At 44.4% G+C, this 144,179-nt stretch overlaps 2 protein-coding genes and 1 long non-coding RNA gene across 16 annotated transcripts in view; 2 read left to right on the top strand and 1 right to left on the bottom strand.

Moving 5' to 3' along the window:
* Limch1 (LIM and calponin homology domains 1) overlaps positions 1–3,486 on the top strand; it is a 308,704-nt gene extending 305,218 nt beyond the window's left edge. For all 14 annotated transcript variants that reach the window (XM_052198325.1, XM_052198324.1, XM_052198321.1 and 11 more), the window contains one exon: positions 2,966–3,486. In XM_052198325.1, the coding sequence (XP_052054285.1) occupies positions 2,966–2,991 (26 nt within the window). In that variant the 3' untranslated portion in view covers positions 2,992–3,486. The remainder of the gene's footprint in view (positions 1–2,965) is intronic.
* Positions 3,487–45,976: 42,490 nt separating this feature from the next.
* Positions 45,977–48,864, bottom strand: Phox2b (paired like homeobox 2B). Its single transcript, XM_052199382.1, has 3 exons — positions 48,560–48,864; positions 47,528–47,715; positions 45,977–46,598 (listed from the first exon to the last, which is right to left on the bottom strand). The coding sequence occupies exons 1-3, from the start codon at positions 48,798–48,800 to the stop codon at positions 46,083–46,085; spliced, it is 945 nt and encodes a 314-aa protein (XP_052055342.1). The 5' UTR covers positions 48,801–48,864; the 3' UTR covers positions 45,977–46,082.
* Positions 48,467–98,876, top strand: LOC127696566 (uncharacterized). The gene is made up of 4 exons (XR_007980241.1): positions 48,467–48,776; positions 70,242–70,319; positions 72,863–72,953; positions 98,007–98,876. It is a non-coding gene; the product is annotated as an uncharacterized LOC127696566 (long non-coding RNA).
* The last annotated feature ends 45,303 nt before the right edge of the window (positions 98,877–144,179 follow it).

Genomic DNA, 144,179 nt, shown 5'->3' with positions numbered 1-144,179 from the left:
GTGGTGTGAAGTCAGTGTGTGTGCACATGCCTCTATGTGCATGGGGACTAGAGGTCAACAGCAGATGCAGATGTCTTCCATGGTCAACTTCACTGTATTTTTCGAGACAGGGTATGTCACTGAACCCGGAGTCCACTGCCTCCCCTCAGGTGGCTGGCAGGCCAGGCCAGCATACTCCACAGATCCCACCCCCACCCGCCCCAGCTCCTCCCATTCCCCATTGTTGGAGTTACACACACACACACACACACACATACACACACTAACTACCGTGTCTGGCTTCTGTACCAAGGTGCAGATCTCTGCACTTCCATACTGTACCAACTGAGGCTTTCCCTTACCCCAAGATGTATAGTTTTAATCCTGAGTTTGAACCTCTCTCCATATGTTTTTTTCCTCCATTTCTGTTTATTTTTCTGGAATATGGAACTCTGCCCTTAGTTCCTTCTGTTGGGACCTGATCCACCGAAGTGCTTTACAAGTAAAAGGCATTTTTCTAGTGTCATGTTTGCCACGTGCTGTGGTTAGCATTGTTCTTTTTTTCACTTCGTGATTTATTTTCATGGAAAAGGCTTTCATATAAAATTAATATATAATTCTTTGCCTTTTAAAATTCCATGTTTTATGTCCCACTCAGGGAAAGCAATACTTTGTATCCCAAAGTATTGGACAAAACTAAGGTGGCTTTCAGTTTGTAAACGTGTGATCCGAGGGAATATATTTGGAGATAAAAATTAAGCAGCTATTAGGCAAATTAGCCAATGATGTGAATATTATTGATGATCATTTTTTTCTAACTATTATGAAATGCTAGCTTTCACATGAGTTCCCATATATTTGACTCTGCTTCTGGATATCTGATTATGTTTTTAATGTACTTATTTTCCATTCCTGAGTGGTTTTAATTGTTGTAGCATCATGATAGTTCTTAAGGTTGGCTAGTAATAGCCACATGTGCTCTGGTTTCTTTCTTTCTTTTTCCAAGTTGTTATTTTTATTTTTTTTTTAAAAAAAACTCTTTTTCTGTTTGTTTTTCTAGACAAATGTTAGTATCATTTTCGACTGATTATGACTAAGTTAATGAGTGTGATCGAACAGGGTCTATGAGACTACTTCTTTTTTCCCTTGATGTCTTAACAAATAAATGTGTTCACCGCTGATGTTGCGAGTAAGAGTCATTTAGCTGATGGAAGAGAAGCATGCTTGACACAGGACTGTCCCCAGATGCAGATGGCACAGGGGGAGATGGATAAAAGTGATTTGTTTTTTGTCCTTTTGTAAAATTTTACTTTGAATGAAGAGGAGAAGGGGGTGGGTTGATGGGAAGTGTGGCTCACATCAGAGGCGTTCCAGAGAAGCAAAAATCACTTCTGTTCTATGGAATAATAAAACCTGAATATTTAATCCCTCATTTTCCAAGCAACTAGTCACATTATATGGCAGAAAGCATATTCAAATGCAAGCCCTAAAAGCCACGCAAGGCGTTTTTAAGTTCGTATGTAAATGGGAGTTAGACGTGCAAAGCAAATTACCCATCACAGTCCAGCCATCACAGGCTTAACTCGCGCATTCGTGCCTGGGCTTTGGATGGCGCCTTCGCAGATGGCGCTCTGTCCATCATGCTCTCTGGCGAGGTGCACTTAGTGCCAACTCCCCTGGGTCTGCCCCAGCATGTGCGTCTCATCATGACTGTAGCGCCTAAAACGAGGACGAGGCCTTCTGACATCTTGAGCAAGGACTCAAAACATGACCCTTGTTAGATTGGGTGATCAGATAGAATACGAGATGCTCAGTGAACTGTCTGAAATTCGGATTTCACATAGCCGTGAATTGTTGTTGTTGTTGTTTATTTTTTTTTTTTTTTTGGTTTTTTTGTTTATGGTGTGTGTGTGTGTGTGTGTGTGTAAGTTCAAATGCATATGGAAGTCAGGGGTGGTGACCTTCTTTGTCATTGTTTAGGTGCTGTCCAATGTGTATATGCTTGTACCCACCTATCTGTCTGTCTGTCTGTCTGAGCCTGAAACTCAAGTTGGCTGGGCTGCCAGCCCAGCAGGCCCCAGGAACCCACCACTCTGCTTTCCCAGTGCCAAAATTATAAGTTACGCCATCAGCATAAACCTGCTCACCTGGGGTCTAAGGATCTCCTTCGCCCCATTTAGAATGGCGTTGGCGGTGCTGGCAACAGCTTGGTTTGAGGTAGATACTTAAACTCACACTGGTGCAGGTTGGCCTCAAAGTCACTATGTAGCCAAGGCTGGACATGGACTCCCGATTCTCTCGTTTCTGCTTCCTACGAGCTGAGGTTACAGGCGTGCACCAGCACACCCCAGCTTAACAATACGATTTCACATTTGGATTTCAGATATATAACTGTTTTTTTTTTTCAGTATATATATGTTCCAAATACTGCACGCTCCAGATCTAGCATAAGTGTGTCCCAAATATCACATGGGATAGATATACTTACACATGTAAAATGTGTGTTTCTCTGGAAGTCAAATTTAGTAGGTACTCTGTATTTTTATTTGCTCAATCTAGCAATCAGGCCTTCAGATCATTTAGATTTCTCCAGTTTCAGTGAACTGGTTCTTTGCCCTAAGACCTCAAGAGAAAAAGAAAAAATCTTCTTGCTTAGGTGTTTCAAAGGACAAATGACCACCTCGGAAAGCTTGAGGTGGGGGTCATTTAAATTAGGGGAAAACCAGAGTCCTCACACTAGGCATAAAGCGTAAGTACCGACTGCACGCTGTGGCTGTGTGGGTGTGAGGTGCTCACGCTCTGTGTTCTGATGCCCCACATGATGCTACATTCCATGCATGGACGTGATATTGGGAGCATCGGGGTGGGCCAGGACATCCCTCCCTGTGAGGAAGACTTTGGCCAGGGTATCACGAACTAGAGAGATGCTGAAGCATCTGAGGTGAGACTCATTGACTAATCCAAATTTCTGTTTTTCTCACCACAGGCGCCGGGCAGCCTACTACACTGTGATAAGGCTGGGAGCTTCTGGGTCACCGAGCTTCTCTCCACTAAGAGTATCTCTTGGCCACTGCTTTATTAAACCCCAAGTCCAGGGACTCCTTGGCATTCACCTAATTTCTGGAAGACTCTCCCTCCCACAAGGTGGTATCTGCTCTATTGTATCGTAGCACAATGTTTGTGCTTTGGAGGGGCTGATTTTTTTTTTTTTTTTGCGTTTGCACAGTGTATACAAAAGGATACTGCATTGTGATGACCCTGAGCAGTTAACAAATGGTTTTAGATGGGCAGAGAGGCTTATGGTTAAAAAGGTGTCACTCTCTTGTCTGGGAAAGAGCAAAGGGGTGCAATAAACCTGTTGTGTTTTAGTATTTCTAGACATTAAACATGTTATGTTTACAGAATCGGGCTGCAGGAAGTGCAAGACATGCCAACTTAAGAACATAAAGTGAATGCATTTCTAGATACCCCAGCAAGTTCTGACTCTGAACTATAACTTTTTTTTTTAATGCAGAGACACTAGTCTGACAGTATATACTGTACTCCTGAAAACATTTGTGTTACTTACCTTTGGGGGGGCAGAAGTCCTACCAATAAATTATCACACTGTTAGTAGTAGAGTTTGTGTACCCTGGAAGTCATGTCGTTAATCTAGTCTAGTCCCATCAAAGGAAGAGAATGCTTGCAATGTCGCTAGACTTCTGCCCTGCAACATGGCACAGGGGTGGGAAGAGACAGGCAGGAAACAGGTCAACCAATTATCTTCAAACTTATTCTGAAATCTGTGAGAATGTATAATGTCCAAGGGCGGTGTGTCCGTAGCAGCCTTGGAGTTTGGGTCACTTGCTCTCTTCAAGCAATGGCTTCCGGGTTGTCCATGAGGGGCCTGGTGCAGGGATCTAGGTGTTAGGCATGGAGGACAGCCCAGTTGTTAAGAATGAGCCTGGAAGTTCTCCTTGAGGGCCTGAAGTCCAGGTATCCAAAGAAAAGCATTAGGCCCATCCTGACAGAACCCAGATGGTATGCCATGATGAGCCCACAACCGGATCTGTAAGTGGCAGCAGCGTGGCAGCCCCTGCCCACGCCTGCGCCTGCGCCTGCACCCACGGACCTGTGTGCACCTTCATTCTCCAGCATCAGCTTCTTCATTCTCAAGAATTCTGGACCCGACTCGCCGAGTTCAGAAAGGGATGCCCGAGGAAGCCTGGTTTGTTCTGTGCCCTGTGTGATAAGTTTCAGCTGGACACGAAAGGAACACAGTGGCTAAACCATCATGATTTAGTTTCCAGGCCGTTTTCCTTAAGACTGGGGAACGAAGAACTATTTATTCTGCCTTAAAGGGATGGCAACTAAGTGGAGATGGATGTCAGGCGAATGGAGACTGTGGGTACACTCCTAGTAGGCTAATGTAGCATAGAAAGAGAGCAGGTAGGTGTTTTTCTGTTATGTAAGCAATAACTTTTTCTGTGTCTTATGGAGTATGGCTAGCAATTATTTATTTCCATGCTAGACGGTTCTTTGCATGTGGGTTTCTTATAGGTGCAGGCATCTCGGCCAATGGAGGTCCACTGGCCACTTTGTCATTTGGACGAGCTGTTACAGGATTGAAATTCTCACATCATTTCACTAAAAATTGTGCCTTAGAAAACGCAAACCTGTTGCACAGAGTGATGAACGGCAGATTCAGAACACCAAAGGGAGACGAGGTCACTCCTAGTTCCCACGGCTTCTCTCGGAGGTGTTTGCTGCTTTACAAGAAAAAAAAAACCGAATAAAAGATTTTAAAAGACAAATAAAAAAAAAAGGAAAAATTTAAAAAGAAAAAGAAAAGTTTTGAAAATGTACAGATCAAGTCCAATATTTTGATGAAGCACCTGCATGTTTTATTAACTATTTTAATAACGTGGATGTTTACACTTTGCATGATACTAACAGAGTACTTTATGAGAAACGATGCACAAAACATGTACAATATGGCCATTCATAAGCGACTTTTATAGAATCCTTTTTACATGTGCAAGGCCACCCATCATGTCAGGAGCACATGCGTGTTGCACGCTCTTCTGGCTTCGCAAAGCCATTTATACATATTTCTTAGTGAGACTCATTGTGCGTGTATTGAAGCCAGACCGGAGTCAGGAGAAATAAAGCCCCACTCCCCAAGTGCAGTACGTGCTTTCCCGTAATGAACACTAGTCACCAGCCTGGAATAATCTCCAACATCTCCTAAATTCTAATTGCCAACCGTTTCTATTTCTATTTGATTTATATTTCATTTATAGCCAGCTACATGGCGACTTCAGCAGACTAGATCTTGTCATTTTCCAACGCAGCATGAAAGACTATGATCTATTTCTCTTCAAATAATCTTTGAGATCCCAGGGGCAAAAAATATGCTCTGTTGTGTGGAGCTATAATGTGTTTGTTTAAAAACCAGACGAGGCAAGTGAGTGATTTATTGGTCCTACGAGACTGTAGCTGATTCTCTCTCTCAACTCAAACGCTTCTTTCCTAAGGACAGAAATGGGTGACTCTGTTTCTCACTAGCAAACTTTCATGGCATTGTCCCTCTATCTGTGTGGTGTCATTACCACGATACATATGCTGGTTACCAGTACATGTCACAAGATTCGGTGAGCTGAAATAATCAACCTTTTGATGTCAGTCCATCCAAAAAGATGTCCCTGTTCAGAGTGGGCGACGTTCTGTATCGGTTACACTAACTTTCATTTACAATATTTATTCTAAAATGCCTCTGAGAAATAGTTTAAAAAAATTAAAAATGAAAAGTTGTCTAAGATGCAACAGCTTTTATAGTAAATGTACATTTATAAATAAAAGATTCAAACGGACTTGGTATTGCTTGTTTATTTCTGGAGGGGTGGGGTCATTCTTCTTGGGGAGCGGAAAGTCTCGGGTTCTTTGCTCAGGGCCACATTGTCAAATGATGGCAGAATGTGAGCTCAAGGGCTTCTGTTTATGAGAAGTCAGACCTACCAGCTGTGGCGTTCCCTCGCAAGGGAAGGTTTCAACTCCTTAAAATTAGACACACGGTGACCAAGAGAGACCGTCCAGGTGCCTATGGAAGCTTCCAGAAAGATCAGTAATGATCAGTCCTCAGCACTGGCTGGGATAAAATAGTGTTAGCCGGTGGAGGTCAGCACCTGCTACCGTTTGTCCCTCTGCCGCCTCCGTGGTCCCCCTCACTGTCTACACAGTCGGCCCCACGGAAGGCCTTTTCCCCAGTTGCCCTGGGGACTGGACCAGAGAAGATCCTGTGGGACAATGATGCCTGTTGGCACACCACACACACACACACACACACACACACACACACACACTCAGTCCTGTGTTTTTATGGGATGGCATCAGATTCAGATTCAATATTCCACTTGCTACTGTTTGTGTGAGGTTCTGCTTTTTTTTTTTTTACAAAGTTTGGTGGGCAGTTAGTGTTTACTACCATGAGAAACAAGTGTTTTTCCTTTGGTACAGAGAAACAAGTCTTTTTTTTTTCCTTTTGTAGAAGAATGGTCAGTGTTACCAGAGTAACAATATGTAACTTCAGTTCCGGGTGGTCTAACGCCCTCTGCAGGTCTCTGGAGCTCACATCTGGCCATAACTCCGATTCTAGGTGGTCTGACGCCCTCTGCTGACCTCTGCAAGCACCTGCACCCTTATACATGTACCTACTCAGAGACACACATAGTTAAAAATAAAAACAAATCTTTAAAGCATAAAATATCGGCAGTGAAAGCCCTGCCACTAGAATGCATTTCAGAACCAACAAGTGTTACTCTGTGACATGGAGGAGGAACATCTTTGTCGAAATGAAAAGCATTTATGTCTGTCATATCGAATTAGTTTTCTTTCCATTTACTTTAGGTTCTAAGGTATAAATGTTTTAGCCCTAATCTAGACTACAAAGCTTCCCTCCCCCATCCTTTGGTATTATCCGAGATATCAGTTAAAACCAAGAATGGCTCAATGAGTTCAAAATTCAATGAAAGTGCCAAGCACTGTGCAGGAGAACTGGAGCAAACGGAACACAGTTCTGTCTGAAGGAATCAGCAGCTTCCACTGGCACCCTCTTGCTTGCCTGTGAAACGTCATTTGTAAAAGTGAGTGGTTCTAACCTCCCTCTAGCACAATGCCATCCAAAATTACAGACCTCAAGAACCAACAAGATGGGTCAGTGGGCAAAAGCACTTGATGCTGAGACCGGATGACCTGAGTTCAATCCTGGGGACACACATATTGTGTCCATATTATATATGCCATATGTGTGACTGTGTGTGTGTGTGTGTGTGTGTATATATAATTTTATACCTTACATAGGTGTGTATATACATGTATATAATTTTGTTCTCAGGAAATTAGTTTACAACCTATAACTGTTTTTGCTTTATTGGGTGATGCTAATTTGCTGTAATATGAATAATTTATTTTGACAAATATCACAAATTATCTACACTGGAGAGCATTTGAGCTAAGAGGCTCATGCAGTGCTGTTCGACAATGCTGAGAGTTCTAACACAGTTGGAGAGCTGACCAGTATGTTGTTTCAGGGATTGCTACTTTCTGAGCACTGCGTTTGGGGTCCAGACCCACTGTGCCTTCCCCCTAAATAGTTTCATACTTGCTTATGAGTGGTTTCAGGGGACTCAGGAAACAAGTTTTTTTTTTCTTCTCTAAATCTGTTTAGCAGTATTTTAGCAGCTGGACTGTTTCAAATGTTTATATATATATATAAACATATATATATACTATCATATATATATATATATGATAGTATTTCTGGCATGTTCCAAGATAGCTCTATGCCTCCCTGTATGTAAGAAACTGGGTACTAAGAGGAGTAAGTGATGTGCTCGGGTATTTTATATAAGTGTGTATTTTGCCAGCTTTTCTCCAGTCAAGGTTGGTCAGGATAAAACCCTGCTAACAGTTCCAGATTCCCAGGAAGCAGTCAGATGTGGTCCAGGTGATGACATTTCATAATGTCCTCATAGCACTATGAGCATACATATATATATATATATATATATATATATATATATATATACATATATATATATGGAAAAACATAAAAAGCGAGTAAAGAAAAGATTGAGCACACATTCAGATATCTCAGAAAAATAGGGACTACAGTAGTAAGACACACCTAATGATGTACATGTACATTCTATGTGGTACAAGGCACCATCCACCCACCTGACACCCAGAGACACAGAGCAAAGTGGCATAGTCTCTAGAGACATACAACACAGGCTGAAGTAAACCTAAAGAAGGACACAGAACTCAGGGCGCGCACCGGGAGGAGGGGATGCTGCTGAGGATGCTGGGAAGGACTGCCAACTTCGTTGCTTTTTCTTTTTTTTTTTTCACATCTACTTTATTATGAGTGCCTTCAGAGACCAGCTAACACAGGGCATGAAACCCTGTCCCCAAATAAATTAGATAAAATAATACGGCAGGCCACATAGTGTTCTTAAAAGGATAATGCATTTTAAATAGGGTACATTCCAGTTTATGGGAAAATGTTGGCCATTTATATTCAGATTGCTGTCTATTACTATATATGTATATGTATGTTAAAGAGATGTAATAATAGAATTACTTCCCCAGTATTTACATTTTTTTACATTTTAATTGTATGTATATGGGTATTTGCCTGGATGTATGTCTGGTAACACATGGTGGTGGCTGGAAACCACACCACAGATCCTCTGGAAGAGCAGCCAGGACTAATAACCACTGAGCCCTCTCTCTCTCTCTCTCTCTCTCTCTCTCACACACACACACACACACACACACACACACACACACGCACGCGCACATGCACACACACACACACACACCAAAACAACAACTCAACTTCTGTCCAGGTTGCTGGGTAGGATCACCAGACTAGGTCCTAGAGGTAGTGTGCCCCAAAATAAATTCTAGTATACAGCAGCATTGGAAATGCTAAGAGTTCAGAAAATGGCTCAGAACCCTGCCAAATGAATATGTACCAACTGAAAAAGGAAGACGACAGAGACAAACTCCAATACTTGCAGCCGTGGTTGCTGATTGGTGGGTTTGTCCTCGTCCTTGGCTTACTGCTACCTGTGCACTTTGATGGATTACCCACTCTGGCTCTCCACTGCTCTTTGTATGCAAAAGGAGAACAATTATAAGAATGGAGAAGAGCCACTTCTGTATCCATGCAGATAGGAGAGTCTGTTAGAGCTTGTTAAATTAACAGGTTCTACAATGAAATGTAGTGGAGGCTTGGAAGGGGCAGCACGCATCTGGGCACTGAGTTCTGGCGGAGCCTTGCCAACCTTTGGCCATGTGGCTGCTCTCAGAGACCTCCAAGCTCTCCAGCTGCCATTTCTTACTGTATGCAGAGTTCCATGCCACGGGGGAGAGCTGCAGCTTAACATGAACGTGGAGCTGAGACCAGATCCTCATCACATTTACATTTCACATGGGCAGCATCCACTAGGCCTTAAGAGTGGGTCATGGAAATGCTTCATTAAAACATTGACATCGAGTATCTAAAGCCTCTGTTACACAGATAGATAACAAGATGGTTCCGTAGAGATGGGAAAATGGATCCAGTTAAAGGTGAGCCGAATGTGTCCTCCCCACTCACAGACAAGATGAATCAGTGAGGGCTTTAGCATCAGATCTGCTATCCTGGGAAGAGTAGCCTTCGAGCCTTTATTTTTTTCTTTCTACTACTTTTTGAAAGGGGTTTTAAGCTTTCCTTAATGGATTTCATCACGGAATAGGATCCCAGAGGAATCTAACAACACAGACTGACAAAGGGCAAGTAGATAATTGACTTACAGAAACCACGGTGATTTGGAAGGAAGGAGAGGAGCTTTGCCCAGTGTACGCTACGATGTGTTTTGTAGAATGCTCCCCAGGAAGAGGAATTCACAGCCAACATGTATCCAAACACAGCATAGTAGTTTTCTCGCTACATAAAGCATATTAAAAGACGGTTTGTGTAAGTTTGCTCAATCTGAGTTTTCCAGCTCTCATTATTAAGAATCTCATTATTAAAAATCCCTGATTTTTCTCAGCATCTTCTGGTGCATTTCCAAGGGCTGTACTTTGGAAATGACTAGACATTCAATGTATTTGAAAAAAAATCACTCTGATTCTCTGGTAATGTGTACTCGTGCTTTGAAATTCTTGGGCCATTTTTAATTCTGGGTCCCCAAGCATAAGATTCTCAACAATAAAACCAGCTTGGAAATCTCTCTCTCTCTCTCTCTCTCTCTCTCTCTCTCTCTCTCTCTCTCTCTCTCTCTCTCTCAAACTCTGAAAGTAGGAAGGGGAGGCTCCTGGAAAGTAGGGGGAAGGCAGCTGTGGCCCAGAAGGGAGGCCGGAATATGTTAGCCCTCTCGATTCAAGCCCAGGAGCTCCTAAGAAATGCCCAGTGGCGAACGGTGCTTATCATAACCAACAAGATAAGCCTTCTTGTCTAACTCCATACTTATTTTGGGCAGTAGTGGCACACGCCTTTAATCCCAGCACTTGGGAGGCAGAGGCAGGCATATTTCTGGGTTCGAGGCCAGCCTGGTCTACAGAGTGAGTTCCAGGACAGTCAGGACTACACAGAGAAACCCTGTCTCAAAAAAACAAAACAAAACAAAACAAAACAAAACAAAAAGGTAAGAAACTATCTTTTGCTTTAGTGAACCCTTTGTTAAAGCATTTGGTTCCTCACATTGGTGCCCTTGCTCTTCTGCCCCGGATGGAGAGTTTCAGGGTTCTTTGACTCTGCCTTGTACCACTGTGTGATTTTTAGCCCTTTGTGTCATCTGGGTGTACCCTAATGTGGAGGACAAGGCTCTGTTTAGCAGTCTTGAAATTGCATTTGTTCTGATGCTTGTCAAAAGGGGAGGCCCCAGGAAAAGCACTGCAATTTCTAAAAAGCTTTAAAGTTATTATTATACCACTCATTGCCTATTTTTTTTTAAAAAAAAAAAAAAAAAGCACAAAAATGGGCTGGAGAGATGGCTCAGCAGTTAAGAGCACTGACTGCTCTTCTGAAGGTCCTGAGTTCAAATCCCAGCAACCACATGGGATTTTTCAAATCACAACCATCCATAAGGAGATCTGACCTCTTCTGGAGTGTCTGAAGACAGTTACAGTGTACTTACATATAATAAATAAATAAATCTTTTTTTAAAAAAAAAAAGCACAAAAGTAGGGAAATTTGAATTTACTGTCTCTGTGATTTCTCTGGTGGGCACCTGATGGTCTTCCAGTCATGCGTCCCATGCAGATCATATTGTTAGGTGGGATTAGCACCCCTACCTCCTGACCAGGGACTGGGCACCAATTGCCACAATCCATCAATATAACCTCTCCCTTTTGCTATTCATGATGACTTGAGTGGCCAGGTCTCTAACGCTTTTGTTAGAGTTGAAGAGAGTTTTCTTATTCTCGAGATGAGGAAGAAGCATTCAAATCTGATTGTACCGGGTTTGGGGTACTGATAAAGAGGATATGAATGGGAAGAGGATGGGATGAAGATGGGATGATGATGGGATGAAGATGGGATGAATGGGATGAAGATGGGATGAATGGGATGAAGATGGGATGAAGATGGGATGATGATGGGATGAAGATGGGATGAATGGGATGAAGATGGGAAGAATGGGATGAAGATGGGAAGAATGGGATGAAGATGGGATGAAGATGGGATGAATGGGATGAAGATGGGATGAATGGGATGAAGATGGGATGAAGATGGGATGATGATGGGATGAAGATGGGAAGAATGGGATGAAGATGGGATGAAGATGGGATGAATGGGATGAAGATGGGATGATGATGGGATGAAGATGGGATGGAGATGGGATGAATGGGATGAAGATGGGATGAATGGGATGAAGATGGGATGAAGATGGGAAGAATGGGATGAAGATGGGATGAAGATGGGATGAATGGGATGAAGATGGGATGATGATGGGATGAAGATGGGATGGAGATGGGATGAATGGGATGAAGATGGGATGATGATGGGATGAAGATGGGATGAAGATGGGATGAATGGGATGAAGATGGGATGAAGATGGGATGATGATGGGATGAATGGGATGAAGATGGGAAGAATGGGATGAAGATGGGATGAAGATGGGATGAATGGGATGAAGATGGGATGAATGGGATGAAGATGGGATGAATGGGATGAAGATGGGATGAATGGGATGAAGATGGGATGAAGATGGGATGATGATGGGATGAAGATGGGAAGAATGGGATGAAGATGGGATGAAGATGGGATGAATGGGATGAAGATGGGATGATGATGGGATGAAGATGGGATGGAGATGGGATGAATGGGATGAAGATGGGATGATGATGGGATGAAGATGGGATGAAGATGGGATGAATGGGATGAAGATGGGATGAAGATGGGATGAAGATGGGATGAATGGGATGAAGATGGGAAGAATGGGATGAAGATGGGATGAAGATGGGATGAATGGGATGAAGATGGGATGAATGGGATGAAGATGGGATGAAGATGGGATGATGATGGGATGAAGATGGGAAGAATGGGATGAAGATGGGATGAAGATGGGATGAATGGGATGAAGATGGGATGATGATGGGATGAAGATGGGATGGAGATGGGATGAATGGGATGAAGATGGGATGATGATGGGATGAAGATGGGATGGAGATGGGATGAATGGGCTGGAGATGGGAAGAATGGGATGAAGATGGGAAGAATGGGCTGGAGATGGCATGAATGAGATGAATAGGATAGACGGGATGAAGATTGGATGATGGGATGAAGACTGAATGAATGGGATGGATGGGATGAAGATGGGATGAAGATGAGATGATGGAGAAAGCAATAGTCCTCTAAGGCACTCCCACACCCCAGCTCTAAAGCCACATTTTGCATTTCCTAAAGCCTAGAAATTCTTTTATTGTTTGCCTCAATGTTGGCTGTTTTTTCTGTTACTTGCAAGGAAAAGCTTCTGAGGCAGATCAGATTATGATTTTAGGAGCATCCAATCAACAAGACAGACACAACCACAAAGATGGAAACTGAGGATGGAGATACAGTGGTGAATTCCAGAAGCAGACAGAAGGTGTGGACGAAAGTGTCAACTGCTCCCTTATTCCAGAATGGAATATAAACCAAGAACACATTCTTAGTGAGAAATCCCTCTCTGGTTCCCTGCTGACTACAGCACAATTTTCTCCAGTCCTTCATCTCCCCTTCCCCATGTCTTTATTGGACATAAAGGAACTGGCGTGCGTGCAGAAATATCGTGTGCTTTTTTTTCTTTTTAAATAAATGGCTGGTGTTTTGTTTTTATTAGCATCAAATGAAGACGGTACACAGAAATCACTGGTTCTGAAAAATGTGTCCTCTCTGCATCGGTGGCATGTTCATTCAGACCTTATCCTTACATCCCAGGAAGTTATTTTGTTTTAACAGCAACAACAGCGAAACCATCCAACAACATAAAAATCCTTGTACATCTTGTTCAATTGGAGAATTTTAATGTTTTTCATTTATCATTGTAAAGCCAAAGACAGACGATTTTATATAACTTTTTATACATAGCTTTTACACACAAGGCAATCTGTCTTTAAGTAGAGTTTAAAGCCCCTGCGAATCCTAGATAGTTTCCCCTGCAGGTCAAATGTCTGTTGTTTAAATAAACTTCTGGTTTAAGATTTTAAAAAGAAGAGATGTGGTCTGTCCTGGGGGTGAAGGCACGATAGCAGGATCATTAGGGAGCTGGTCACATTATGTCAGCACTGCAAAGGAAAAAACAGACCAAAAATGGGACCATGGTATCAAACAACAGGTCTGGCAAGCTCTGACTAACTTTCTCCAGCCAGGCTCTGACCCTAAATCCTGTGAGTTGTGACCCCTCCACAGGGGTTACCTCAGACCATGGGAGAAACACAAATGTTTGCGTTTTTCATGACAGTAGCAAAATTACAATTATAAAGTAGCAGTAAAAATAATTTTATGGTTGAAAGGTCACCTCAACATGAAGAACTGTAATAAAGGGTTTCAGCATGAAGAAGGTAGAAAACCAGTTTCCTAAAGGTTTCAAAACCTCCCAGGATGTACTATCACAAGCTGAGGACCAACTGTTCAAACAGATGAGCCTCTGGGGGACATGTCACATTCAACTCACAAATGGAACACGGTATCCCTTTAATCATCTAAAACCTGTATTGAATCTTCAGCTGACCATTCCCAAAATGGGAAACAGACTTCTATGGGAGAAAAAAATTCTAATATTCAGTAGTAGTAAAGTCAAGATGCCTCTCTAGGTTGGCTTCCACGGTGCCCTTTGAAAAGCATGCCACAGTCTTCCCTCTTCAAGACTCGGGGCAAAAATGGTTGAGCCAAATCCCCAGAACAATGAATTGCTGTGCATACGAGGACACGTGGGTATTTAACACAGGGAGAGCTACTCTGCTTACTTCCAAGCCTAGGTGATTCCTGTCAGCAACCTGTGCTGGAGTGGACAGGCTAAAGGGCACAGTTAGCAACAGAGTGAGAGTTATTTCAACTTGGTGACTGACCCCTCCTCGATTGCCTTAAGTACGCCTGGCTTCTCCAGTGTGCTTTTATCTCAGACGATTATGAATGTTCTGAGTGGGCTCATGGCGGCCACCAGGCTAAAGGACTGTAAGGCACTTTGGAAATCCAATTTCAAGAGAGAAGATTGGTTTGAGAAACAGTGAACAAGGAGGAATCATCCCTGGGAGGAGACACCGTGTGTCAAAGTTTGCCCTCATTATCCTGTGGCAGGTAGAAGAGAACAAATTAAGACATTGAACTGCCTAAAATTTGAGATCCAATTGCATTTAACACTGCAAATCTTGTTACTGGGGCCCATGGGCTTACCTTACTCTTGGGTGAGGTCTGCTATGTCTCAGTAAATAAGCATTTCTTAAAGCCAGAGTCTGAACCTGGGGTAAGTGGATAACCACTGGTCCACATTCTGTTCCGGATATGAGAAGGTCCTGTAAAACCCGAAAATTTTTTATAGTACTTTTTTAAGGCTCTTTGAGAAGAAGACCTTAAAATCACCTTCTTGCCTGGCTGTCATTGCTACAGCCAGCATCCTTTAAATTAATAGCAATTATATGACTGTACAAGTTCTACGGTTTAATATGTGAGACCATTCAGACACTGGAATTACCCTTTCGAATTGGCTCCCATCATGAAAGAACCATTAAGAACTGAGTGGTGTTCCAAGAACTCTTCAAAAATAAAATAAAATAAAAATCAAAGACAGGGGGAAATGGCTCCTTTCCCTTTGGCCTGTCACCCACATTTTAATCGAATTTTGATAGGATGATGAATGTTGTACTGTCCTTCCAGCCTATATGCTAAATTAACAAGACTGTCCCATTTCCTCCTTTGAAGGCACACTGAGATGGGTTTCTGATACTTCCACATAAAGCAAGATCTCAGAGCAACATCTCAAAAGTCTTGCTTAGTGCCTGCAGTCACCATTTTCCCCAAGTAGGCACTAGGCTGAGACACAGATCGTCAGATTTGCAGAGAGACTCCCTGTTGAGCAATGCTCCGTCAGCCAGCAAAAAACGAATCTATCTCTAACACATCTGCTAAAGCATTTTAGACTTTCCAACAATGTTTTTTAAAGACTTTTTTCTGTATCTTTATAGGGAGAGCATGTCTGTAATGTTGAGTGCAGGTAGTTTGTATTTATCTACGAAGCCAGAGTGATGGATGGAGATGAATCAGGAAGAATGGATGATCTCAGCGAACCTACCGCACAATTACTCACTCGCTTCCTACGCTCCACGTGTCTAAAAGCCTTAGAAGAAAGACTATAGCTTAAACTTTTTGTTATTCTGAATAGGTTCAAATTCATCAACTTGGATTTGTGACCAGCTTGCTAGAAACAGTGGAGTAGGGAGAAAAGGAAGAGGTTCCTGTTTTTCTATCTGAAGTTTAACTATCTGGACATTATGAATGGTCTTTTTGCTTTTTAAAATTCCAGGTACAGTAAACCAGCACAGTTATGAAAATATAATGTTTCGTTAGTCTAGTACACAGAGAAGCAGCATGCCACCTAGCAACTAGCTACTGACTGCAGAGGCCAGCGGAATCAGATACTCAACCCTCAGGAAGCCCAGTGACTGACGCAAGATTCCTCAGCTTCATGGGAAGACCCAGGACCAGAGTTTGGATTTTCTCTATGATCAGGTGATCTCCCGACATCCTGAGAACCAGACCTGAACTTTGAGTGAGTCAACGGCTATGCTACTTGGAATGTGCCCGGCCTCATCTAACTTCAAACTCTTTGTACCTATCACCTTGAAGCAGTGCCTCATCCTTGAACTATGCCCTGTTGTGGGATATGGACGGCTATGAGACTAGTTGAATCTAATCTCTGATTCGATACTTTGTCTCCTCCAAATCTGTATGGCAACATCCTAATCCCCAGAACTCAAGAAGGTGGCATTCTTTGGAAACAAGGATATTCTAGGTTTAAATAAGAAGATAGATGCAGGAGGTAAATGGTTCATGTGAGTCAGCTGTAAGGAGCAGATGCAGCGCGTGGTGATGTAGCAGTTAAGGAAAGAACCCTAGAGAGGAGCGGGTTTGAAGGAAGGAGAGCTTTTAAGCTAGATATTGGATGGATGGAACTTGGGATTCGCAAGAGACATCCATTAGTTGTGTAGATATACATGTAAATATTGTGTATGTTTGAAGGAAAACAGGTCTAGAGACACACTTATAAGTCCTCATCAGGTAGAACAAAAACAAGGTGACTGTGGCAAGAGAGAGGGGAGTCCAGCACAGGCAACTCTGGACCTCTGTAAACAGAACTTCTTCTCCTGAACTGTCATCTCTGAGGCTTACTGCGTCAGTCTGCTAACCTCGGCCTAGTCCTGAAAGCTTCTAGCCTCTGTGCAATCTAATCTAGGCCTAGGATGTTTTCAACTTCTCAGGCTTACTGCTGAATAAGCTCACCCTTTCTAGTTCTTCCTGATCTCTGGCTGGCTGGTTCAACTCAGCTGTTCTGGCTCAAACTCCTCTCCGAGCTGCCGGATTCAATCTGGCTTCTCTTTCTGCCTCTCCTGATTTGCTCTGCTTGACCTCATGCTAACTTTGGCAGTAGGTTCTAATCTTCTGGCTTCTTCTCAGTCTCTGGCTCATTCTGTCTTCCTCTGTGTCTAACTTGTTCTTTCTTTGCAACCTGTCTCTGTACAACTGTCCCTGTAAATGGCCTCTCCTCTCTTTTTTCTTTCTTTCCGCATTGCTCTCTCAAATAGCTTCCCTTTCCTCTCCTTGTGAGAGATGGGCAGATCCTAATCTCTGATTCGATACTTTGTCTGCCACTCAATTAGACACCCCTTTCAAACATGGGTGCTTCCTTCTATAAACTAACTTTACCTTCATTGTTTAGGATTAAAGGTGTATACTAAGGGTGTGTCTATATTCCAGCCAGAGGGATTAAAGATGTGTGCTACAACTACTACAACTAGAAGCTTTTTTTTTCAGTAAATAACACAAACTTGGGGTTGACAGTGTGATCAAATATCCTACAACAGACCTTCAGTATTTAGAGACAGGGGAAAGAAAGTGCATGTTTTCAAAGAGACTGAGAAAGTGGAACCAAAGCAGTATCAGGAAAGCAGAAACTTGAATCACAGGATTGAAGGAAGATTGCCAGTCAGTCCTCCAAGGAATCTGGGAACCAGGGTGACACTGCAGTAGCAAAAGCCCGGGTCCTGGTGACTTTTACTAAAAGCCTGTTTCTCCCTTGCACTGAGGCTGTGCAGGACACAGAAGCCTTGCCTCTCAGGAGGCCAGACTGGTTCCATCCGGGTCTCTGCCTCATTAAGGATAGATGCCAGCAACCACGACAGCTCTAAGGGAGAGAGCGTCAGGGCTTACGTGCTCGGCTTTTGCAGGGAGGCCACACTTACACCCCTCAAGGTTTTAGGCAGAAATGGGTTTTAAACTGGGTACGGGGTTACCAACTACCAAAGCCATTTTATGTATCCACAAAGAAGAAGAAAATAAACAAACATGCAAATAAATAGCAAAACTGAATTTAATGATCAAATAAGGTAAGACGAAAAGTGCTTTTTGTCTGGAGTTAACAAAGTTCTCTCAATCTTAGGCAGATTATACTGGTGGGTCCTTTAAAAATACACAGTTCAGTAGCGTCCCTAACTATCATTCTGAAATAAATCCTAATTGCTCTCCTAGCCCTAAGGACCTCTGGCCTTTAGTAACTAGATCTTCTGATCTCCCTTACACCCGCCAAAAGCAGGAGCACAGCCATAAGGTGTCTCTCACCTCATACAAGCCAACTTGGATGAGCACGTGGTCAGTCTGACTGACTTTGCCTTTTCAGAGAGTCTAAAGTATGAATCAACGGGGGCAGCAGCTATGTGGAGGCTCCAGTCAACGCCAGAATCTTTAATTCTATTTTCTTCTCTCATGACAAGTAATTAGAAATGACTGTTTCCTACCAGTCTAAATTACAAGACGATTATTTCCTTTTTACATTCTTTAGCTGCTTGGCACTGCATGACTGTGGCATTAATTTTTTAAGTATACCAATTATTGGAAAAAGTAGTCAATGAGGAGCATTTTTCCAGTTTCTAGCGCGATTTTGGTTGTAAGGAATGGGCGGGGTTGGAGGGTGATTCTTCCATGGAGACCCACGTGCAGGTGTTTCAAAGGGCTATCCTAGAAATATGGGGCAGTCGCTGCCGCAACTTTTTAAACTAGTTCCCCTCCCTCAAGAATCAGTTTAAAAATATATGAAAGCAAATAAAGGCAGATGAACGATGAGCAAGACTACTGGCCCCCTAACAGGACATGAAGACCATCCAGTGTCAAGCAGGGAGGACAATCACGCCTTTCATCAGAGAGGCAGAGTTCTAATCTTCAGCAAATGGGAAGAGAAGAAGCCTGGGGAAAGGGCTGGGGTGTCAATATCATGTAATCTTGTAAATACCATTTCCCCCAGTGACAGAAAAAAAATCAGTATTCTAAAAGAAAATTTACAGCCCTAAGCATACATGTGATCTCCCCTCCACGTCTGTGCACATATGTGTGTGCGTGTGCATGCATGTGTGCATGTGTGTATGTGTGTGTGTTTGTGTGTGTGTGCATGTATATGTGTATGTGTGTGTGTGTGTTTGTGTGTGTGTGTGTATGTAATCTGTCTGTCTTAAAATAGATAACCCACATTTCAGGGTCACTTCTCAGAAGGACAATGCTTCATCACTGCAATTAAGGAGTCATATTACTAATAAGACAAGGTTTCCTGCTACATCCCCTTTGTCTCAAACTAAGAACGCTGAGCTATAACCCTGAAACTTCAAGAATTTTGATAAGTACTCTATACCATGTTTCCAAGGATGGTGTAGGAATCTGAGTTTGGAAAGACGAAGAGAGTTCCAAATGGTCCAAATGAGTGGCTTGATCTCAGTGAGACCACAGGAGGGCAGGTTTAGTGTCAGGAGCAGCCATCAGAGGGGAAGGAACTTACAAGTGGCCATTGCTAGGGTTTGGGCTGGTCTGCTCCAGGGGTTATATATTGTGTTATATATACCACCAAGGGTTATATATTGTGTTATATATACCACCACAGTGTGGTGGTACTGACAGGTCGTAAACCTTTCAAGAGGTGAAACTTAATGGTAGTTAAGTAGGCCATGGGGCATCAATCTGAAAACATTAATGCCAACTCCTCTGAGACTAGATGCATTCTGGAGCTCAGTCTTTAAGAGCACTCCCTGATCTTGCTGGATCCTAGCACCTGCAGAGGCAGCTCACACAACCTATAACTCCAGTTCCAGAGATTCCTAGTTCTCCTCTGACTCCTCGGGCACCTGGATACAGGTTATGCATATAAATTGCTGCAGACACTCACATACAGGTAAGTAAGTAAGTAAGTAAGTAAGTAAGTAAGTAAGTAAGTAACTCTTATTCAATGAGCCCTTACAGGATAGGCTTGCCCCTTTCCTCAACCATCTCCCATATCCATCACACCACCATCTCGTTTTCCCATCACCATCCCACATGACACTTCCTTCCTTGAGGTTCTCACCGGGGCAGAGAAGATGCCCACGCCATGTTCTTGAATTCTCAGAATTGTGAGCTAAGTACACCTTTTTTTCTTTATAAAGTTACCCAGCCTCCAATATGTTTGGTGTAGCAACACAAAGTGGGCCAAGACAGACTCAGACACAAACCATCACTACAAGCATATAATAAGCTATGACTACTGAAACCAAATAAAAAAAAGGAAAATATTTTGAAAGGAAACCAATATAGGAAAAGGTATTTCTGAAGGAAAATAAGTCAACCACCTTCTGGGGAGCAACACTGGTGGAGTAACAGATCTATAAATGAAATGACTGGGGAAGAAACACATTGAAGTAGAAGGGTTTGCATTCTTTCCCATGATTCTCGAGGTTCAAAAGTCTCCGTGTTGAGGTAGCTAACAGCAAAAGGGTGAGCTCTCAGTCAGTAACTGCCAATCCTGGGGGAGTAAACCCAAGCGTGGCTGTGTAGATTTTCTTTACAGTTGTGTGTGCTTGACTTCCAGTGTGGTCTAGCAAGAGGAATGTGAGGTTCCTGTTCAGCTTCTGTAATTGTTCCTAGGCTCCATGAATGAGGTAATATTTACTGGAAAAAGGTAAAAAACCATGTGAGTTTGCAAAATGCAAAAGATATTCAGAAGGATGAGCCACGCACATACAAAAGTGTGCATCGATTTCCTATTTCATGGTCACGGTAGCTAAAAACAAGAAACTGCTTTCATGGGGCTAGGAATGCAGATCGTGGGCAAAGTGCTGGCCTAGAAGTAAGCAGGCCAGGACTCCCTGCCTAGCGCTGCACAAAGCAGGCATGAATGTGCATGTCTGTAATCCCAGAACTCAGAACTCGGGAGGTAGAGGAAAGAGAGAAGTTCCAAGGTTATCCTCAAATATAAGGGAATGTAGCCTGGGCTACATGTGGCCCTGCTTCATGTGGACCATGACGAAAAGAGGATTTGTAGTTTGTCTTTTGTACTGTGGACAAGGTCTTGACTGTAGAATTGAACAAACCTTTGTATCTACTCTCTCACTTTCTGATCACAGATGACCAAACTAATGTGTACCCCATTTTATTTACAAAAACAATGAAGTATCTAATGGGGACTACTTTTTAAATTTAAGTCATATCCATACACCAAAGGGTGTCCATAAGTAGAGTAAAAAAATAACCATATAGATTTTTAAAAGTAGCTGATAAGTGATAGGTAGGGAGGTAGACAGACAGACAGGCAGGCAGGAAGATTTCTGTCTTCAGTTCTGCACATTCTTTGTAACTGTGTAGAAGAACAGTTAAAGGACTCCAGATTCTTGCTCCTTTGTTTTGTGGTTTTGTTTTGGCTCCATTCGTTCTTAGGATGGGGTCTCCACGGGGAACTCCAGAGCTCACTGTGCAGCCCCGCCTCTTGAGTACGGATAACTAGAATGCTTCACCACTCTCAGCGTGCTTGCTGGGTTTGATGAGGGTCAGATAAAAGAGAAACAGATAAGCAAGCTGGCAGATGGCTCAGGGGTTAGCAGGGCTTGCTGTACCGGCATGAGTTCAGTCCCAGTGCCAGTGCAAACTGCCGGGGTGCTGCCACACACCCCCTGTAACTCCAGTACTGTATGGGGCAAGGAGGGAGATTCATTGGGGCCCGTTGTCTTCCAGTATAGTCAAAGACTAGCAAGCTCCAGGTTCAGTGAAATACCCACAAAGAGACACACATCATCAACTGACATACTCCTCTGGCCTCCACACAGGCACACACACGCACACCACATACACATATGTATAACACACATACACACATGTACACCACACATACACATATACATACACACATATACACCATACACACACACACACACATGAATACCACACACACATACCCACATTTACAACACACACACATACCAGAAATAAAAATTGTATGAGACTTTATTTTTACTCCATCTATTTAACAATTGCTTTGTTTTGTTTTATTGAATAGCTACTACTTTGGTAAGTCTTCATTTTTAACATAAAGTATTAAATTAATAAAGACATTCACTCAGGGTAGTGGCAATATTTCTAAAAGATAAGTCTAGCTTGTAATGCAATGTCTTTGGCTCCTAGAATGTGACTTGAAAGTCAGTTCTTGGTAACTTACAGCAACCTAGAAAGATTGCTAACCAACTAAATGTTGATGAACTGTCATATGCTGGGGAGAAAAATCTTCATTTTTTTTAAATTAATCATTCAATAGGGAAAATATTGAATATGAGGTAAGTTTCTCCTTTTCTGGATTCACTATAAGCAAATATTTCTGGAAAGAATGTGAAGAGATGTTCTGAGTCAATGGATGCCCTAGCTGCCCTAATTATTATGCCTCATGCAATTATGAAGTATGATTGTTATTTTCCTTATTACAAGCACCACTCCTATGTACATTAAATAAGATAATGGTGGTGGCGGTGGTGGTCTGGTAGTCTGTGGTGGTGGTGGTGCTGCTGCTGCTGCTGCTGCTGGTGGTGGTGGTGGTGGTGGTGGTGGTGGTGGTGGTGGTGGTGGTGATGGTTGTATAGAGGTGGTAGGGGTTCTGATGGTTAGTGGTAATGATGGTGGATTGATGTTGGGGACTGGGTTTGTCATGGTGTGGTGATGATACTGGGATGGTGTGGTGGTACTGATGGTGTTGTGATGATGATAGGAGGGTGATGGTGGTGATAGTGGTATGGTGTGGATGGTAGTGTGGTGTGGTGGTGTAAAAATGATGGTGGTCTGATGGTGATGGTGGTGATGGTGATGGTGGTGTGGTGGTGATGTGCTGCAGTGGTGATGGGGATGTGGTGCAGGGGTGGTCTTGTTTTGTGTAGGGGAGCAGAACTAAGCAGGAAAGAAGAAGGAATCGCTGAGGTATCTATCTACCAATAGTTTGGGACGGACAAGAGGAACATGCTCAAATGAGTTCTATACATAGAGACAGGGGTACAAATCAGCTGAGCAGAGAGAACTGAGTAAAAGCTCTTGGGGAACAGAACTGTGGGGAGCAGAGCAGACCCCAGCACCCAGCCTTCAGGAGGCAGAAGGGTGGATGGATGTTGGGTGTGATCAATTCCACAACTTTATCAGGTGAGGGGTGTCTTACTGTGGCCTGACTGTGCCCCATTCTCTCTCTCTCTCTCTCTCTCTCTCTCTCTCTCTCTCTCTCTCTCTCTCTCACACACACACACACACACACACACTTTGAAATGACTGGGGATATTTTTTTTTAAATCTGGAATAATCTGTATTTTGATATTCAGTAAGTAACTTGAGAAGTTGCTGCCAAGGATTCTTTAATAACTTCCATTTTTGATAGGATTTCTCAAGCAGAGAAGATAACAGGGAAACAGATGTGTCCTCCAGTTAGTGAGAAAGGAAGCAGGACTTCTCCTCAGAGGTAATAATGGGGGAAGGGGCTTTTGTATCAAGGCTCTTCAAGCCAGACGTGGTGGCACACACCCTTAATCCCAGCACTTGAGAGGCAGAGATGGGTAGATGTCTTAGCTCAAGGCCAGTCTGGTCTACATAGGGAGTTCCAGGACAGCCAGGGCTATAGAGAAACCCTGTCTTGAAACACTCCCCCTCACCTTTCCCCCGTAAAAGGCATCTTTAAAGTCCTATCTGAAGTTAGTTATACACTCGGTCTTATGAACCAAGTAGACACAGCTTTTAGTGTGACTTAAAAGCCTATGAACCGTAGGCCATAAGACTTCTCTGAATTGATTGATACTTCACAATATTGATGCCAGTGTAGCAGATTGAGTGGCTTATTTTAAACCACCCTGCAGAGTGCAGAGCTCTTTGCGTGAGAACAATGGAATAATAACAACCATCATTTTTCCTCTCCACACCCCCCCCCCTTTCAGGCTTTGACCAGGAGAAAATAACTACAAGAAACTACTAATTTACAAAATGCGCAGATGACCTAGTTTATTCATAACCATAGGAGTTTTAATTTATTAAGCAACAATTTAATATGAGCAGTGCCTAGTAATTCTAGTTTGCTGTGTGTTTTGTGGGAGAATAATGTCTTACTTAATGGAGAGGTTAAATTTATTATTGGGAAATTTTAATAATGAACAAAATTATGTTTGGGTATTTTCTTGGGAAGTAATTAGTTGCATAACTGTCCTTCCCTGAAGTGTGGCGGTATTGGTGGCAATTGCTATTTAGTGCTGAATTCCCTACGAAACAACCTACCCATGTCTTGCTGCAGTGGCGAAGGAGGAGGACTGAGGAATAAGAACCCCTGGGCTTGGAAGGGAGCTCATTAGGCTCCAGGCTTCCAGCGGCTCTGCTGGCCACTTCCTGGTCTCTGCCCAACAGAGACCTAGAGAGAGAATTGAAGTAACTGGTAGAGGCTTTGCTCCATAGCTTCAGATGGCTTGTGAGGCTGCAGCATCCAGGTGCCCCAGACAATCTTCCTCCTTTGACTTGCTAAACTGTGTGCGTGTTTATCCCATTGGAAAGGCTCCTTTATGTCAAAGCAGGAGCCCAAGAAGGCCACTGATAAAAAGGAAACATTAAATAAACTAGATTCTGTGAATAGTGGGGCATTACTTCATAATTATGCTTGGGAAGTAGCATGTATTATTAAAGGCTGCTGCTAAAAACCCAGCTTATGACAACTTAAGCAAATAAGAAGTTCACTGGCATGTAGAGCTGAGAAGAAACCTGGACAGATTGTGGAATTATAAGGGGGAAAGTCCAGGAATATGGTAGAGAACAGTGATCGGGAACCAGAAATCTAACACTGCCAGAGCTCTCTCAACACAGCACTGGATGTTGGAATAAAACCCTACACTAAGACAGGCTTTCTCCATGTAGTCAAGGAAGAGTGTGAAAGGCCAGTTGGTGCTTACATTAGCTTAGAAGCACCAGTGAAAAGTTTCCTGCTTTCACCTAGTACCTGTATCTCTACACTAAACAGCATTCCTAAAATGCCTGAGATGGTCAACTTAAAAGAGAAAAGGTTTGGAGAGTCTAGTCCATGCTCAGTTGGCCACAGGGCTTTGGACTCAGAGAAGGGGCCTACCCATGACATGGCAAGATCCCAGGGCAGAATAAAACCATTCAATCTTGTGGCCAAAAAGCAAAAGAGAGAGAAAAAGAGACACTCCTATAGAAATTATATCCAGTTCTTCCTTCTAGCCTCATGCTCCCAGAAAAAAGACCCAGACTCAGAATATATTTGCAAATACCTTGGCCATATGTCTAAGTCCTACTCTGTTAAGATACAACTTAAAACACCCCATTTATCCTAACCTACATTCTGCCACATGGTGCTTAGGTATCATGCGTCTGTCTGGTCACATCTTTCCAGCAAGTCTTCCTGTGCTTGGCTCTATCCCAGAATCCTTTCTGCCTGCCGGATGTCCTACATCCACTTTCTGCCTAAGCCATAGTCCAGAGGCTCTTTGATTGACAGGTGATGCAGCCATACAATACACAAATAGTCTCTCTACAGACTCTTGTCATGATCTAAGGACCTCTCATAAAATCTTACCATTCAAATTTTCCACCAACTCAGGATGACACTGCTCTCCAGGTCAAGCCTTTAACATAGGGGCCTTTGGGGACCATTCAAAATTCAAACTATAGTTATGTCAATTCCAGGACGGGACCTGGACCAGGAGGTCAATCGTAAGTGATAGATTCCTAAATGGAAGTAGCCAGAAAATGAGACTATCAAGAAGACAGAAAAGCTGGGGTCAGGGGGTCTTGTACAAACTATGTCTTAGGCCAAGCAAGTTTATTAAGTACAGCTTCTTATATATTATCGGAAGAAGGAAATGCCCCAAGGTCAGCAGAAAGCTAAATCAGATAATGTTGGTAGGAGAACAGAGGATATGTCAGACATCCTTGCCTTGGGACTGATAATGACAGCTCAGGGAGAAGAGTAGGGTTCCCCAAACCCATAACTTTAACTCCCTTGAGGCACAGCTTCAAGCCTCAGACCAGACTTTGGCAATATCAACTTCTGGACAAGAACACAGACTAACATTCCCTTTGCCCTTTTATCAGGGCCTCTGAGAAAGTCTTGGCTTAGTATGGTTCTCAGCAAGGACGATGACTCTAACCCAGGAAATGGCAACTCTGCTTCATGAGCCAATAACTGTGGAAGAACACTTTTGCGAGTCTAGGACCAGGAAGATGCCATGTATGGAAGCTCTCATATGGTCCCACAGAGTAGAGTAACATCTCTCACAAAGGAGCAAGAGACCATCCAAGCACACACAAGGGGCCCACAAGCACACAAAGTCTGCAGTCCACAGCAAGCCAGAGATCGAGGAGTGAGACCCTTAGTGATAAGTGCCCTTCCCCAATGCTCAGACTTAAACCATTCACAGAGTCTCGCATGTATCTGACTTCTGGTGGCAGAGACCATCTAAAATATCACTCTCTCATTTTTAAATGAGATATGCTGTTATGGTATTATAAATCAAAATCTCTGATTGGCTGTCAATCAGCTCCAAAAAAATTCTGAACTGAAAAGACTCTCTGTCTCTCTGTCTCTCTCTCTCTCTCTCTGTCTCTCTCTCTCTCTCTCTCTCTTGGCTATCACTGGCACCTATCTGTGCTTTCTGAAGTGGGTGGAGGCATCTAGTTACTGATAGACCTTGCCAAAAAGTTTTAAGTAACTGGCACAAGAAGAGCCATTCTTTGTTTTAGGGGAGAAAAAAGTTTCACAGCATGGGGTTTGTGTGGGGAACACTCAATGGGATCCCCAATAGAAGACAGAAAAGCCACTAGGGGCGGATGTGTCTGGAAAGAAAGAAAGAAAGAAAGAAAGAAAGAAAGAAAGAAAGAAAGAAAGAAAGAAAGAAAGAAAGAAAGAAAGAAAGAAAGAAAGAAAGAAAGAAAGAAAGAAAGAAAGAAAGGAATTTAGGCAGGGCGGTGGAGGCACACGCCTTTAATCCCAGCAGCTGGGAGGCAGAGGCAGGTAGATTTCTGAGTTCGAGGCCAGGCTGGTCTACAGAGTGAGTTCCAGGATAGCCAGGGCTACAAAGAGAAACCCTGTCTCGAAAAAACAACAACAACAAATTTTCTGAAATGGAAATTACCCATTATTTTCTTACTCAAGTGTTTGACCACACTCAAAACAAAAGTCACTGAAAATGACCTGTGATACTAGTCTATAATCAGTGGCCATCCCTTGATAGAATAGACTAACCAATTATCAGTTCTTTACAGTCAAGGGTTCCAATTCTGGGAATTTAACCAGCTGGAGCTGGATAATTCTTTTTTAAATTGTATCTGTACTGAGTTTGGATGGGTGTTTGTCCTTGGTATTCCTTAAACAATCTAGCATAATGCCTATTTGCATAACATGTGCACTGTGATGGGACTTATAGGGGATCTAGGAATGGTAGAATACGCATAAAAAGATGAGTGTAGGGCAAGAGAGATGACTCAGCGGTTAAGAACACTGGCTGCTCTTCCAGAGGTCCTGAGTTCAATTCCCAGCAACTACATGGTGTCTCACAACCATCTGTCATGGGATCTGATGCCCTCTTCTGGTGTGTGACTGAAGAGAGCTGCAGTGTACTCATATACACATTAAATAAAAAAATAAATCTTAGAAAAAAGACGAGTGTAGGTCACTTGCAAACACTGCCCTATTTTGTGTAAGGCACTTGAACATCCTACAATTTTAGTCTCCTTGGAGTACTAGAAACAATTTTCTACAGAGGGGAAGGCATGACTATAGTTCATTCATAACCATCAGAGTTTGAGATTATTAAGCAAAAGAAATAAAATAAAAAATCCTTTCCTCTCAATAGATCCCTCACATAATCCATTATTTGTCCATACAGACTCTGTCTCTCTGTCTATCTATCTGTTGCTATCTCTCTCAGCTCTTTTAAAGCCCATTGAATTGTATTAGTTTTACTTTTACCTTTATAGATTTTGCATACGCTGTCCCTTTTGAAAAAAATCCCACTCTCTCCTCTCCACTTTATTTTTCCTTCCTCCCTTCCTTCCCTTCTCCTTTCCTTTTTTTCTCTCTCCTTCCTCCCCTTTTTCCTTCTCTCCTTTATTTCTTTTTATTTCTTCTTGAAACTGGCTAGCACTGACCTCAAATTTGCTATGTAGCTATTGAACCCTCAATAATTCTCCTGCCTCAGTCTTATGAGTGTTGGGATTATAGAGCCCTCCTCGTGTCTATTTTCAAAGGTACTGAGCTACAGGAAACTCATTGATCAGTGATACAGTTAACTAATGATCTGCTGGTGATACAGGTAACTAACAATAGACAGTATTTAAGGGTCAAGGAAAACGGGAAATATCGATTCTGGCTAGGAACCCATATGTCAAGTTAGACTTCTAGATTTGGAAAGAAAAGAGTGGGTCTCTGAGAATGATTAGCAGGTCCTACAGAGTTGTTCATCAGAAAGACTTATGGAAGTGCCAAAGAAAGACAACTCCTCAAAGTGACATTTAGTCCCTTAGTTCTTATCAGTATCGACACCAGCCAAACAGAAGTCACTTGCCAAGACAGGTGGCAGCAGAAACCATAAGTTAGAGATGTCCAGGATCAGAGGAAATAGCCAGGTGACAAGTACCAGTTTGTTAGTATCAGCTGTTACAATAGTAATGCACCTGAACTCTGTGGTCAAGCTGCCGACCCTGCCTACCCCAGCCTCTTGTGCATTTCACCACCGTAGTAATAGGATTTGTATGCCGCCCAGAGAGAACTAATGGAGTCAGATCTTGACTGGCCAGTAGTGTTGGTTCTTTGATGTCATCCTGGCCAGAGAACTAATGCATAGCTCCCTCCCTCAGCCATCAAATCCACTGCAGCACAGGAGCAGAGAAGTGGGATGGCCTCGTGCTACTGATTTCCATTTGAAATCTTACAAGGAATTCTAAAGTTGAGCTGGACTGTCAGGACACGTGCCTATGTGCCTATGATCCCCTCGGATGACTTTTATCTTGACAAAAGACAATGAAGCCCAGTACATGAGCTAGAGGCCCCACAATCCTCTACTCCTGCACGGTGTACGACTGTGGACCCCAGAGCTCTGGAATAAAAGCCCTCTTGCTATTACATCAAGACTGTTTCTCACAAGTGATTTGGGTGTCACCTTCCGAGGCATGGGGCACTGAGGTGCCCTCGGTTTTTTGGGTCTTACAAGCCAGTACTCAGATGGTGTTTCATAAAAGGAATTTTTGACGCTGTACATTTAAAAGCAAAGGCAGTTTAACAACACAATGCCTTTGAGGTGGGTAGGTACGGGCTTATTCCACACCAACGACTAATGTTTGAACAAAAGAACATGAACCAACTCATGTGTTATGCTGAAGTTTCCCCTTCTCCAGCAGGTAATCGCTTTAAAGGGAGTCTTCTGTCTTAGTCGCTGTCAGCTAATAGACAAAAATATATGCTTTTCTCCATGTATATTTGAATTTTTAAAGGCTCAAATTTCACACCAAGAACCATATTTTAGTCAACATTCCTACTTACTAGGAAGAAGTAATCAACGAATCAGGTTTAAAAAAGAAAAGAATTACCTTAGGGGAAAGAAGTACAAAACAATGCATAATTCATGTGCTGACAAATGATGTTTCCATATTTGTTTATGCTTTGCTCAAATGAACACCTGGCCCAGAGGTATAACCCACCTCCTCTCCGATTTAAAGTATAAAGGCAGGTTTATGGGGGAGCAGCCCTCGGGTGGGTTCATGCATGGTTCCCAAGGAGAGAGAAAAGGAAAGTTGCCATGCATACAGGGAAATGGGAGGGAGGAGGGGGAGGGGGAGGGGAGGAGAGGGAGAGGAGGAGAGAGGGAGGGGAGAGAGAAGGGAAGGGAGAGGGGGAAGAGGAGGGGGAGAGAAGGGGAGGGGAGGGGAGGGGGAAGGGAGGGGAGAGGGAGGGGGAAAGGGAGGGGAGGGGGAAGGGAAGGGAGAGGGGGAGGAGGGGGGAGAGGGGGAGGGGAGGGCAAGGGAGGGGGAAAAGGAGAGGGAGGGGGAGAAGGAGAGGGAGGGGGAGAAGCTAAAATTTCTATATTTTATAGGGAAAGCCTCTGGGCTGGGGGAGAGGAATCCTTACCCCGAGCTAGAATGCTGGTCGTAGAGAGCAGGAAATACCAGTCACGCCCTGCACCAGGCAGTAACTGAGGGATGCTGGGAGAACCCCGAGGCCAGACCCAACTTGGTATGTTACCCCGAGGCCAGACCCAACTTGGTATGTTAAATATGCACCTCAGCCTCTTGTCCCAGGTCTGAAACCCAGCATTTCCCATACATGTAATATTCATCTCTCTGGGCATACATATGCATCACCTTTGTCTATACATCTTTGACTGACACTGAATGATGATCTCTTAGGGGTTGGAAAGGGCACAACAATAAAGGACCACACGGGTGTCTCTTCAGCTGGAACTTAGACTCCGTCCTAGGGCAACAGGAGCCGTTAAAGACAGCCGACGGCCTACCTCAGGTGATGGAGAAGTTGAACAGATCTGAACTTTGGAAAGATGGTGCTGTAGTGTATGCAGGACGAACGGGGCCTGGAAGCAAGAAGCTAATTTATGACCAGAGACCAAGTAATGAACGCAGCTGATTTCAGGGGGTTGCTGATTCGGGGTGGGGGGGGGGCTGTAAAAGAGCAAAGAAACAGGGATCTGAGGAGCGTCGGGGAAAGCACTGTGAGTCAGCATTGACAATAAGACACGAATGAGTCTTAAGTGAATTTCAATGATAGATTTCCCTCAGAAATGAAGTGAGACAGTTTTCCATTTAATCCTGGCGATGAGTGGAGTTTCCAAGGCAGAATTAGTTGGCGTCTGTTTTCTTGTGCGTGGGACTCTTGTTTAACCGACAGTGTTATTTGGAATTTCTCATCTCTTCTGCTCCTCAGGTTTCGGGAAGCCGGTCCAAACTGGTCCCTGCTTCCGGGGCCCCTGTGCTCACGTGTGACATCCTTTCAAATTGTCAGAGAGAGGATGGTGGGTGGAGGGATAAATTTACAGTAATAGAGTTTATATTTTAGGACCTCCAGGTTTAAAATTTGGGTTCTTAACGTTTTTTATGAGTTTTTGTTTGTTTTGTTTTGTTTTGTTTTAGTCTCATGTAATCTAGAATGGCCTCTAACTTTGCAAGGATGACCTTGAACTTCTGATCCATATGCCTCTACTTCCCCAGTGGTGGGATTACAGTTCTGTAGCACCATGGCCCATTTATGTGCTCCTGGGGAGGACAGAAAAGCACTGTCCCAGCTGAGCTACACCCCCCCACCCCCCCACCCCCGCACTACTTCACTTTTTTTAAAGTGAGGGACTTAAGGATCCCCCCACAAAGATTACAGCAGAACACTGTATTCTTGAAGTATGCCTACACACCATTGGTTTGGGAGTTGCATAGGGAAACATGCTGGTTTATTTCTGAAGTGTACACAGCTCCTTACAGCGTCTTTCTATTTATAGTCATTGCTCCCATCTGTATTAGGGAGAAGAGGCTTCCTATTAAATAATGTGATGTATACAATGAAAACTAAGTCAAGGGAAAACAAAAGCAATAATGCACAGGAGGCCCTCTGCTGTGCTCGAAACAGTGAAGGTGTCCCAAGGTCTAGTGATGCTAATCTAGAAAAATCGGGATACTCAAGAGCATCCTCAGAGCCACCAAGTGTGTTAGGATCCTTAGCTCAGATTATTCGCATGGGTGCCTGAGTTTTAAGGTGCTGGTTTACAACAGCTTTCCCAGAGACTGAGAAGAGGTGCAGGGAGACACCACCCCTCTATGGTGAACCAGCCCTAAAATGCATCTGTTGCTTCCTGCTGATGTTTTTAATCTTTAGGGGAAGGAACATATTGATTTGTTTCCCTTAGAAGTGCTTCTGCGAATTGATCTGGCGGTTTTAGACCGGGCAGGCTTGCTAATGCCTCTGGCATCCCCGGCTGTGGTTGGAAATGATCCTGCTGCAGGGAAAAAGGCCTGATCATTCTGACATCCTCCGGTCTGGTCTGGCTCCTCCAGGTCTGAACTGCCAGGGAGCGGATGCTTAACTCCTACAGGGATTTTTGTTATTCAAAAACAGCGTCAGTAATTTCTGTACCAGGTTCTGTTCCCAGCAGGGGGTGGTTGAGACTGCAGGCGGTTGGTATTTTCCTGTTTTTTTCCCTCTTTACAGTATTAAAGTCAGAGAAGTAAACATGCATCACGCGCTCCTGAAATCATTGAGCCGTTTCTACCATCTTCCCATTCCAAGCAAATATTCTAAGGATACAGAAAAAACACTAAATGAAATATGAGCTTTGGAATCCATATATCAGCTGCTGATTCTCACCTTGGACAAGTCACCAATCTCCTTTCAAGTATGTGGTACAACAGTTGTAAAACAGAGTCACGACTAATCCTCTGCATGGAGTGGCCATGACAACTGCTCTCTGAGGGAAATGAGCAGGGAAACTTAGGAGGACTCATAAGTTACTTGGAACACTGCTTGGCCTTGCTGAAGTGCAACCCATTTGTCACCAGCAGCAGACATCCCAGGCTCTCAGTCCAAAAGTGTTGTCTCTGAACCACCCTGAGAGCAGTAAAAAGTAAGTGCTGCCCAGGGGCATCCCTGATCCTTGGAGAAGCTCTTGGCCCACAAAGAGGGAGAACCTGATGTCTCTGTCATTTAGAGACAGCTTCCTCCTAAACCTCATGTCTCCTGTTGGCTCCTCACCTCAGTCTCCTGTTGGCTATCCTGCCATGAATTAGGCTCTCCTGTGGTAGACCTAGAGGAAATGTAACAGGCAAGGATAGGATGCAGTCTTGAGGGCATGGGTTAACATCCAGAGTTAGCCCCCTCCCCAAAGGGGGAGCTCATCATTCCCAGAGTACTGGGGAGTCCTGACTGCCCGGGTCCTCTGATCCAGGGTACACTTCACATAGATAAGTAGTTGGTAAGCACTGTCAGTACAAAGAAGAGGTTTAGGAACTCCTGCACAAAACAACAAAACACTTTTCAATTAAAAAAAAAAATCAGCCTGGTGGTAAGGGAAATCTATGATTTAATCCCAGCACTTGGAAGGCAGAGGCAAGGGGATCTCTGCCTTCAAGGCCAGCCTGGTCTACAAAGTGAGTTTCAGAACAGCCAGAGGTACACAGAGAAACTCTATCTTGAAAATTTATTAATTATTAATTATTAAGTAATTAATTAAAATAACCAGACAAGGGACTGTGCACAAACATGTAGTTATGCACAAGGGCTTTATGGGATCAGAATGGATTTTTACTAAGGCACGAGTAAGCACGCCTGTTTTGTATAGCCAGATGTTGTGGAGCGTCCAGATCTCCAGTCAGGTTGAGTGGAGATGAAATCAAATCCCAGTCTTGTTCCTTCTTGGCTGTGGGAAATTGAATAAGTTACTTCATCTCCAATACCAGTTTTCTCATCTCCGTGTGGAGTGATTATACTACCCCACCTCATACAAGTATTTCCTCAGCTAAGTAAAATAACCCACAAGAAGTCCCCTGCACAGTTTCTAACCCATGAGAGATGACCACCAGGAGTACAAGTGCTGTTGGCCATGACTACCAACTGTGCTTCTTTTCTTGTGAAGGGAAGACATCTTTCTCTGCCCCTGTGAAGGGAGAGTAAAAAGCACAGTGTGCAAAATATGTACAGTGTTACAGCATTTGTATCTGAAGTGGAAATTTCTGGTTTCTGTGGAGACTCAGTTGGGTCACATGATGTTTTTTCTGGAAACTGTCTTACATGAGGATGTTTTGCTGAGACTAGACAAGGTGGTGTTTTTCTGGAAACTTCCCAGAAAGGGGGTGTGTGGTGTTTTACTGAAGTGGACCTTTGATAGAGCACGTGAGGGTTGAAAAGGATGAGTACAATCCAACAGATGGTGGGCGACGCTGTGGCGTTGCTTCTCCTTGTTGTTCTTTGCTGGTTCTTGTTGGGCTTTGCTGACACTGGTCTTTGCTGAAGATGCTGTGGCATTGGTTCCACTTGCCTTCTTTGATCATCCTTTGTCAGGACTTCATAGAGAGAAAACACACCAAAGAACTCGTTGGTGTTCTGGCAGCTTTTTATTGTTTCCACGGACGGGGACCCATTGGCAGAACCTGGTGGTCTCTTCTGAATTGAACTGCTGTTTCGTGAATGGTGTTTGCAAATGGATCGGGCTGCCACTGCTGATTCGTGTGAACTGAACTGCTATCCTTTTTTTTTTTCCAAGCCCGGGTTTCTCTGTACAGCCTGGCTGTCCTGGAACTCACTCTGTGGACCAGGCTGGCCTCAAACTCAGAGATCCACCTGCCTCTGCCTCCCAGAGTTCTGGGATTAAAAGCGTGCGCCACCACCACCCAGCTTCTAAACTGCTATCCTAACAAAGAAGATTGGAATCGCCCAAAAGAACTATTTCTAAACAGGTGTACACCCCCCTTTGCACTATTAACCTTTCCTTTCCACTATCCTGGTGGGTGGTGGGTGAGAAAGGAGGTTAAAGCATTTAAGAACCCTTATTAAAGTAGGTTTTGAAAAATCAAAACCCACAGGCATCAATTACTTTCCTCATTGCTATAACAAAAATCACTGACAAACACAACCTGAGAAAGGAATAGTTTGTCTGGTGCATGGGTAGCAGTGGTACAGTGTGTTCTGGAAGGTAGCACTGCAAAGTCACAGTTCGTGTAAGATCAGGAAGGAAAGAGATACTTCAAGCACTCTCCCTTTTTTTTTCTTACTTCCCCACTTTTATTCAGTTGGACATTCAGACTATATGTAGGAGTGGTTTAGGGTGAGTCTTTTTCTTGACTGAACTTTCCTGGAATCACCTCAAAGACACATCCAGAGATATGTCTCCTAGATGATTCTAACTCTAGTCATGTTGTCACAAAGTCTAGCCATCAGAGCCTTTGTGCTTACAATCTGTGCTAGTCTCTCTTCTGTAACTATACTGTTACTATTATTGCATGCCAGAAACTGGTTATTATTATATATATATTACATGTATATATATATATATTACATGTTTCCTTGGCTCATGCTTCTGAAGGCTGGGCAGCAGCAACTTGTGAGGTCCCTCTTGCTGGAGTAGATTCTGGAGAATCCTGAGGGACACAGGGTAACCACAATAAGGGAGAGCAACCTGTATCTCAGCTGCTTCTTCCTCTTATGAAGCCATAGTCCAATTGAATGAGGGGGCCCCACCCTATGGCCTCCATAAGTATTAATAACCTCCCAAAAGCCCTGTCACCAAGTGTAGCAGATTAAGTGTTCCATGCTCTTCAAACCACACAGTGAAGATTAAATTTTAAGATGAGTTTTGATAGAGAGATCAAAAACTTTGCCTCCAGGGGAATAAAAATATTAAACGAGTATCTTTCTACTGGTGGTACGAAGTGATTATGAACTTCGGCGACAACACTTCTGAGTCAGCTATTAAGTAATTTATAGTACTCTGTCTTCACACACACACACACACACACACACACACACACACACACACACAAAAGAGGTGGTGGGCCAGGACAAGTGGATAAATGAAGAGAGGCAGAAGACAGACTGTTGTTTTATCCTGGGACACAGTAACTAGGTAACTCAGTAACTAGGTAACCCAGGCTGACCTCAAACTCATCATCGTCCTGGCCTTTGCTTCTCAGTTACTGAGATCAAGGCATGCACCCCCATTGACTGAAGGAGACAAAGGTTACAAATACTAGAAACTTTGGAGGAGGGTAGAAACCTCACTGAACTTTTCAATCATTTAAAATTTGTATCCAGGATACATCTTATGTACGTCAATGTTTAAAATCTGAAATCACCCAATTATTCAGATTTATACAAATTATTTATTCCAAACTATTTCTACAGGCTCGATCTGCACAGAAGCTAATCATGACCAAACTTAATAATAACTGTACCGTACAGCATTCCCTCCTAAGACCATGAGTATCATGTCATTACCTAAGTGTGTTACTATCTGGACTGCCTGGTTCTGCTGGCCCAGTGATACCAGCCATAGGTGCAACCAGCAGTAGCTGGTGTATGAATGGGATTTAGGATCTGTGAACTGCATGTGAGAGCAAAGATCTCTTGAGTATGTAATCACTTGGAGGACTGTGTACCAATACTGCCTCTGTGCAGTCCCGAGCAATGCTTCCCAACCTTCCTAATGCTGCTACACTTAATACAGTTCCCAATGTTGTGGTGACCCCCGACTGTAAAATTATTTTTGTTGCTACTTCATGACTGTGAATATGCTACCATTCTGAACTGTAATGTAAATATCTGATATGCTTTGCTCCTGTCATGAATTGTAAGTATCGATATGCAGGGTATCTGTCTGATCTGTGACCCCTGTGGTAACCCTGTGGTCGACCCTCCCCCAGAATGAGTCTTGACCCAGAGCTTAAGAATCACTAACCCAGAGCTTTACAAGGTGGAGAGAAAGCTTTGGACTAGTGTGTGAATGAGGATAAGAGGATCACAGAATACAAAGCAAAGAATCCCAAGTCCACAGAAAGATGCAGCCAAGAAATCCACTCCTCAAGGCACTGCTGATTTCTCAGGTAGCTTCACACATGGCTTCTCCAAGGCCCCATAGGATACACTAAATAACCTTCAAAGTTAAGTTCTTTGATTTCTGCTAATAAATGCATGTGAAACTTTAGTCTTTTGAGGATTTTTCAAGGCCAGACCTGCTTCTGTTGTTACATTGGACGTGATGAAATTTTTCAGCTTAAGAAAATGAATTTCCGCAGACATTTTGAAAAAGCTTTTAAGTCTGGGTGTGATTTTTTTCCTTCAAATAAAGACAATAACCACCCTCAAAAGGAGTTTCTGTGCAATAATTGTCCTAATATGTGGTACAGGTTATAGACTATTAAAATATCTAGATATTTTAATAAGTTTCTAAAATGTCAACAATAAGACTGGGGATAAAAAATCTATGATATTCAGCAAAGGCTATATGCCTTATGAATGTCCCCCCAATGATTCAAAATAATATTGAAGAACAATACATCCTTTCTATTATCAAAAGAGAGACAACTGATTTAGAAGACAGTAAAGAAAAATAAGCATTTTTGCTATCTTCTCTGTTCTAATTTATGGTGGCCTGACGTAAGACTGAGGCAGAAGATGTGTGTGAATTATGGCCACAGGCCGTCAGTGACCAGGAAGAAAACCAAGAGGTTTTCTTGCTCGAGTCCCTTGCTTGAGTCTGTATTTTGAACTGGGTCTGATTCCCACACTATAAAATCTTCCTGCTATAAGGGAATGCCAAGACATGTCTGTCCCTCTCTCTGCCCTTGTCAACATTACCTGAGGCATGAGCTAAAGGCAGTGCTGTGTTCTAAGCAACCATTCCTCTCTATCTGAGAGGGTCTTCCTGTTGGGACTTCGGTGTCAAAGTGTCCAAAGGGCTTGGAACTCAGCCCTGATCCTTATCCACTTTAAAGTCTGGAACAAGTATTTCTTTTCTGTCATTGGAATGACCTTCACATCTGTAAAGTGAGAGCAAAAACATCTGCATTGAGAATGTTTCAACAACTGCCTCAGACAGCACATGCCAAATGGCTAAGAGAGTACATGACACACTGTGAGTAGTTTTAAAGCACTCTGTGTCTGGGCTGGAGAGATGGCTCTGGATTCACACACACACACACACACACACACACAAGCTAAATTTAAAGTTGTGGGGGTGGAGAAGGTGGCTCAATATCCTATGTCTCAAGCAAACCAGGTTTGTCTTCCTTTTTTGCCCAAAGTGACCCATCACCACGGCCTTAAAGAAATTAAGTTTTACACCAAACTCTCCCTGTTCTGGAAGTTGACACTTAAATCATCCGAGAAGCCATCCAGCAAACAGTAGACAGCTCAGTTCCATGATGAAATTACAACCAGGTAGCAAGTATTCATTCCCCATGATGTCTGGCCTTTCCCACAAGGAGGTCTTTGACATGAAACTATAAAAAAGTGACATCGTTGCTAAAGCACTGGGTCTTGGGATGTTTCAACAAACCAAATAGCTTCAGACTAAAAATGAGTGTGTGTGTGTGTGTGTGTGTGTGTGTGTGTGTGTGAGCGTGAGTAAGCAGCTAGGTTAATGCAAATTTTCTTTCCTGTGTTCTTTTTAAAGCTGTTTAGCTAATGTGTTAGCAGGCTAAGCTTTGAGTGTGATCCTTGCTTCCGTGCTGTTAATCGTGTAATCTTGGGCAAGACCCCATAGTTCTGGATCTCAGGGGTGTGGAAGAGGAAGAACACTGTCCTCTTCCTGTAGGGCCTTGCTGAGCTTCTGCAGTGCCAGGCTCCTGTGACCATGAGGCATAGAGAGTCCCAGCCCAGGATCTGCAGACACCTTCAGGTCTCCTCACCCAGGGCTACTGCCTCTGCCTAACCAGGAGCATGTGAGGCCCAGGAACAGCACTTCTCGGCCTCTGGGTCTCAACCCCTCTGGAGGTCAAACAAACCTTTTTAGGGATCCTATGTGAGATTTCTGGCATATCACATATTTATATTACCATTCATAACAGTAGCTAAATTACAGCTAAGAAGTAGCAACAAAATAATTTTATAGTTAGGAGTCATCACAAAACAAGGAACTATATTAAAGGGTCAATGGTTGAGAATCACTGTCTTAGACTTTTCTTTGGATGGCTTTGAGGGCTTGTTTTATTCTGCTTTATCTTATGAAGTTACATGATAGGACTGAATTTTCTTTGATGTTGCTTTCTACCTACAAAGTAAAAGGATTACATATTCTGGTCCCAGAGACATAATCCTCTGTTCTCATCAGTTGGCCAGGAGCCTATAGCTTCGTGTGTGTGTGTGTGTGTGTGTGTGTGTGTGAGCGAGAGAGAATGTGTGTGTATGTGTGTGTGTATTTGTGTGTATGTGTGTGTATATGTGTGTGTATGTGTATGTGTGTGCGTGAGAGAGATAGAGACAGTGTGTGTGTGTGAATGTGTATGTGTGTGTGTGTGTGTGTGTGTGTGTGTGTGTGTGTGTGTGTGTGTATTCCATGGGCCCCCAGCAGGATGAGTATAGTCAAAACAGCATGCTTCAATGCAAAACACAAAATGAAGTGGGAGAGATTAGAGGAGATATGGGTCAACTATAAAATTTAAGTTTCACTGGTCTAAACGCTGAATACGTCTATTGGTCAACTTGGTGACTATACTTAATAACAATGGAATGTACTCTTGAAAGTTTTCAAAGGATAGACCTTAGGTGATCTCACCTCAAAAAAATGTAGATAAATAAAATTATGAGTATGTAAGTAAGGTTGAAACACCATCCTTCTTATAATGTATGCATAGTTTAGGATATCAAATTGTATACAATAAATATGCACAAGTTTTGCCATTTTGAAAAACTGTAAATAAAAAAATCAATTGAAACAGAAGATATCTGAAGAAAAGAGCATAGTTCTAGGAGAAAAGCCAGCTAAGGTTTTTAATGTACTGGGGTATAGCTCAGTAGAGGAGAGCATTTACCTAGAATATGCTAGGTTCTGGATTTGATCTCCAACACCACAAAAAATGCAAGCGATTGTTGATATAGTATATGCTTCTTTATTGTTGTATTCAGTAGTAAGTTATAGTGACAAGGCTAATAAGTATGATTATATTAAATAATAATGAATGTAAACCATTTGTCAAGACAGCTAGAAGCTCCACCATGTCCATGCAAGTGTCTGTGACTTCTACTGATGACCAAGTCATAGTACTGACAATGACTGTGGCAGCTGTGCTGCCTAAGCTCGTCATTTAGGCAATTCATGTAGAGGTTACTGATCTGTTCCTATGCTCTATGTAGAGTACACATGAATTTCAAAGTGAAGAAACCCTCAGATGAGCTAAAATAGCACAAACCAAGAACATTTACCATGGTAATTATACTGGATGGTTTTGTGTGTCAACTTGACACAGGCTGGAGTTATCACAGAGAAAGGAGCTTCAGTTGGGGAAGTGCCTCCATGAGATCCAGCTGTGGGACATTTTCTCAATTAGTGATCAAGAGGGGAGGGCTCCTTGTGGGTGGTGCCATCCCTGGGCTGATAGTCCTGGATTCTATAAAAGAGCAAGTTGAGCAAGCCAGTAAGAAACATCCCTCCATGGCCTCTGCATCAGCTCCTGCTTCCTGACCTGCTTGAGTTCCAGTCCTGACTTCCTTTGGTGATGAACAGCAGTGTGGAAGTGTAAGCTGAATAAACCCTTTCCTTCCCAGCTTGCTTCTTGGTCATGATGTTTGTGCAGGAATACAAACCCTGAGTAAGACAGCAATGGAGACCCGATTCTGACCAACCTGCCTGCCTATATAATGAGCTCCAGGTCTTTGCATGATGCCTTGCTTTCCCTCAGGGAAAGACTATTGTTTGACAATGATTCATCATTGTGCAGCCGCACAGATTGAGGACAGCCATCCTGAAATCAAGGCCAAAGATGAAGGGCTCCAACGGAGCCGTGCACCTGTCATGATGGTGATAAATGTGCCCAGAGGTTGTGTCCGTTCCTGTTGATCCACGCTCTGCTCTTCATGATGTAAATGCTCTTTCCTTTCTTGCCCCATGCCTCTGGCTACCCCTTTCCTTGTCCATTTACATGGAGATGTACCTGGGACTAGGCTGCCTTGCAGAAAACCCGGCTCCCTCCTTCAGCATCCTCCAGTCTGTTCCCTTTGAGGTCTTGGTCTTCACTGGAAGTTCTTAGCACAGCCCCTCTTCCTGTTGTCCTTTCTAACATCCCCCTGCCTTTCGAGATCTCTTGGGTCTGATAGCATGCAACCTCATGGACTGAAATGAAACCTTTCTTGTCCATGTGGAAAAACATAAACTCTGGAGACAAGCCAGTTAGGACTGGATCCATCGTGAAAAACTACTAACCCTGGGGATGTTGTCTAACATTTCAGTGGTTCAGTTCCTTTTTAAGAAAAAAATGAAAAATAGACTTTTTTTCTCATAGAGTAATTGTGGGAGTTAAATTCCTTAAAGGCTATAAGCTTTAAACAGGGCCTAACATACAGTGAGAGAAGCCCTTGGATGACTCTAGTTTGTTGCTACTCTTCCTTCACCAAAGTTCTCTTGATGCAACCTTTTCACATTCACTTATACTTTATATCTATATCCATATCTATCTAATCATGTATCTATATCTAATCTAGCTAATCATATATCTATATCTCTATATATTATATATCCATGCTGATGACTTGTTTGAAGATACCTCCTTTCCTTACTGGGTAGAGAAAGCAACCTGGCAGGGTTCTTTTTGACCTTCCTGTTTGCGTGTTAACTGTTCACTGTAGTCATGGTTACCATCCCATACTTTACAATTGAATGGCCCTAAAGGCTTTTTTGGTGACTGAGACCTGAGCTAGAAAATTCAAGAAAAGGACCTGGAAGGGGTGGGGTGGGGGGTCTAATCATCATCATTATCATCTACTGAAAACTGACTGCCATTCCAGATCTTTGCTGGGTAATATTTTACTTACCCTTACCTTACAACCCTCAATTTGTATTAATATTAAAATTTATAGTTGGTGGGTCAGGCTCAAAAGCATTAGGGTATTTGCCTTCCAACATATCTGTCTGATCATTCCCAGTTAGCCATACACTGCCTTCCTCAAGGTTTGAGGGAGTGCAGAGAAGCACCTGGGCTGTGCTGTGGGCAGCTAATAGTTGCTGGGTTATCCGTGGCTCTCTGCAGCCACTCGGTTCTCTGTGCTGGACTGTCTTAGAGGAGACTTGGCTCCAGGATGGCCACCTGGCATCAGTTCACAAAGCTTTTGTGAAGTCACATGTGGTCTCGGGGTTGCCAGGAAAAGGGATGGCTTGATGAGCCAAAATGCAAATTCCACAGGAGAGGAAAAGTGAAAGTGAGCTTGTTCACACTGTGTGGGGCTCCAAGGAGATGACACAGTGTGCGGGACTCCAAGGAGATGACACAGTGCGAGAGACACAGCATTCTGCCGTTCAGCTCCATCGCATTACAGGGACAATACTTTGTATTTGATGGAAAACTTGACTTCCAACAATTTCTTTCTTAGGTCATTAAGAGAAGCAGAGGTGACCCAAGTCACATGTAACCCTTTGGGGAACTGAGAAGTGGGAGTTTTCTCACCAGTCCCCAGGGTTTTTCTTGTCTTAGCAACAAGATACTCAAAAGTAGATCTAAGCTAGGAGAAATGAAACCCTTTACCCACCCTGTCCATTCCCATCTAAAAAAGATCTCCAGGGTCTTCACTGGTCTTCTTTCCAAAAGCTCTTCTTCACCTTTGGTGTTTCCTCTTATATTTATTTAACTCATAGTTTTTGAGACACTCTCATGTAACCCAAGCTGGATCCAACCTATATGCCAAAGATTATCTGATCCTCCTGCCTCTGTTTATCAAGCACCGAGATTTACAGACATAGCCACACACCTGACTTTACCGTTTTGTTTTGTTTTTGTGTTGTTGTTGTTGTTTTGTTTTGTGGGGGTTTTGTGGGGTTTTTTCCATGTCTCTCATCTCCTTCTCTCTGCTGGTTTTGATTTCTCTCAGGCATTTGTCCCACTGGCCCTTCCCAGGCCCAGGGGTTTACCAGATGGACCTCACTGCCAAAGAGAAGACAATCTTCCTCTAGTCAAACCATTACCAGCTTTAAATACACTCTAATCAATAACTTCTTTTTCTTTGCCTCTGACTTACATTTATAACCAAAGACTGAGCCCAAAGACATCTAGTAATCCTTGGTATTTGGACCAGAACAATTAGAGGCACTGTTTATAAGCAATAGAGTCTTAGCATTTACTAAGGGACATTTAGAGATGTGTGTGGTTTTTTTTGTTTTTTTTTTTTTTTTTTCTAAGACTATTTGAAAGCCCTTTTCAAAGATGCGCAGAGGCTCAGTTTGACCCAAAGTTTTGACTGTCTTGGGAAACTATATGCACATGTAATGTTTGAAATGTTTCCCTTTCAAATAAAAGAATCACTATAACATGGATAAATACGCTTGAAAATTGGAAATATAGTTTATGACGATTTGTGTTCACAATCATACTTCAGCAAGTTCTAAATAAACTTGCCTCATCCAATACAAGCCACACTTGAGCGCTAAGGTGAGGAGCCCTGCCAGGCTCAACATATCAGCAGCTCACATTCAGACTAGAGGAGGCAGGCCATGGCTGTGCCTCAGGTAAGGGCTTTGAGTTGTTGATTGTTGAGGCAAAGCCAGAAACAAAGTAGAGTCAGAAACTCATATAAGATTCCTGTTTGGAAAATGACTCAAACAATTCAAGAGAAAAGGAGGCAGAGTGGTGTCCCGGGGCTGTCTTACTGACCCCTTTATTTTAAAAGGGAATCATTATAGCTATCAGAACGCACATGCATAACACACACACACACACACACACACACACACACACACACACACACCTGCTTCCAATATACTCAGAATTTTTAACTTTCTTTTTGAGTTTCTTAAAGAGTATAGTATAGTACTATACTATCATCAACTCTCATAATCTTAGCAAACCTGTCACTCAGGTTGAAACCTGTCACTCAGCCTTACTCAGAGTTTTAAGACTCAGGAGATCCAAGAATGTGTGCACACAAATCCCTAAGTGGTGCCGATACTTGGGGTCTGGGAGTTATACTTTTAGAACCACTTGAATAGTTAACTCTTCAAGAATATAGCTAGAGTTCTATTTCTGGGTGGCGTTCAAAGGTTGGCATTACTGTTCATCAATAGGAGGTCTCATGAGCTGGTTAACCTTTCCGTGGACCCTCACCTCCATTCAAAAGGCAATGAGGATAGGAGTTGAACCTGCTGGGTGGTCCCATGTGGAAGAGATAATGTACCAAAGCACTACTGTTATATGTAGTGCCTCCCAAAGTTCAGGTGATAGTGCCGCTTCCCCAGCACACCAATTCTGCAAGCCCCTGCAGGGCCTGAAGCCCTGCACCTTGCCCACAGAGGGGCACCAGGATATCTCTCAGTGGCTGGGGACCCTGGATCACCCAGAGCTGATGCTATAAATTCTGCAGGCTCCTGTACACAGAACCCTAATTTTCACTTCAAATCCACTTCAGACACCAGTTCCCAAATCCTGCCTCACATAATCCTCCATCCACAGTGAACAGGAGCATCCTGTGTACATTGTTACTGGTGCTTGATGTTCCTACCGAGAAACAATTCCGTACAGAGCAGAAGCACCCCTGTTCCCCAAGCACTAAAATTCAGGTTTCGCTCAGTTTGGATGCTTGAGTCTATCTACTAGGAGCTGCATTAAAAGTTCAGCTCTGCCAGGTCTTACTACAAGTTCTTCCGCCCTTAACACTTTAAAATGAGATTGATTTAAATAAGAAGGCTCAAGAGAAAGTCCAGAAAGTTTACTTGCTTAGACTTGCTTTTTCTTTTTATTATCAACAATCAAGTTAATGGTACACTCTTGGAAAACTATATGCACATGTAGAAATATTTCCCCTTTAAATAGAAGCATTCATTATAACACGTATAAATAAAATTGAAAACATAACTTATGACGCTCATGTTCACAAACATAGTCCCAACGAGAAGAAAAGGAAATCAGACAGACATGCACCTGATAACAAAAATATATACCATTGTCTGAACCTGGTCTCTCTAAACACAAAGGAATCATCGAACCCGTGAGGACCTTATTACGTCATAAAGACACACCATAGAGACTACAAGAAGAGAAAAAACATTATAGGGTCACATAGAGGAGACGTCTGTACTGATAGTAACACGATACAATTGAGTCACAGAACACAGCTGTAGAAAGACACCGAAAAAGTTAAAGCCTCAACATTCAACTAATATCTATAGTTTGTGCCTTTTAAAATAAAAATAAAAAGCCCAACAGAGATGTCTAAACTGCGCATAGAAGGAATCATCAATATACAGTCCGTCCACCCTGGAGGATGAGTCCAGCTCGCATCACTCAGTCAGAAACGCCAGCCGAGACACGTTCTGCAAACGTGTGTGTGCCTTCCCCTTGCTGGGTACATTTGTTTCTCTGCTGCCTGCTATGCGGACTACAGCTGACTCCAATGCAAAGCAGTGCCAAAAAGTTCGTAAAAGCTGGTGGAAGAAGAAAATGCCGGTGGGGAGGGTGGCGGGAGAAAAACACAGGAGCGCTGTGAAATATGAGACAGGGTTTGCAGAGTTTGGGGATGAAAAGGCATCTCCTGTACAGGGCATGTTTCAGGGCCAAGCGACTGCGAAGATTAGGGTTCGGGCATAGCAACGGTGTGGGAATCAGTTGCGCTAATGGCGAGATGGTTTCCGGCGAGGTGGGGACAGGCAAGCAGGGCTTCAGAAAGTCACTTTGGCTGCCAGCACAGTCTGAGTGAGCCATCACTACAGTGGCCAGAGCACAAGGACCCGAGGGGGACCGGGCCGGATGGCGGCATCAATACTCTTTCCTAAAGAGGAGCCGCAAGACAGTCTGTACAGTCGTGAGCGAGAAAATTTAGGGGTTCACAAGACCAAACCCTCAGGGCCAGCCACAGTCCTCCCTCGTCCCCTTTATATTTTCAAATTGTTCCCTCCATTTGGATCTTTTTAACTTTTTTGATTTATTTCATTTTGCTTTTGTATCGTCGCTGCTTTGCAACTATTTTTTTTTTCTAAGAAGTCACTGAGTTGGTTGTGCCCCACCCCCATCTCTCCCTATCACCTACTTGGGGCCACAAACACACATACATACACCCGTCACTCAGACACAGCCCCCTGAGAGTGCCCCGAAGTCCAGGCTCACATCCCTTGGGCAGCAGGTAGAGCCCTGTCCTATGCGCAGCCCAAGGCAGGTGCGAAGCCAGGGAAAATTTTTGTTTGTTTTGTTTTGTTGTGGGGTGAGGAAAGGGGTAGGAGTGGGGTTGAAATGGGAGCGGCGTCATTTTCTCGTTTTTCGAATCGCGATCATTTTAGGCCTTCGATGAAAAAAAAAAAGCCACTGACAGCAGCGACACTAGCCTTGGGTCTACCCACTCGCCCACTCGCCAGCCCGGGCCCCGGGCTCGCCCGCCGCCGTTGCAGATCGCAGATCAGAACATACTGCTCTTCACTAAGGCGGCTTTGGCACCGTTGGGTCTTTGGAGCGAAGATAAGACGCTGGCGAAGGGGCCCCCAAGCGAATCCGGGATGGAGGTGATAGGGCCCGGGCCAGGAGCCCAGCCTTGTCCTGGGCCCCCGGCTGCAGCCAGGCCTCCCGCTGCTGCAGCCGCAGCCGCTGCTGCAGCCGCCGCCGCCGCAGCCGCCGCCGCAGCCGCACCGCCCTTGCCGGGTTCGCCTCCCGGGCCCCCTGGGCCCGCCGCCCCCGGAGCTCCCGCTGGGCTGGGCCCTCCGCCGCCACCGCCATTTGCCCCGCAGCTAGGGGTCGGGTTGGGGTTGGGTCCCGGGCCCCCAGTGCTGTCGGGATCGGTGCTCTTGGCCTCTTTGCTCTCGTCGTCCCGAGAGGAGTCAGACTTCTTCCCGGAGGAGCCGTTTTTGGCTGCGGCGGCGGCGGCAGCGGCTGCGCGCTCTTGCTTGCGAAATTTAGCCCGACGGTTCTGGAACCACACCTGCCAAAGAGAGGGCAGGTGATGGAACCGGTGAACAAAACCAGAAACAAAAGCGGCGCTTGGGACGACTCACTGTTTCAGATGGCACACACACACACACACACACACACACACACACACACTTCGCTGTATGAATGGACCATTGACACCACAACGCACGTACAATCCGGACAAGTCTGCCCTTTTCGCTGCTACTGCCTTTTCTGAGAAACTTTCCTAGGGCTCAAACGAATGTGCCAGCGAAATGACACTGTAAGGGACAGGTACAAAGATAACCGGAAGACCCTAAAAATGAAACCTTTCTCTTTTTTGTACTTTAAACACGTTTCACCTATTCCTAGGCTTTTCTGGTCTAATGGAGGAAGGAGGATGCCTTCCACTTTGGTGACACAACTGATCCACTGGCCCCGTCCACAGAGGAACCTTCTTGGTGCACACCGACCTTACACCGGGCTAGGGGATACCCGCTCCAGAAAGCACCTTTGCTCCCAATAGGTTAGGTATAGTAAACTGCGGTTTCTGACTCTTATGGAGTAACAATCCCTTCATGAATCTGTTTCAAGTCCTATTTGCTAAGAAATTACACCTTGTGACACCAGCATGGGTTTGTAAGGGCGCTTGAGTTAGGAGGCACTGGGGAAACGAATCATCGAGACAATTAAGCTCACATAGATACAGGCAGAGCCTGCAACCTTCCTCTCACGGGCACTTCTCTCCAAAAAGTCTTGTTCATTCAAACTCCCAGACCACTTCTTTGGTGGGAAACACTGCTGCGGTGAATAAATTGCATAGCGTCTGTGTCCTAGCCCCCACCCCCCTCGTGCGCACAACGCTCCAAATCCCATTTTTTTGACGGGCCTGGGTTTCTTTGGAACCGTAAGCGTCAGCACCCAACCCTCACTACTGCCGCAGCACTCGGTCTCTCCTACCTGGACTCTCGCCTCCGTGAGGTCGATCTTCAGCGCTAGCTCCTCCCGGGTGTAGATGTCAGGGTAGTGCGTCTCAGCGAAGACCCTCTCCAATTCTTTGAGCTGCGCGCTTGTGAAGGTGGTGCGGATGCGCCGCTGTTTGCGTTTCTCGTTGAGGCCACCGTGGTCGGTGAAGAGTTTGTAAGGAACTAGAGGATGACAGAGGAGACTAGAGTGAGCAAAACAGTCAGGATTTGAAGGGCCACTGAACCAAAACTTGGGGATCAAGATCAGATAGCCCGAAAGCCGCTACAGACACCAGGCGCGTCTGGAAGGAGGTTTTAGTCACGGCGACCTGCCAAGAAAACCCAGCAAATTAGTATCATACAGAAACAGGGGCGCGAGTGTAACTTTGTGCCTATTCTTGTGGCCCAAGTGCCTTTGGGTGAGTCGACATAGCAAGTTGGAGAGGCCCCAAAAGAAGGAGAGTTCCTTCAGCAGGAAAACAGTCCAAAACCATCAGTTGGAATATCAGAAAACCAGGAACGAAGTCACCACTCACACCCACTGTTGCAACTTTTCAATTCTCAGAACTTGACGCCGCCCGAAAGTTGGGGGATAGTGCTGTGAAAAAAAAAAACCAATAAATTCAAGAAATGATCATAAAAATGACCGGCCAAAGAGGGTGTGAGCCGCTGTCGGTTCTTTAAAAAAAAAAAAAAACACAGAGACACCGCCAGTAATGAGCTTTACTCTTTGTTATTTAATTATTTTCTAAGCTTTACGTCTCATCGCAAAGTAAATAAATTATGCCTATCATTTTGGCAGCTTAAGATAATTTTGTTGGCGGTTCGGGTGTGACTAGGATAGTGTAACCCTGTAAGTGAATTACCCCTCCCTGCAATCGCTTCTAACGTGATAAATTCTTTCATTTGTGTAAGCAAATTTCGTTTGGTAAATACTAAACACATTTCCATTTTCAAATGCAATCAAGGCTTCCTATATACGAGCAGAAAGGCGGCTTCTTCCGCCGAGAGAGCTAGCGGTCCTTACCTGCGGCGTACGGACTGCTCTGGTGGTCCCTGAGGGTGCCCAGGCTGCAGGATCCCGGCGTGAGGGACGGGCAGCCGGACGTGGCCCCAAAAGTGGTCCTTATCGGGTTATACTGGAAGCCACTGGCCTGGCTGCAGGAACTGAAGTCTGCGTAAGCTGAAGCCAGGCTGGAGGTGTCCATCCCGGCCATACAGGACTCGTAGGCAGAGGAATTGAGGTAAGAATATTCCATTTTATACATTGAAAAGGTTCTGGATGGCTCAGCCAAGTGGAAAAATGAAATAAAAGATGGATGTGGAGCCGGTGGCTGGTGTGGGGAGATGCGCACAGCTCAACGCCTGCCTCCAAACTGGCCTCCTTACTACCAGCAGAGCCTAGTTTTATGAAAAAGCCTCCTGTGAGATGCCTTGTCTGAGGTCTCTAGAGTATATAGTCCTCATAATAAACTTGGCTCTTTCCACTTGGACAATAGCAAAGCGGTTGGTCTTATTGCTGGCGCTTTTTACATGACAATAACTCATCCGTCTATTGGGCTGGCACTGGGGAACCGAGCTGTCCAACCTCCCTATCATTGATTCCTGCATCTCTAATTAGAATTTAATACCACACCATTACGCACCGAGCCCCTGATCCTCCCTTCTAACCAGCTCCTGCCCTTTAATTCAATCACGCTACTTGGAAATAATGAAAGTTGGGTGACGATTTTCCCTGATCCAATTTCCAAGAGCTTTTAAGCCTTTTTAACTGATCATATACCTTAGGCATAAATTGAGATAGTGTGTTTCCCCCCTTCTTCGTCCTTTTTTTTTTTCTTGGTTAGGGAGAAGAAACCTTGATGTCATAGAAAACCTGTTTTGTAAGAGTGTTACACGCTCAATTTAACAACAAGCGTACCCCCCGAAGTGCATGAAATGTTATAAAGGACTGGGACATTGGCAAGACTCAGGCGCCCTGTAACATAGCGTAAGTGGGCCAAAGGGGTTTTATGTGAACGATGAGGATAAGCGGATTTCTTTAAAATACACCTAGTCGAAGGGGATGGAAAAAATAGCATCTTATCAATTGTGTTTCTCCTCGAAGCTTAATGTGCTTTCCAGAGACGTGGGCAGGCAGCCCCTTTACAACAGTAAAATAAACAACCGAGTAAAGCTCTCAAAAGCGAAACATCTGGATTCCCTACTGAACCTTTCTCAGGCGCTTAGCAGTACTGTGTTTGCCTGCATTTGGTACGGATTTGCATCGGGGGTGTCTGAAGCTTCCCGAGGTGGCGGGTTCGTTTTAATGACTCGCTAGCTACCAAGCCCAGCATGAAATGCACCCGATTCCAGCCTTTTGCTCTCGCCCTCTCTTTCGCCTCCCGCCTTTTCAGGCAGTTACGGTCCCCACCAGAGGATCGCAGTCTGTTTGTCCTTTAGGTTTTGGGACTTCTCTGAGCAATTTAAACAGACAAGGCAACGGCTCGAAGCAGCGCGGATTTTCCTAGTTCGATTCCTCGGGCTCTTGGGTTCTGGCAACAAGGCGCAGACAAAGAAGCCAGCCCAGCCGTAGTTTGTGGACCTCGGTGGCCCTATGATTTAAGCGGAGGGTAATTTTCAATTGGTTCTCTAGACTCTAGCAGAATAAAGGGAAATATTTCATTAAATCCTTCCTCTCGTGGACAAGAGGGGGGAAATGCTTAGTTGAATCGCCGTGTGGTGTAAACAAACCCTGGATATTTTATATGAATTAAATGTGTAGATAATTAGTTTTATTGCATTCATTACACCCTTTATGTGCTCGGTAACAAGTCAGTAATTAAAGTAACAAACTCATAAAGTCTTTATAGGGGCATTTAGGCGTTCAGTGTTTGCCAAACTAAGTGGTTTAATTCGATGCTAGTGCCGGGGAGTGGATGGGCGCCCGCTCTCCACTGCCACCCTACTTTATTGCACACTAAACCGCTGCAGACGCTGTAATGGATTAAACCGGGACCGCGACACCGGCCACCAGCCTTTTCAGCCTCGGCCCAGGTGTTTGCGCATCCTCTGTACGTAAGAGCGCTGAACTGGCAAGGAGACCCAGCGAGGAAGCTGGTGATAGTTTTATGGGGAGAGCTGATAGTTTTATTGCAGTTGTACGTTGTACAATGCGTATTTGATAAAGAAGGGCCCTTGGTGAGCAATGTGTACTTTTTTGTGCACGAGGGTAAAATGAAAATAAATGCGTCCAAGGTTTGACTGCGGCGGGAAACAAATGGCAACACTCTAAATGGTTTTTCTTTATGGTCAGCAGACAAGAGGAGAAAGGGGGCAACAAACATCTGTCTTCAGTCCCTGAACCTAAAGGCCAGCAAAGACTGATGCGAATCCAAGGGTTATTACTGCGAGAATTTGTCTTTATTTATCGCTCCCTCATGAATATGAATCTACATCTGGACCGGGAGGTGCCTGTACCCCACGGATTCCACATGGAATTTCCCTCGCTGGTATTCTCCCACTGCCTTCCACTTCAGGGAGGTGGGGAGGGGCGCTAAGTTTTCAAGCACAAGGCTCTGATTGTCCAAGTTTCTCTGTTCCTCGGGAGTTAAGGGTGAGGGCAGAAAGGAGGAGTCCTTGGTTCTTTTGAAAGGGATGTTGTAGCTCAGGCCAGCGCTATGACGGTGCCAAAGCGAGGGGGTTTGGACCAGGTTAGGCCAAATTGGCACTGGACAGCCAACTCCGGGTAGAGGTGAGCTTTAAGCGAACTTTTCTGCTGGAGAGGCATTTGGGGAGTCTGGGAGGACATGGCATTTAGTCTCTAAGGCCTGGGTTTGGCAAAGGACAGGTTTGCACCCTGTCTGAGCTATGTCTCGGGGTGCAGAGCACGTGAGTCTTTCGAAGCTTCACCCCGGCAGGCAGCAGCTCTTCAAAAGAGCCAGGAGCCCTCCACACCACGGGTTTGGGTTTCTACGCCGTGTCCCAACAGCCTTCACAGTCATCGGTTCAGGCTTGAGAGTTAAGGTGGTGCACCGGCAGTTCTCTGGAAAGGAGTTGGAGAGAAGTTTTGCCTATCCAGTTCAATGGCCTCGGGCTAGACAAGCGGGGGTGGGAGGGGAGGAAAAGCAGGAAATGCCCTCTGAGAAGGGACAAACCCAGCCGAAGCCATCCGTAGGGCGCCAGCCCAGGGCTTGTCCCTCCGGTAGTCTGGCTCCAAGCTGCCTCCACTTGGTCGCGACAGCCATCTTCAGGGTGCCAGCCGTGTTCAGCCGACTGGACGGCCCACTGCCTCTCTCCAGACGCCCCCTGGTGCCTATCCTCACCCGACCCATGTGCTGTTCGCCTCCCTGAAGACCTCTCCTAGCTCGAACCGGCACGGTTGGATGAGCAAAAGCTCTTGACTTCATTTTCCCCTTTGTAGGCCTTGTAAGTTTATTTTGTTCCGTGTCACTGTCCCTCCCACTCGCCCCGTCCCCAGCCCCGGCCCCTCTTTTGTGGCTCAGGATCCTGATTCTGCTCTGCCCTGAAAAGCTTGTGGGGATGGGCCAGCCCAGAGCCCCAGCCCCCAAGCTCCCTGCTTTGTCCCAGTTGTGCTTTGCACACGCGAGCGAGCGCTCCCCTAAAAGTTGTACCAAATGGTTAATTTAATTATTCCAACTATAGACCAACTGCTTCAGCAGCCGCCACCACGCGTCTGGGAGGAAAAAAGAAGCCATCTATAAGAAATAATCTAATAAAAGTGAAGTGTAGAAAAACCCCTCCTGATTTTCAACCGGCACAAATAGAATTAGCTGTTCAGCATCCTCTTCCCAAACAGACCTTTTGTCCAGATCACAACTTCAGCCAACCAGCAGTGTGTACAGTGCCCGCTATTTATTTTAATAGAGGCGGGTGGGAAGCGAGATGGATTGATAGATAAATGGCCACATGGAGAGATGGATGGTTTGATCCATCTTCCTCTGTCTTCCCTTTCTTAGTATGTGTACACGGTTGACTTTTTATCCCCCTGCCAATTTCCTAAATCAATAATGGAAAGGCGATCTTACGTGGCAAAGGGGGGAGGGCTATTTAAATGACAAGAGGGGGAAAAAAAACAGATTACCAGCACATATGCGACAAGGGGAAAATGTTTACATGTTTCCAGATGAAAAAAGGTTGACCGGTTAAAAGAAACTTTTCTTTCCTTTGCCATTCATAGGAGCATCACTTCTTCTTCTCTCTTTTTTTTCCCTTGAAAGTCAGAAAGAATGTTAGAAGACAAGGAGACAAACCAAGCAAACAAAATGCCATTGTATTGTAGCGAGGATTCATGGGAAAATGCTTGTCAGCTCCTTCAGGCCTCACTCCTGGGAGGATGCTTTACCACAGGCAAGGAAGGCACAATAGCATAGGGGTGAAGAAAATGTTACACCGTGAGCGGTGAGCATTTCAGAGGAATTTTCTGTTTGATTGCTTTATTTATTTAATGCTGCATCTGAATTGTCCCAGGTTTGGTGGAGATGGATCTCAGAGCCAGCGCTCTCTCAACCAGAGAATTAGAGGGTGCAGTTTGTCCTTGGCTCGCTCTGCACAAAGAACACTGCAGGCTGCAATTTTCTTACTTACCTGCTCTAAGAAAACAATCCTCACAGAACTCATCAGGATGCCAACTCCCAAAACCTAAAACAAGCTAGCCACAAAACTCTCAAACCTGATAGACAGCCAACTGTATTCACTCAGCATCTGACTTTTTTTTTTTTTTTTTTTTTTTACTATGTACAACATTTGCAAAGCAACCCAAATTTACACACTTCCCATTAGAAACCATTTTAGGTTTTTGTAACTAACCTCCTGACACCATGATCCTAATAATTATTAACTGTTTGACAACAGGTGCAAAGCAAGCAATATAGAACTTGGCAATGGGAAAGAAACCAATGATGGTTAAAGCCACCTGTATTAGGGTGACAGTGATGGTGATGATGATGGTGATGGTGATGATGATGGTGATGGTGATGGTGATGGTGATGACATTGACAGGGTTTCTCCAGGTCTCTTAGGACTGTGGGTTGGATACCAACTTTTGCATGTGGATAGGGGCATAGGCTCATGTCTCTCCCTTTGCATGTTCATAGCGTGTGTGTGTGTGTGTGTGTGTGTGTGTGTGTGTGTGTGTGTGTATAGGATGGTAGCACCCAGCAGACTCTAGGTTATCAATGGGGAAAAAAGTGAGAAATCAACTGTGGGGATTCCATTTTTAAGGGAGTTACAAGAAGATATCTATATAGATAGAGATGATAAGTTAATTCTATATATTTCATCTTACATTACGCACAGAATTTACTCATTAATACGATGCTTCATTTTCCTATGCAAACACTGAATGTCAGAGGAACTGTCACTGTAAAAATCTTTTGCCCTTGGTTAGCAGGGTGGGCTTGGGTGGGCGGGAGTTTAACAGATGACGTCTAGATAGTGTTTATGTCTGGATTTACTCTGGAAGTACTTCAAATATAAATGCTCTATATTGGTGGTGGGCTGCTGATGCGAGTAGAAGGTCTTTAAGGTCTTCTTCAAGGGACACACCTGGTTCCAGCCATCTTCCCCCTAATTTTCTCTCCCCCATAGAAAGCCACAATTAGCAGAAGGGACTGTCTGCTATCTTCAGCTGGAGTTTGGCTAATGGTAGTAACATCTGCTGGGCTGTTGGTTGGAGAGACACAGGGCATGTGATCAGAGCCACAGATGTAAAAGTGACATCTGTTTGTAACAAAGAAAGGAGAAACAAAATTAAATTAGGCAGGGAACCCTCTCCGCCTGAACAACAACAGCAAAACTATTTGAAAAAAAGGGAGGGGGGAGGCCTTGAGCTGTCCCCAGCCTGCAAATGGCAAATGGAGAGAGGCTTGTAACTTTCTGAGTTGGCAGCTGCCAGGAGACGCCAAGGAGCCGCATCCCACACAGAGCAGCAGTGTTCTGAGCCAGTGAAGTTCATATGCGACAAAGAAAATGGTCAGACAGGTCTAGTATCAGTCAAACAAAAACCCAGTCTATGTTGAATGAGGTATAAACTGAGAAACTATCTTCAGACTGAAGGCAGGACTTAGGTCAGGTCAAAACCTCTGGGGCCATTGATATCCCAGGTTTATCTCGAGTAAGTTTGGGCAGAACTGGAGTTTCATTCAGCAGCTGTGTTAAAACTTCTGCTGTCAATTAGGAATGAGTTTATGAGCCATGTGTGTTTGTAGGGGATGAGGTATTGATTGGCTCAGGGTGTAAATAGGTACTTACTGCTCTTGCAGAGGACCTGGGTTCAGTTCTCAGCATCCATTTATAACAGCCTGTAATTCTAGTTCCGGGGAACCTGGCAGCCTCTTCTGCATACTGTGAACACCAGGCACAAGTAAGGTATACACACTGCATACAGGCATTCACGCATTCACATGAAATAAAACTAAACAAGTCCTTAAAAGAAAAACAATATTGTGTCTGGCATTAAAACTGTCTACATGGAACACAGAAGTAGAGCTTGTAGGAGGAGGGGACATTCAGTTGCAATGGCTTAGCATCTTTCTCACCTGGTAAGATCCCTCTCTCCCTCTCCCTCTCCCTCTTCTTCTCCCTCTCTCTCTCTCCCTCTCCCTCTCCTTCTCTCTCTCCCTCTCTCCCTCTCCCTCTCCTTCTCTCCCTCTTCCTCTCTTCCACTCCCTCTCCTTCTCTCCTTCTCCCTCTCCCCCTCCCCTCCTCCTCCCCCTCCCCCTCTCCCTCTCTCTCCTTCTCCCTCCCCCTCTCTCCCTCTCTCCCTCTCTCCCCCTCTCTCCCCCTCTCTTCATCTCCCTCTCTCTCTCCCTCTCTCTCTCCCTCTCCCTCTCCCCCCTCTCTCTTTCTGTGGTATGTGTGTAAATAGTAAAAATAGTGTTTCCATCTCTCTCTTCTCTCATTTCATTTCCCAAATTTCTCCAAGTGAAGCACATTGTGGTTAAATTAAGTTTCTAATGATAACAAATTCTTTTTTTTTATCAGATATTTTCTTTATTTACATTTCAAATGTTGTCCCCTCTCTTGTTTTACCCTATCCCATCCCGCTTTCTCCGCTTCTATGAAGGTGCTCCCCCCACTCCTGCCTCCCCGCCCTGGCATTCCCCTACACTGGGGCATTGAGCTCTCACAAGACCAAGGGCCTTTCTTCCCATTGATGCCCAACAAGGCCATCCTCTGCTACATATGCAGCTGGAGCCATGGGTCCCTCCATGTGTGCTCTTTGGTTGGTGGTTTAGTCCCTGGGAGCTCTAGGGGGACTGCTTGGTTCATATTGTTGTTCTTCCTATGGAATTGCAAACCCCTTCAGCTTCTTCAGTCCTTTCTCTAGCTCCTCCATTGGGGACCCCCCCCCCGACTCAGTCCAATGGTTGGCTGTGAGCATCCCCCTTTGTATCTGTCAGGCTCTGGCAGAGCCTCTCAGGAGACAGGATCAGGTTCCTGTCAGCAAGCACTTCCTGACATATACAATAGTGTGGGTTTGGTGACTGTTTATGGGATGGATCCCATGATAACAAATTCTGCTGCCCAAGAATCCCCTACTTCTCAGTCCAGGGACCCAACTTGCTTCTGCCTCTGCCCACGCTTTCTTTGCTTCGATGCTCAAGGGCTGAAGCCTGACTCTGATCTCAGCCTCATCTTGTCACTGTGCTTTGGAGTTCACTGGCTGAGGGAATCAACCTAACCCTTCCACAGGTCTTCCAACCCTAGTGCTTCTGGAAGTCAGCAGGCAAGCTGCAGTCACACCCCATGCTAACAATCAGTCAGACAGCCTTCCTTAGCCACACTCCACTGCCGCCATTGTTTTCCCCCACCCACACCCCTGCCCCCACACCTCCTTCCACCCCCACCCCGCCCCCACCCCATGGCAGCCATCTTGAATGTCTTGTCTTCCTCCGTGTGATTATTTCTTAATTTCTCATTGTTCCTCCCTATGTGGTTTCTACACCCTCACCTAAATTCTAATCACAGTCATCAACTCCACTGGAGATTTTCTAAGCCTGGATTTATTTGAGGATAGTTTGTTACTCAGGCTGTTTAACAAATCTTTCTGGTTTTGTCTACTTCTAGGAACTTAGTAGGATTCCACCTTCCTACCTTCAAGAAAGAAGACACCACCATGTGCCTTGTCTTGGCAATGCCAGTTAGATAAGTGTGTGAGTGTGCCTTGCAGAACCAGGGAGAAGGCTTGCAAGACTCTCTCTTCTTTCTTGCTCTTATCTTTACTCCAGCAGTGGGCACATTGTTAGCCTCAGCCCTAGAGTAGGGACGCCATGGAGCAGAGATCACTAAAAACCCAGAATGAACTGATGACTCCTGAGTGTCGAGGAATGCTCTGGAGGAGATGATGATGTGTGTGTTCGGTGGGGACTACCAGCTGAGGAAATACAATGGTGATCAAAGTTCCAGGAAAAAGACTGTGATCGTCAGGGGTTTTCATGTTACCTTGACACAAATTATAGATAGTCATCTGAGGAGGAGAAAATGCTTTCATAAGATCTGGCTATAGGCAAGCCTGTAGGGCATTTTCTTTTCTTCTTCTTCTTCTTCTTCTTCTTCTTCTTCTTCTTCTTCTTCTTCTTCTTCTTCTTCTTCTTCTTCTTCTTCTTCTTCTTCTTCTTCTTCTTCCTCTTCTTCCTCCTCCTCTTCTTCTTCTTTTAATTTTATCTGTTTTTAAATTTGTTTATTTTTTATTAGATATTTGCTTTATTTGCATTTCAAATGGTATCCCCTTCCCTTGTTAACACTCTGAAAACCTCTTATCCCATCACCCCTCCCCTGCTTATCAACTCCCCTCCCCTTTCCTGACCTGGCATTCCCCTACACTTGGGCATTGAGCCTTCACAGGACCAATGGTCTCTCCTCTCATTGATGTCTGAAAAGGCCATCCTCTGCTACATATTTATCTGGAGCCATGGGTCCCTCCATGTGTACTCTTTGGTTGGTGGTTTAGTCCCTGGGAGTTCTGGGGGGGTGGTCTGGTTGGTTCATTATTATTGTTCCTTTTATGGGACTGCAAACCTCTTCAGCTCCTTGGGTTCTTTCTCTAGCTCCTCCATTGGGGACAAAAACAATTATTTCATGAAATTCTTAGGCAAATAAATGAATGGAGCTAGAAAATATCATCCTGAGTGAGGTAACCCAATCACAAAAGAACACACATGGAATGTGCTCCTTAATAAGTGGATATTAGCCTAAAAGCTCAGAATACTCAAGGTGTAACTCACAGACCACATGAAGCTCAAGAAGAAGGAAAACCAAAATATAGATACTTTGATCCTTCTTGGAAGGTGGCTCAAAGTACCCATGGTTCACAGCCAACGAATAGACTGAGCATAGGGTCCCCAGTGGAGCAGCTAGAGAAAGGGCATTTTCTTAATTAGTGACTGATGGGGGAGACCCAGCCTACTGTGGTGGGGCCACCTCTGGGCTGGTGATTCTGAATTCTATAAGAAAGTACACTGAGCAAGCCATGAGGAGCAAGCCAGTAAGCAGCACCCCTCCATGGCCTCTGCATCATCAGCTCCTGCCTCCAAGGTCCTGCTCTGCTTGAGTTCCTGCCCTGGCCGCTTTTGATGATGAATTGTTATATGGAGCTGTGAGTGAAATAGACCCTGCTGAAGTTGCATTTGGTTGTGGTGTTTCACCACAGCAATAGTAACACTAACAGGGACAGTCAAAGACTCCAAAGGCAAAGGGAGCTCAGAGTGTTTGGGAACCTATGCATAGTTCAGCTTAAGTTTCCATTGCAACAGAAAAGGTATAATGAAACACATGGTAAATTCAGAGGTATAGTCCAAGGATGAAGCCAAAACAGATGAAAGCAACGTAAAACAAAAAGACACAGTCCTGCCCAGTACGTGAGTTCAAGGGGCCCACACTGTCTAAACAAAGCCACGCCAGTGAATTGGAGTGTGTGAAGTGGCAAGATTTCCACTCTGTCACTCCAGTCCAAGGATCCCATTAACTCACTCGGGCTTGCTATCACTTGATGATTCAGTCCCTCACGCTGACCATATTTTTGAAGTCTCTACTATATATATACTAGAAACCTACTCTTTGATATAAACATAGTTCAGATAACCTTGCGTGATCTGAAAACCAAAGAGCTGCATGTAAAGGGAACCACCCAGCTGAAGGTAGCGCCCTACAGCAGTGTCAAGCAGCTTGATACCAAATTTGACGGTTTAGGACTCGTGTCGGACTGGCCATCGCACGGACTTATCGATGATCATTCTGGGCAGAGACCTCTATTGCCTCGGGGGCTGGGGTAAGACTCTGAGAAGTCTAGATCATTGCTAATGTCCTGGGAACTGACTTGGTGGGAAAGAATCTGGGAACCTCCGTTACCTCATTTTCTCGATGGGAGAAGAATGCCAAAGGCTGAGCGGGCAGTGGGAAGCTGGTTTAGAGATGAGGGGAACATGAGGTGCAGAGAACACGCCAGAAGAGTAGGTGTTGTAATGGCCTTCCTTCCTTTCTTGGGATTTTGTGTGTTGTCCCTCCTGGCACATCTTCAAATGAGGCCACCAACAGGCAGTGCCCTGGGAAATAAGGCCTATGGCGACAGGCAGAGCTTCTAGAAGTGTGTCAGGTGCTGTTTTCTTCCCCGCCCCATTACTGTTATAATACACAGCTATCTGTTAAGTCCCTGCACTTCACTCCCCAGCCACCGCCCCCCCCCAAACTTGCTTTGCAACTGCTTCTCCCTGCCTCCACCACCACAGCAAACCAGTTCCAGGAACAGGGTTTGCATCAGGGTCAGCCCAGGGAGCCCACTGAGAGGTGTTGGAGCTCTCCACTGTCTTCAACTGCTCCGCCTGACAGACTTAGAACAGTGAATTAAAAAAATTGAGAGTGTCTAAAAATATTTCCCTTTCTGGGTTTTCGGAAGGCTTTGCTGTTATGGCCCCCTCATCTCGCTGTGTGGTCCCATTTAGGAAGTTTGTGGGGTTTGCCGGTAATATACTGTAGCATCATGCATTTTAATGTGGATTTCAGCTGATTCAGAATTTAGAGACAAATGCAATCCGGTATTCAGGGACTGGCACCACGTGTCCTAGACCTTGGGAGCCAGAGACAATAAAATGGTTACAGTATGCGTGTTTGCAGTATTTCCCCTGTTGGATAGATTGGGAATATTTATTTTTCTTTTTAAAATGCACATCTCTTTCCTCCACTTGTTTGTTTACTGTAGAGAGTTAACAGCATCCTGGAGAATTACAAGGCTGAGGGTTCCCGTCATAAGTCCGCTGTGAAGACCTTTGCTTATTCATAAAGATTTTGCTGTTTGAGATCAGGCTTGAAGACAAGAAGCGGGAAGAGAGACTTTTAGAGATGAGAGGGTTGCTGGAGGAAAGTCAGGCATGGTAGTAGGGAGATAACACAGTTCTCCACGTTATCTCAACAGACCTCAGAGCAGAAGCCACCAGCTCCAACCCAAACAGTGCATGCAGCTGTGGAACGAGCCACAAAGTTCCCAAGTGGCTCAGGTTGGGGTCAGAACTGCTTGAGAGACAGGGCAGAGGCCATAGTGGGCCTCTGACAGGCCTTGACCCCACCCACACTCCTGAACAAACTTCTTCATTGGCCACCATTGAGCATCAGGTTTTCTCCCATCTGTTGAGGTGCTCTTGTATCTAAGGGAACATCTCCTCCTCTGGGTATAGAGACAAGTAAAATAAAATGAAATAATAAAATAAAAATCAAACAACAACAAAAGGCTCCAAGGAGAGACTGAGGACTGTTCTTGAGGGCTGATCAAGTCACAGGAGCCAATATTTGATAAGAGACTTGTTCTAGAGCCACAGCCGATTCCTGCCTTCTTATTGCTTCCTCTTCTTATTATGAAGTAGTGAATATCTACAGTGTGTGTGTGTGTGTGTGTGTGTGTGTGTGTGTATCAAAAAGAAAATGGTGTCATGGAATGGATAAGACATGTGAAGAGAAAAGAAAGCAAATGCTCTAATTCTCCCCTGCATCTTTGCTGCCCTTTCTCCGTCCACTCGTATACAACCTTACAAAATGAAATGTAGTTTTTAAAAATTGGGAACATACTCCATGGACTACTTTGTAGTGCCCTTTCTCCCTCAAGGACATATCAGGAATAATGCCCATACTGGAAAATTCCCAATTAGGAAAACTTTTTATGGCCAGGTAGAATTGAAACGTTCAATAAAACCATTGCTCGTTTTGTCAAACTCACATTATTGGACAGTTAGACTGCTTCTAAGTTTTGTTTGTGTACAGGCTGGTTTTTATCAGCTTGACACCAGCTGGAGTTATCACAGAGAAAGGAGGCTCCCTTGAGGAAGTGCCTCCATGAGATCCAGCTGTAAGGCATTTTCTCAGTTAGTGATCAAGTGGGGGAGGGCCCCCTGTCGGTGGTACCATCCCTGGGCTGGTAGTCTTTATTTTTAATTTTATTTTTATTCTTTTTGGGGAGGGGGTTGGATTTTTTCCCCCCTGAGACAGGCTTTCTCTGTATAGCGCTGGCTGTCCTGGAACTCACTCTGTAGACCAGGCTGGCCTCAAACTCAGAAATCTGCCTGCCTCTGCCTCCCAGAGTGCTGGGATTACAGGCGTGCGCCACCACTGCCCAGCTGGGCTGGTGGTAGTCTTGGGTTCTATAAGAGAGCAGGGTGAGCAAGCCAGGGGACGCAAGCCAGTAAGAAACATCCCTCCATGGCCTCTGCATCAGCTCCTGCTTCCTGACTTGCTTGAGTTCCTGTCCTGACTTCCTGTGGTGATGAACAGCAATGTGGAAGTGTAAGCAGGAATAAAACCTTTTCTCCCCAACTTGCTTCTTGGTCATGATGTTTTGTGTAGGGATAGAAACTCTGACTAAGACAGTTTGTTTTGTTTTGTTTTGTTTTGTTTTGTTTTGTTTTGTTTTGTTTTGTTTTGTTTGAGTCAGGGTTTTTCTGTGTAGTCCTAGCTCTCCTGGAACTTGTAGATGAGGCTGGCCTCGAATTCAGAGATCTACCTGCCTCTTCCTCCCCCTCCTGAGTGCTGGGATTAGGGTGCGCTGCCACTACCACCTGGCGCTTCTAATATTTTAAAAATATATTTAAAACACTACTCAGAACGTTCTTTTAGGTAAGTCTCTCCGTACGTTGTGTGATTAACTGATGAGATGGCAAGCCTGTGATCTCAACAGCATGTGTGTTTGAAGGGCTCTGAACACATGTTGCACATCTGCCTTCCAGAGAGGCGATGCTTGTGAAACAGAGCCTGGGTCTCTGTCCTCTGATACCCACCAACACTGCCTGATGCCACCAGATGTGGGCCATCCTCTCTCTACTGTGGTATTATAAAAGAACAAAAACTCTTAAGGAAGAAAAAGGTTGCCCAAAGAAAGCAACAACCCAATGCGAAGGAATGAAGGCAGGAATAAGTCATTTCTAAATACTAACAGTACCCTATAAAAATAGAGTTTAAATGATAAGGGTTAAAAATCCAATGATCTCCAAAAGGCCCTCCTTAGGGTTGAGGCCAGATGACAGAAGGGATAAATTCTACCTAGAATTGATTTTTTCAACATTGAAAAATGATGAAGAAAACCAAATAAAACTCATATTTTGATCCTGCCTTTTCTGTCAAAGGGAATAAGCCTCTGAGGTGAAGGATTAGTGTAAACGCCAGCGACAGGGGCCAGAGCCAATCAGCTGTGCCTGGACAGAGGGGTCCTGACCACGACTGTGAGTTCGAGGAGACCTCTGAGGACCAGGGGAACATGCCGGTGGGGCGTAGAGAAGGAGGCAGGAGGAACTGAGATGACTCAGTCGTCTGTAAGATGCTCACCACACAAGCTCAATCCCCAGCACCCACTTCACACATTCGAAACTTGGGTACAGTCCCACATCTGTAATCTGACATCGAGGACATGGACACAGGTGGGACTCTACGGATTTCTCGCCAGCTATCTGGCTTACACAGCAAGCCCCAGACCCCTGAGAAACCCCATCTTCTGAAGTAAGATAGAGCACGCCTGAGGAACAGCACCCGACTAAGGTTGTCCTCTGGCTTATGCAGACACACACGTACACACTCATACACACTCACTAACACACATACTCACTCTCACACACATACTCTCACACACACTCGCACATCCATTTACACACTCACATGTGTACTCACATACACATGCACTCATACTCTTACATGCTATTATATACTCACACTCCTCACAACTCACACATGCACTTATGCATACACTCACTCTCACACATGTACTCACACATATGCTCATACCCTCTTGCACACTCATACATGCACTCACTCACACACACACTCCCACTCTCTCACACATGTACTCACACATGTACTCACACACTCACACATGCACTCACACTCTCTCACACTCACACATGCACTCACACTCACACACTCACACATGCACTCACACTCTCTCACACACTCACACATGCACTCACACTCACACATGCACTCACTCACATGCACTCACACATGCACTTACACTCTCACACATGCACTCACACTCACACACACTCACACATGCACTCACACTCTCTCACACACGCATGCACTCACACTCACACATGCACTCACACTCACATGCACTCACACACACACACTCACACATGTACTTACACTCTCACACATGCACTCACACTCACATACTCACACATGCACTCACACTCTCTCACACACTCACACATGCACTCACACACATGCACTCATTCTCTCACACATGCACTCACTCACACACACTCACACATGCACTTACACTCTCACACATGCACTCACACTCACACACTCACACATGCACTCACACTCACACTCACACATGCACTCACACTCTCTCACACACTCACACATGCACTCACACTCTCGCACATGTACTCACTCACACATACTCACACTCACACACACTCACACATGCACTCACACTCTCTCAGACATTCACACATGCACTCACACTCACACACATGCACTCACACACACTCACACATGCACTCACACTCACAATGCACTCACACACACTCACACATGCACTCACACTCACAATGCACTCACACTCACACACACTCACATATGCACTCACACACTCTCACACAATGCACTCACATACTCACATACACACTCACTCTCACATACTCACACATGAACTCACACTCACATATGCACTCACACTCACACACACTCACATATGCACTCACACACACTCTCACACAATTCATTCACACTCTCACACACTCACACACACAGTCACTCTCACACACTCACACATGCACTCACACTCTCTCACATGCACTCACACAGGACTGAAGTAGAGGCAGAAAAGCAATTCTTCTGATGAGCTGCCTTTTTCAGAAAGGAAACCAAAATGGGTTCTGAAATGCAGATGGCTACAGGATTCCAAAGAGAATTTGAAAGTGAACAAAAAGGATTTTGGGAAATGACTATACAAAAGACCAAGAGCCATATAGAGGAGGCATCAGGTGCCTCTAACCCAGAAATGGCAGCTGTCCATTCCCACCACCAGCCTTTTCTCTCACACACCCACTCTGCTCACACACCCACTGCTCACACACACACCCACTCTGTTCCCACTAGGTTGCTAAGAGGGAATCTTAAGGCTCCATAGAGTCCTCTCCTTACATAGTTTCATGTTCCTGGATTGGCTCACAAAGAACTTTTGCTCTGTCTCTCTTGTTCTAAGTTGTGCTGTTGACTCAGAATCCAAGCACTGCTGGTGTAAACATTGCACTTGGGTTCTTTTGCAGCCCTAATTTTGATCTATAGACTCCCCTCCTGTTCTCCCTTTTCTCTTTATAAGTTATATGGTGATAACAATTATTAGTAATTATTAAAATAATAATCTCTGGGTCATTATTATTTTGCCATACCATGTCATGGATCAATCCTAGGCCCTTCTACCTGCTAACCAACTGCTCTACCAGTGAGGTACCTCCTTAGCTCTTATCATTAATTTGAGAAGAAAATGATTCACATATCCTATCAACTTTCCCATGGGCCATCTTACTCTAATCTTGCGTATTATCTGTAACATGATAGCAACTGACCCTAGAGGCTTGATCAGCTACATGTTAAAGTTAAGTATAGTTTTAGGTTTTGCTTCGTTTTGTTTTGGAGACAGGGTCTCACTGTGGATCCCTGGATGGCCTAGAACTCACTGTGTAGACCAGGCTGACTTTGAACGCATAGAGATCCGATTCATGAGTGCTGGGATTAAAGGTGTGTGCCACAGACCCCCCCACCTCTGCATGTTTGGGTCTTTAGCTAGGATACTCTTACAAATGCCGTGTTCTTCCTACTATACCACTTTTGGGAGCTGGTTGTCTTCTATGATGTGGGGTTTTCTCTGTGCCAGCTGGGACCATTCCTTTTAATGTTGCACACCCCCTTTTAACCTAAAGACTTTAGAGGTCATTGGTTAACATGGCCTGTGTGGCTCTATGTCGTTTATTTAGATGGCACAAGACGGCCGAGTTCTACTCACTGCACTCCTTGTCAACTCAGTAGCTAGAGTGCAGTTCAGGAGAGGGCGGTGCTGAACTGGGTGTGGGGCTCCATTCCTATGACATCTGCACCTGGGAACTGAGGCGCAGCTGGTGAACGCTAACCAAACTGGGCTACTCCATGAGACTCAGCTCCAAAGGAAAGGAAGAAGGGAAAGAAGGGAGGAAGAGAGGGGAGCAATGGCGGCAGGGATGAAGGGAAGTAAGAAGAAGCTTACCAAGAAGTGACCTCTTAGGTCACTAAGAGGTGGCAACATGGGAAGGCAGGATATGTGCTGGATTCTCTGCCTTTGTTCATGAGTTTACAGAAAATGGAGTTTTTTGGGGGTTTTTGGTTCTTTTTGGCACCCCACCAAGCTCATCCATGGGGTTTTTCTTTTTCTTATATCATCATTCACTCACAGATCTAGATATTTTGCATGTTTTTCATTACAGTGACACACACTCTCTCTTTCTGTGTGTGTGTATGTGTGCACACGAGTGCGTGCATGTGTGTGTGTGTGTGTGTGTGTGTGTGCATGTGGAGCACAAAGGTTGGTCTTAGGTATCTCTCTCGGTTGCTCTCCTCCTAATTTTTAAGACAGAATCTCTCACTGAACTTCACACTTACATGACTCTAGCACTCAGGTAAAAGACGCACACTCACTAAGTTTTTTCTTTTTTACCCTGGGGCTCTAAACTCAGGGCCTCATGCTTGTTTATCAAGCACTGTGCTAATGGAACTATCTCCTATCCCCTGTAGCGACAGTTTTAACATTCAAGTTAGCCTAGCTCTGATTAGTGGGACTCTCTTCTTAGCTTCAAATTCAGTGGGCAGGCCATGATGACCCCCTGTAGCTAGGAAGTTCTGAATGGAGCAACAGAATGGTCTAGCCTCATGGCACCAGCTACTTCACCAAGAAGCCCTGATCTTTCCAATTAGGAATCAGCATTTGGAAGACACCTTGGGTGCTGTACGGGATTTTGGAGTGAGCTATACATTAGAAGAGAAGTGACTGACAGTAGGCCCATGCTCTAGTTGAACCAGCCATCAAATAATAGATGTCTAATGCCAAATAAGCATGAGAAAAACACATATAAACAGTCTGGGAGACAACGTTATATCCAAGGATTGGGGGTGGATAAGTCAGGCACAACGAAATATTGCTGGAGTCAAGGGACAAGAGTTCGTTGAAGAGGAATGAGCCATAGAACTAGGCAGGCAAGGTGTGACGCAAGGGGATCCTGGGCAGAGCAAAGAACAAAAGCCAAGCCAAGCAGCAAAGTGCATGGCGTGCTCGAAGAGTCCGATTTGCTTCATTTCCTCTGACAGGGTCAGTGGATTTAGAGAGCGGCCAAGTGCCACAGACATAATGTATCTGGACTTCAAAAGCGCATTCGTCTAGTCCTCTCACAATATCACAGTGGACAACATGGAGAAATGTGGACTAAACGATAGTACCATTAGATGAATTAACAACATTTAGGTGAATGATGCTGATTAGTAGATTGATGTTGGCCTAGGGAACGGCCTCAAGTGAAGTGACAGAGGCCTCTGTCTGCCTGAACCTTTTTCAACAATCTGGTAAATGCATAGGGCCAGTCTTTAACGAATGTGCTGGTTGTCTGGTACCTTGGGATTTGAGTAGTTTTAGTGACAATGTCTGTATTCAGGTAGATCGTGTCAGGTTCAATTGATCTCAGTTTTTTGAGACTCTTCTCTCACTGAACCTAGAACTTACTGGTTGGCTAGACTGGTTGGTCATCAGGCTCTACAGATAAAATTTCTGGAGATGAAACTGAATTTTCAGAACCAAGTTAAAGATTAAGCATGCAATACTTAGAGACATTGTCTTAGGGTTTTACAACTGTGAACAGAAACCATGACCAAGGCAACTCTAATAAGGACAATATTTAATTAGGGCTGGCTTACAGGTTCAGAGGTTCAGCCCATCATCATCAAGGAGGGAGCAGGGCAGCATCCAGGCAGGCATGGTGCAGGAAGAACTGAGAGTTCTACATCTTCCTCTGAAGGCTGCTAGGAGAAGACTGACTTCCAGGAAGTTAGGATGAGGGTCTTATAGCCCATGCCCACAGTGACACACCTACTCCAACAAGACCACACCTCAAATAGTGCCACTCCCTGGGCTAGGCACACTCAAACCACCACATTCCACTCCCTGGCCCCATAGACGTGTTCAAACATATGAGTCTATGGGGCCATACCGAAACATAGCATAATACAAAATACATTAGTCCAACTTCCAAAGTTTCTATAGTCTATAGCAATCTCAACAATGTTAAATGTCCACAGTTCAAAGTCTCTTCTGAAAGCCATCCAATTATTTAATTGTAATCCCTAGAGCAAGACAGGAAACCAACTAGGCAAACTTCAGACTCTGCATCTCCATGTCTGATGTCAAAGTGATCTTCAGATCTCCAATTCCTTCTCCTGGGCTGGTTCTACTCCTGTTTCTTCCATCGATATCCCATGGCTCTGGCATCTCTAACATCTTGGGGTCTCCAAGGCAACTTCAACTTTACAGCTTCTTGTTCTAACGTCTGGGATCCACACACAATCTTCTGGACTTCTCAAAAGGACTTGGGTCGCTTGAGATCTGCCCTGTGTAGCACTCTGGGGCTTTGGTTGACTCCACTGCATTTGTGGCTGCAGTTGCTGGAGGTCATCCCATGGTACTGCCATCTCTAACACTCTGGGGTTTCTTACTGCAAATAGACTTCACCAATAGTCTCTCATAGATTCTCTTTATGATGCTAAGCCTCAATTTCTTTGCATGACCCCTTCAGTCCTGGACCTTCAACTGCAACTGAGGCTGCACCTTTACCAATAGCCTTCCCTGGCCTCTCACAGTACCATGCCTCAACTGCTCTTTATGACCCCTTCATGCCTTTAAAACCAGTACCACCTGGGTGACTCTTACACATTACCAAGTACAGCTATAGCATGAGGCACAACCTAAGTTATATCTGGAACACAGCTTCTTTGTGCTCTCAGAAAACACTTCCCAGAAGATTTCACCTCAGTGATGCTGGTCTCTTCTAAATCACCACTAATTTTGTAGATCCAGAAAACCAGCAGCAATTGTCCCAGTAGTTTCCTTTTCCTCTTGCCTTTAAAGCCAGACACACAGCTGAGGTTGCCAAAGTTCTGTTGCTTGCTGGGGCTGGAACATATCCCCCTTGTTCTTTTATATCATGACTAGTTTTCTCTTTTCCAACCCCTTCACACTGCCTATCTTGGCAGTCCTGGAACTTGCTCTGCAGAGTGATCTTGGACTCAGAGATCTGCTTGCCTCAGTCTCCTGTAATTAAAAGCATGTCGTACCTTGCCTGGGCCTAAGATTTTTAAGGCCACTATGCCTCAAGATCTCCACATCAAGAGCTAGGTCAGAAACTTGTCTTCCAGTCTCAAGATCTTGATCATAGTTGTGCCCTCAATTTCTGGATTGTAGTTCATTGCAGATGTAATCAAGTTGACAAGCAGAAATATCCATCACAGACATCCAGATGACCTGAGCACGTATGGTCAGCAGAGTCCTCGAGGAAGATCTGGGAGTTTCAGTCTGCATATTGCGTTTTTAGACCAGACCTCACTCTTGCTAGCCAGGGGCTCTACCACTGAGCTAAATCTGTATGCTTTTCATGGCGCACTATTAATGTATGATAATAGTAAAGTGTAAGGATGCTGGTGTGTGTATGTGTGTGTGTGGTGTATGTGTGTGTATGTTTGTGTGTGGGTGTGTGTCTATTTGTATATATATGTATGCGTGTGTGAGAGGAGTGTTTATACGTGTGTGAGAGGAGTGTGTATATATGTGTGGTATGTGTGGTGTGTATGTATGTGTGGTTTGTATGTGTTGTGTGTATGTGTGTGTGTGTGTGTTGTATGTGTGTATGGTGTGTAAGCATGAGAATACTGGCCAAACATGGGCCATGCAGACTAATTGCAGAGAATCGGTTTACAAGCTGGCACACACAGGGCCTTATAAATAGGAAACTTTCAAGAATCATAAACCTGGAAGCAAAGAAGCCCCAAGAGTGAAACAGTCTTAGAGCCTCACACAAAAGACAAGAATACTCCTTTTCCAGCACCCACCTAAGGCATCAAAAGAGTGCAGCCACCGCATAGGGACCAGTGGGAAACAGGTTTCTGCTCCATGGCCGAGCCTTCTAAAGCAGTGGTTCTCAACTTTCCTATTGCTGTGACACTTTCATACAATTCCTTATCTTATGGTGACCCCAAACATAAAATTATCTCATTACTACTCCACTCTTGCTATATACTCCACTACTATACTCTTGCTACTGTTATAAATCATAATGTAGGTATCTGATAAGTGACCCCTGTGGAAAGGGTCATTCAACCCCTAAAGGGATCTTGACTTCTCGACTCACAGATTGAGAACCACTGTTCTAGAAAAAGCCGTCTCCACAGGCAACGAGCCAGTAAGACTGCTAAGGACAGTTCAGGATCCTAACATGGGGGGATGTGGGGGGCGGGACTTATGGCCATTGAGATATTCTTCATTCTTAGAAGCACAGAACTTCCTCCTTCTCATCCTCCTCTGTTTGAGAGGAGAACAGCTTTCCTCCTGCTGAAGCTGGGCTAGTCTCAGGAGCAACAGGACTTCTAAATGAAGGTCATGAAGAACCCTTGGTGTTTCCACAGAGGCTCACTCTGTGAGGAAGCCCCGGGAGCTGTGAAGGGGGCCTGGTAGGAGGAGGAGACAGAACAGTTCCTGCCAAGCTCAGCTGGTCCAGCTCCCAGACATTGCAGTCAGGGTAGCTGAAGTCCCAGACAACACCCAAGACAGAGCAAGCTCAGGTCAAAGTCCTATTTGACAGCAAAATGAATCATTGCTTTATATTCAGCCACGACAATTTGTGGTCCTCTAAAGAATAAGATACCAAGTAAACTATCTTACCTCGTTGGACATCAATTTTCAACCAATAAATGAGGGAACCCAATATTTTCTAAGGTTTCCTTTGCTGTGTTAACGTCTCCTGGTGAGACATCAGTAAATATCTCTTCACCCTTTAAAGCCACAACAGATCAAACTAATGATTCCACCTAAGTCTAACTTGGTGAGCCAATGATTTGATCGTGTATTACAAGACAGTGCGTGAAGGGACTTACTTGTCGGAACATGATTAAGTCCTTCCTCCTCCCCCCCCTGAAGTCCCCCCCCTTATATCTTCTAGAACCCCCCAAGTCCACATGTGACTGGAGCAGAATTACAAACAGCAGGGAGAGAGTTTCAAGCTGTGCTGGAATCTCAGGTAAGAGTCTAATTGTTTAATTCCTACCCCCACTCTTTTCCTGGGGATATTCAGCAGGCTGGATCTTGCCAGCAGGTCACACACAGCAACTCTGCCTAAGATGGTAATGGCCATTTGTGATGGAAGAGAGTATCTACACCTATCCACGCTGCTGGCCTCTGCAATAAACATTTGTGGTCCCCAGATTCCTTTCCATCCTTGAGGCCCCAAAGAGCTCTTGATTATAAGTTTATCTTTTGATACTTTCAATATTAGAAATAAAAACTGAGGGGGAAGAAACTTATAATATTCACCTAGCACTTTATTTAAAAATAATAATAAAGCCCACCGAGTGTTAACACAATTAACATACTTAGATGAAATAATATTTTTAAGTACATTAAAATAATAGCATTGTTCTGCATTTTGCCAATTTCTTAGTATTTGGTCTAGTAAGGAGACTGCTGTATATACATATTGTCTGTACATTCAAAGTATTGCAGGATCGCATGCCAAGTAAACTTTAGAAAATTCCGCTCTGTATTCAAGAGAGAGGTAGCAAGGTAAAACGAATTATTTTTATTATTATTTTTTTGTGTTGAATAAATATACTTTTTTATTCAGTATATTCTTTATTTACATTTCAAATGATTTTCCCTTTTCTGGCTCCCCACTCCCCAAAAGTCCCATAAGCCCTCTTCCCTCCCCCTGTTCCTCCATCTACTCCTTCCCATTTCCCTGTTCTGGTATTCCCCTATACTGCTGCACTGAGTCTTTCCAGAACCAGGGGCCACTCCTCCGTTCTTCTTTGACATCATTTAATATGTGGATTATGTCTTGGGTACTTAAAGTTTCTAGGGTAATATCCACTTATCAGTGAGTGCATACCATGATTGATCTTTTGAGACTGGGTTACCTCACTTAGTATGATGTTCTCCAGCTCTATCCATTTGTCTAAGAATTTCATGAATTCATTGTTTCTAATGGGGTTCAGAGTTAAACAAAATTTTCACATGAAGAACTTCGGAGGGCTGAGAAGCGCCTTAAGAAATGTTCAACATCATTAATCATTAGGGAAATGCAAATCAAAACAACCCTGAGATTTCACCTCACACCAGTCAGAATGGCTAAGGTCAAAAACTCAGGAGACAGCAGGTGTTGGCGAGGATGTGGAGAAAGAGGAACACTCCTCCACTGCTGGTGGGATTGCAAGATGGTGCAACCACTTTGGAAATCAGTCTGGCGGTTCCTCAGAAAACTGGACATGACACTTCCAGAGGACCCTGCTATACCACTCCTGGGCATATACCCAGAGGATTCCCTGGCATGTAATAAGGACACATGCTCCACTATGTTCATAGCAGCCCCATTTGTAGTAGCTAGAAGCTGGAAAGAACCCAGGTGTCCCTCAGCGGAGGAATGGATACAAAAAATGTGGTATATTATTTTTATAATTATGAAAACAGCTACAGCTTCACTGACACACCTCCTCCCAGTACTAGTGACTTCCAGAGGGCTCCATATCCCGTACTTAAGAGAGAGTACTCTGGGCCAAGCATAGTAGTGCATGACTTCAATCCCAGCATTTGGGAGTCAGAGGTGGGTGGATCTCTTAGAGTTCATGGCCAGCCTGGTCTACCTACTGAGTTTCAGGACAACATGGCAGCCAGGGATCTGTAGAGAAATCCACCTCCCCCTCAGAAACGCACCAGTACTCTAAACAACTGCTGTGCAAAATTCAAGGTTTGGGAGGAATTTATATTTCAACAAGGATTAAATCTCCCTCAGGAGCCTTGGTCTCTCATAGAGCACTCAGAAATGCGGTAGGTCCTTTATTTGACTTGCTGTTCTGGGTTGCTCTGCTCAAGACCAAAGCTGCTGAGAGTCTATGGCCACAGGATGAACCTGTGAGGCTCAGAAAAGGGGAAAACAAAGAGACTCAGGCCAATAGTGCAGCATAAAACAGCCTTGACCTCTGACGCTCCTAATTCCAACCTCCGCAGTGCCTGGATTGCAGGTGTCTCCTCACCACATCCTGTTTTATATGATGCTGGAAATCTAACCCAGGGCTTCAGTGTGTGCTGAGCGAGCATCCTTCCTACTAGACTGTATCTGCATTCTCTCTCTCCCTTTTATTTATTCATATTTGCCTTGCTGGTCCCAGGAGCTACTAAGCACATTTTCTACCACTGAGTGATACCGCCACCACCCCCATTCCGTCTCCTTCACCTTAACAGAATGTCTCTTTTGTTTGGTGGACAGAGACAGGCCCAAGGAGAAATTAGACAAGAACTCAAGACTACTAACTCTCATTGCCCCCACTTTCAGCAATTAGATGTGGTTCTCCATCATATTATAAAATATACTGAGACTATTGTATGCTTGTTTATTTTAATTAAATCATTGAAAATCAGAAATGATATCATATCTAGACTTTCCTAGCAATGTAGAGACTTCCCAGAACTTGTAGCTGCATATTTTTTGTGTAATTGCATTGTGCTAATCAACTAAAATGGCCGGGTAGAAATGTTAATAAATAAACATAGTTATAATTATAATCCTAGACATAGCCCATTGCCAAGGACCTCAAGAAGTCATTGAATCCATCCCTCTGCCTCCAGGCCTGCTCGCTCCTCCAATCAATTCTTGATAAAGGTAAGGTCATAAATGTTCTACAGTGGGTCTTTTTACATTGTGCTCTGTATGTTTTAGCATGCACACAAAAGATAGCAATGGATTCAAGCTATTTACAAAACAGTAAAGATGATCAAGATAAAAATGTGTTTGTAATAAGATGTAACTTATCAAATAAGCCTTTTTTTTTCCTGGAAACAAAGTACATCACACATTTTAATTAAACACACATAAACCTACTAAATTTATATGGACTAGATATGATTCTAAATCCTGATGGCTGAGTTATAGAATTTTATTTACTTACTTTTTTTTAATTTTTTTTTTTTGGAGATGGGGTCTTGCTACGCATGCTGGTTAGTTTTATGTCAACTTGATACAAGTTAGAGTCATCTAAAAGGAGGGAATCTTGATGAAGAAAATGTCTCTGTAAGATCAGGCTGTACGGCATTTTCTTAATTGGGGATTGACGGGGGATGGAGGGTGGTGCTATCTCTGGGCTGGTGGTCTTGGGTTCTACAATAAAGCAGGCTGGGAAAGTCATAGGAGCAAACCAGTAGGAAAACTTCCTGCATCAAAGTTCCTGCCCCTGACTTTCTTCAATGATGAACAGAGCAGTGGAAGTATAAGCCAAATTAACCCCTTCCTCCACCAACTTCCTTTTGGTCATGGTGTTTTATCATACCAATAATACCCTAAATAGGACACTATGTAACCTAGGCCAACCTAGAATTTACTATGTAGTCCAGGATAGTCTTAAACCCACACACAGTTCTGCTGTACCATGCCCCACAGTGCTAAGATTACAAGCACTGGTCCACAAGATTGTGGACCACCACAACCACCTGAGGGTTTTAATCTAGTTCTACTGGAAGCAAAGTATGTTTAGTGTGTGTTTTTAAAGTTTTGGAATTTTAAAGATATAGGCACTGTGACATTTATACCTACAGGAGAATGTTAAGAATTACCGTATTTGTACCAGATTAGAGAACCCTTTTTATTACCTTAAAAATGAGGTGATTTATGAAAGAATGTCAAAAGACTGCATGTTAAATGATAACCTTTTTGCTTGGGCTCTGTGTCAGTTTCTAAAATAGTAATTACAGTGTCTGAGGTGCCCCCTAAAATACTAAGATAGTCTTCTGAGGACCTGTGGTTGTGAGTCATTGAAACACTTGGCCAGAATGCTTGTAGCTTGGGGTCAGAGCTTAACCATGCAGCTGATCAGAGAAGAATTATTCTCCAGGAGACAGGGCATGTGGAGACATATGCTACACTTCCTTTCTCCTAGTGCCATTCTCTGTACCAGAGCAGAACTTCCAGGCCTTGTCTGTCTCCAGTGAGCAAGCATTTGCAGGTCCAGTCAGGCTGACATTAAGGCCAGTTGAATAAATTTCCACATCACTGAAATGTCCCATTTGAAAAATATCTCCATAAAGACTACCTCCCACCTACACAAGTGCACGCACATGCACACACACACACACATACACACACGCACACACACACACACACACAAACCACTCCCCAAACAGCTCCTCCTCTCCTGAGGACTTTTGTTTTGGGAAAATACCCTTGAACTTAAGTCTAAAGAAGAGGGGTCAGCTGGTGGTGCCTTGCTGAAACAGAGACCTTCCCCCAAATCTCTTGTCAAATGGATTCCAGATTGGACACTGAGAATGGACGGAGTTTGGAGACAGGGTAAGGATATAGAACCAAAAACACAATCCAAAAAAAGGTCAATAGAGTGAGGCTGGGTAGATGGTTCCGTGGGCAAACTGTTGGCTATACAAGCATGCAGTCCTGAAGTTTGGATACCTAACACTGATATCAAAAGGCTGAGCATTGCCCTGGTTAGGGTTTCTATGGCTATGATGAAACACTATGACCAAAAAGCAAGTTGGGGAGGAAAGGGTTTATTCAGCTTACACTTCCACAGCACTGGTCATCATTAAAGGAAGTCAGGACAGAAATTCAAGCAGGGCAGGAACCTGGAGTTAGAAGCTGATTCAGAAGCCATGGAGGGTTCTCTGTATGGCACGAGGTGCTGCTTACTGGCTTGTTCACCATGCCTTGCTCGGTCTATCTTCTAAAACCTAAGACCACAAGCCTAGGGATGGGTACCACCCAAAAAGGACTGTGCCTTCCCCCATCAGTAACTAATCAATAAAATGCCTTACAGCCTGATCTTATGGAGACATTTCCTCTACTGAGGTTCCCTCCTTTCAGATAACTCTAGTTTGTGTATCAAGTTGATATAAGACTAGCCAGCACAAGAATGGCGGTGCCTGTGTCTATAACCCTGGTGCTGGGGTGCTGGGGGGATGGAACAGATAGGTTAATGCTGAAGGCTCGCTGGACAGCTAATCCAGATTAAAAAGTAAGCTCTAAATTCAGTGAGAGACTTTGTCACAAAAATTAAATGGAAAGCGAAACATTAAAAGTAAGTGGAGAAATACATCCAACACTGACTTCTGGCCAGGATAGGTAAACACACACACACACACACACACACAGAGAGAGAGAGAGAGAGAGAGAGAGAGAGAGAGAGAGAGAGAGAGACCTAACTTTTGCAAAGGATTTAGTTAAAAAGATGAAAAAATAAAGGGTGACTGAAGAGGAAATTCTTGCAAGCAGTATATCTGGCCAACATCCTGTATCTGCAATAGATAGAGAACTCTCAAAACCCAATCTGAAAACAAAAGCCAATTAGTAAGTGGGAAAGGACATTTCATTAGGGAGGAGACACAACAGGCACATAAACACATTAACAAGTGTTCAACATCGTTAGCCATTAGGGAAATTAATTAAAAATACAATAAGATATCACTGTGAACCTATTAAGCAACTAAAATTTTTTGGTTATGCATGTTGTGTACATGCACGTGTGCATGGGTGCTCGCATGCATATAAGCACGTCTGTGTTTGCACGAGCACGTGAACATGTGTGCATGTGTGTGTGAAGGCCAGAGGTAGACAATTGTGTCTTCCTTGATCAAGCTCTTCCTTGTGTACTGAGGCAAGCCCTCTTGCTGAACCAGGGACTGATTGGCCTGTCTAGTCAGCAGTTCACCCTGGGATCCACTGTGGTCATCGCCTGGGCACTGGCATGACAGGAAGACTGGCACGCATACCCACTTGGCATTTTTATGGGTATGGGGATCGAAACTCAGTTACTGCACAACAGACACTGTCATCCATTAAGCCACCTCCCAGGCCTCTAAAATATTTTGGAATGTAATAATAACACTAAATTCTTTGAAAGACCCCCAAGAAAACAGATCTCTTTGGGAACGTACATTTTCTGGTTTAAGCCATTGCTTATAAAACTAAACATGTACTTGCAACAAACCTGACAGCTACCCTCTTGACCCACAAAAGACATATAAACCGGTACTCACCAAGGGATTTTGCTTGTGATAGCCCAAACCTGAAGACAACCCTCATGCCTTTGACATGTGATGGGGTAAAACAGTCATACACGCACACCTTAGACTTCTGTAGAAAAATGAGAATGAGGAAAGCACGGGGCATACGGCACCCACTCTTGAGACAATAAGCATCGCACAATTCTGCTTCTTAAACATACTTACTGTCACGAAGCTACAGACAGGTCGACGGACACGAAAGGGGCAGCAGTGGAACAAACATGAAGAGGCTCACAGGCTGTCCTGTGGGGAGGGAAGAGTTAACTAGGTTGATAGTTACAAGAATCTGGGGCTAGATTAAAATCTCATAGAATTAAAACAAAGAATGGATGCATTGGCCAGCGGTAACAAGTGGACCTGGAAGAGGGCTGGTCAGTTAGGAATGCTCACTGGGCAGGCAATCAGAAGGATGGTAGTTTAGATCTCAGCACCCATGGGCCAAACTGTGCATCCTACAAATGTCTGTAGCCTCAACTCCGGGGGATCCCACAACCCTCTTCTGGCCTCTATAAAACCAAAGCCTTGTGAGTGAATGTATCCACACAGGCATAAATAAATAAATAAATAAATAAATAAATAAATAAATAAATTGCAAAGAAACACACATGAAGAAGTATCCATAAAGTTGTGGAACCTGGGTGAGGTCTGTGGTCTGTTTGCATTTTTGCACCAATGTTTATTTCCTGGTTTTACACTGTACTACAGATACCCAAGATGCCCTCACTGGAGGAAGCTGAGGGAAAGCTATATTGGACTCTATGTATTATATTTTTAACCTCAGATGTTTAATTCTTTTAAACATGAAAGTAGAAGAAAAGGGGCTGAGATCTGGATCAAGGAGAAAAGTGTTTGCCTAGCCAAGGGGAGACAGGCTGGAGCCACAGGCACAATCCAGCCCGGAAGAGGTGGAGCCAGCAGGATCTCTGGAGCTCCCTGGCCAGCTGGTTGCTCCCAGTTAGTGGGCTGAAGGTTCCCTGAGAGAACCTGCCTCAAAAAGTAAGGCAGACTCGAGCTGAGGAAACACCTGCTATCCAACTCTGGCCTCTACACACATGCACACACACAAATATGAACACATGTACACACACACAAAAGAGAAAAAAGTTAGAGGGACAGACCCACAGACAAACTGTCTCACACTATGACACGCCCTTCCTCCTCATCCCCCCTGTTCTTCCTCCTCTTCTTGCTCCTTGTCCTTCTTTTTCAGATATTAGAGACTGAACCCAACATCCTGCGCATGCTAAGCAAGTGTTCTCTCATTGAACTTTAACTCCTAAGCTTCTTTCTTCATTTAAAGATATTTAAATTAATACACATACACATAAATATACATCATATACATATACATACACACACACACACACACACACACATATACATATACATATGAAAACTATGGTGTACTAAAACTCCCTAAACTGGCTGGTTTTGTGTGTTTGTCAACTTGACACAGGCTGGTGTTTTCACAGAAAAAGGAGCTTCAGTTGGGGAAGTGCCTCCATGAGATCCAGCTGTGGGACATTTTCTCAATTAGTGATCAAGGGGAGAGAGCCCCTTGTGGGTGGTGCCACCCCTGGGCTGGTAGTCTTGGGTTCTATAAGACAGCAGGCTGAACAAGCCAGTAAGAAACATCCCTCCATGGCCTCTGCATCAGCTCCTGCTTCCTGACCTGCTTGAGTTCCAGTCCTGACTTCCTTTAGTGATGAATAGCAATGTGGAAGTGTAAGCTCAATAAACCCTTTCCTCCCCAACTCGCTTCTTGAGCGTGCTGTTTGTGCAGGAATAGAAACCTAAGACACTCCCCTCTGCCTCTTCTGGGACTTTGGACTGTTCACAATTGTGATTTTTCTCCTGAGCACCTGGCAGAAAGCATCCCCTGACCCATAAGATGTTAGGACCTTAAATTTTGCTATGGCCAAGGACATGTGAACAGCTATGACACTAATCACTTCTATAAGAAAGTTTGAAGCCAGAGTATGATTGTTAGTGCCTTGAGTAACACAGGCTGTGACAACCGGCCTCGAGATGAGGTGCAAGTGGAGAGTAGACTGTGCAAGGTTATGCTGCTCCAGAGATCTGGGAGCTCTCCTGGCAGATCCATGTGAACTGAAAAGAAAGAAAAAAATGATTTGACCTTTCGAAAGTCAACTTGGCAGGGCTGGTTCTTTCTTTTGATATAGGAATTCAACTTTTGAAGTAGCTATCCCTATTAACTCGTGAAACACTATCCAAAACTTCAAGCACCAAGATGCTGAACAAGAGATTGTTACAATAAGGGAGTCCTGCAAGTGAGAATACCCTTCATATGCACACGCACTCATACATGTACACGGGTGCATGCCCAGGCTCTCTCTCTCTCTCTCTCTCTCTCTCTCTCTCTCACACACACACACACACACACACACACACACTAGTGGAAAAATTGTAGCCATAATGCTTTTGTGCGTTATGTAACACTCTGTTAATCATATGCTGATTTCTCTGCCCTCATATCTTGTTTCAATCCAGACACAGAATGGTAATACTTAGGTCAAGAATCTCCCTGTAGCCGGGCGGTGGTGGCGCACGCCTATAATCCCAGCACTCTGGGAGACAGAGGCAGGTGGATTTCTGAGTTCGAGGCCAGCCTGGTCTACGGAGTGAGTTCCAGGACAGCCAGGGCCACACAGAGAAACCCTGTCTCAAAAAAAACCAAATCCAAAAAAAAAAAAAAAAGAATCTCCTGATCTCCTGTCTCAAGTTTGTGCAAACAATTCTTACCATTTTTCTCTGCGTGTCTATAAATGCTGATCACCCAATGGCTGGGCAGAAGAGAGAATAAGGTGGGACTTCCACCATCCAGGGGAGGGAGAGAGGAGGAGTTTGAACTCTGAGGCACAGAGGAAGGAGTCTGGAAAGGGATCATGAAGATCCACCTGAAGCCCAAAGAGCCAGACCAACAATAAGATTCAAATTCAGGCATCGTGAGGGATGTTGGCTGGGAGGTAGCCAGTTAGCTTAGGGAAATGGATAGATGCCGTTTAACCATCCAGATGTTGAGATGAAGCCTTGAAACACACCTTCATCTTTCTTTGTTGTTATTGGGAACTAGCTAGGATAAAGAAATACGGCTGCTATATTAATTTATAACTTAAACGTTATTAGAAGTTACATTTACAAAAAATAACGGATTAAGATAATAAAGCAAAGCAGATCTCAGATGAGCACAACAAAATGCTGCAACTGTGTTTCCTTGCAGCCAGAGGATCATGGGAGTGTGAGCATCCTCCCAGGAGGCCAGCAACAGTGGTCTCTTGTTAAAATTGTGAGCAACATTTCCTTCCTTGTACTTTTCTGAGACTTCCACTGATTCTCTTTAAACATGTTACGTTATAACAGTCAACAGAAAAGACACAAACGTTGGTTGCTTTGCTTATATTCTATGTAGCAAATGTGATGCAGAACTGCAGGGAGTGGGAGGAGCTTTCTCTCTCCTTCCAGATTTAAATAAAGAATTTAGCAAGATGCCATTCGGATTTTCCCCCCCTTCAGCATGGCAAAGCCCTTTGGCCCAGCCCGGAGATCTAATGATGGACTGTGATTCATTCTTACCATTACAGCTATAATCTCCTCCTCAGCTATCTGGAAATTAAGTCCTGAAACCCTGGCCTGCACCCTCACTTCTAAGAGGAATCTTGTCACTGTACCCAGATAGAATAGAACACTGGCTGAAGGCGGAAATGCTGCCATGGGACTCTAAGCTGGCTCAACAGCTCCGTGCTTAGTATGGCCCTGAGCAGGTCAGTCTGCCTTGGTCAGTTTAAGTTTTCATGTGTGAAGAGAAGTTGTATTAGGGTTTTGTTTTTAAAACAAAGAAACCAAAATCAAACACACACAATATCTCTCATAAACACACAAACACACACACATTCTCTCTCTCACACACACACACACACTCAAATTAACACTCACACACATGTACACTGTCTCACACACACTCTCTCTCTCTTTCTCTCTCTCTCTCTCTCACACACACACACATACACACACACACACACACACACACCCCTCAAGTTATAGTAGCTCTCAGAGTTTAAGGAACAGCAGTAGAACACTAATAAGCTCGTTTCAGACACTGCTTAAGTGGTTCTCAGCCCTGACCCTGGGAACTATTTCTCCTTGCCTAGGTTATATATTGCCACAGTTTCTGTCAGGCTCTCCCCAGAAAGTGGCATGGTACATTGCAAGACCAGAAACAAAACAAAACAAACCCAGAACTCTCTCCTACAGGGCATAGATATGTCAGCTTTTACCCCCACAAGGGCTTCTTTAAAAAAAAAAAAGACACTAAAATATTTTTATGATTATCTTATGTGCATGAGTATTTTTCTTATATGTATGCCTGTGCAACACATGTGTGCATAGTGCCTGCAGAAGTCAGAAGAGGATGTCAGATCTCCTGGAACTGGTTACGGTTGGTTGTGAGCCGCCATGAGGTTGCTGAGAATCAAGTCCTCTGGAAGAGAGGCAAGTGCTTTTATCCATGGGACCACCTCTCTGGCACCTTAAAAATCTATTCATGTGCCTGTGCCTGTGCCTGTGCCTGTGCCTGTGCCCGTGCCTGTGCCATGTCTCTGTGTGAATATATGATGTGTGTGAGTGCAGTACCCATGGAGCCCAGAAAAGGTGGGATCCCCTAGAGCTGGAATTACAGGCAGTTGTGAGCTGTTTGTCATGGGGGCTGGGAATGGAACCCGGGTCCTCCATTAGAGCACCAAGTGCTCCTAACTATCGAGCCTTCTCTCCAACCACATCCCCACAGAGTTGTTTGTTTGCTTGGTTTTTTGTTAACATTTTGTTTTTATTACTTAAAAGTGTGTGTGTGTGTGTGTGTGTATGTGTGTGTGTGTGTGTGTATGCACACGCGCGTGCTCGCATGCATGCCCACATGAGGGCAGGTGGGCATTGGAGCCCCTAAAGTTGGAGTTATAGGTAATTGTGAACTTCCTGGGATGGATACTTGTGAATTTAACTCAGGTCCTCTGGAAGAACAACACACTGCTCTTCCCAGTGTCCCCATATAGTATTCATGAGATGAAATTGCAGTGTGAAGAAGGCAGTGTGTGAGGTTATCCCTCTCTGAGGAATTTACTGAATGTGTGACGTGTCACCTGCTTAGGATGGTGCTGTTGAGGCTTTGAGAGTCAGCACAGACTCTCTTGATGTTGCCTGGGCAACGTGCTAGCTAATGTAGGGGGCTTGTACTGGGCCTGCCACCGAGACTATGGCTGCTGGCTCTGGAAGGATTCTGAGACTGTGTGTCCATCAGAAAGTAGTGCCATGCCCGATGCAGAATGCTTGCAGGCCCTCAGGCTTCACACCTACAGTATCTGTTCTACACTAACACCCCAATCACTCAGGCATGTGATGGTCCAGTGTGAGAGATCAGTGGATAAGGCTGCTAACTGTAGGAGCATGATCATCTCTGGGACCCACATAAAGATGGAAGGAGAGAACTGACTCTCCAAATTGTCCTTTGACCTCTGCAGTCCTGCTAAGGCACGCAGGCCCCAACCCCAGCGAGCATCATGCACCTTGAGCCCTTGGCTTAACTTTGGGTTGGCAAATAATTAAAAATATAGGATGACACACAGATTTCCCATACACGTTAAGAAGGGCGATGCCACGTGGAGTTGGAGAAAGGATGGGGCAGCCATGTGTCCTGTGCATCTCATAGCTTCAGTATAAGGCAGAAGGAGCTCAGTCAACATTTTTTCCTCACCAAACCGGAAACAATCACAAAGAAAAATTTCCCATGGAAGGCAGAGCATATTGGTAAAATTAAGCCGCGTGGGACTTGAGTACTGTTAATGTTCTGCTTGTGGGTTTTGTGTGTTTTTGTGTATAATTCGTGGCATTTATATTAAATCCGTAAATAAAATATTGCTTCATTCGTGGGAACTCAATAAAGCATTTAGGAATAACAATAAAAATATCCTGCTGCCCTCTTACATATTTGCTGGTAATTTTACTGATTTCTTAGCTCTTTAAGTCTTAATGAGAGAAATCTGCAGGGTGGCCAGTTAGTGACAACAAATGTGACCTGGCCAGTCAGAAACAGAAGGGCCTCCAGTGATGGGCAAAGAAGGACCAACCTGGCCACACACAGAGGAGCTCTCTGCATGTGATACATCAGCTCCTTGCATCTGAAGTGATGTCATGCCACAAGTCACCTAGAGCTCTGCTTCCACCATGCAGGGTGGAGATGGAGTACTAAAAGCTCCTGCGATACTAAACATAGAATGGCCTGGGACTGAAGGAGGTGACAAAGATAGATATCAGAGCCACAAGACAGTAGCACCCTGGGGAAATGTCAAAAGTGTGGGTTCAAAGCCAAAGAGGCTTTGGTTTAAATCCCAGCTCTGCCAGGACCTTTGGTATCTCGGTTCTTGTGGTCTTCATTTCTACCCTATGAAATATAAAGCTAAAACTATTGTCAACTTCATAAGTAACTGTTAGGGTCCAAAGGATGATAGTTGCAAAGTTTGTAGCCTATGAAAAATGCTTAATAAACAATAAACATTGCTGTTTAGCTAACAGGACATTCGTTGGCAAAGCCATGAGTTCGAGCTTAAAGATGAATGTATGTACATGCATGTTACAGATCATAGTGTGATGGTTGGTATATGCTCAGCCCAGGAAGTGGCACTATTAGGAGGTGTGGCCTTGTTGGAGTAGGTGCATCACTGTGGGTGTGGGCTTTAAGACCCTCATCCTAGCTGCCTGGAAGCCCATCTTCTCCCAGCAGCCTTCAGATGAAGATGTAGAACTCTCAGCTCTGCCTGCACCATGCCTGCCTGGATGCTGCCATGCTCCTACCTTGATGATAATGGACTGAACCTCTGAACCTGAAAGCCAGCCATAGTTAAATAGTGTCCTTATAAGAGTTGCTTTGGTCATGGTGTCTGCTCACAGCAGTAAAACCCTAAGACACACAGTATGTTTTATTACTGTAACATTTTCTATAGCCTCACACTATGAATTGCTAGGGTTGACCTCTTCACACAGCATAGAAAACATTCTGTTTCATTCTCTCTGGAAGATGTATTCCTATTTGGATCCATAGGTGATCCTCTCCCCCTTACATAGCACTGGATCAGGACTGAGTGAAAATTCAATCACAAAACCGAGTACCTTGTAGAAAGATACTCACATATCATTTAGTACTCTGTGAAATGATGGGATGCTAATATAACCAAACAGGCAAGCTCTGATTTGTTCCTTCTTTTTCCAAAACACCTTTTATTAGATTTGTATTTACTTATTTTGTGTGTATGTGTGTTGCAAGTATGTGACATGCCTGTGTGGGAGCTCACACATGTATGGGTGTCAGAGGACAAAGTACGGGAATCACTGCTCTCCTCCGACCATGTGCATCCTGGGAATTGAACTCAGGTCTTCAGCTTTGGAGGCAAGTTCCTTTATCCACTGAGCCAGCCCAGGTTTTCTCTTTAATATATTAGTATTATCCTGACAGCCTAGGGAAAACACATGCTCCCTTCACCTGCCTGCTGGGCTCCTGACAGCATCAAGGTAGGGGTCAGGAAGCAACAGAGGAAGTGAAGAAACAAGAAATGGAAAGAATTCAGAAAGGTGGAAAACATGAGAGGTGGACATGAAGCAGCAGAAAATGTCCCACCTAGGAATCATGCTCTTGCACCCCAACATGCTATTTGTAAGACGCATGTTAGTCCAGGGAATCTACGTAATGGGAAACTTACTCACACACACACACACACACACACACACACACACACACACACCATACACGCACATGTATTAATCACCAGCATTTCTTATTACAATGAATAGTATCTACCTTCTAAACTGGACGATCGTTCATCATCAGGTATATGAAGAAGCTACTTAGAAAGCCTATCATTTATCTACTGGTTATTTCTTCCATTTGAATGGGAACTGTACACAGGTACCCTGAAGGGTTGTAGGCACAAGCGTTCAAATAAAGAGGAAGCTGCCCTTCTACTCCTGAAAGCTTGGCAGTCTGCCAGCAAATTAAAACATGCTCTGCAGGCTGAGGAGAGGTTGCCCAGTTGATAAAGTGCTTGCTTCATGAATCTGAGGACCTGAATTTGATCCCCAGAATCTACAGCTCAAGAAATTGTGGCATGGGCTTGCAACCTCAGTGCTGTGAACACAGAAACCAGTAGGTCCCTGCAGTTCACTGGCCAGCCAGCTTAGGTTACTCTGTGAGTTCTAAACCAGTGAGAAACCTTGTCACACACACACACACACACACACACACACACACACACACACACACACAAGAAAACAAACACAAGCCCTTTGCTCTCTCCTGCAAAATAGCTTTTGAGGAACCACACCAGATACTGGCTTCCAAACATACATGCATTCTTGCTATATGCACATATATACACTTCTGCCACACACATATACAGATGCACACAATAAACACACACACACACACACACACACACACACACACACACACACACAAAAAGCAAGACCTGAAATTTAGACTCTGGAAGAAACCCAATCAAACTGAGATATTTAAAACTGTGGGCAATAAGGATGATACCCAGGGACCAGACTTATGGTTCAGTGGATAAAAGAGATTTTGTACAGAACATGAAGACCTGAGTTTAGATCCCAGCACTGTGTAAAATGCCAATGGATCCTGGCCCTACACCAAGCTTTATAACCCTATACCATGGGAGGGCCACTGGGGGGGTTGCTGGCTGCCAGCCTAACTCCATGTTCAATAAGAGACCTCACATCATAAAAATAAGGAGTTTCATAGGGCAGGACACCGAGCATCCTCCTGCCTCTGTGTGTACCCAGATGACAGTGGAGCTTAGAGAGGTCACAGAAGTTCACAGACACTCCCAGCAATTATGTGACAAAACTAAGGCTTGCATCTCTCTGCTTCTTAATCCTACCAGAGCACTTCTTTAGCCTTTCAGTAACTATATAAGTGAGTTGACACAGGTAACCAGAGATCAATAGGGAAAGATTGTTAGAGTTTTACTTATAAAAAGGAATTTAAGGTCAGGTGTAGTGGCGCACACCTTGAGAACCAGCACTCTGGAAGAAGCAGGCAGATTTCTATGAGTTCAGGGCCAGCCTGGTCTATATAGCAAGCTCTAGGACAGTCATGATAGCATAGAGAGACCCTGTCTTCAAACAAGTGAACAAATAATTCAAAATACATGGCCATGTGTTCTTGAGGTGGGAGGGGTGGAGGAGGTTCAGTTCTACCACTGACTTACCTACAGCACTTCTTAAGATAGAGTCTGACTGTTGCCCAAGATGGGCACCCCTCTTGCCCTGGTCTCTAAAGCACTAGGATTCCAGCCAAGGGCCTCCATGCCCAGCCAGAGCTCTCAACAGACAGTTGTTTTCTGTTTGTGTCTGCCTTGCTGAGGAGTTTGACCCCAGAGCTGTGCACTTGCTGAGCCAGCACTGGCCACCGAGACACACATCTAGCACACAGACATGTAATCCTGAAGATTACAAATCATCTGCAAAGTTGACTGATAACTCTTTGTAAAGTGGGCTACAACTTCTTTCTATATTAAAGGTCATGGTGGGAATGCTCTGTGGCTATCCAGCCCTGATAAAATTTCCTGCAGCCTCCTAAAAGAAGGAAATATGGACACTCAGAGCAATTCTATCACTAAAGCATTTTGAGCACAGGAGAAAATGTCGAGATTATGCTTCTCTTCTTGGATGATTAGCTCTGTATGATGGAATCTGATTGCAGTCATCCCCGCTCCTACCTCTAATGTCTCCTAGATCCAAACCTTCTCCAAAATTACTGTCCCTAAAAAAATAGCTCACAGAGTTGCTTTTGGACTTCCCATACATTCCCGGGAGGGTGTGGGAAGCACCTCCTATATGTTCCTGGGGTGTGGGGGAAGCTCCGCCAACCATTGGAGCATAGCTGGACCCAGCAGGAGCCACACCCTTAAAGAAACATGACTCTCCCTCCCCAGTAGCCAACTATCAGTAGCTTCTCAGCTAAGGATGGGGCTTGTGAGCCCCTCCCTCCTCCATCTGCAGTTGCAGCAACTGACTTGATCTTGTGCAGGCGACCACAGCTGCTTGTGAGTTCACGAGTTCATGAGTACTGTCGTTTGGTCCAGCTCTGGCTGGCCCCATTTCCACGATGACCCCTGAGCCCTGATGGGAGTGTGTGTGGCATCCGCATCCCGTTTAGGACTGAGTGCTCCACGGGCTCTTGTTTCCTGGGCTTCTACCAGTTCCGAGTGACTGTGCTAACTGCTATCATCTGCACAAAGAAACCTTCTTCATGATGTCTGAGAGCTGCACTAAAAGCTCATTTGTCATGGCCTAAATTCCAAGCAGTCCCAGCTGAGGCTAGAAAAGTTAAGGCTGTCTGGAGAAGCATTGGTTGCAGTTACCATTAGAAGCTGGCAGGCAAATCATCTTTTGTCAAGTTCCTCGGTCAGGCTCATGCCAGCCTAAATGTTCCTTTCCATTAGTGAAAAAGAAAAACAACAACAAAAGCCCATCACCATCATCACCACCACCACTATCACCTCCACCACCTCCTCCACCATCACCACCTCCCGCCATCACCACCACCAACTCTATCACCACCACCAACTCTATCACCAACTCCACCACCACCACCACCACCACCATTACCACCTCCACCTCCACCATCACCACCACCATCACCACCTCCACCACCACCACCACTACCACCATCACCACTATCACTACCATCACCTCCACTATCACCACCGCCACCATCACCACCACCAACTCTATCACCAACTCCACCACCACCACTTCCACCACCTCCACTACCACCACCACCACTACCACCACCATCACCACTTCCACCACCACCACCAACAACAACAACAACAACTCCATCACCAACTTCACCACCACCAACAACTCCATCACCAACTCCACCACCACCACCACCACCACCTCCACCACCACCACCACCATCACCACCATCACCTCCACTATCACCACCACCACCATCACCATCACCAACTCCATCACCAACTCCACCACCAACTCCACCACTAACTCCACCACCACCACTTCCACCACCCCACCACCACCACCACCATCACCACCTCCACCACCTCCACCATCACCACCAACACCACCAACAACTCCATCACCAACTCCACCACCACCATCAACTCCATCACCAACTCCACCACCACCATCACCACCTCCACTTCCACCACCACCACCACCATCACCACCATCACCACCACCACCACCACCACCACCATCACTACCATCACCTCCACTATCACCACCACCACCATCACCACCACCAACTCCATCACCAACTCCACCACCACCACCACCATCACCACCTCCACTACCACCACCAGCACCACCACCACCACCACCACCACCAGCATCACCATCACCTCTACCACCACCACCTCCACCACCACCACCTCCACCACCACCACCTCTACCACCACCACTACCTCCACCACTACCTCCACCACCACTATCACCTCCACCATCACCACCACCACTACCAAAGCACGGTGAAAAATTGCTCAGAGAGAGATAGACAAGGAATTTGTGTCTGCATTCTAACCATCTCACCCCCGGTGCTTATAAAAATGTCTCAGCCAAAAGCTGATAGCCATGCTCACCACACTGAGTGATCAGGAGAATGAAGGTTTGGGCTGGGCACTGGTGAGTTCCAAGCCCCAGAAGTTAACTACCAGACAGTAAGACTTTCCATATCAGAAAACCCCGGAGCACTGGAGTTAGTAGTTTGCACTTAAATTAGTGAGCCATGGAGTAGGACATGAAGCAGTTGCAATAAGTAAAGCACTCAGAAATAAATAAATGCTGGGCTACAGTGGCACACAACTTTGATACAAGCACCCAGGAGGCAGAGGCAGGCGTATCTCTGTGAGTTCGAGGTCAACCTGGTCTACAAAGTGAGTCCAGGTCACCCAGGGCTACAACAGAAAAACCCCACCTCAAAAAAAAAAGCCAATAGATAGATATATAGTCAACAGGTGATAGATAGATAGATAGATAGATAGATAGATAGATAGATAGATAGACCGATGATAGATGGATGGATAGAGAGGAAGAGAGAGAAAGAGAGAGAGAGGGATAGAGAGAGATAGAGATAGATAGACCCTCAGTGGTGATGATAAGTAATAAGTCAATCTTAAAAATAAAATAAAATCAGCTCACTGTAGACCTCCCAGATCTTTTATGTTATTTTTAGAAATAAATTTTTACTGAAACCAGGAACGGGATTATAGACAGTAAGCAAGGCAGGAAATAATCCTGACTTGAGAAGGCTGAGGTGAAACTCGAGGACACTGCCCTGCAAGAGATGCTACTCTGTTATACTACGACAGAGTAACAGCTGACATCACTACACAATGGATTTAAAGCAGAAGACACTGGAAACTATAGAACACATGAGAAGGAGCTGGAAAGGGCTCTGTTGTAGACTTCTGTGATATATTTTGGTCATAAGGCTTTGTGTTTTGAAATTAAAATGCTCATAATACTGATCTCTCTGCCCTTCTTGCCCTTCTCTCAACGAGCAGAGCAGCAGGGTTTATTTACATGCCTAGTACCAAGATTTTCCTGTATGATCTGCCATTGGGCATCATAAATGTGTTCTCTGGAGGTCTAACAGTTCTCATCATTAACCATTCACCCAGCTATGGGACGTACACTTATATATTATTATCTTTCTTTCTTTAAACACCTCCTTTTTACCTGAATTATTCAAACAGGTTTTATTTTTTTCAAAAACTGTGAAACATTTCAGAATGTGCCCATTTTCTCTCTGGGCACTGACTGGGAAAGGACTTTGAGCCCATTGTACTATACAATACCCTACTGTGCGTGTACAACCCAAACTATGCTATTTTTATCACGCTGCCCTACGCCGCTTCGAGCATTGTAATTAAATTAAACAAATAACCAATGGCTGACGGGAGGCAGGGGGCCATTCACTGAGAGCAGTAGAGCAGATTGTCTGTAGACTGAGCCTCAATCTTTTTGTTAGCACAGCGCTTTTGGGTTTCTACCACTTAATGTTATTAAAGGAACCTCCCTCCCTCCACCTGCCTTGGACTGGTCAGGCTTCCCTGGCCCAGGAAATGTTTAGGTTTCCAATTACGTGTCCCCAGATACATCTGCTCTGCCTTAACTGTTTGTTCTTGCCCATCAGGAAACTTAATGTTTTGATCCATTGTGCTTTTCCTTTGTCGTAACTTCTTATTCGGGGCTCCCAGTTCAGGGCTTCCTGATTTTCGTGTCAGGCAGGCATGCCATCTGTGTGTGTTAGGGCACGCTAATGTCCTTATCTTGGCTTCCTAGCATCTTTTCCTGATCCCGGGAATGGACGGAGCCCTTGTGTCTAATAAGTCATTTGCCTCAGCAGGTCCCAAATGACCAAGAGATGTGAGGCTGGGAGAGATTAGCATGGTAATCTCATTCTGATGGATAAAATTAGCAAAGCTATCCCCCACAAATGGAGAGCTGCCATTGGCGAACTGCTGCGCTTAGAATCAATTACTAAATTACTTTGAGCTCTAAGTTGACATTAACAGAAAAAAATTGCCATCGACCAAAGGGAAATAAGATAAAGAATATTCGATCATTAAATCTCTCGCTACTATTCACGAATGTGACTCACAAGAATGATACACAAAACAGGGCGGAATTTAATTTTTAACAGTGCCCCCTGTCAACATTTCATCCCAAGCTTCTAGGTGGCCTGGGAGTCTGCCCCAGCCTTTTCCCATTTATTTGCAATGGAAGGAGAGAGAGAGGCAGGGAGGGGAGGGAGAAGGCTGCTGTGTCAGCCTGCATTTCCAGCTAGCTCACCAGTCAAACAGAACTGGCAGGGTGCTTTCCGGGGCCCCAGAGGGAACAGCAGTGAAAGCCTGGTGTCATTCCCGATGCCCTCTCCTGACCTGCCTTAACAATCACAGGCGAAGCCTGTCTCTCCTCCGTTTGTGCTCAGCCCGTCTGCCAGTGACGTGGTGCCTGTAATAGTTTCTTCAGACCACCAATGGCTCTCAGCGTTTCCTGGAACATGTTTAACTTGCATGGCATTGCTAATTAACATAAGAGCTCCATCTTTTTTTTAAAAAAAACAGGCCCTTATTTTATTCAGAAACGCATCCTTGTCTTCATAGAGAAATCGTTATAAAGGGAGGAAATGATGCAAAGGAAGAAGCTTTAAAATAGTTGGTTTTTGTTTTCTTCCCCTAAGCCAGGGCCCAGGGAATCCCAGTGGCATAGTAATTGTTAATATTATTAGCACAGTATACATATCAGCTGTCTAGATATTATGAGGACTTGAATTCAATCTCTGTTGGGGGAGTCAGGGTCAACATCATTAGCTATAGATCTTGTCTGGGTTTCCATATACATGCCTTAGGGCGCATGTCTGCCAGAAACATCTCTATAGATGGTATAACCATAGGACGGACATGGGCCCATTGCACGCAACCATAACAGACAACAAGCTTTTGTTTATCTGAAGGTTTACTGGAATTAACTGATTAGTGTCAACTTGACACAATAACTTTTGTCTACAACACAGTAGATCACTTTGATAGCTTTATTGATGGAGTGTGTTGTCTAATGTAAATTGTAGGGGAAGTTGAATTTAGATAAAGCCTGGAACATTTTTTTTCCTTAAGCACAAACTGCAAAAGCTGTTTGTAAATGCACTCTTGACAAGACACCCTCTGCAGTCTTATGGATGTTGCGATAGTAATTGTGATATTAATAATAATAATTACGAGGCAGAGTGGTAATTGAAATGCATGCAGTTTGGTGGCTGGCAAATGCATCTTTAAGAGGACACAGTTTGTGCTCTTACAGATATTGCAACCAAATTGTGATATTAATAACAATGATTAGAAGGGAGATTTGTAAGCAGAATGTGAGCAATCCATTCTGAAATTAAACTCGGAACACAAGACCATTAAAAGAGAATTAGAAAACGAGGCTCCGTTGTTTCGGGTGACAGGGCTTTTCTGGTAAAAACTGCCTATGAAAGCGGCAGAGACATGAAATGAGAACGAGAGGGAGTTTATACATGTACACAGAATTTTTAAATAACTACAAATAAAGCACTCGCAAGAGTCAAGTTCTAATTTGAGAGGAATTAAAAAATGATCTTGAGTTTCGAGGGCTGGCTGACGAGACACAGAGCCCATCCATCCACAGAGGCTGCGCGCACAGCTCATGCGAGGGTCCCTGAATCACCGAGTAATTAACCAGAGTGCTCTCAGTGAGCTAAAAACCTCTACATCAAACCGGTTCCAGAAACGATTCACCATTCACAATTTTTTTTTCTGACTGCTAAATGAACTGAAATGAACAGTTGCAACTTTCTGAATCTAAATTCTAGAAAAAGAAATGATCTCCTGCTTCTGTCACAGGAGAATGAAAAATTTAATCTCTGAAAGAAGAAATTCAGCGAGCGACTGGCAGTTGAGATATCTCTTAAAAGAATAAAACCCGTGACTCAGACACTTGACAAAGGGTGCTGTTTAACCCTAAAATCGCTTCCTCCTACAAGAATCTAAGTCTGTTTGTTGCTTGTTTTTATTCAAAAGACATGTTTTCAGGAAACAACATCACTTTGAGACTCAGTGACCTGCAATTTGAAGCCCTGATATCTGTCCTGGTATTTTTTTTTAATCTCAGAATATTTCCCATCTCACCCTGGTTTTAGGAAAGTATTTTCTATTGTCCCAATGAGAATATACTACACCTGTGTGTGCCCACTATATATGCATATATATTAAATATGCATTTTTGAGATGGAGACTTATATGTAGCATGGACTGGCCTTGAACTTCTTATCCTCTTGCCTTAGGATTCTGAGTGCTTTTGTCTCTGTGTGTGTGTGTGTGTGTGTGTGTGTATGTGTGTGTGTGTATGTGTGTGTGTATGTGTGTGTTCCTAGCTTCCCTACAACTACACTCCATTGTAAATACCAACCACACAGACAACACAGAACTGCAGATTCTTATGGGGAGGCCTCCCAGGATCCCTCTCTTCTGTTCTGGATTCCCAAGATTTTATATATATATTATATATATGTATACATCACATATATATATGTATGTGTATATGTGTATATATATATATATATATATATATATATATATATATATATATATATACATACATACATGAAAAAGAATGACAGCAAGATAACCTAGCTTCTACCTATGACTTCAAGCACACAAAGAACCACTATAAAGGACTCCTGCCCTGTCTGCTTTTCTCCAGCTAGATTCTCTGTCTGCAACAGAAGGTCATGTGAGGGTTGCTACTGCTCCATTATCCTTCAATCTAAAGGGTCTAGGTTGGGTGAATCTAGAAAATCAAAAACTTCTGGAGAAAGAAAGGAGAGCTAGCAAGCCAACACGGCCAGCATAAATGAGCCTGTTTAAATACCAGATCTCTCAAGAAGAGTCAAAAGTGTTTCCACCTCAAGAGACTGCATTGCCGTGTTTTCTGAGGAAGGTGACGTCTTTACGGCACACGGGTTGACTGTAGGTCAGGGTACTCAATGCTGTTTCCTTCTCTCTGCTCTTCTTTAGGCCAGAGGTGATCATTACTCTTTTCTAGATAAGAAAACTAAGTCCATAACACAGACTAGGTTACATAGGTGGACACAGGGCTTTATCCTTAGCCCAGAGTCCAGAGAAGCACCGACTTCGACTGTTCCACTCACCCTCTGTTCCGGTGCTGGGTTCACTTGGTCCCCAACCCCCTCTCACCAGGGGGGACTTGAGTCAGCAGGAAGAGGGAGTTGAAGGTCTCTGAGTCAGAGCTCAGGCTGGGGGTCCAGCAGTCTGCCCTTGCGCCCTGTCTGGAGCTGCAGCATCTCTCCAGCATCTCACCGTCAGGGACAGATGCCGAGGGTTTGTGAAGGCGTCAGATACGGGGGTGCAGGGAAGTCATGGAGGAAAGGGGCTGCTTTCACCCTTGGTTGCTTCTCTAGGTTCCTGAGGTGACAGCAAGGGTGAGGGGTAAAGAGAGAGAAAGAATGAGAGTGACAGGGAGAGAGGGAGGTTAGCGCGAACCAGGATTCACCCATCACTAAGAGATGGCGCTTAGTGACTTTGGAAAGAACTGCCCGGCTCTGTGTGGTGTTCCACTGGGTGATAGGTAAGCACAAACCACAGGCCGGTCCCTTCTCCTCTCTCACAAGCCCCTTATTAAGTAAGTTCTCCTTAATTTCCACGGTGCTGGCTTAGAGCTCATGACAAGGTCCATAAAGAGGACCCAGCGTGTACCTGGTCCCTTCAAAGGGGATTTGATTTCACCCTCTGCTGGGCTCTTCCCAACCCTGCCTGAGTTTTAACCATCAGCTGTAGCTCTCTTGCTCTCTACAGCACGGGTCTGAACACATTTCAGGTGTTACAAGTCATTTAATAATTAGAATAAATGTTTTATAATACATTCAAACAGTCGAAATTAAGTATTAATTCTGATTATACCACATCCAAATTATTGAAGTAAAGAATTCGGAGTGAGAAGGGCATGGTCTGGACTCCGCCCCCTCGAAGGCACTATGGCTTTGAGCAGTCACTGTACCATCTATGCATTTACTTTCTTCCCTTTAAGAACAATGGTAGCAAGCACAAATGGTTATTGGGATAGTTTAATAGGATGGTTTCTTTGAAGCTCTTCACAGCATCAGGCCTAGGAAAAGCAACTGAAAGGAGGAAAGGGTTTATTTGGTTTCTAATTCCAGCTCACAATCCATCCAAGGGAGACCAGATCAGGAACTCAAGGGAGAACTTGAAGCAGAAACTATGAAGGGAATCTTCTTGCTGACTTGCCTAAACGTCATTATATAGCTCAGGTCCACCTGCCTGCTCACAGAGGACCAGGTCCTTCTCCATCAATCTGCAATCAAGACAATCCCTCACAGACATACACACCCACTGAACAAACTTCTAAAGATAATTACTCAATTGACACTGCTCCCCAGCCCCATGGGATTCTAAGCGGTGTCAAGTTGACAGATAATGCTGACTATGACACCCACCAAAACACCAGGAGGAGACATCTTTACAGTAAGGCTTGGGGATTCCTGGAAACCAGACCAGGCTCCGATGATCCGAGTTCAGCCTGAGAAGCCTTCAGGGTTCATTCAGGTGAGACAGGAGCATTGGGCTAAGGACCACCATATGGGTGAACCGGGAGCTGTAATCCACCCATTTAGGATCTGACCTACTTCAGTCATCATTGACATTAGGTTCTGTGTGTTTAAAGGTTAAATAAAACAATGACAGAAAAAAAAAACACACAAACAACCACCCCACTACCTGACAATTTTAGTCCCTGTGGGCAAATGTATCCTTATAGATTTGATGATGTGTTCTTCATTGACCAATAGCTTGGAACTGACTAAACGTGGCCCTGGCTAGCGCTCTCTACTCCCTGCTGGGCGCTGTGGAAAATCTTGCAAGAAGCCACTCTAGAGCAGTAGACCCAAACATGGCTGCCTTTTCTATACGCACCTGTTCTAGGCTTTCCTATGCGTCTCCAATAGAGATGCTGTTTTTGTTCACAAATAAAATTGTTAATTACAGTCTTCCTCATCACAGGCGTGGTAGCGTGTGTCCATAATCTCAGCATTTGGGAGACAGAAGCAAGAAGACTGGGAAAAGTTCAAAAGCGACCTGGTTTAAACATAGTGAGTTCTGTGCCAGACAGAGCTCCTGAACAAGACCCCATTTAAAAAAAAATCTACCCGCTATCAAGTCAAATTTAAATTTTCAGTTGATGGATATCAGTGAAGACAACCTGAATCCTATGTTTCTTAAGACCGGGACCAGCTATGCCTGGTTGTAACAGAGTGTTTCCTTCCTTGGCTACCAGAGGCCTATACTTGCCAGAAAGATCTGAGCAGGGAGTCTTGCTTTCAGTCATTTATCTCTGGCTTAAAAGATACCACAAAGTTTACCTGGGATGGCGCAGGTGCACACACACACACACACACACACACACACACACACACACACACGACTGCGTCTAAAAAGCAAAGCAAAAGAAATACCTAAGTCAGAAATGTTAGGATTCTGTCCAAGCTCCACCCCACGGTTACCTGGCAACAGCCAGGTAGGCCCCTCCCCACAGTTACCTGGCAACAGCCAGGTAGGCCTGACCCACCTTAAAAGGGGCTGCTTGTCCCCTCCTCTTGTCTCTTACTCTCTTGTCTCTCTTTCTTGCCTCTTGCCCTCTTGGGCTATCCTCTCTCTCTATTACCCCCCTCTCCACGTGGTCATGGCTGGCCATTCTCTCTCTCTCTCTCTCTCTCTCTCTCTCTCTCTCTCTTTCTCTCTCTCTCTCTCTCTGGTGTTTCGAGACAGAGTTTCTCTGTGTAGCCCTGGCTGTCCTGGAACTTACTCTGTAGACCAGGCTGGCCTCAAACTCAGAAATCTGCCTGCCTCTGCCTCCCAAGTGCTGGGATTACACCACCGCCCAGCATCCCCTCTCCTTCTCTCTGCCTTTCTCTGCCTCTACTACCTCCTTAACTCCCCTCCCTATGCCCTAAATAGACTCTAGTCTATACTATACCATCCATCGTGTGTGTGGTCCCTCAGGGGGAAGGGGTGCCTCGGCACAGGCCCGCTGAGGCACCACCTTCCCCAACAAGCCTCTAGAACATATTCTTATGCCTTTCTCTTTTTATGATCACAAGAAAACAGTAGGAGAAATTTAGAGCTATTTATTTTTTCGCGTTGGCATCAATCCCTCAAACCTAGCTCCTGCGGAGAGGTGCTTTACCCCTGAGCTGCACCCCTCTGCAGGAATTACAACAGGCATGGTGGTACCCCAGCATTCAGGGGGTTCAGGCAAGAGGATCAGAAGTTGAAGGTCATCCTTGGCTACTTAGCAAGCACATGGTAAAGTCGTGCTGCTGAATGAAAGTCCTCTCCCCAGAAAAGCAGTTCTAAGGTTAAATGTGTGGTATTGTTTAAGTAGAATGATGACTTCATCTATACAAGTGTCTGAGCAAATTAGAAGTCATTTCTATTCTGTCCTGTTGGCCTGTGCACTGGGCTCCCCCACTAGTGACAGAGTCTGATCTGGGGACAAAGCAAAGACTTTCCAAAGCGCTGAGGTGTCTGAGGGGCCCAAGGTGGTGAGGGGGGAAAAAAAAGATGTGTTCGACTGACCAGCAACTCACACCAAAAAAATAAGAGAGACCATTGAACAGAGGTAATCTCCAAATGAATGGAAAATATTGAAACCGGTTTATCCCAGTAATGTGCTCCTCCTTTGTAGAAACACAAAGGGACGAGGACTTTGGGGCTCCACTTGCTTTGATGACTTATAGGCAAAAAAAAAAATAGCGTTATAGGTTTGTTTATTTGTGGTTTTGTTTTGTTGTTTTTTTAATTGGGGGACAGGTTGAATGAAATCCTGTAAAAGAAGAAAATAAACATCATGTTAGTTAGGAGCCTGGCAACACTTTTCTTATGGGATAAAGCATACCTTGGGAATTTCTCTTTTATTTTGTTCTGCATTTGTTTTGTTGTTTGATAATTTAACAACCATGTACCCATCAACATCTGATGCTTCTCTTTTGGGGAAAAGAACATTAAACTCTCCCAAGGTCATGACTGATGTAATTTGGGAAACAATACCATCTCATCCATTTCTGTGGCAGGTACCTTTTGTTGTTAAATAATTAAAACATTTAATCCCTGAATTCCCTTTCTGCCCCTTAATGCATCATCTCATTAACCAGGGTCATGTGAGTGATAGAAAGCGCTTGGATCTGAACAGCAAGGTTTATTGTAGAAGGTATCAAAGTGGTGTGTGTGTGCATGTGTATGTGTGTGTGTGCATGTGTATGTGTGTGTGCATGTGTGTGCATGTGTATGTGTGTGCATGTGTATGTGTGTGCATGTGTATGTGTGTGTGCATGTGTATGTGCGTGTGCATGTGTATGTGTGTGTGCATGTGTGTGCATGTGTGTGTGTGTGTGTGTGTGTGTGTGTGTGTGTGTGTGATGGAGCACCATCCATTTTGTGTCAGGCATTTGACTTAATGACATTTCCCTTCTACTTACGCATTTCATTATCTGCTTTCGTGTCTTTGGCAGTACAATAAACCATAACCAACTCAGGCACTCCCCGGAGTAAGCTTTATTTTTCATCCATATTGGATCCCTTTGTAGGGTTCTTGAAACCAGATGCTGGGGAAGGAAACATTCCTGCTTTCCACCGAAAGCACCGCTGCTCATACTTCCAGCAATCTGGAAAGGAAGTCCTGGCTGCTAAGGCTACGGAAACAGTAGGGAAGGAGAGGGGGCCAGGAGGAGGAGGGGGATCTGTACGTGCCAATTCTTTGAGAACGAATGAGTCCCTCCAGCCACAGACCTTGCAACTGCCACATGTTGGCCCCACTGCCGCCTCCTTCCTCCCTCTGACTTCCGTTCCTAGGTGCACTGATGTTCTGGGTCAATTCTAGTTGCATTTGTGCTGAGCATTAAAACACACAATGTTCTCTGCCTCAACAGGCATTATTTTCAAGAATAAAAGGATGGTCCTCTCCCCCTTTCTTCCCTCTTTTACAGGAATTTCCTGAAGGTAAAGAAAGTTCAGATATAATCAACTGGAACCTTGGGGCCCGTAGTCCCAGAAACGCACAGGCTCTTCTTAGGAGTATAGACTCGGGCCTGAGTCCCAGCACCAGATTCTGCAATGTAATAGTCACCCACCCCTCTGTGATCTTTTAAAACATTTCAGTTAAAAAAAGCACTGCCCTCGAGGTCAAACCGTGTAGAGTAAATGACGCTGTGTGCAAAGGCTTAGTTCCAGACTCATAGTAATGCACAAAATGACTCTGGTCTCCTAAGAATACAGAAAAGAGGTTTACAAAAGTTAAGTTGTTGTTATTTTATTCTTCTCCACACTTCCCAAGTGCAGGACTTACAAACATCCCAAGACAATGTTGATAAAGACATGTCTGGCAGAGCCTGAGGAAAGCGAACACAAATGAATACAATGACTATGGAGTGCCCAGGGAAGTGAATAAGTAGCAGCCTGTGGCACTGAGCTCCCCATTCTCCCAGTGCCAAGCTGGGTCCGTCTGCTCTTGGATAATTTCAGAGCCAGCTGACCAACCAGTGAAGCCTGTGACCGCTTTCAGAAGGCCTCCCTGGGGTGTGAATCTCTCAAGGTCACTTCATACCACCACACTCAAAAGCTCACAGTCACCAATCTGGCCATGTTGACCGGCAGAAGGGCTTGTCAGAGCTGGATGCTGGGGAGATGGCTCAGCTTCGTGATGGTTGCTTTGGCAGAGGACCCGGGTTCCATTGCCAGCACCCACCTAGTGGCTCACAACCATCCGAAACTCCAGTTCCAGGGGATCCGACACTGTCACCTGACCTCGGAGGGTACCAAGCATCCATGTGGTACACATTTATGCATGCAGGTGAAGCACTCATACATACTCATATATAATAAACTTTAAAAGCAAAAGTACTGTCTGTGGTCTATGGGTCTTCAGTTGGCACTATCTTTAGCAATTAATGTAGTTCATAGGCAATGCCAGTTAGTTTGCCTGAAGGAATTGCAACACAGGAGTAAGATTAACATAATTTCCTGACTCTGTTTTCCTTTCCTAACGAGTGCTTTGTTCCTCTGGCATACATTCCCCCACACTATTATCTTCTGCAGGGGCTGGGGGTGGGGGTTGGGGGTTGGGGGTTGGAGTGGGGTGGGGTTAGGGGTGGGAAGGGATGGAGTGGGGTGGAATGGGTTGGGAAGAAATGGAATAGGGTAAGGGGCACCCAGATTCTCATCAGAATTCAACCAATGGACCTTGGACTTTGCGCCTCAAGAACTGTGAGCTAAACAAACCTTTCTCTCATATTGTCCAGCCTTGAGTAATTGGTTATAGCATCAGAAACTGGACTAACAGAATGCAAATAGCTCAGTGCTGTGATGAATTATCTCTCTTTTCCTGTAATAAGAGACTTAACAGAACATAGCATTTTCTATTTTAAAACCATGACATCACCACGGTAACCAGGATGACTGCTATTTCAACTCCATTGACGAAACCCAACTAGGCTAATGAAATTGGCCCACAAAGAGAATGTGTTAGAGGCAAACTATTTCATAGAGATAGCTTACTGGAACTACAAGCTAATCCTAGCCCTTTCTCTCGAAAGAGTTGAGAGATCATCCAAGCAGATGACTCTAAATTGGGAGGAAGCACCTACTCTTGGTTTAGCATCAATAAATATGCTCACTTTTAACTAATCACTGTGCTAACTGCATTGATTTTTTTTTTAAGGCAAGGCTGAAGGTATTAAGAAAACAACCCCAGAGGGCACAGAGGCTGCTTTGTCTGGGGGCTGATGAGTGGACAGGGGGATTCTGCTCATTCTTGGGCACACCTCTGCTGATGTCATCCATAGCCCTTTCTATCCCAGTGCTGTGGTTGGTAGTGTTAACCTTTGGCCACTTGGTTGAGCTGTTCTAGTCCCCCCCCCCCCCCCCCGTACCCAAGGGCTCTCACAAGATGCCAGGGGTACAAGTTGTTACTCAGGGTCCAACAGCTGCCGGAGCAGATGGCTGGGGACTTGTACACTGTGGTCCGTGCATCATCCTTTAGCTCTAAGGCACCAGAAACAATTTGACAAATTAGATTAAGTGAGGACAATCTGCTGCTTGCCTGGAACACTCACGCTACGCTTTCACACACTTCCGTGTGCTCTTGTCATGGCCTCCGGATAGAAGATATTAGCCGCCACTCTGGTGAGATGAAACTCTCAGAAAAGAACACAGTCACCCTTGGCTGCCTCTTTTGTCACAGCCCTGAATGTTCATGAGTCACACATGGAACCAACTTGCTCATGAGTGTGGTGCCCAGGCCATTCCTAGTCCCACTTCCGAGAGACTGTGGCCTCTGGTTCCATGCACTTGACGGCTTATGTGTGCATAAGTCTATCTCCTTTGTGAAATAAAAATATAAGTAACAGATCTGCTGGGGGGAAAAAATCTTCTTGTTCCCTCCCAACTTGCCTCTGCTTGTCTTCCAGGCTTCCAGTAGTTTCCTTGGTGGACACTACGTGGTTGACTTTCAAAATTCTTTGTGCTTTGAGACAGTGTGTGTGTGTGTGTGTGTGTGTGTGTCCCTGAGTTTGTGAAAGGTGGCTGCTGCTGGGTGGGGAAGATAATGGTGAACCCTGGGAAGTCTGTGGGAATTCCTGAGGGAGCTGCAAGTTGCTATGAATAGCCTGGCTTTCCCTGAGGAGATTCACAGAGGAGCCCCCTGCTGTGCCCTCTCCGTCTCCACTTGATGAAGGAGACAAGCCCAGGGCTCCAGAGGTTGGGAAGGGCTCAAGGAGGAGGCCCATCAGGGGACAGGCTTTCTTGTGTCCAGATTCCACTTGGGTGACCCTGAGGAGAGAGACTGCTGGCTCTTATCCTGGACCACAATGCCCCATTTACAAGCTGCAATTAGTCTCAAACAAAATTTGTGCAATACACCACTAACTGTCAGCTCAAGAGGTTGAAAGTTCAATCCTGGGGAGGTCAGGGTGCCTTCCAAGGGACTGATGATTTTGCTCACAGCTTCCCCTCCCCCACCACTGAGAAGGCCCAGTGGAGGGGAGAGCACACATTCCAGGCTCGAGTGTCTATGAAGCTGAGTGCGTGATCCAAGCCAGGGGACCATGGCTCTGGGGCAAGTGGTATAGCAGGACCTTTCTCACAGAATAGTTTATACTAATGTAGCCATCAGAACAGAGCAAGAGGAGCAGAGTCTGTTGATTACTAGGATTTATCTGTTGTCTGGCAACTTAACCAGTTTTTCTTGCATATTCCATATAGATTTAAAGAGAAAAAAAGCCAGAAGGATCTAAAAACCATGAACTGTTCTTTGCCAAATCAAAATGTGCAAAGAGTTCTTCAGCAAGCATAGCAAAGTGCCTATTTCACCTTTAAACACCAGAGCCAGAAACAGCAAAAGGCTCCAGTTAACTAACAGAGGTACAATGGGGGTTAATCAGTAGTGGATAGTCATTAGGAAGATGGCCTCCATTAACGCTACCTAAGGCTCAGGTGTGGACCGAGTTCTTTTCATTGTGATGCTACACTTTAACTTTCCACTTTACCTTCTGCTCTGCAATCCTCTGCATCCCCACATAAGCTGTGAGTACTCCCTACTTCCTTCCCCTGAACTCTGAGAATCCTGCCATCACATTGCACTTCAGAAAAATGGAGAACACGTCCATTTGGACGTAGGGTTTGCCTTGTGTGTTTATTGGTTGACTGATATGGGAGTGCCATAGTTGCCAACTACATGATGTGGAATCCCTTAGAAGAAAGTAAAATTGACGATTTCATTTTCCCAGAGAAGGTATCCACATCACATGTTTTCATCCAGGGCGCCCAATCACCAACACTGAGAAAGCCAGAGAAAGACTGGTGGACTTTGCAAACTTTCAGTCAGTACTGAAGCTGACAGACCCACTAAGGCCACCTAGAAAGGCACTCAGTGGGAGACAGAACATGACCCCAGGCAGGAGGGAGCAAACTAGCCATTCCATCCTTGCCTGTAGGACCCATGCAACACAGAGGCCCCAGAATCTTTGTACATCTCTTCTGAGCTCCCAAATAGACAAAATCAGATTTCCAAATGTAAGATCACTAGTGGCAGTGGATGGAGTGTAATGGTGTCTCCCCCAGAGCATCCTTCCTTCCTCTCTCCTCCGACAAACACCAAGAGCCACATGGTGGTGAGCATGGCTCTTCCCCAGGCCTCTCCTCCCAACATGTGTTCTTCGAATCAGCCTTTCCCCTTATCCTCCTACCACCTTCCTCCCTTCCTATCCCTACCTCAACACTGTACCCCAACTCCTCCTCCACAAACACAGCAGGAACTGCGCACAGTGGGCAGAGATCACGGGCCAGGCTGCACCTCTCGATGATGAATTAATGTGATACCTCCCGTCACCTGGTGGGTAATTTTTTTCTAATTAAGTTAATTGGATTTTTTTTATTATAAAAGGAGTGCATGCTCATTATTAAAACATGTGTGAAAAACAGAAAAGTGGGAAGTTGGAAGGAAAAAAAAAAGCCCACAGGTGGGTAATTACAGTCCCAGAATTATTAGTCATTTTGACTGGGCTCTGGGTGATGCATGAATTAGCTTTCTACAGTCAACTACTGTTCTAATTTCTAGTTTACTTCCCTGTGTCTCCCCTAAGTCAGTGCCAGCGCTATGTGACACCCTTCCCTTAGAGAAGGCACTATCCTTTCTTCCTGAACCTCAGGATCACTTAAAACAAGGTAGAGGTGTACTCCTCAGAGCTGACTGTCACACAGCGCCTCGCACATGTCTTCAGCCCGTCTTCTCCAGGCTAAGCAAGTCCCTGTTGTCCACTTCCATGAAAAGACAGGAACTTGTCCCCATGCCACCCAGTAAAACTTTGATTTCTCTGAAATATGATGTTCTCTAGAATATCATGGAGGTCTGAATCTATAAGGGATCTCTCCATAGAGCACACACATTGTTTTTCCATAATTTGTTTATTTGTTTAGTGACCAGGATTGACCAAACCTGCACATTTCTACAGAAAGACAGAAGGGGATTCATGAAGCAATTATCAGGCAAGATTTTGCCTCTGGTTTCAACCATCAAAGAAGCATTAACTTCACCTACCTGTGTGGAAGAATGAGGAAACAGGAGACCCCAGGAGAGCTCCCCACAGGCAGAGCAGTGTCTCAAAAAAGAAGACCCCACTACCACATACTCTCCTACTTCTTCCCTTAATGTGAGCCCCAGTCAAGAAAACAAGGGTTCTGGCTTCACTTAGCAGAGAGAAGTGAATTAAAAATCAGCCTGACAAATACAGAGGTGGGTGCTCATAGCCAACCATTGGAATGAGCACGGGGTCCCCAGTGGAGGAGCTAGAGAAAGGACTGAAGGAGCTGAAGGGATTTGTAACCCCATAGGAAAAATATCAACAATCAGATCCCCCCTAGAACTCCCAGGGACTAAGCTATCAACCAAGGAGTACAAATGGCGGGACCCATGGCTCCAGTCGCATATATAGCAGATGTCGGGCATCCATGGAAGAAGAGGCCCTTGGTCCTGTGAAGGCTTGATGCCCCAGTGTAGGGGAATGTCAGGGTGGGAAGGCAGGAGTGGGTGGGTGGGTGGGTTGGGGAACACCCTCATAGAAGCAGGAGGAGGGGAAATGGGATAGGGGGTTTGGGGGTGGGGATAACATTTGAAATGTAAATAAAGAAAATATCCAATAAAAAAAATCACTGAATTTTGATGAGAGGGAGTTACAGGCCAGGAGACAAGAAATAAGACATCTTTGACAGGTAACTCTCAGAATCCCATAGAAGTCTGAATTTTTATATAGAGAGTATAGGACATAGAATATTATATTCTGCATTTCATTGGCTCTTGATACATTACTGTGTCTCATTGAAATACTTAAACATATTACTATATTGCTGACTAACTCAGTAAGAAGAACAAGGCTCAACTGTGTTCTGTACACCAAGAAGTCCCAGGTTTTTTTTTTACCTTTTTTAGGAATAACTTGTTAGAAACTTTCAGTGGAGTATTTAAACGACCTGATTAACATGGTTACTGGAATGAATTCAAGGCTGCACTGATAATTACTGTGACTGTCCAAGCACCCCCAGGGTCCATAGGCTCTCACAGAGGGCATGATTTAGTTAACTTTATCCAGTAACAATGAGCGATGCTTTAAACACAGCTGGTATAGGCAAGAAGCCTCAAATGGTGTTTCTGTCAAATACATGTTCAAATGTCTGTGGCAAGTGCAGGGCAGAGAATAGAGTGGGACCCAGGAGACTTCTTTTGCACACTTAGAATGGCTCACAAGCTAACACTTGGTTTCAAGAGAGTCAAAGGAAACAGCAGACACCATCACTTTTCTGCCTCTTCCCCACCCTAACCCCCACCTTTCTTTTTAGACAGCAACTCACTACATAGCACTGGCTGACCTAGAGCTTTCTATGTAGACCAGGCTGGCCTTGAACTCAGAAAGCAGCCTGCCTCTGCCTCTCATGTGTTGAAATCAAAGTCCCAAACCTCAAATGCTATTGCTCTATTATTTGATTTCCTCTGAGATTTTTTTTTTTTGGTCTCTTTTCCCCCTCCACTAACTGCATTTTTCAAATAACTTAATTTCAAGGTCACTAATTCTTTCCTCATTTTGATTTCTATGTCTGTGACTGTGGATGATGGCATTGTGCTAAATCTGCTTAAAGTGTCTCTCTGGTCAGGACTTTCTGCTTAGTCTTAAATAGTTATATCTCTCTGTCTCTCTCTGTCTCTCTGTCGTGTGTGTGTGTGTGTGTGTGTGTGTGTGTGTGTGTATCTCATACCCTATTTGATATTGTTAATTGTTTGAATCTCTCTGTTAAGTTTTTCTATTAAGAATACAGAATTATATCTCTGTGTCTTCTTGAAAGTCACTGAGCTATTAAAGCAACTGATCTTAATCTCCATCTGAGAGTTTGGTGACAGTTACTGGTCTCCAGTTGGTCCTGGGTACGGTATTTTGACCGTTAGGAGTGGACTTGTCTTCTGAAACCATGCTTGGCTGGTGTACGATATCATGTGGGCATTGAATGATTAGAAACCTCGAAGCTTCCTGTAGCAAAATTCTTCTTCCAAGAAGATCACAATTCCTAAACTTCCCCAAATAACAGCGCCAATTGGGGATCTAGTATCCAGACATCTGAGTTTATATTCTCATTCAAACCAGAACACTATCAAAGAAAAGTAAACTAAGCCAGGTGATAAAGTAAATTTCCCCGTATGGTTACCTGAACATACTGGCCAATATTGATGTCCAAAGCTAAGGGCTCCCGTACGGCCCCAGCACGGAATCTGTTCCAAGTCTCTGTCTGCAGGTAGTCCTGGGATGGGGACCATCAGAATCTGCCCAATGTTGGGTTCTTACAAACCCTACCATGATTTCCAAGGACAAGGCAGTATAAAGCCTTATACCGAGTTAATCCCTTGTCTTGTGGCTGCAGCAAAGTACCCAACAAAAGAGAATTCTAAAGCAAAGGTTGATTTTTGGTTCACAGATTGATGGTACCGCCTGCCACAGCAGGAAAGGCATACCCAGAGTTCGAGGCAGCCGGCCACAGTGTGTCCACAGCTGGGAAACAGATAGCAATGAATGCTAATGCTAGCCCCTGTTTCTATGCACTCCTGTCCCCAGTTCACAGGCTCTTGAGGCCCACATTTAGGGTATCTCTCCTCCAGTAGCCTAATCTAGTTAATCATTCATTAACACGCCCAGCAGCTGGTATCTTTGGTATTGCTAGATCCTGTAGCATTGACAATCAATATTAACCACCACATAGAATAACTATTCCAACTTCTCCTCTTTTTCCGTGGTAATAATGACACAGGCAATTCCATTTTTGTTTCGGCAGCTTTAGCATTTCTTTCACACAAGAAGATACAAGTCTGTATAAAGAACTTAGACCTTGGGTAATATTAAATTTATTATTAAAAAATCAGTAAAAAAAAAAAAAACAAAAAAAAATCTAATCTCTTGTACTTGTTACATGAAACTATAACATCACAGTGTCTTGTGACAGAAAGCAAACTAGAAACCATAGAACCACACTCATTCTTTTTGTAGGTAAAAGAAAACCCTGATTACCTTATAGTAGAACTTGAAGACGCAAACTAATGATGGGAAGTGGGGAACAGCAACATTTCGTTGTGCAGAAAGTATGTCTGGTGCGATCCTCCCTCCCCCGTGATATTACTCTACTTTTAGAAATATTGTCACTGACAACCATTAATCGAAGCAATTGTCCTTCTAAGTTACTATAAGCAATTGATTAGGTGATCTACTCCTGCCACTGGGAGACAGAGATATGAAAGGAACACAGAGTTGTCCCGGGAAGCGAAGGGCGGTCATGTAAATGGGGAGAGAAAAAGAAAAGAACCACGAAGAGAATGTGTCAAACACACAACTGTTGTGGTACAAGAATCAAAGCAGAGGGACTGCGTACCTTCCCCTTGGGACTGGCTTCAATAGACAAAACACAACATAGGTGACATGTGGAACTTGCAAGACTGGGTCCCACACAGCCTACAGCATCTGAGTTCAGAGACTGGGGCATCCTTTTTAGAACCACTCTCCCTTTCCCGAGCTCACTGTAAAAGACACAAGATACTATGGCCAAGGGAGCTGATCCAGCTTCCACCCACAGCCCCGCCCACTGCTGGCAGGCGTGAGAACTCAAGATGACTTAGAAATGCCAGGGTGCACTAAGTTCAGTGGAATGAAATAAATGTGTAAATCGCTGGCCAAACGATACCTCTGAAGTCTCTATGGAAGATAACACTTCCTGGGAAACTACACACCCAAAGCACAAGGAGCCCCAAATCCAGCCCTGATTACCCAAACAGTGGGTACAGGAGAGAAAGTAGCAGCAAAGGAGACGGAAATGATCCGTCAATGATATGGAAGAAAAATCAGGTTCAGAGAATAGTAGCTTAGGAGAAAAGAAATCTTCCGAGGATGAAATGGCTGAACTGCTTGAGTTACTTTGAGAGTTCAGACAGAAGTCAGTGCTTCTGTTATTCAGGCCAAAAACCTGACTTATTTCTCTCAATTGCCTTGCCCTGTGGATTCTCCAGAGCCTGCTTGAGTGTCCTCCTCAGGTGACAGCTGGCTTCCCAATGAACAGAGAAAGAAAAGAGTGAAGCAGTTTCCTGTATCCTCTGTTTAACCTCCAAAGCCATACACCATGACTGCTCCCATCTTGCTTGTAAGAAGTAACCCACAGCTCAGTGATGGTGGTGCTCATCTTCAATCCTAGAGCTTGGGAGGAAGAGGTAGGTGGATCGCTGTGAGTTCAAGGGGCACAAAGTGGTTTACAAAGTGAATTTTAGGACAGCCAAGGCTACACACCCAAACCCTGTCTCAACAACAACAACAACAAAAAGCTGGCCACTGTATTCACCTCATACACAAAAGGAGGGGATGAGATGTCACCTGTTAGAAGTGGGAGCAGTTAGCCGGGCGGTGGTGGTGCATGCCTTTAATTCCAGCACTCTGGGAGGCAGAGGCAGGCGGATTTCTGAGTTTTAGGCCAACTACAGAGTGAGTTCCGGGACAGCCAGGGCTAAACAGAGAAACGCTGTCTTGAAAAAACCAAATCCAAAAAACAAAAACAAAAAAACTCAAAAAAACAAAGCAAACAAACAAAAAACGAAGAAGTGGGGACAGTCAAGCTTTTGGACTTTAAAAACATTGTACGCACACCATGCCTTTCTCACACAGAAGCCAGACTTGATGGGTATAAGGGCATCCCGATGGCCTTGTGGAGCAAAGTAGAGGCCATCCTCGTTGTTTGTATTCAGGTGTTGGGCAAATTGAATATGTCTTATTCTTACCATAGTAAGTGCAAACAAGGGAGTCAGCCTTGGACCTCTAGCTGACCTTCTGGCCAGAAGTCCTGTCCTCACTGCATGGCCTTATGGGTCAGTGAACGGACATAGAGGGTCTGTGAAGGAAGGGGTTGGCAACATAAGCTGCAGGATACTGGCATCAGCTCAGCCTTAAATGGTGTGGCCAGGCAGCCTGCCCAATCCCTCATGGGAGAGGAGTCAGCACGGCTGGCACGAGCCGCCTTATAGCCTGCCCAGAGAGTCTGAGCAGGATGTGCAAGGACCCTGAGTCAATAGACATCTTTGCAGGCAGCTCATTAGTATTGGATCCGACACAGAGTGGTTCGTGTTTCATAAGTTCTCACACTGCCTTTAGACCACAGGATTCCAGAAGGAAATTCCAAAAGGAGCTTATGTTATCTGCATAAGACAGGGGATTTAAGAGGAACTGTGTGCACGTGTGTGTGTGTGTGTGTGTGTGTGTGTGTGTGTGTGTGTGTGTGTGTGTTAAAGACGTGGTGGTGCAAGCCTTTTAATTGGCATCCAGGAGGCAAAGATTGAGCCAGGAGGGTTGCTTTGAGTTTAAGACCAGCTTGGTATACATAGTGAGTTCCAAGCCATTTAGGACTACATACAGAGCCTATCTAAAAACAAGCAAACCCAAAATAATAAAATAAACTAAAAAAATAAAATGACAGAGTTTATTGGATAGGCTTAGCCTGTGAAGCTGGATACCTCAGCCGACTCCATCCTGTGCTGAAGGTCTGGAGAATTCCTGGAGCACTCTGGTCTCTGGTCCATGTCAGAATCATGAAGAATCGGATGTCAGTGGAGGATGGTGACAGAGGCAGCTTCTACTACGCTCAGAAAGAAACAGAGGCCGGCGAGCAAGGGACATCCCTTTCCCCTCTAATATCTTTATAGTTGGCACCCAACTATATCTTTATAATATCTTGGGCACCCAGAAGGCCCCACTCACACTGAGGGAGGGTCTTCTCCTTCAGTTCATCCTTTCTGGACCCTCAGACCCACCCAGAGATGTATCTCTTAGTTAATTCCAAATCCAATCAAGCCGAGAATGAAGATTAAGTATCACAGTATCCTAAAAAGAGTACAGATTTCATGGGCAAGGGGACCAAGTTTTGGAATTCTGAACCTGTCTCTTAGGAATTGTGTGACCTTAGGTAAAAATACAGCTTGATTTCTTTCTCTGGGACACCTAATTAACTATGCTGTTACATTTATTATTTCTGTTGCCTCCTCAGCTAAAGGAGAGTCTAGTGAGTGTAGGGTAAACGAAGTCCAGGTTATGAACGATCTGGAGCAGACAGTATTTTTAACCAAGACTCCTTCACTTCCAACTACAGCTATGGTGGGCTTTCCCTCCCTGTGCAAGGCCCTGCTTTGCCTAAGACTGAGGCAAACATAGGACTCTTGACCCTAACACCAGGATAGCTTGGGCAAACTCATATCATTGACCACTCTAGAGCCAGGCTGTGTGACCAAAGCCCAGGAGAGACAACAGCTGGCAGATCTCCTGCAACTTTGGATTTGACACATCATTTCATGCTTCATCCAAGTCTGAGAGAAGCAAGGAGAGTCAGAGCCGCCATTTCTTGAGCGCGCTATCTCATTTGATGCCTTGTAAAAAGTGCTTGAAACAGATTCTGTTCTTGACCACGACTTATCATCCAGAAAAACAAGTCACAGAGTAAGGGACTGATGCACATAGTAAGGTGTGGGAGTCAGGATTCTGACTCCTCTTGGTTCTGGAGATAATCCTCCAATCCAGTTTCTCAACCTGTGAGTGACCACCCCTTTAGGAGTCAAACCTTTTCCCCCACACTGGGTGGTGGTGGCACATGCCTTTAATCCCAGCATTTGGGAGGCAGAGGCAAGCAGATTTCTGAGTTCGAGGCCAGCCTGGTCTACAAAGTGAGTTCAAGACAGCCAAGGCTACACAGAGAAACCCTGTCTCAAAAAAACCAAAAACCAAACACCAAAAACAAAAGTAAACCTTTTTTCCAGGGGTCACCTAAGATCATCAGGAAACCCAGATATTTACATTATGGTTTATAACATAGCAAAATTATAGTTATGAAGTAGCCACAAAATAATTTTATGGTTGGGGATCACCACAACACAAGGAACTGTATTAAAGGGTCCCAGCCTTAGGAAGGCTGAAAACCACTGCTCTAATTCATGTCTCCTTGCCTCTCATAACATGATCTCACCATCAACACACACACATCTCTCCCAGGGACAAAAGTGCAAAATAGTTTCTGGTTTCCCGGGACTGAGAGACCCTGTCATGGGCACTGGATTCCATGGTACACGTTATAAACATTTCATTCTGTAAAAATAATACAATTCAAAACTATTGCTGGCTTTGTCTTTGCCTCAAGACTCTGTCGGTTCTAAATATACGGAGGCGACCATATTCTCTGAAGATCAGTTTTATTGTTACAATGGTCAGTGAGATATTTAATTCCTGAGAAATGGTCAAGCTGAACTATACTATTGAAGTAGATGGTTTTTGTCAAAGAAGGGAGGTATAGCAGAGAAAACAGCTGCACTTCACTTTCATTTCTACTTTTAGAAGGCAAATAACTACCAAGAGGACAGCAACTTTTATTTTAAGCAAACAAGTTCTGGGAGCTTTTGCATATCATGTTCAAGTGTCTCTGCATGCCTGTTTTGGACAGACCAAGTACTTGTATTGATACAGAGACCAAGCGCTTTGTATTTCCGGGCCTCAGTTTTCCATATGAGTTAACTGAGTGACTTCTGAGGTCTCATCCCTTCTTGCTCTAAAATGACTCTGCCTGAGGAGCCCCGCCTCTGAGACACTGCAAGTTTACTGAATCATGCAAAAGGTTTCCTATAGTGCTCATCAAAATGTTTTGGGACGAGGACCCATTAAAAATGTTACTTCTTTAAGTCGGGAGGCTAAGTCAAGAGGATTAGCCTGGGCCACAATAGGGAGCGGAAAGAAAGAAAGAAGAAAGAGGAAGCACATGTAGAGAGGAGGGAATGAGTCAGAGAAAGAACATGCGCAGAGATGCAGAAGTCTATCCAATGTTGGACAAAAGACTACCCTGCCCCACTCTCTCTCTTCTCCTACATACATGAATATTCCTCCTTTGTTCCTGTGTGTTTTTAATCGATTTAATAAGGCAAATGACGTGAACACTCTCATGTAAGCTGTCCTATTATGTGGCCCTGGAATAGTTTGTCCAGCAGGATGCCTGGAGGTCACCACTACTCCTCCCCATGGTCATCTCCTGCCTGAGTTCCACACTGATTTCATCTTGGTGCTGGTACTGAAGTAGTTCCTATGAAGCCCAAGCTCTTTTCTATGTGGAAGATTTTTTTTTAAAGTACTGTTCTCCTGACAAAGATTGAAATGTACCTAAGTGGATGAGAAGGATTTACAAAATGCTTTCTGGGGCCAGGATGAAGTAATACAAGGAGACCTGGAAGGCCAGCCTGTCACTCACCGTGCTTTGTCTCCATCTTTTGGACTCTCATTGTGCCAGGATGGGTAGCATTTAGGAAGCTCTAGTTGTGTCATATGACATTGAGAGCACTATCTTACAATCTGTAGGGCCACTCAGGTCTGTATTTTTTTAAAAAAAGTGATAAGGAAAGGAAGTGATTCTGACATCAATTTTCTGCTTGGACTCAATAAGACCATGTGTTTCTTTCCTTCCTTTTCCATGCTCATAAGATCAAGAAATGCTTGGTGCCATAGTCTGCCCACATAGATCTAAAAATAGACTTCTTCCCGGTGACTTGCAGCAGGCCTGCCTCTTGCCATTAAGGACCATTTCTGCAAACAAAAGCAAAATGCCTAACACCGGGATCATTCGTGCTTCCTGCAGAAGTTTCTGTACAGAAACAGGGTCATCATGGGCAGACTGTGTAAGCCTTCCCTGGAAAGGATGCAAAGACCAGCAATTAGGATGAAGACCATCCACTTGCTTACCTGTTTCACACCTCCATCCACTTCTGAGCCAACTGGTCCACAGCAGTCCTGTCTGAAAGAACCTCCTGGGAGGTTGAAACTGGTCGCTAGTCATGTGTCAGAGCTGAGTGGTTGAAATGTCCCAAGTACAAGGGAATTTTAAGTTTTAATTCATTGAAGTTTTAATCTTAATCGCTCTGTATGATTACATCTACAATATAGGACAGTGCAGGGGCCAGAATAAACTCTGATCCTTGGTGTCAGACAAACCTGGGTTTGAATCCTGGCTGTGTTGTTCACTAGCTGCATGACATTTGACAAGTTACTCACCTCCAGAAGTCTTAGTTTCCCCATAAGCAAGTAAGACTTGTGATCTTTTTCTTATCAAATTGTTGTGTGGACTGAATAAGCTAATGTCCCATTACCTGGGAAGCTATGTCCCCAGCCTCCAGTAAATGCCCAAGTTTTGGGATACAACCAAACCCTGTACATATTCCATTTCCATTTTGTCTGTAAAAATTTAGCTAATAAGTGAGCCACAATAAGATCATCTATGATTAATAATGGAATGGAATAGTTTTGACAACATACTATAATAACAGTTCTGAATACAGCTCTCTCTGAATATATCTTACCCACTGTACTCACTGTTCTTGCAATGCTGAGGTAGGGAGTAGAGGGAAGTGAATGACTAAGCAGTTTCTGCACACTCTTGGGGTAGCGTGTGCATGCCTCACAATTGGGAGCGTTCTTATTATAGATCTTATGAGGTTCTGCATACTGTGTCTTTTCTTTCCTCAGTAAGTGGAAAACTTCCACCTTATTGCATTTGCAGCTTCTCTCTGACCTGTGGCCACACTAGAGCTGCCCATGTGGGCTCTGATGCTATTACTGAATAAAATGAAGGGTGCTTGAATGCAAGCTCTGAATCATGATGATCTGTCCTTGAATTCAAGACGACTTTAGGATGCCAATGGGAAAATGAAAAGAGTGTTTGGATATACTGGTAAAGAGACAATTCCCATCCTCGGCCTTGGCAGGACACAGCAATCATCAAACGTGTGATTTTAGATGTACAAATTTACTTCTAGAATTTTCAACTTAGCATTTTCAGGTCATGGTTGACCATGGATAACTGAAACCTTGAAGATGCAGGTAATAAGGGCGGACCCTCCATAAAAAGCTCTTGGTACCTTGCTACCAGACATACACCTAGCTTCCTTTCTATCAGATTAGAAATAAATGTTGATTGAACTCCTTTCCTGTGATGACATTCTGTCAGTTAGGATAACACTTTGCCCACTGGTGTTTGGAACGGTGATTCTAAACCTCAGGTGACTTTGCCCCCCATCCCTAGAGGATGTGGCAGTGTGCCACAGTGGAAATAATCTTAGGCTGTTATACAGGAGAAAATGTTCCTGGTCCTAAATTGGGACACACCAGGGGTTTTGAGAAACACCTTCCAGTGTGCATGACTGCTATCCAAAACAGCAACCATACCAACTTAAAAAAAAAAAATCAGATCACGTGGGAAATTCATCAAAGATCACTGAGATGCAGTCATTAAAAGATTTTAACTCCGGTCCCTTGGTTCTTCCCTGCATTCCCCCCAGTCTACAATTCTCTATTGACTGCCTCAGCATGATGAGATGTCTAAGGGATATACTGACAGCTCTTATTCACAGAAGTAGATTCACCTCAAGAACATGTTCTGTGTCCCATGCCTCATTCCTTCCATGACTCCTCCTCCCTCCTTAATTCTTGTGAACTTGATCTCTGCAGCCATTTCCTACAGAGCCTTCCCTGGCCACCCATCCAATATCACAAACTCAGCCATCCCCAGCCCCTCATCCTGCCCCTAGTAGACCTGACACCGCACTATGTTTACTCACCCAGAATGATGTCCTCCCCAGGACTTTAACCATCTCCCCCTCCCCAAGGCCCAGAATTGTGCCTGGCATACATCTGCCATTCAGAAAATATTTATTGAATAAATATAAAGAACTATTTCTATACCAGATCTAGTAACTCTCATGTTTCAAATACTACTGTAATGATTTTAAGTGTAGAAATAAATCTCTTGGTGTTCTCTGCATTGGGGTCTGAACTTTGCCTGTTAATAGCATACACATGGACTTGAACTTAGAGATAAAAATTAACGAAGAATATAAAACCATTTTTTTACTGCAACAAAATGGCCCTCTTTTTTTTTTTTTAAATAGCAAATATTCTCTTATGACTTTTTTTCTCCTAACTTCTTGGTTTTACGGAACTGTGCATAAAAGTATGGACAATTTTCTGAAAATTGATTTTGAAACAATATACTTTTTAAGCTAATCATTTTGCAGACTGCTTCCTTGGTGAAGGAAACGCTGGCTGCCAAATAGACAGGATCTCCTCCCAGTTAGGAATGGCTCAAGGGAGGGAGAGAGGGAAGAAGGGAGGGAGAAGGCATTTTATTCCCTTTGGGCTTCTAATGCAGCCCAGGACTGCAGGTCCCAGCAACAGCAGCAGCTCCACCAGAGCCGCTGCCTCCTCTGCTGCCCTTTCTCCCATCTGGGAAACAACAGGCTGGATCCTGATGATCTCCTTCAGGGCATATGGTGCGTGTGATAAGCACGAAGCTTGCTCCTGCTTCTTCTCTATCCTTCTATCTACTCACGGGCAACTGAGTCCCTGAGCTCTAGGTCCTCCATTGGTTAACCCTGGTTCAGATTGAGCCGCCCCCTTACCTGCCCTGGAGAAGGCACCCATGGCCTGCGACTTAAGTTTTTCTCTGGGTCTTATTTGACTGTTCGTTCTTCCCTATCTGTTTTACCCCTGTTTCCCAACAGCATTGCATTGGCTGTAGAGAAGTGAACTGAAATCTGTCTCCTTTTTGTTACCAAGGTAAATGAGAAACTCTCTCTGCAGACAATAGACCAACTTTGGTTCTATTCCAGTTTGAACTTACCTTGTTAGAAATTTCAGTTTGTGTAGTCCTTAGAACTGTCCTATTTATCTCCTAGAACAACCCTGATGCCTGCTGAGGGTTAATTAACTGCTCACGATTATTGGACTGATTACATGGCTTTCTTCATATATGAGGAAGATGTTCTTGATTATTCTAATTTCAGAGATCAGAATATATCTTCTTTTGACCTAAAAATTAGACTCACATTATTTTTGAGTTACTAAAAGGGTTTGGTGCTTTTCAAAGTTAAGACAGAAGATTATAAGCTTTATATGGTCAGAGGCTACCATTAGCTTCTTCATCACTAGTGAGATCTTTGTCTGTGTTTAAGTGGCTGGTTCCTCCTGGACTCAGAGACAGATGGCCTGATTTCTAATGCTGGTTTATTTATAATTTAGGCTAGCACTATCCCAAAGAAATAAATTGTTCTTATAGAGCACTTTAAATTTCTAAGCAATCACACCTCATTTTAAAGGCAAGGTCTCATGTGGTCCAGGTTGGCTCCCTCAAAGTTCATATGTAACTGAAGATGACCTTAAATTCCTGATCCTCCTGCCTCTACCTCCTGAGTGCTAGAATCACAGGTATACACTATACATCTAGTTTATGTGCTGGACGAATCAAACCTAGATCTTGGTGCAGGTTCACCAGGAATGCTACCAACTGAGCTATATCTGGGCCATAACTACACATTTTAATATAAAAATTAAATAGTCAAAATGTTTAACGATCTATTTTACTTAGTGTATATCAAATACACTCTTCATGCAAGCTTCTTACTATGCAATCAATACAAGAAAGTATCCATAATATTTTCATACTCTTTTCTTCATATAAGTCTTTGGAATTCAACGTCTATTTTTAATTAATTAATTATTTCATTTATTTACATCCCAAATATTGCCCCTTCCCAGTCTTTCCTCCCAGAATTCTTCATGCTATCCCTCTTCCCCTTTGCCTCTGAGAGGATGACAAGCCCCCCATCCCCCTTCCCTGGGGCATCAAGTCTTTATAGAGTTAGACACATCCTCTTCCACTGAGGCCAAATAAGGCAGTCCTCTGCTACATATGTGCTGGGGGGTCTCAGACCAGCCCTTGTATGTTCTTTGGCTGTTGACTTAGTCTCTGGGAGCTCCAGGTTAGTTGACATTGTTTGTCTTCCTGTGGGGTTACCATCCCCTTCAGTTCCTTCAGTCCCTCCCCTAACTCTTCCACAGGGGCCCTCGATTTCAGTTCCAGAGTCTATTTAAATATCTCAATTTGGCCTAGCAACATTTGGAAAAATGGGATTTATCTATTAGAATGGATTTTGGTTTTCAGTGAAATGAATCAGAAAGTATATAGACTTCCCAGGCATCCCTCTGACCTGCACATGTGCAGTTACCCTGTCAGCACCACTGTAGCTGTAGTACGTCTGCTACAGTAACAAGTCACATTAGGTCAAATTTTCATTAGATGGTTTATGCCAAGCTTCCCTCCTGGTAGTGTGCATTCCATGGATTTTGATAAATATATAGTAATATGTTCTTATCATTCTAACTACCAGCAGGGTAGTCTTACTATGCTAAAAATACTCTAAGCTCTCTCTGTGCATCCATCTCTCCTTCATGCCAGACAGCCTTTGCTCTTCTCATATTCAGACTTCTGGAATCAAATCTGCAACCTCTTCAAGTTGTCTTTTTTTTTTCACTTAGAAATATACATTTAAAATTCTTCCAAATTTTTGATGCAATTGTGTGATACACACAATTGTGTGTGGGGAGATACAACACACATACCTAGTCACCCCAGGTAGGCAGCCCAAGACATGCCAAAGTAAGACATACCATCAAAGCCTGACTTGGTGAACAATGCGTTTTATTGGAGTTACTTACAGGAATATGGGTGAGGAATTACTTACAGGAGCTGAAATGACAAAGACAGCTGGATTTCCCAAACCCACTCCAGCGCAGGTGATAGCTCTCAGAACCTGGAGGACACTGCACAGCCTGCAGGCAGCCCAACAGGTTGGAAAGTGTCATTTCCTGGTGCCTCAGTTGGTCTAAACCTCTTCCAGGGAGATGGGCAGGTTTCTGCTTCTACCAGGCAGCTTGTCTGGGCTCGAGAGACGTCTCTGTAGCTCAGCTTGTCTGAGAGTCTCTAGGCTTTTCTTGCCCACTCCCACAGGGAAGGGCCTAGTGAATTTGGTCAATTTCAGGGACTTCCTGAAGCTATTTTGAGTTTAACTTCCTGCTTAAGGAGTTTCCCTGAAAGGTGGAATGTTTCAGTCTTGGAGGAAACTGTTAACACAACACATGGCTCAATATTTCATTTGCTTTAAACACTGAGGAATAACCAAGCATCCAGATATACCACAACTGAAACACTGTTACCTACCAAAAGGCATCATGGTTGCTTTTAAGTTTTGAAAACTAGGAGTAAAGCCGCTGCATACACTTATGTGCAGGCTTTTGTAAGGACATGGTTTTCATTTGGGTAAATACCAAGGAAAGCAGTTTCTAGATGGTGTGGTAAGACAGTGCTAATTTTCATCCCTTTTCCCACCTGATCCATTTGTATTCCCACCAGCAGTGACTGGGAGCACCCATTGCTCCACGTATTCATCAGCCTTTGCCATGCAGTGATATCGTTTTAGGATTTGTATTTTTCTAACATATAATCTGTAGTATCTTTTCTTGCCTTTATCATCTTTAGTGGGTTGTCTTTTAAGATCTTTGACCCATTCGGGGTCTTTATTTTCTTTCCTATTGTTGAGTCTTAAGGCCCCTTTGTGAATGTTTGATTCTTTACCAGGTATGTCTTCTGTAGATCTTTTGCTCCTAGGTTGTGTCTTATCTCATTATCCTGTTTGCTGGATGGACCAGGTACATTTCTAGCATTCTGTAGCATCAATGTCCTCGAAAGATTAATGATCAGTGTCCTGGTAACAGGATGCAGTTATTTGTCCCTGAAAATAGACCTCAAAAAAAAAAAAAAAGACCAAATCTGTAGTTGAATCCAGGAAGCTGGAGCTCAGAAAAAAGAGTCAAGATAATTTCAAGGCTTAGGGATTCTCGAAATCAAGTGGTGGCTGATGTGTGGGGTGGATATCACTGCAGAGAGGACGGCTTTGACTGGCACAGACGGTCATGAATGGACTTCCAGATAACCTGCCTACTGGATATCTCCTCTTAAGTGATAGGGAATAAACTTAAGCTTGTTCCCGACTCCGTTTATAATTTCCCTCCTGCCACCCCCATCCTCCCTTCTCATTCATAAACCGGAAATCTAGACGCCATCTTCCTCCAGCTCTCAGTGCCTGTCTGAGGCCAGCTCCTGCTGATTCCATATCCTAAATTGCTCTTGCATCTGTCCCCTATTGTCATCCCCATTTCATCATCTCCCACCTGGACCACTGCCACTGTGCTCTAACTGGCCTCTCTGTCTCCAGTCAGGCCTCGCTCCAATGCATTGATGCTCCAGTGCACTGATGTCACGGTGATCATTTAAAAGGTAAATCTGATCATGTCACTCCTCTGTCTCGAAATCCTTCAATGACTCACCGTTACATTCATCATTCAATCCAACCTCAGAGTGGCATACAAGGCCCCCTTTCTCGCCTCCCTAGATGCAATAGTGCATCCCCCCACTACCCACCAGTTCTCCAGTTGTTCACTCCTGCTTACTCACATTTCCCCATTCTTATCAAATTTCTATATGTTACTCTCTCTCCCCTCCCCCTTCCCCCCTCCTCCTCCCTCCCTCTCTGTCTCTCTGTCTCTCTCTGCCTCTCTCTGTCTCTGTCTCTCTCCTCTCTCTTCTCTCTCTCTCCCCCTCCCCTTTCCCTCCTCCCTCCCTCCCTCCCTCCCTCCCTCTCTGTCTCTCTGTCTCTCTGTCTCTCTGTCTCTCTCTGTCTCTCTCTCCTCTCTCTCTCTCTCTCTCCCCCTCCCCTTTCCTTCCTCCCTCCCTCCCTCCCTGTCTCTCTGTCTCTCTCTGTCTCTCTCCTCTCTCTCTGTCTCTCTCTTCTCTCTCTCTCCCCCTCCCCCTTCCCTCCCCCTTCCTCCCTCTCCGTGTCTCTGTCTCTCTCTGTCTCTCTCTGTCTCTCTGTCTCTCTCTGTCTCTCTCCTCTCTCTCTCCTCTCTCTTGCTTCTCTCTCTCTCTCTCTCCCCCTCCCCCCCCCCCCCCCCCCCCCGGCTAACTCCAGTCTTTTCTTACAGCTCACCACAGTGTTTCCCAAGCCTCCACCCTTCTCTGGATGTCCCCATCTTTATGCCATGACCCCACCAGCATACTTCTAGGACTCCATTTTAAGTGTTTTACCATCACTCATCTATCATGCCCCAGGGACTGTGACCTCCCTGTGATCAGCCATTCTGTCTCCCACGGGTGCCTGCCCAGAACTTGCCCAGTGTTTGATAGAAGGTGCTAGGTAAGTTTTAGGTGATGACCCCCCCCCACCCAGTCTGAAAAATCCTGGGCAGGGATATATTAATGTCTTAGTTGGGGTTTTATTGTTGTGAAGAGACACCATGACCAAGACAACTCTTATAAAGGAAAAAAAAATTTCATTGGTGCTGGCTTAAGTTTCAGAGAATTAGTCTATTCTTGTCAAGGAGAAAACACGGCAGTGTGCAGACAGACACAGTGCTGGAGAAGGAGCTAAGAGTTCTACGTCTTGATCTGAAGGAGCAGAAGAGGACTGTATTTCAAACAGGGCCAAGCTTGAGCACAGGAGACCTCAAAGGCCACCTCCACTGTGACACAGTTCCTCCAAGAGCATATCTACTCTAACAAGAAAACACGTCCTAAGAGTGCCACTCCCCATGGGCCAAGCATTGAAACACACAAGTCAGTGGGAACCACCCATTCAAACCACCATAGATGGTATCACCCGCGGATGGATTGACACTGAAAATTGATCATTATTTTATCTTTTACTACTATCAGCATCTATTCTTATATTACATATTTAGCCTAGTGTCTAGCCTATGAACAACTCCTACCTTTGCTGCCCGGCAGGCTGAACAGATGAGATGAGGGAGACCCAGTAGTTAGGCAGATAGGCGAGGAGATAGATAGATGGATGAATGCACAGTCAGGAAAACCAAACAAACACACCAGTCCTTTTTCCCAAAACACTGTTTTCCCTAAGAAAAACAAACCTGTAAGCTTCTTCCTGATTAATAAATCAAGTAGTCAGATGTAGGTAGACCTAAGGCACCAGATGAATGGAGTAAAAGTAGGACTAGCACCCAAGGTGTTTTTCTTTTTCATTGTTTATGTATTCACTTTACATCCTGGTCCCAGCCCATCAGTCTCCTCAGAGGAAAGAAAGCTCCCCACTTTGGGTACCAGCCTGCCCTGGGACAACAAGTTGTAGCAGGACTACACACACCCTTTCCCACTGAGGCCTGACCAGGCAGCCCAGCTAGGGGAAGGGGATCTAGAGTCAGAGACAGCCCCCACTCTCATTGTTAAGGGACCCACATGAGGACCAAGCTGCACATCTGCTACAAATGTGTAAGAGACCTAGGTCCAGCCCCTGCATGTTCTTTGGTTGGTTGTCCAGTCTCTGGGACCCCCCCCCATAGGCCAAGGTTAGTTGACTCTGTCAGTCTTCTTGGGGCGTTCATGACCCCTCAGGCTTACTCAATTCTATCTTCCCATTCTTCCACAAGACTCCCCAAGCTCACCTGATGCTTGGCTGTGGATCTCTCTATCTGTTTCCATCAGCTGCTGGATGAAACCTCTCAGAAGACAGTTATGCTAGGCTCCAGCCTGCAAGCATAGCAGAGTATCATTAATAGTACCAGGGGCTGGCTCTGTCCCATAGGATAGGTCTTAAGTTGGTCCAACCATTGGTTGGCCATTCCTTCAGTCTCTGATCCATCTTTATCCCCACACATCTTATAGGTAAGACACATTTTTGGGTCAAAGGTTTTGTGGGTGGGTTGATGCCCTCCCTCCTCCACTGGAAGCCCCACCTGGCTATAGGAGGGGGCCACTTCAGGCTCCATATCCCCAACTGCTAGGATTCTCTAAGGTCATCTTCATAAACTCCTGGGAGCCTTCCCCATCCCAGTTCTCCAGCCAATCCAAGAAATTAACTCCCCTGCCGAGTTCTGTTCTTTCTCCCAGCCCTCTCCAGTACCCTCTCTCCCAATACCTGATCCCCATCCACCCTTCTCTCCTCACACCCCGCTCCCATACACTTCCCTTCATCCATCCACCTCTGATGTCTATTTGGTTTCCTCTTCTGAGTGAGATTCATTCATTTTCCCTTGGGACCCCCCTTGTTCCTTAGTTCCTTTGGGTTTGTATATTGTAGTGTGATTGTCCTGTACTCTACAGCTAATGTCTACTTATAAGTAAATACATACCATGCATGTCTTTCTTTGTCTGAGTTACCTCAATCAGGATGATATTTTCTAGTTCCATCTATTTGCCTGCAAATTTCATGATGCCTTTGTTTTTAACAGCTGAGTAGTATTCCATTGTGTAAATGTACTGCATTTTCTTTATCATTCTTCAGTTGAACATCTAGGCTGTTTCCAGTTTCTGGCTATTATGAGTAAAGCTGCTAAGAACATAGTTGACCAAGTGTCCTTGGGGTATAGTGCGGCATCTTTTGTTTTAACTTTCCTGGCTGAGTTTTCTTCTATTAAAACTGAAGATGAAAGAGATGATCTCATTTCACATAGAGTTTCCACTGTCCTGGGAAATTTGCGAATCCGGATCTCAGATGCTGTTTTTCAGCTGTAAGAAAATTAGGACTCTGTGGTGGACCGTCCTGGCAGCCACTTTCAACTTCTAATCTCAGAGTGAAATGTCTTAAGTTTTTATTCATTCCATTCTCGTCCTAGTTCTGGGGTATGAGATTACAGGTCACCAAGTCAGGAGAGAACCCATGCATGCTTCCATTCTGCCATCACTATAGTGAATAGACATTCATTGTCCTCAGTCGCATTCCTGGGTTGAACTTGAAGAGTAAAAAATTACTACTCTGGTCCTTAACCAACCTAAGGTCTTTTCCAAGAGATAGTATGGTTTCATAAAATTAAATAATGTTGCTAGACAATTGAATGTGCCTCTAGCAAAACTCCTGAAGTCCAGGGAAGGGGGAAAAGTTTCTACCAGTTGAGGTAGCTCATCTCTCTGAAAGCCCTTGTAAGCAGTGTACCCAACTACTTTGAACATGTCAAGGAGGGAGATGATTTCAAGCAACAGAACTCATGGAGAGGCCTTAGGACTGTCAAGGAAGCTCAGGCCAGGGGCTTTTAAGTGAATGAGCCTGCAACAGGAAATAAACATATTACTGCCTTCCCATTCATCATAATTCAAGGCAAAAATGTTCCTACCCAGAGCAGAGCCAGTCCACCTATTGGGATCTGGTGGCAACCGTGCCAAGAACAACTTAATTTGGGACTAAGGCTAGTGAGCTCATGCTTGGCTATCCTTCCTCTAGCCTTGTCCCGGGAGAGGATGCTCTCTGAAAGGGTGTTGAGAAATGAAGTTCCTTCTTTTTCATGTTTTAACCTGTGCATTCCATCTCCTCTGCCTCTGCCTGGTCCACAGTAGAAGGGAACGCTTATCTATCCCCTTTAGTTTCTTCATGTGATCATTCATCCGTTCCATCACTACTCATCTGGTCATCTTTCATTCTAGACTCTGTGCTCGGGGAACTGATGATGAGCTGCTCTGTTGAATGCAGTCTCAAGGTGTACATAACGTGGAGCTTGCTAGTCAGAGTGGGCAGGAGAGCCTGAATAAAGAAGCCCCAAGCTGAGATCTAAAAACCAACAGGATGAGTCAGGGTCAGCACGTGGAAATACAGATAAGGGACCCTCTTGTGAGAGGAGAGAGCCATTCATCTGAGAAGTCTCATGAGACATGGACAGAGAATCATGAGACATGGACAGAGAGACGTGAGGAACAGGGGATTGGGTTGGATGGAAGACAAGGCCTGACCGAGCAAAACTTGCAATGCATGTCAAGGGTTTTTGGCTGTGAAATTAAGAATGATAAGAAGCCTTTTGCAGTAGATGGAGATTAACACAGAGACCCACAACTGGTTAACACAAAGATAAGAAGAGACTTTGGAGCTCTCATTCCAAATGGGACATCCATATAATGCTCCTTCCGCCCTGGGGACATGGATCATTCAGAAGAGGGGACAGAAAGATTGTAAGAGCCAGAGGTTATGGGTAGTAAAAGTGAAACTGTTTTCTGAATGCAAGGACAGTTGCCTATAAAGGGTCGCAGGAATTATGCTTGGGAAAACAAAACCTGAGCAAGATCAAAGCAGACAAAATCCCAGCATTGTGGGAGAGGTGATCACATGGCCCCGTCCTTAACTGAGGAGATACTAGCAATTGAGGGCTTAAGGGAGTGGCAGAGTCAGCTGTCATCAGGGGTGCAGATGCTGAGGGGCTGGCCATGCTCCAGTAAAGGGCCCTATATTCTTGCCCAAACAGACAGCGTTGAGTGAACTCAGTGGATTTAAAAAATAAAATAAAATAAAATTGGGAGGAAATAATTATGGGGACGGGAGTAATGAAGGAGGGCAAATGGGGAGTATACGTGATCAAAGCACATTATATGCATTACAACACATTACATGTATGAATTCTCAAATAAACATGTAATTATGAGAATTACATGTAATTCTCAAACAATGGGATTTTGTGAGCTTTTGGCCTCATATTGCTTTGTTTGGACATTTTTTTCTTTCTGGTCTTTTCCTTGCATATTATGATGTCTAATTATGTGTTTTTAATAATTTTGGGGTTGTTCCTGTGGTGGTGGTTCTCTTCTTCTTCTTCTTTTTCTTTTTCTTCTTCTTCTTCTTCTTCTTCTTCTTCTTCTTCTTCTTCTTCTTCTTCTTCTTCTTCTTCTCCTTCTCCTCCTCCTCCTCCTCCTCCTCCTCCTCCTCCTCCTCCTCCTCCTCCTCCTCCTCCTCCTCCTTTTCCTCGTCCTCCTCCTCCTTCTTCTTCTTCCTCTACTTTTTCTTCTCCTTCCTCTTCTCCTCTCCTCTTCCTCTCTCCTCCTTCATTTCCTCTTCCTCTTCTTCTTTCTCTTCCTCTTCTTCTTCTTCTCCTCCTCCTCCTTCTTCTATTTTTAAATTCTGGCTTGTTTGGATTTTTGCTTGCTGAGAGAGATGGGGGAGGAGCTAAGATGAGTTAGGGGAGGGAAACAGTGATCAAAATACATTGTATGAGAAAATGGTTTTCAATAAAAAGGAGTTTAAATAAACACATGAAAAAAACATTCTAAAAAAATAAGATTAACAAAATTATTGGATGCCACCATGTAAGTAACCTAGATGCTAGTCCTGTTGTCCCATGGGGCTGCTAGGACATAAGCTAAGACAGGTTTTGCCAGTTTGGAGAGCTCAGGTATCAGGTTCTCTGATAGAAAAATTTTTTTTAATTTAAATATTTTTCCAAATTGCTTTGATACTACAATTCTTAGGTGTTACAGTATAGGCCTGAAGTATTACTGACTGCTCAACGTCATGGCTCCCTTATAGGTGAGTTTGGTAGCTCCACACCAGGGGCATCGATTCCATTTATCATGTGGTTCTCATCCCTTATGGCCCAAGGCAGTCTGCAGAGACAAGTACCAGCAGAAGTGGGGCACAGAAGAGCATGGCCACTCTCAAAGATCATGACCTTGGAAGTGGACTCATTACTTCTCATCATACGCAGGTGACCAGGATTGTTCTATTGGCCTCTCATACTTACCAGGAAAGTAGTGTTTCCCCTCAGCAGACCTGCATATATGGCCATGAGTTCAACTTCTCCTGTGGAAGAGACAACTGTACTCGTCTGGCACTCCTCTGAGGGGGGGAGTGGGGATGATTATAGGAGAGAAACAAAGACTCAGAGGTTAGAAATTGGGAGGGCTGTCCAGTCAGTTCTGTGGCAGCCCTGAGGTTAATCCTCTTAGGCTTCATATACTTAATATTATCGTGGAAAACAAAGTCACAAGCCAGCAGAGACAATGCCTGACGTATATTCGATATCTGCACCCATCCGGAGGCCTCCCTATTCTGCCTTCTTCCTTCCTCCAGGACTAACGGAACATTCAGCCTCTTTCCGTGAGCTTCAAGTGTATCCCATCTTACCATTCCACGCATCAGCAGGCCAGGAAATGTGCCAGCAGACCTTGACCTGCTGTGACTCGGCCTGACAGGCAGGCTTTCACAGAAGCAGGCAAAATGGCTTCCAATGGAAAACTAATATTGGGAGTAAAGCTTGCATTTTCTTTTGGACAGACCTTTCTCATCTGTTAGTGCCAAGGAGTTGGCTCACTAAGCACCTCCCGTGTGCCATGTGCCGTGCTGGGTGCACGGGCTACAAAACAAGTGAGAAAGCCAGTGCAGTCAGATAAATACAGCTTGGTGCTGGATCACATGGGAGGGATTAACCTCTCACCTCTTCCCACTTAAATCCGAATCACTCAGTGTGAGAGAAGCTCAACTCCTGGCATCTCTTTAAGAACCCCCTAAAGGATTCCAGTGCACATACAGCTTTCCACCGAGGGTTTTATAGAAGAGAGTGACGGGTTCTTGAACAGCTCCGACAGAAGACTGTGAGAGAGGAAGGCAGTGCCCTCCATGGGAACAGGGAGGCATGAGATTCCTTCAGCAGACAAAGGATACACGAGGAGAGATAAGATGGTTTGCCAGTGTGCCAGCTAAGGTGTGGTCAGCCAGGGCACTGCATAAAGAAGGGAGCATGTGCAAAAGTGTGCTGTGACCCTCTTTGGAACTTTGGATAAAACCTCTTTTTGCAAATCACATCAATCCAGAGAGCAGAGTCAAGCCCGCAGCAAATACCCAAAATCAACTTCCAACGCGAAAATTACAATTTTTTTAACAGCTTATAGTTGGGTTCCTCAGACCTCTCTATGTACCCCTGAGAGGCAGAGAAACTTTCTGATGGAACACTCAAATATACCAACCCTATAGACGAGATACCAATTGTGTGCCAGGTCAAACAAGGTCTTGGAGATCTCTGCTATGTCTGTATCTAACCCTTTAGTTCAGTGTTTTTCATCCCATGGGTTGCTATCCCATTGGGGGGTGGAACAACCCTTTCACATAGGTCACATGTCAGACATCCTGCATATCAGACATTTACAGCACAATTCATATCAGTAGCAAAATCACAGTTATGTGGTAACAGTAAAAATAATTTTACAGTTAGGGTCAGCACAGCACAAGGCACTGCCTTAAAGGGTCGCAGCATTAGGAAGGTTGAGAACCACGGCATTAGTTGACAAACCATGGAAGGTCCAAAAGTAAAGAAATGTTTTCTAGAGGCTGAGCACAGGAGACCAGGTGAGCAGAGACACGGGCTGGTGACCCAGACAGCTAATGATAACACGTCCAGTTGCATATTGGTTTTGTGTCTGCCATGGTCCGGGTGCCCCATAGAGCCCCAGAGCACGAGCTCTGGTTACATGGACCATGATAGTGATGCTGAGGCGAGGTTTGGATAAGGCAAAGGAAACACAAAAGAAGAGGAAATACTAAGGCACAGAGGTGGGGCAGGACACAGGGCAAGAGCTGCAGGAAATAAAAAGGCATCTGGAAGTCAAAAGGCAACTTGCGGGCCCATGAAGCCGTGAGCCCGGAGCTCCCGCCATCATTTGGAAATGTTCCCTTTCTTGGCATCCTCTCCAGGTTTGTCTCACCTTCGACCCTGGCTGAAGTTGTGCAAAAAAAAAAAAAAAAAAAAAAAAAAAAAAAAAAACGACAGAGGGGGTGGGGTGGGGGGGGGTGGGGGGTGGGTTCCCGTATGACCAGAACCTTCTAGTTCAAATCTTGATGTCTCAGGACTGAGCAGGAATGTGCTAAACATGGCTGTCACCGATGAATGCTCACAGCTGGCCCAGGAGAGGAAGGGCCAGGCGGGAGCTACTTATGTCAGACTTGTCTGTGGCCCCTTCTCCAAAATGAGAAGGAGACAATGGGATGCCATTGTGTGTCCAATCAACTCTCAATTATCCAGGGGCAGAGTCTCCACTCTGTGGGTCCCCACAACTCCCTTTGACTTCCCTCCAGCTGTCTGCCCTTTGACCGGTCTCCTGCCCATCAGAGCCCAGTCAGAGGGTGGGCAGGTGGAGGCAGGGGGAGGAAGTGAAACTCAAATCAGTCATTTTATGCCTGCTCCTGAGACATTCTTGCAAAAGAAGAATCGCTGGTTAAACCAACATTCGGTTTATTTGGGGTTTTAATTATCAGGACTCTGCCTCGTCCTGCCTTAGCATGGATAATTGGTAATTGGTTAAGTGATATTTATTCTATCTGTGGCGCCTCTGCTATTGTATCTGCCTCGTTTCATTTTTAGAATACTCTGCATTAGTAAAAGCCACACTGAGATGATTTTCTTAATGCACTTGGAGCCCTGGTGCTTTGGCATAAAACGGACATCTGTATTCCCCATTTGTGAGGGGGCCTTAGGAGGCGTTACAGTGACTACATGTATGTGGGGCTTGTGTCCACAGGAAGATTTCAGTAATTCTTTAAAACTGCCTTTCACAAGCCATCCAAACCTGAGAGAGACACGGAGGTGTTTTAAAGCTCATCCCTGAAATTCTGTGCAGTCCAAATAGGGGGTGGATAGAGTTCTCATCCTGCTCCTTCCAACTGGCCCCTTGACTTTGACCATTATAGTTCATTCACAAGAATAAAACAAAGTTCTTTGCTATATCGAAGTGAGAAAAAGTTGAGATGGCACGTGTCTATATGGAAAAAGTCTCTCTGTTCGGAGGCACTGTTTGAGCTCACAAGAGCATTTAAAAAGAAAAGTTAGAACTGTGCAAGGTGGGTGTTGGTGGCACAGCCTTCAACCCCAGAACTCAGGAGGCAGAGCCTTGTGAGCTCAAGGCCAGCCTGGACTACATAGTGAGTTGCAGAACAGCCAGGGCTAGTGAGACAGTATCTCAAAAAAATCTATGCGGACACAGAGCAAGACAGATGGCTTTTTTTTATTACCAGGTTATAGTATGCAATGGGGAGAGTTTACATTTATATTCAGTTACATATTTATACTTATTTCCATGGTTGCTTTGTTTCCTAGAGCTTTTCATTGTAGATACCCCTGGTGTTTTGAGTTGTTTCCAGTCATCGTATTTTCTAGAAGAGAGGGGCCTGCCACAACTACGCAGCGGCACTGAGCAAGGCGGAAATGGTGGGGCTCAGGCTTTGGGGTTAGACTAAAGGAATCTGGGTTTGAACAGGGCAGAAGCCAAACACATACATTGCCATCGAGTGTGAATCTTCCCTCCAGGGAACCCGTGGCTCTACCACAGGGGCCTGAATGTGCCTCAAGACTGGTTCATTTCCTGACGTGGTCACATATGTGTAAGCGGTGGATAACTATCCCTGGGCCTCAGTGGCACCATCTAACGAATGGGAACAGCAATGGGGTATCAGCTCAGCAGGGATAAAACGCACATGCTGAGTACACGTCTTCACACACAACGTAAGCCATCAAGGCTGCTCAGTATACTGACGGTTTGAATCGGGAGAGAACTGAAAAGTATCAATTCCTGTCAGAAGTCCGTAAGAAATAGAGAAAAGTCGAGAGAAGAAAGGATGCCAAGTTCATGGAGCTAGCTCCTCTGCATCCGCAATGCTGCCTTACTTGTTCTCAGATGAATAAATCCACCAGGGTGTATTGAAGGGCGACTCTAAGCCTTCCTGGGGCAGAAGGTATTTCTTGCAGAGATGTGTCTTGGGTTAAAGACACATTTTGACAAAGGGTCCTAAAATGGTTTATGCAATCTCAAGATTCTCCCAGTTCTGAGCTGTATGAGGTGTATGCAGAAATGCAGCTGTCTGGTTCACAGTCTGTTACGCATTTGCCTGCTTCCGCGGGGTATAGAACTGCCGCCTCCTGTTTGGGCTTTGCAGAAAATCTTTGGATTGCGCTGGATGTCTTGCCATGCTAATTAAATAAGCTATGACTAATTAAATGTCATAAGGCATGATGTAAACCTGTTAATGTCAGGGGAGATCTTTAAAAACAACAATGGGGAAGGGCAAATTTGTCACATGTCAACATTTTTAGCTAATTTCCAGTAGTAAATAAGCAAATTTTATTTCAGATCTAAAACCTGTCTGCTGATGTGATTAAGGGGATCCTCTATTTTGTGCCTGATTAAGCTGTGGCTTAGACCAGGCAGGGGGTTGGGGGTTGCTGGAAAATCTAGTCTGAATAGTTAACTACCTATTTTTTCAATTAAGCATAATGTTATGTTAACATCCTAAAGAGGTAAATGATGGCACAGTAAATCCAATTAGAATACGTACTTACAACTGGATTCTCTTGCAATTTTCAAAAAGGCCGATTGCGTTTTCCGTCTTCCCTGCTATTGTCAAAGCAGCCTGAACCACAAGTTGCCGCAACCCCCGCCTGGTGTCTGTGTCTCTGCCTGGTGACCTCTGCTGTAAGAGCCGCCGCAGAAATCACAAACTCTCACATCAATTTGCCACAATTGGATGTGGCATCTTGCAGCTAATTTGATTTGGGAAGAAACGCACCTGGCTCTGTTTTTTCCCTATAGAACGTGGAGGGAGTTCGGAGTCTACACAGACGCCATCTAAGCGAGGAACCCATGTGCTTTTCAAGGTCTAAGCAGTTTGTCTTCATCTCCCCGAATACAGCCCATGACAAAGGGAAAGGAGCTGAATTAGTTAATGCAAATAAATAAATAAATAAATAAATTAGATTGGGGTCATGGAGAGAGAGAAACCAAAGAAGGAAAAGATACAACTGTTGCTCTAACTTCTAGGTTCCTCCCCTTACAAGAGAAGGCTTTCCTTCTGGATTGCTTTGTTTCCATTCTTTGTTTCCATTCTGGTCAGTTCAATGCTACATCTCCTGCATCCCAGCCGGGAAGAAATGCCATCAAATCAACAGTATTTAAAAAGAAATAAAAACACACAAATAAAGCTGCATGGGGTCTTTTCAATGTTTCAAACGGGGTTTGAGGTTGTAGAAAACAGCCAAAATGGTAATGTGTTTACTATATTATTGATACATTTAAGGGTCTGTGGGCCGCTGTTGAATGAGTACTGCAGTCTCTGGCCTTTTATTCAGTGACCCACATTTTATCTCAAGCAGGCTTCAGATGTTGAACAGCTAAATAATCAACAACAAATCCTATCTCATAAATACGATGTCCGTTGAATATGTGAGGATGCTCTGAAGGAAGGGGGAGGGATAATTAGGCAATTGGCCCAGTGGGTTTTCCCTCTATAGAGCACTAGGTTGCATTGATGTAGAAAAGAACATTTTTGTAGACGAGTAAATGAATGTTATGGCTAGAGTCTTCTCTATAGCATGTTGTTATGAAATACATAAAGCATGTCTCATGTAAAGGCAAATATTCTCTGGAAAATCAATCCGTTGTTTTTATTTATTTTATTATTTATTTTGTTTGTATGTGGCACATATGTGCCATAGAATAAGTGTGGGGGTCAAGGACAGCTTACAGGAATCAGTTCTCATCTTTCAACATGTGGAGTCTAGGGTTCAAACGCAGGTCTTCAGGCTTGGAGTGAAGCCACTTTACCCTTGGAACCAACTCACTGACCCCTAATTCTGTTTTTTCTTCTTCTTTTTTCTTTAAAAAAAAAATCTGTTATCTTTTAAGAAGGAGGCTATCCTGAGACAAAGGTCAACCATAATTCCTACCACAATGGTCAAACTTCATACCCCATCTGCACGATTTTAAAGTAAATTAAAAATGAGAAATTTATTTTGTCAGGGGCCAAAAGGGGGGAAGCTATCTCTAACTCTGAGCAACATGAGGGCAAGGACCCCCTGACTTTCTGTGCCCCTTCTTCTATACTTGGTACCAAGTCAGTAACTGAGACTACATTGTTTGACTGAGTGACTACCCCACGTGAGTGGTTATAACTTCACGTCCAGGTCTCCTTTGTGTACATAGACCTGGCCTCCCTCTGTCTGGGCAGCAGCCTGACCCTTCGTGTGATAACCCAGACATTATGTGCCTGGCAGATTTGTATTTAAACGCAGAGGATCTGAGCGTGCTGCTGTCACAGTTCCTTGCTATCTGTTTGCTTTGGCTTCCTCAGCATCTCAAGGATAGCAAGCTTCACAGGAGCGTCCACTCACAGAGATAAAGGACAACTCTTTTGAGGCTGCTCCCGCTCACCAGTGGTATCGTTTCAACAGAAGGTAAAAGGAAGAAAAATGTTTGGAGCTAAGGAGCAGGAAGCAAAATCAAAATAAGTTCCCAGAACTCTCCTGATCCTACAGCGCCACAAATGAAAGTGGCTCAGAGCAGGTTCATTGTTTTCTCTGAGCAAGTGTGAATGTGTAGGTCACTAGACAGACCCATCCTCAGAAGCAAGAATGGACTCCAGGGCTGGAGAGATGGCTCAGTGGTTAAGAGCACTGATAGTTCAATTCCCAGCAACAACATGGTGACTCACGACTACCTGTAATGGGATCTGATGCCCTCTTCTGATGTGTCTGAAGATAGCAATAGTGTACTGGCATACATAAAATAAATAAGTCTTTAAGAGAGAGAGAGAGAGAGAGAGAGAGAGAGAGAGAGAGAGAGAGAGAGAGAGAGATGCTCACTTTGCTTGATTTTCCATTTGAGTTCATGAGCCCCAGTGACCTGGAGACAGAATTATTGTCAAGGACTGCCTTAACTCTTCAGCATCTGTCTACACAGAGCAAGGGACTTGATAAGTAGCAAAGTTAACAATTGGTTAATTGGTAGATACAGAGATAGATAGATAGATAGATAGATAGATAGATAGATAGATAGCAGACAGATAGATGATAGGTATGGAGATGCTGGCTTTACACAGCAGAAATAAAAATAACAGAAACTTAACCAAGAGAAATTTGGTTTCAGTCCTACATAATGGTGTTCTGGCGGCTGTGGGTGGCAATCCCAGTGTTCCCAGAGACCCAAGTCAGTTCTTTCTGCAGCTATTCTCAGAATTAGATGTGTGTGCCTTCATGATTCAGGGTGGCTGTTGTGGCTGCAGCCATCCCTTCTAAGGCCAGAAGGTAAGAAAGCAAAGGAGCAAAGAGGAGCCCTTTAAGCAGGAGCAGCCACTGTTCCACAGCCTGACATCCTCACAATGACTCCTCGTACTCTACTACCTAAGACGTAGCTAGCTGCAACCTAGACTGGAAAAGCAATCTCATCTGAACTTAGAATTCCAGCCCCGATTCTAAGAAGAGGGAGGAAGTGCATTACGATAGGCAACAGAAAAAGCCACCCCATTCACTCACACAAGCACACAAGCACACACACACACACACACACACACACATAGAGAGAGAGAGAGAGAGAGAGAGAGAGAGAGAGAGAGAGAGAGAGAGAGAGAGCCTTCATCCATTTCACATTATGTAACTGAACACCATAGACTGGGAACTTACAAAGAAAGATCAGGGCTGTACTTTGCTAATGGTTTTGGGAGCTGAGAAGCTCAGTGTCGAGGTGCCAATATGAGACTATCAAGATTGCTCAAAGGTTGAGATCACTCACTCACTTTACAGAGGGCCTAGTTTTGGCTCCCTGAACTCACATGGCAACACACAACCACCTGTAACTCCAGTCCCAGAGGGTTTGATGCCCTATTCTGGCCTCCCTGGGCACCAGGCATGCATCTGTTGTGTAGACATGCAGGCAAAACACCATCACATTTTCAAAAGGTACCAGCATATGATGAGGGACTTCTCAGTGCACCCTAACATGGCATAGGATGTCACAGGGGAAGACCCAGAAAGTGCACTAACTCGGATCCTCTACGCCCTCCTTGGTCTCCTGCTGTGCCTCCTCTGTTTTAAAAAATTATTCACCTAGGGATGGAAAGATGACCCAGGAAGAACACTGTGAGAGATGACTCTGTAAGAGCCATCTGGCTGCTTTTACAGAGGACCTAGGTTCAATTCCCAGCCCCTATGTGGCAGCTCACGACCATCTGTAACTTAAGTTCTAGGGCAGCAGTTCTCAACTGTAGATCAAAACGGTTTGGGAGTCTTATATAAAATGTCCTGCATATCAGATAATTACACTATGATTCATAACAGTAGCAAAATTACAGTTATGAAGTAGCAGCAAAATAATTCTATGATTGGAATCACCATAATATGAGGAACTCTATTAAAGGGTCACAGGATTTAGAAGGTTGGGAACCACTGTTGTAGGGGATCTGGTGGCCTCTCGTGCCTTCCACAGGCACCCTCTTATTCATTTGTGCACACATGAACAAATACACACACACACAAAAAAATACACAAATACACAAATAAATGAAACACACACACAAATAAATAAAACATTTAAAAGTAAATACTTTGCCTATATTAAATAATCTAATACTCACAAAAGCCCTGTGAGAAGGTATTCTTAAAATCACATTTCAGATAAAACGTTTATACACAAACTGCTGAAGGGACTTATTCAGGGTCACACAGCTAATAAGCGATGGAGCTGGGAATCAAATATAGGCAGTCTTACTCTGGATGGAGTGATCAAAAAATAAAGGTCTACTGTGGTGGCACACGCCTGTCACCCTAACACTAGGGATACTGAGACAAGAGGATTTCAAAGCCAAAGCAAGCCTTGGCCACATAGTGAGACCCTATTCCTCACATGGCTGAAGAGACGGCTCAGCCTGGAAAGCACCCACTCTCAAGCAGCAGGACCTGAGCTGTAGCTATGTAGAAAGCTAGTGTGGTGGGGCATGCTTGTAGTGCTAGCAATACGGAGACAGAAATTAGACTTCGGGGAACCTCCAGATCTTTTCTAGCCAGCTAGCCTAGCCTATTCCAAAAACTTCCAAGCCAACAACAGACCCTGTCTCAAAAAAAAAAAAATGCATGGAAAATGGCACATAGTTGTTCTCTGATCTATACAAAACTATACATACACATGCATGCACACATAAATTTGCCAAACATGTCTGAGTAGTTTAACATAAAGACAAATCATCAGACTTTCACAAAAGCAATACTTTGGGTTGTTTTGTTTTGTTTTCTAAAGAAGCCCACCTCAAAATGTAGACTCCGTCCCCTCCTCTCATTTTCTGTTGTGGTTAGCTATTATATTCTAGTTAAATTGTCTTTTTATATCGTATGCCTTACTGTAAAACTCCTAAACACTACCTTTCTCTACTAGTTTCAACAGTGTCGGATCATTCAAAAAGCTCAACAGTAGGAAGATTTTTTTAAAAAGTGCATATTTGGGGCTGGGAAATGGCTTGGCAATGAAGAACATTTGCTGCTTTTGCTGAAAACCCGGGTTTGGTTTCCAGCACCCACATGAGTGCTTACAAGCAGCTGTAATTCCAGTTCCAGGGAGGCTCCGATGCCCTCTTCTGGCTTCCTTGGGTACTGCACACATGTGCACAAACACACACACACACATACACACACACACACACACACACACACATACACTAAATAAACACTATTTTTAAATGAAAGTACACATTTTTGAGTAACTTGAAATATAATTCTGTTCTCTAGCTTGCAACCAGACAGTTAGGATCAATCTCAGAGCAAAATACTAAACAGTCCATTTAGAAGCCCTACAGATTTACGATGTTAATGGTGCTACAGCTCATGGGCTAGTGTCTGGTGGCTACCTGATGACTTCTCCCTCATTCCCCTGTTCATAATGTCTCTCCAGGCAAGCAGAAGGCATTGTCCTTCTAACTTTTGAAGCCTTTTCTTCTTCTCTTTCCCTTTACCTGTGTGATTTGGCACTAGCTTTCCACCAGTTAGAACGTAGCCCACAGGCCTGCGCACGTCAAGGCTAGAATGCTTACTCACAACAACAATAAAAAAAAAACCTTTAACATCTGTACATGGTCTATAAAAATTAATAAATCTTAGCACATCTCAGGAAATCCATAAAATCATTTCGCTGTCATTATCCAGTGAGCAGCCTGGCTGCCTCTTTAGAAGTATTGGCTTTCTTCATTCTTCACAGCAAACCTCCATGCAAGAATTCGTATCCTTGGGACTCAGGTAGCTAACTGTGTGAAGAGAGGTCCTAAGGATCATCCTCTGAAATGAAAATTTAGCTTTGGACCACCCATCCACTGGCTGACACTCAAGAGCGCAGTGTCAGTGGTAGGTAAGTGATTGCTAGCCCCCCCATCTCCCCCTGCTATCCCCCTCCCCCCCCGCCCCCCCCCCCCCCCGTGTGCTGTAACAGTGCTATTTGGGAGCTGAAGTAAGAGACAGGAGCCTGGTGGAAGGGAATGCCTTTGTGGGCTCCTTGTCTTGGGCACTTCAGTTATTCAGGAGAAATGGTAAGAACAAGCACAGAAGAGTCATCACTGGCTGTTGAAAGACTAACTTTGAAAACAACAGCAAAAGCCTGAGGGTGATTAGCCAACAACTTCCTGAATCCTGAAAAGGCAAAGGGTCTGTCTGGAAGCATATTAAATAACTATCATTCCCTGCTAATTCCAGGGCCCACACCCGATGTCTCCTGATTAAAGGAGGCCAGATACTTAGTCTTCAAGCACACATCTTTGGAAATTTATTCTGAATATCCAAGTAGACCCTTGGGAACAATCCAACGGGATTCTATTTCTCTTTGAAACTGTCAATTATCCCTTACTTGGGTTTATATCGGGAGTTTGATATAAACAAATCGCTAATTACAGTTACCATATCCTTCTACCAAACTCTGCTATCCAGCCAGGTCTACAATTGCATTTAACCTTATGCTAACTTTATATTTAATCTTATCTTATCTTATCTTAATCTAGATGTAAATTTTTTCCTCATTAACTATGTCTCTTAATGTTCCCTATAAGATTTTACAATTATTACCTTCTGAGTTAGGTTCTGGACCTTGGCCTGCTGTTAAGTTGTTATCATGGCCCATTGGACGGACCCTCTACTGAGGCTCTTCTGAGGCAGTCTGACTGCTGGCCAACTCATCAACCATTTGTCAGCTTGAAGCAGCTACTGAGAGAGCAGCACCCCCAAACCTCTAAAAGCGGTTCAGGTGACCTCTGAAAGCAGAATCAATGAGCTGTGGGCCATCCACCTGGTTCCTCTTCTTGCTGCTCTTTGTTTTAGACTCAGAACAAAAGCAGCTGGAGCGAAGTATCAGTTAACCTCTCAAAAAGCCTTAGAGAAAGCCAAGATCAGCTTAACATCCTTCCTGACCGGCTGGCTCGATTCCTTGACTGCTGCAATATCCCAACATTACAAAGGACTCTACCTGACTCTGCTAAGGGTAGGATATGTGCTTTCCTCTGCAAACGATGAGTCTTCCGCACCAACAAATCCTACTTGTTTTTAGATAGGGCACTAGACACGGGACCAGATAAACATCCACCATAAACCTCCTTCTATATAGGGGTTTCCGGTTCTCTTTCACTCTGGCTCCTTCCTTTCATCATTTCTTCCCTCTTTATTATTGTCAAACTTATCTTCTTACCCTGTCTTTGAAGTGTTTTCCTTCCTGAGCTTCCCTCCCTACCCAAACATAACATTCCACCTAGGCACTCCCAGCGGTTCTCACTCTACAAAGTGACCAAAGCCCCCCCCCATCCTCCTCAAGTTCTACAAGAACTATCCACCTCCAACAAAAACCCTCCTCTGCCAGAAACAACTAAGAAAAAAATCTATGTTCCTGCCCCACATTTTTCTATATCCCCTTGAGTGTAAAATAATTTCCTATTAAAAGACTACACTTCCCAGCTTCTCTTGCAGGCAGGCAACACTTGCAAGGAAGGAACTATGGGAAGAAGTATAACTGTAGCTATTATGGCTATGTCATTTCCAGATCTCTCTGGGAGTTGTCCTATCTCTCCAAGCCTGGCTCTCAGCTCAAAATCATATCACAGCATAGACACTACCTAGCCCAGTGTAAGAAATGCTAAGCTTGTTGAAAACAAGGGACTGTTCACCAAAGAAGTCCCAGAACTGGGTCAAGACTCAAACACACAGAGATCTACTGTACTGAATTAAAGGGGTGCAGACAGTGGAGCTAGGAGGCAGGGGTTTTATTGATATAAATTATCTATGCAAGGAAAAAAGTAAAAGGCAGGAAAAGAGATGTCTAGCACAGTCGGTACCAGGGAAGTCTCAGGCACAGCAGCAGAATGAGCAGATGAAAAAACTAATTTGATTGACAGTAAAGGGATACACAGCAGGGAACACAGAAGGTATCAGCAAGACAGAGGTGGGGCATGGAAAGGCAAAGTCTGACCCCACAGGAGTGGGAGCGTTTACTTGGTTTTAGTGGCTTAGGATGAGGCCCCTTCCAAAATTTTGAACTAGTTAGCTTAGCAAAGAAAGGGAAAATAATGGACCCACAACTTTGGATGAACATGTCCAGGTCAGGTATTAATCTTATCTGACCGGACTGACTGGTCAGATGAAGGAGTTGTCGGTTACTGGCAGGAGCCAGCCCTGCCAGGCCTTTGTTTCAGATCAGAAGGGTGAGGATGTAGCCAGAAATTTTCTACCTTTATTATTATTACTTGCTTTTGTTGAGACTAGGTCTTTCTACATAGCCTGGGATGCCCTGGAACTTACTACATAGACAGGGCTAGCCTCAATCACAGAGATCTACCTACCTCTGCCTCTGCCTCTCAAGTGCTAGGATTAAAGGTGTGCACCCTCATACCTAGTGCAGCATTTATTATCTGTCTGTGTCCCCCTTCCCTATCTGTCTGTCAGGAATCTAACTCCCAGTCTCTCACCTTGACTCAGAATTCACTGGTCTCATAGAAAACTCTAGTGAGTTCACTGAGAGTGATAGCTCATCTCGGGGTACCAAATGTTAGAGGAACTAAATCAAAAGCTCAGAGAGGTAGGCATGCTTGATGGATGGACATGCCTCCTAAGACGGCATAACCTAACAGCTGGCCATGTTCCATGGCCAAAAAACAATGCAGGAGTAAATAGCAGACCCTTCATTACGGAAATGGCTGTTCTCTGTAACAGATCAGCCAGCAAGTCTTTCCTGGAAAGGGTTTGAGAACAAATGTCTGAGGCTATGCACACCCTGTGGTCCTCTCGCCACTGTTGCATCCCACTATCACATCATCAAAGCATCCTTAGACGATGTGTAAAGGAAAGAGCATGTGAGTGTAACAGATGGGTGACATTTAGAGAAACATAATAGAAGAAGAGTCATTGATCCTCATGATCCAGCTAGCATCATGGAGACAGTAACATAGGCACGGGAGATGGAGACCAGATGATGCTAAGGAATTGTGGTTCATGTAATTGTGAGGCCTGGGGAAAAAATCTAAAATCTATAGGTTAGGAGCCAGGCTAAAAATTCTGGGAAGGGCTGATTCCACAGTCTTGACGAGTTTTGAGTCTGAATTCCATAGAGCAACAGGCAAAGTTTTTTTTATGTTTTAATCCCAAGAATTTCATCTTTGGAAATCATCGCTATGTTCTTAAGTCTCTCTGCAAATGTTAAGGGCCACATACAGCAAGAAGAGTCTTCGTGGCTGAGTGTCTACTGGTTCACGTGTTAATCACATCTTTGTAACAGCAAAGCAGATACTGGGGTGTAACCAAGCAACCGGCACCAGATCTTGCCTAAACTGACACCCAGAATTAATAATCATTACACTGACTTCCAAGCCTCCTCCTGCAGGTGTGACAGAGGCCTCGGTTGTCACTGTCTCTGTCCGACCCTCTCTCTCTGTGTCTCTCTGTCTCTTTTCTCTTTATGTCTCTCTGTGTTTCCATATTTCTGTGTGTCTCCAACTCTTTCTGTATTTATCTCTCTTTCTCCCTGTCTCCCTTCCTTCCTCTCTCCCTCCATCCCTTGTCTTGTTCCTGAGAATATTTCCAAATAAACCCCTTAAACATACATCTCCTTGAGTCCATTTCTAGAATTTGTGATATGAGGTAAAATACAATGAACAAAATACGATATTCTGGGTCATATCACAACCCTCCCCACCAGGGTTTGGTTGTTAGCGTTGGTTTCTATTCATAGAATTGAAATCACTCTGTTGCCTTTGAAGAGATGCACCTATTCCATTATTGAGTGTTAGAGAAAGTTATTCAGCTCCAAAAAGAAATCAACGGATCCATTAAACAGAAAGAAAAAGACAATCTCAAAGAGAACCCTCTTGCTTGTTCTTTTCCTTCAGTTTCCAGGGACTGCTCGGAGCCGGCCAGCTCCACCCTGTCAGTCTGCTGCCCACGGTGTTATGCATGTTCTGGCGTGTGTGTCCACAGACGATCAGCAGATGGTCTCAGCCTGGACATCTGGAAGGCTCATCAGATTATAGGGCACACATTTGTGATAATAGATTTAATTCAGTTTTTACTTAACATTTTTGGCTGGTTTAAAGACCCTGAGGTCAGTATGTAACTTGGCAAGAGTTTTTCAAAAATGGTCCCAAATTTGCCATCCGTGGGCTGATCTTATACAATCTTTTGTTTGTGCAACTCAGACCAGCTGGGTGAAAACTCATGAATGGAGCCCCATTATGGGGAGGGGTCGTTGGAAGCCCTGGGAATGCATGAGTCACTCTGAGTACCCTGGTCCACCCCACAAGGCCTGCTGAAGAGAGCAGAGGGAGAATAGCTGGTTCCTTGTGTTCTCTAGTCTCAACCTCAGAAATACGCACTGTATCTGGCTAATTAAGGGACAATGCAACAGTAATTATAACCAAGTCGTTTTGTATTTTGATTAGAACCTGATATAAACCTTGAGAACAAAACATAAATGAAGCAAAGCTCCCCTACTACAATGCTGGTTTGAGTGCTACAGAAAGAAAACAACAGCAAAAAAAGAAAAAAAAAAAAAAGAAAAATGTACACACTTCCATGCCAGTACACAATGTAGGCTTTTGTTGAAAGTTTATTTTTTGATAGTAAATGGAGGAAATTCTCACTCAGGAAAAATATGTAGAATGGATTTTTTTTCTTGTTTTCTTTCATTCTTTTTTCTTTTTGGCTCAGGATAAACCAACAACAAAATAATTAACAACCCATTAAGAAAGTGGTGAAAGAGCTGGGCAGAGGTGGGGCATGCCTTTAATCCCAGCACTTGGGAGGCAGAGGTAGGCGGATTTCTGAGTTCAAGGCCAGCCTGATCTACAGAGTAAGTTCCAGGATAGCCAGGGCTATACAGAGAAACCCTGTCTAGAAAAACCAAAAAGAAAAAAGAAAAAAAAAGTGGTGAAAGGGGTCGAAAGGAGTCACTAACAAGAAAAATGGAAACCGCCAACAATTACATAGTAAGATGCTTCTTCCCAATATTAATGAAGAAAATAAAACATATGAAGGAGAAACCATCTCACGTGCCCTTCAAGTTGGCAAAAAGCAAAAGAAGTGCAGTTCAGAGTCTCAAGCCTAGCCAAGGTGGGTCTGTGACCTAGTACAACCTCTTGGCCATCCTTAGTTGTGCTGAAGATTTATCTGCTTGCCCTGAGGGATTGATTACCCACAATCCCCGCTGCCAGCTCTACCCCTTGAATAAGGACAGAAACGTCTACTGCAGCATAGTTGGAAGCAGTGAAACAGAGTCAAAGTCAGACATTATCTTCATATGCACCAATGGAAGAATCACAAATATACAGCACCATATTTACATAATGAACGCAATACCGCCGTCAAAACGTAGAAGGTATGATAGCAATAGCAATCAATAAAAATCCAGGGGAAATACCCAAGAAAGTAATATATTTTTATGTTTGCTATTGCAAACGTTGTAGACATTTCTAAAATAAACATGGGAACAAGAAGCACTGCAGTGAGGACCCCAGTGTGGACCTCTGAGGAGGAAGGTGGGAAGATGGACGAGCCCAGAGTTGGCCTCTAAGGCACACTCATAGGTAAACATGAGGGATGAGGAGAAAAAAATCTGAAGATAATAAGGTAGGTAAACCAATGGTCACTATGCAATTTTCTATTGTCATTGTATTTTTAAAATATTTTAAAATCCGTAATTATTTAGAATATAAGGAACAACCCCATTGGGAAACCTGAAGTTTTTCATCCCTTTCCAGCTCTGTTGCTTCAACAATTCAGTGCTATGGAGGCACACACCTTCTTCCCAACGGCAGCCCCACTCAGGTGGTACCCAGCATGCCATCCCCCCATCTGCCTGTGTCCCTATTAAAACATAAAATGGCCAAAGCATGGCAGCTCACACTTTTAATCCCAGAACTCAGGAGGCAGAGGCAGGAGGATGTCTGAGTTCAAAGCCAGCCTGGTCTACAGAGCTAGCTCCAGGACAGCCAAGGCTACACAGGAACAACCCTGTCTCAGAAAAAAAATGGGTCTAGAGAGAAGGCTCAGACAACAAAGCATTTGCTTTACACGTGCCAGGACCTGAATTCAGCTCTTCAGAAGACAAGTAAAAAGAAGAGTCAGGTAGATAGTATGTGCTTGCCATCTCTAGTTGTAGGGAAATGATACACATGTGTATATCCTTACACATGAACATGCACACATACATGGGTGTAAACATATATCCACAAACAAAAGCAAAACAAAGAGGCAAAATCTCCAAGCCCTTCTCCACTACCTCCTAGGAAACAGCAGATCCCTGCGGAGACATTTAAATCCTGAAACACACCGTCCCATTCTGGTTCTGTTAGCAGTGTTAATGCTCTCTTCCCACGAACACATAGACATAATATTTGGAATATTCTCATAGTAACACCTTTAACTTCATTCTCCTCTGGAGCATCCCCCTGGTACACACGTGTCCCCTTGTGTGGATATTCCACAATTTATTTTAAAAATTCTCCCATCAGAGGGCATCGCCAGATTACCAGATTGCCATTCCTAAAAGCCTGGATCAATTTAGGTGCCTAGTCACGGTGTAAGGGTGTGTCCATTTCCCTGTTTCCTTAACTACACTACTGACCAAGTTTTTTGCTTTTTGTTTTTTTGTTTTTTTCATATCCTCCCCAGAAAGATAACAAAGGACTCTTTTTTGGACATGGGAATTTAAAGACAGGGATTTACTGAGTGAAAAAAACATTGTTTTCTTGTTTGTTTCTCAAGACACAGTTTCTCCATGTAGCCCTGGCTGTCCTGGAATTCATACTGTAGACCAGGCTGGTCTTGAACTCAGAGACCTCTGCCTCCCAAGTACTGGGATTAAAGATGTGCACCACTATCACTCAGCTCATTTAAAATGTGCATCTAAGCTAAGAACGGTGGAGGCAGGAGGATTGGATTCAATGTGCTATAAAAGAGACCCTGTGTAAAAAAAAAAAAATGTGTATTGAATTGCTATTTCATTTCCAGACTATGTTTTTATAATGACCACTGAAGAATAGTGGTCATCCTTATGAATGTCAGAATATTTCTTTAATGAAAAACTTCTCTCCCACTGTCTAAGCTCCCTGAGGCTGGACACTAGGCTTGCTTTGTGATTATCTCCGGGCTCTCACGTAGAAAAGACTTCCCAGAGAAGTCAATCTAATCGATGAATCCATGCAGAGTGAACGAATGAGCACGCCATGAAAATCACTTACATTAAAGCTGTTCCCAAGGTAGGCAGCCTGGTCTGACTTCTCGGAGTTAAATTTTCTAGCTTTCCCCCGTTAGTCTCCCATTGTTGTATTTGTTGTAGGATAAGCCTTGATCATACGTACGTACGCTGGAGAGGAAACTCACAGTCAAATAGGAAGACGATTCCTCCGTATACAGCAGAGGAACATTTTTGCTCAGTGGCTTAACTAAGCGGTAGATGGAGAATGCTTTCCAATGATTGAGTTGTTCTCCTAGGTTTTCAGTGGGAGTAACAGGAGAAAATTATCTCCAAAGCCAGGACAGGTTCCAGTGATACTAAGAAGTACCCCAATGCGTGACCCCGCAAGGTCACCTCCATCACAAACCAGATGGGGAACAATCCTGTCTCCCCAGCAACTCCCAGACCAGTGCAATGCCAGGAATTTCTTTTTGGATGGATTTGTAATAAGCTCCAGAATGACTGTAGAAACAGCCACAATTGGTGTTCTATAGCAAGACATATTTTTAGACTCAACTCAGCTCTGGTCACACAGAGCTGGGCTCTGGACACTGTCCTCCAGGATTTCTCAAATTGCAGAGGGGGGAGCAGGTCATGACCTCACTAGGGTCACAGAGAGGAAAACAGCAAAGCAACAAGAGGAATTTTCTTGAGGCTGCTCTGAAGGGCAATTCTGTTCTGCTGGTGACTTCATAGACTCGAGACACCCCTCCCCCCCACCTCCTCGCCTGCTCTGAGCAGTGGCCGATGCCTCAGGAATGAAAACAGATTAAGCAATAAAATAAAACAAAATGATCTGGGGTTTCCCAATGTTTTTAATTCATCCATAGAAAAGGTGATTAAAATTACTAACATAGTAACACATACCTATAATCTCAGTAGCTGGGAGGTAAAGGCGAGAGGACCACAAAGTTAAAACCAACCTGAGCTACATCTGAGGCTCAGACCACCTTCTCCCACACGGTGACATTAAAGCGAAGAGGGACAACAAGGACAGAAGGAAAGGAAATTAAATTGTAGTCCTAGCACTGTGAGCACACAGGTAAGACTGCCTGCTGATCCAGGAAGCTACTGGTGTCACCTCTCTGAGTAGCTGAAAGCTTCAACCCAACCCACCCCAACTAACTGATGGGTGGGCTGCAAAATACTACACTAGCACACCATATGTGTAATCGATACATTGTTACCGTTGGGAAGCTGCCTTATAGAGACATCTCAGTTAAGGCAAACTTAGGTCTTCTTGTTATGGTCTCTACTCACAAATGGGTCTGATAAGTACCGCACCTCCGATGATACTGCTTGAACTCATACTAGAAATCAAACTCTAGTGTTGAAGACGATTATTTATTCACAGCTCTTCATTTCCTCTCTCCAGTGCTCTGTCTCAAGCCTCATCCACATGGCTTGCTTCGGCGCTCAGAATGTGCGTGGCTGTACCACAGGTAGCTTCTGAGTGCACTTGCATGATGTCACTTGGCCTCTTGAGCTCCTCCCCATCAGCCCCAGCCTGAACATGCTTTTATTTTTTACCCACCAGCTTTGGGAGTTAATTATGTAACGATGTATTCATTCTTACTTTGTGTACATTGGTGTTTTGCCTGTATGTATGTCTGTGTGAGGGTGTCAGTAATTCCCCTGGAATTGGAGTTGTGAGATGCCATGTGGGGTGGGCGCTGGGAATTGAACCTGCATCCTCTGGAAGAGCAGCTAAGTCATTTCTCCAGGCCCTTTGGGAATTATTATAGCAGAAGGTGACCAAGGTCCCTCTGCCTCCGCAGTCCAGGCATGTCCTGTACCCTTCTCTTGCTTCTCATCTCTGAGTCCTCAAAGAGCACTCCCTATATTCTCCTGGTATTTCCTTTTCCATACTCAGTGAAAGCAATGGACATTGTTTTCCTTTTTTTTTTTTAATTAGTTGT

The sequence above is a fragment of the Apodemus sylvaticus genome, chromosome 11 (assembly GCF_947179515.1).
Source record: "Apodemus sylvaticus chromosome 11, mApoSyl1.1, whole genome shotgun sequence".
Taxonomy (NCBI): Eukaryota; Metazoa; Chordata; class Mammalia; order Rodentia; family Muridae; genus Apodemus; species Apodemus sylvaticus.
Note: the sequence above shows the minus strand (reverse complement) of the source record. Positions and strands in the feature narration are given on the sequence as shown.

Coding starts and splice junctions, on each gene's coding strand:
- Phox2b (XM_052199382.1), bottom strand. CDS start 48,800: ATGTATAAAATGGAATATTCTTACCTCAATTCCTCTGCCTACGAGTCC. Junction 47,716..48,559: donor GAGCAGTCCGTACGCCGCAG/GTAAGGACCGCT, acceptor GTCATCCTCTAG/TTCCTTACAAACTCTTCACC. Junction 46,599..47,527: donor TCACGGAGGCGAGAGTCCAG/GTAGGAGAGACC, acceptor TCTCTTTGGCAG/GTGTGGTTCCAGAACCGTCG.